This window comes from Cannabis sativa, chromosome X (genome assembly GCF_029168945.1).
Source record: "Cannabis sativa cultivar Pink pepper isolate KNU-18-1 chromosome X, ASM2916894v1, whole genome shotgun sequence".
In the NCBI taxonomy this organism is placed as follows: Eukaryota; Viridiplantae; Streptophyta; class Magnoliopsida; order Rosales; family Cannabaceae; genus Cannabis; species Cannabis sativa.
Genome location: NC_083610.1, coordinates 41,918,054 through 42,062,232, shown reverse-complemented (window position 1 = coordinate 42,062,232; position 144,179 = coordinate 41,918,054). Strand labels below are relative to the sequence as shown.

Genomic DNA, 144,179 nt, shown 5'->3' with positions numbered 1-144,179 from the left:
ACACTTATCCCAATGGGAAAAGTAAGGCTCCCAGTCACCTTGTGCCCGGACACCCCCCAGAGCACATTTAAATACTGCATTTTCGTAGTGGTGGACTATCCGACAGCCTACAACGCGATCCTCAGCCGACTGGCCTTGGTAGACTTTGGCGCAGTCACATCGATTCGGCACCTGTGCCTGAAGTTCCCTACGCGGGAGGCCGGAATCGGAACTGTGAGGGGAAACCAGGGGGAAGCAAGACAATGTTACAATGTCGCAACCCACCTGCCCATGCTAATGGTCCGGGAGTCAGTTGAGCCAGAAGTGGCTGAAGAGGATGAGTTAGACCCCCGTGTAGGGTCCGAAAGAATTGGGGAACCAATGGAGGACGTCGAGGAAGTATCAGTGTGCAACCTCGACTCCACCAAAGTACTCCGGTTGGGGAAGAACCTAGATCCGGAGGAAAAAGAAAAAATAATAAAAACACTGAAGGGCGCCATCGACATCTTTCCATGGCGCCAAGAAGACATGACTGACATAAGCCTTCATGTCATCACCCACGTACTCAACGTCAATCCGGACATGCCCCCCGTCCAGCAAAAGCGACGCCCGCTCGACTCGGTGAAAGCCGAAGCTCTGGAGAAAGAGGTGGACAAGCTTTTGACTAACGACATGATGCGCGACGTATACTATCCGGAGTGGCTGGCCACTCCGGTCCTGGTGCCCAAGCCGAACGGAACTTGGCGAGTTTGTATAGATTTCACCGATCTAAAAAAAGCTTGTCCGAAGGACTGCTTCCCGCTGCCCAGGATCGACCAGATGGTAGATGCCACTTCCGGATTCAAACTGCTATCCTTCATGGACGCCTATGCTGGGTACAATCAAATAAAAATGCATACGGCGGACCAGGAGTGCACTAGCTTCAGGACCGATAAGGGGGTATACTGTTACTTAGTCATGCCCTTCGGACTGAAAAACACCGGAGCAACCTATCAAAGAATGCTTAACCGGATGTTTAAAGGCCTCCTGGGGCGAAACATGGAGGTTTATGTGGACGACATGCTCGTCAAATCCAAGGCATGCAACAGCCATGCAAGCGACTTGGAAGAATGCTTCGAAGTGGTCCGGAGATACGACATGAAGCTCAACCCAAAGAAAAGCACCTTTGGGGTCAAATCAGGAAAGTTCCTGGGCTTCTTCGTCAGTCAAAGGGGGATTGAGGCAAATCCGGAAAAAATCCAGGCTCTCCTGAGCATGCCACCCCCCAAAAAGCATAAAGATGTGCAGAGCCTGACTGGAAAGGTAGCTGCTTTAAGCCGCTTCATCTCACGGTCCACGGACAAGTGCATACCCTTCTTCAACGTGTTAAAAAAGTGCCAAAAGTTCGAATGGTCGGACGAGTGCGAGGAGGCATTCAAAAAGCTAAAAGAACACATGGCCAAGCCTCCTATCTTATCAAAACCCGTCCTCGGAGAAGACCTATTTCTTTATTTGGCTGTCTCCGAACACGCGGTCAGCGCTGCCCTAGTCCGGGAAGAAGAGAAAACTCAGCATCCCGTGTACTATGTCAGCAAGCGCATGATAGGGGCCGAAACAAGATACCCACTCATTGAAAAGTTGGTTTTTTGCCTCCTGATGGCGTCAAGGAAGTTGAGGCCATACTTTCAAGCACACCCGATCAAAATTCTGACCAACCACCCACTCCGGCAGGTCCTCCAAAAACCTGAAGCATCCGGAAGGCTCCTCAAGTGGGCGATGGAGCTAAGTCAATTTGACTTGCACTACATACCCCGAATTTCTATAAAAGGCCAAGCCTTGGCGGACTTCATCACTGAATGCAATGAAGCTGAGGCTACCGCGAATATGCCGGTACCGCCAATCCCCACATGGAGAGTATTTGTAGACGGAGCCTCCAATGAAAATGGTTCCGGAGCTAGAGTAGCGATGATATCACCAACCGGACTGCGACTCCAGGCGGCCCTACGGTTTGACTTCGCAGGTTCAAACAATGAGGCCGAATATGAAGCCCTAATAGCAGGGCTGAAATTAGCAAAAGCTGTAGGAGCCAAAAGAGTGGAAGTCTATAGTGATTCCCAACTGGTCGTAAACCAGGTATCCGGAGAATACCAAACACGCGGCGAGCGAATGGTCGCGTACGTAACAATAGTCCGGGAGCTGCTCCACGAGTTCACGGACTACAAAATAGAAAGAATCCCCCGGGAAAAGAACGCTCACGCGGACTGTCTGGCTAAGTTAGCCTCAGATAGCGAAATCGAAGAGCTGGGGGTAGTACCAGTGGAACGCTTGGCAGAGCCAAGCATCAAAATAAAAGAGACCACGCTAACGGTTGGGCAAGAACCCAGCTGGATGGTCCCCATCATAAAATACATAACACAAGGTGAGTTGCCCCAAGAAAGGGCACTGTCTCGAAAGATTCAGTATCAGGCTCATCGTTATGTAATGATGGATCAAATTCTCTACCGAAGAGGACTCAGCATGCCTTATTTAAGGTTTGTATCGGACCCTGAAGCTAGACAAATCATGCTAGAGGTCCACGAAGGGTTCTGTGGAGATCATACGGGAGGACCCAGTCTCTCAAAGAAAATATTGAGACAAGGGTACTTCTGGCCAACAATGAAAAAAGATTGCATAGACTACGTCCAAAAGTGTGATTCGTGTCAAAGGTTCGCGAACATACCGAGAGCTCCTCCAAATGAAATCACCCTGATGACTAGTCCCTGGCCCTTCGCGGTATGGGGAATAGATCTTATTGGGTCCCTGCCAACAGGAAAAGGAGGAGTAAAGTATGCAATAGTAGCAGTAGACTACTTCACCAAATGGACGGAGGCTGAGCCCATGAAGACAATAACTGCTAAAAAAGCACTGGACTTTGTTATCAAAAACATAGTGTGTCGATATGGCTTGCCTCACAAAATAGTCTCCAACAATGGAAAGAAATTCGATTGCGAAGAATTTACTGACTTCTGCAACCAACACGGAGTAGTGAAAAGCTTCTCCGCGGTTGCCAGACCTCAAACAAACGGTCAAGCGGAAGCAGTCAATAAAATCCTAAAGGTCACCTTGAAGAAAAAGCTGCTGGCCTGCAAAAACAACTAGCCTGAAGAGTTGCCAAGAGTGTTATGGGCCTACCGGACGACCCCCAGAACCACGACCGGTCACTCGCCTTTTTCGATGGCGTACGGTTGTGAAGCAATGGTCCCGGTAGAAACGTTATTCCCATCCCACAGGAGGACGACTTACGATCCAGCCACGAATCAAGCTTTGCTTCAAGAGGCTTTGGATCAAGTTGAAGAACTCCGGGATGAGTCTCAAATACGGATGGCAGCTTATCAAAGGAAGGTGACCAAGTATTTTAACTCTAAGGTTAAAAACAGAAAATTTGCTATTGGGGATATGGTCCTAAGAAGAGTCTTCCCAGCCACCCAGGAACCCGGAGTGGGGGTACTTGGGCCAAATTGGGAAGGACCATATGAAATCGAGGACGAAATCAGCTCAGGCACTTACAAGCTAAAAAGAATGGATGGAACCATTGTGCCAAGAGCCTGGAATGTCGATCACCTCAGAAAATATTACCAATAGCCAAAATGTAACTTAGACTTTGTTAAAGAGTTTGTACCGTCCAAATGTATACCTCCTCCACATGTTGAATAAAACTGGGTGCCTTAAAAACAAAGTTTCTATGCCACTCAGGGGGGTACTAGGGTATACCGCACGGACAGACAGAAAACAAACTAAGTAAAATATCCTGACCCAAAGGGTAGGTCAAATAAAGAAAAGTATGCACAAAAATAAAAAGCATAAGTATAAAAATCCTGATCCAAAGGACAGGTCAAAAAAGAGAAATATGTGCGTCAAAAGAGATCACATATAAATATCCTAGCCCAAAGGGCAGGTCAAAATATATACAAATGGCTCGAGGACAGGCCTTAGAAATTGTCTCCCCTTTAAATAAAAAACAGCTACATAAATGTATTGTCTCAAAGTAGCTGTATGTAAACAAATATATATAAAAAGAAAAAAAAATAAAATAAGTGGGGTGAAATCCTGGTTGTACTGAGTTAATCTCGAAGCGGCTTAATCAATACGCGGAGGGAGACGAGGTCTGATGCGCGCTTCCACCATGGCATCAAGCTTCTTCTTCTTCTCCCGAAATTTGGCGATCATCTCCTGAGGTTTGGGGTAGAAGGTAAGCTTGATATTTTGGTCATTGGTAGACCAAGCCATGAAGACTCCATCATCGAAGCGCTTAGGGCGCAGGCCACAGGAAACGAGAGAAAGAAGTTCAACTCTTTTGGCCTTCTTTGAGGCTTGTTCCTTGAAGTCCCTGAGCTCCTTCAGCTCCGCGGCTAGAGCGGCCCTGGACTCTAAGTTTGCCTGGTGAGTTTCCTTTAAGGATCTCACCTTGGCAACCATCTCGTCCAAGGCTTCCCTGGCCTCCCGGAGCTCTCGCTTGGCCTTTGCAGTGGCCTCACCTTCCGCCCTCAGCTCCTCTTGATGCTTGGCCTCCAGCCTGTCTCTCCGCAGGGCTCATCTCGGATCATGGCCTCCGCCTGGGCTTCCCTCCGCTTAGCCTCCTCCTCATTGGCCTTGGCAGCAGCCTCCCGGCGCTCAGCAGCCTCCTGGTAAAGCTGCCTCTCCGCAGTAAGGTCCTGAAGAACCTTCCTGACTTCGTTCATGTCCCCAAAATCAGACAGAACGAAGCCATGGTTGATTATGTTCTTGGAGAGGCGGCCAGCTTCAGCAGCAAGCTAAACAACAATGCAAGTGTAAGAAAGAATCTCCCAAAAAAGAATAAGGGGAAAAACAAAATCACAAAGCACTTACTACAGAGAGGGAGTGGCTGAGATCCTGGACTTAGAAGATGGAGTTCAGGGAGGCACAATTAGCGAACCGCTTAGGCGCGCACCGGGTCAGCTGAGAAGCAAACTCGCCAGTCATCTCCGCAGCAAAGGGAGCCAAGGTGGGCCCAAGGAAGCGACGGAACCAGTCCGATAGGGGGTCCAAATTTAGGTCCCACGGATCCTGGTACTCCAAGTTGTTGATGGTGTCTTGCACCTCAACCCGCAGAACCCTCCTAAGGGCTTCCACCTCAGCAAACCCCCGGGAGTATTCATCCATGGCGTAGTTATGCCTAGCTATCCGGAGCTCCTGCCTCGCCTCGTCTCCAGGAACCGGAGTCAGCACAATGTTGGGAGGGGCAGTATGCTCCTCCATGGGAGAGACCCCACCATCAAGACCGTGGGCCAGAGTATCAGCCCTCCGAGGCCGCTTGGGCTCCTCCTGGGCAATCATTTTGCCTTTACGCTTGCGAATCAGAGCAACTTCTTGCTCTTCTTCACCTTTTTCAACTTCCTCAGGAGATGGAGTTCAGGGAGGCACAAGTAGCGAACCGCTTAGGCGCGCACCGGGTCAGCTGAGAAGCAAACTCGCCAGTCATCTCCGCAGCAAAGGGAGCCAAGGTGGGCCCAAGGAAGCGACGGAACCAGTCCGATAGGGGGTCCAAATTTAGGTCCCACGGATCCTGGTACTCCAAGTTGTTGATGGTGTCTTGCACCTCAACCCGCAGAACCCTCCTAAGGGCTTCCACCTCAGCAAACCCCCGGGAGTATTCATCCATGGGGTAGTTATGCCTAGCTATCCGGAGCTCCTGCCTCGCCTCGTCTCCAGGAACCGGAGTCAGCACAATGTTGGGAGGGGCAGTATGCTCCTCCATGGGAGAGACCCCACCATCAAGACCGTGGGCCAGAGTATCAGCCCTCCGAGGCCGCTTGGGCTCCTCCTGGGCAATCATTTTGCCTTTACGCTTGCGAATCAGAGCAACTTCTTGCTCTTCTTCACCTTTTTCAACTTCCTCAGGAAGAGCCCGGAGCCCTCCTGCACCTTCTTTAACTTCCTCAGAAAAGCCCCATTGCTTTTCTTGACTTTCTCCCGGCAGCACCTCCTCGTCATCCACTAAATCAATAGTGTCGGGGGGAGCGCTGGAAGAAATCTTTAGAGCAGGGGCCATCGGGGAAGAAGTAAAGGCAGGAGGAGCCTCAGGAGTGTGAACCCCAGCAACTTCGGCCAAGATGGCATCCATGGAAATACCTGCTACAACAAAAGAAAGCAAGTGTTAGAACATCCGTGGGAAACCACCAACACAAGATATGGCAAGTAAGCTAGTCCTACCCTGACTCTCTAGTTCGGCCCTAGCAAAGTTCCGAATTTTTATGCTGGCAGCATCATCTCCGAGATAGATGTCCGAAGGCCAGAACCAGCTGGATGTAATGTAAGCTGAAGGACCTAAGGGAACAGGCTCCGGACGACCAGAACCCATCCGGGACCGACCTAGGAAATCTCCTAAGTTTGAAAAATAAAATTCCTTCAAATGATCTCCCCACCGGGTCGAAGGCATCCTAAACCTATAAAGACGCTCGTCGAACCCTACGGGCCTAAGACTGGCATACTCGCCAACAGAAGGAACATAATGAACTACCAAAGGAGACTTACCGCCGGCGCTGGAAGTGCTGGCACCAGGAGCCCCAGTGTTCGGCTTTGGAACCAAAGGCTGTGGCCTGGGAGCCCTTCTCTCCGTTGAATCCCCAATGTGAAGGGGCTTCCCGGCAATCGCCTGGCTCCTTCTCTCCACCGGGCTCCCCACGCGGAGCGTCCTCCCGGAAGCCGCCTGGGCCTTAGAGTACGCCTTCTCCTGGGCCTTCCGGTAGAGATACTCCTGGTATTTCTTCTCTGCCGTGACAATGATCTCGTCCCGGAAGGTCTTCTCCGCGACCGGCGCCCTCACATTGGGACAGATGACCCGGGAAAGGTTAGAGTCCTCCACGGATTGATGCGGAAGGATGAGTTTTGCCTTCCTACAGTTCTCCGTAGTGACCAGACCCCCGACGTCGAGATCGGCCCGGTCGTAAGAGGCAAAGGCCTGGGCTCTCCGAAGAAAGGCCTGAGTAGGTGCAGTCCGTTCATAGGGAGGAATCCTCACCCACTCAATAAGGAGCTCCGGATGGTCCACTGCTCGGAATCCGGAGGAGAAGAAAAAACGGTGGCGATACTCCTTAACGTGAGTTTTCCTGTTGTACGGGACCACCCCTTCGTTAGCAGGGTGGGCCCGGAACCCATAAAAACCATCCTTAAGTTTGTCCCCCTTCTTGGGGACGGAAACAAGTTCATAAAAATACAAAATTTCCGCTGGGCGGGGAGATCCCCATCCCCGGGCGGTATAAAAAATAAATAAGCCTGAAAGCAGGCGGTATGCTTGGGGAATAAGTTGGTATGGCGCAAGGCCGACAGAAACTAGAAAATTAACAAAATAATCCTGAAGAGGAAGCATGGCCCCAGCCATCAGATGCGTTTGGCTCCAGGCCCCGAAGCCGCTGTAGTTGTGGTTGGGCGTCTCCGCGTCGCGAGGTGGCTGATGGTAGGTCCCTGATGTGGAAGGCTTGATTCCAGCAACCTCCACAATGTTCTCCAACTGGTGGGGACAGGTCAGGGTGGAGTAAAGCTCGGTCGCTTCCCATCCGGTCGCCCGGGACTTATACCCCTCCTGGGCAACGGGTCCAAGGGAGACCTCCTCAAGGGTAGCCATGCGCTTACCACTTTTCTTCGAGGACTTTGAGCCAGAAGCAGACATTTTTCTATTCTGTAAAAAGAGTAAAATTCCAGCAGTTAGGCCCCATACCAAACCCTAAATTAAGAAAAAGGGAATGGGGGTCCCCTAACCGCTGGAAAGAGGCCCCCTCCGGACACGTGTCACACAGGAAACCCTGGAAGGATTCCTTGGAGAAGAGTCGGGTGCAATGAATTCACAGAAGATGGCTTTACGCGATAAAGAAAACAGAAAGAAAAAAGTCTGTCCTATGCCCTAAGCAACCATTATACGAAGAACGTATGGCCTTCTACACAAAAGAAAATAATAACAACAGAGGCGTGACAATAGCAATCCTATCACTAGAGCAGTAAACTCAAACAGACTGTATGAAGGATTTAAACACTTGCATGCCCAGAAATTTGGAATGCAAACCCAGAAAAGAACAAACAGATAAGTAATAGCATGCCATTCAATAATAAAGCAAAGGATGCAAAAAACTTACGATGAAGTGTTGAAACTGGGGGTCCTGCTGTGAGTCGAATAAAGACAAGAGGGACTGGTAGCAACGAGCGAAGAAGAACTGGGAAAATCGCAACGTGTTTAAAGGCCTTGTTTTAGGTCTGAGAATTTTCTCTCTAGGAAATTTGAGCAAATTTGGCAAGAAATGGGAAGTAACCGAAATGAAGAAAAGGTGGTGGCTTTTATAGGCAAAAAGGCATGAGGAACAGGCGTCATCACCTACCAATCGAACAGTGGGGGAAGCACACAATTCAAATGCTCAAAGATCAACGGACCAGATCAATTTACAATAAAGGCAGTGGAAACGCTTGAGTATCCGTCTGACACCATTAATGCGCCGTATCAATCAATGGGCGCGAAGCGAATCGACCCCTGGAAAAAGTGAATCGCTGCATTAAAAGCCATCATTAAATACACCCTCACGCGCTCAAAGCTCGTGCCAGGAAACCGAGGAGTCAACCGGAGGCACTTGAGCAAGCCTTGTTTCATTTTTCAAATAAACAAGGCTTGGGGGGTAAATGTTGCCCCTGATTTTGCCCAATATACGTGGACCAACCAAATAAGGACACGTGGATCAAGCAGTTCGAAATATTTGCTAAGTCTTTATGCCATAAGGTAACGTCCAGGACGTAGGTCCCGGAGAAGGCACATGGAACTCAATATGCTCCCGAAAGCTCATATAACGCTAAGGCATCTCCGCGAGGTGTCAGGTTTCTCCTGAGCAATCAAGTCGCATTAAATGCCGCATGGGAGGAAGCATGTTGGAACTGCTACACGCAATAAAGTCGGACGGCACAACCTCCAACCAGCAGCGGCACAGTAATGATCATTTAAGTCTAGCGACGGCTACACTCTGAAGAGTCACGTCAATCAAAAGACAAAAAGGACATTCCACATAAAAACCCTACAACACCTAGGGATTTGACCATGCATTACCCATGGTATGTTCATTGGGAATACCCAACTTTATGGATACTTACAGATACTAAGGACGATTCTAGAGATTACCCCACCAAAAACACTATAAATACCCCCTCAAAGCTCATTAAATGGGATCGAGAATCTTGGGCTGCATATGAGCAAGTAGAGTAAATACTCACCAAGAACATTCTCTGTATTTATAAGAGTGAAATTCTCCCAAGTATATTCTCTGTATTAAATACATCCATAAATAACAAAGACTCGTGGACTAAGGCTCATTAACGCCCCAACCACGTAAAAATCCTTCTCTCACTTTCTTACAGCTCGATAATTTTATAATATTTTATTAGTTGTCGAAAATCTCGGTCAACACTTAATTATTTATTTCTTGAATTTAATACATTTAATTAAATTGAAAATTTCAATATCTTAGTTGATTTTCATCATGATACTTAAATATTGTTATTTTCATGTTATTTAATTAAAGTTGAAAATTGTCTTAAGTTTGGAATCTTATTTCTAAATAACTTAAATTTGAATAATTTTCAAAATATATTTTATTTTATTTTATTAATCTTTTTCCCACAATTTCGAAATTTTATTTCTTTAATGCAGAAATTTTGAATTTTATTTGAAAAATAGATTAAAGTTGAAAATTATTTATTTTAGTTTTGGACCAACTTAAATCAATGATTTTTTTCATTTAATAATTAATTAAAATAAATGAACTAAAATATATTATTATTAGAAATTGAATTAATTAGTCAATGAAAGTCTAGATAGTTATTATCTATTTTGCTTGAAGTATTTTTCAAGTGTATTTAATTAAATAGAAAATTAATATTTAAGTTGATTTTCATCATGATACTTAAATATTTGAAATTTTTCTTAAATATTTAATTAAATAGGAAAATTTTATTTTTTTTGTAAATTAATTTTAATTAATTTTGGGTCAACATAAAATTAAGATAATTTTTCCAGGATTTATTTTTATTTTATTTTAAAGCATTTTTGAAAGTAGTATTCTTATACACTTTATTTTTTCGAAATGCAATATATATTTATAGAAAATTAAATTTGAGTTGTAAATTAATTTAAATTAATTTTGAAACAACTTAAATTGAATAATTTTCTAAATATTTATTGGAAATTATTACTAAGATGGAAATAATTCACGTTATTTTCATATCCATCTAAGTATAATTTATAAATATTAAATTAAAATTTATATTTAGAATTTTTCTTTCTAAATTGGAAATTTTAATTAAATAAATATATATATTTAAAATAAATTGATTAAAATAAATATTAGAAGAAAATACAACTCTTTAAAATAATCAGCTTTTAGTTATAAGGATATTTGATCTCCATTGTTGGTCTTACAATAGTTAAATGTTTTCAATATAACCTCGAGACACTAGACTTCGTCCCCCTTATGGATGGTTATTCGTTGAACGCATTTAACACCGTAAGATCTCATTTGATAAGTGTTTTGTAAGTTTTCGTCTCTATTAGACTCTCCCCTACGGTGACTACTTAGAGATAAACTTATAAAACATGAAACAATGGTGGAAGCTCATAAAATGAGAATAACCTTGACTCTTGCCTACCGGGACAACGTTGGATTCTTATTTTGATCGAATAAAAGGTTGCTAGAATGGTTTGCATTTTAGATGAGCTGACAACTCTGTTCAATGAATGATACTTTGACTCTCGCCTACCGGGACACTGTATCAGTTTGTTGAAAACCTTGGAAATTATTTAGGATTGTATGTTTTAGTATTTTCACTTGTCATTCCTACTTGCTATATGTTTAATAATTTCTAAATTGTGTATGAATTTATATTGAACCATGTTATTTTCTGTTATTAAATTGTAGTTTAATTTCGAATCTTTATTGTTGGTCTAACTTGGTTTATTTTTCTAATGAGATAAATTCCTAATGGACTTTCACCATTAGACAAACATAATAGTGTTAGATCTCGAAAGATAAATATTGTATATGCAACATCTAGCTGTTCATCAATTGATGACACCTTCGACTAGTATTTTACAATATGAAACAAGAAGATTGTATAAATAAGATTACTTTGACTCTCGCTAATAGGAGCATCGTTGGATTCTTATTTAAATACAAAATTATCCTAATTCCTCTTAGCTTATTCATTTAGAATTAGCTCAATAACATATCATTGGATGAATGGTCTATAAATCATTTCATGTCATTCTATATTTTCTCTTAAGAATTTAAATGACGAATATGATTATATTCGCGAAATTCTATCCCGAAATGATATAAATCCTCAATCTTAGAAATCTCCTACTTGTATGGGCAAATCAACTTAGAGTTAAATTAGTAGTGGTGGTCCAAGAAAGAATTACTCATCATACAGTTACACTTTCACAAGTGTTTAATAACCATTTTCTATCAATGGATTCAAACTGTATGAGTTGAGTATTCTGTGACCAGTATCCACTTGCACTATTCTAAGAACTTTTTGATGTAACTAAATCAAGTCATCAAGAGACACAACCAAATAAATCTATGGCTTTTGTATCTTGTTCATAGTCGTTTTGACAAGATCAATCTCTGCAAAGAGTTAATATGCCTATATCCATTGAAAGTAAGTTCATCTCATTCGCAGATGGATGTACATTCAGGGGTGGATATGAGTTTTCATTGTATTCTTAAAACGATCACTCTAGATTTTACCTTATGCAAAAGAAATTTGAAATGTTTGAAAAATTTCATGAATTTCTAGCAATGGTGAAAAACTATCAAGGTAAGTGGTTAAAGATCTTGCGAACTGATAGGGGTGGAGAAAAAGTTAGTTGATATGCAGTTCAAAGATCATTAATTTGATTTTTGAATTATATCCAAACTTACCTCCCCAGAATTCGATTTGCATATTGATGATTAGTTACTAGTCGTTGCCTAAATCCTACTATGGTAATATAATTTCAGAATGATGCAATGGTTGTATACTTAATGTAAATCATTACTAGATTCATGGATGATCTAATCAAAATCTTAAGAAAAGCTAGAACTGTTAACCATGGTTTGCATGTTTGTTAGCTATTCTAAGTGATTAGGGGTGGACCATCCCATAGTCATTAGATAAGAAAGTGTTTGTTTAAACAAATACTACTTTTCTAAGAGAATGACTAAGTCTGAAAAATAAAGTAGCAAATAAAGGAGATATTTTTTTCTTGATTCCATAAGTGTTCTATCATCTTATTCGTTACAAGATGATCCCACTGCCTCTGTTGTCTTAACGCAACCGAAGAGGTCAATACCATTTAGTTTTCTTAGACATAATTCACGGTACCTTGTCGTAGTGGGAGAGTTTCTAGGAACTCACTCTTCTTATGACTTGGAAGACACTAGTGATTAAAATCCATTGTGAGTTTAAACTAGTAATGGATTGTCAAGATAAGAAACTAAGAAGAAAGCCAAGAGAACTATGATTTAATCCATTCACATGGAGTAATCTAAAGTTTTCTATTACAAGGACATAAAAGGAAATTTTCGTTAGTAAGTCTATTCAATGGACTTAACAAAACTTCCTGCTCCTAGAATTATAGGTTTGAGTTTATCTAAACCTATGGCTTCTGGTATACCTGGTTAATTACTTACTCTAATGCTAGCAACTTACTTTAGTAAGATGCTGAAGCATTTTCTTTCCAAAGGCAATCTATAGAAGCTTCACAACTTCTAGGCATAGATTTTATTTATCTAAGGAAAAGTCTCAACGATTCCAGAAAAGATAAAGCCAAGAAAGAATTTCTTAAATCAACAGTGAGAGGTCTATGATATAGTATGCCTTAGACCAAACACCTGCTGTTGAGTGGGAGAAATGAGTAGGTATCAGATTAATCCAGGAGAAGAACATTGGAAGAAAATCAAGTAAATCTTAAGATTAAGAAGAGGAACTATATGTTAGTCAATAAGGGTGTGTTTAAAACTCTTAGACTACACCACATCAGATTTCGAGACTTGCCTTTGTGCTAGAAAGTCTGCTGATAAGATGGTGATTACTCTGGGGGTGGAGTAGTGATTTTGGAGAAGTGTAAAAACCTATCTAAAATCTCTTAGTCTACTAGAGAGAGACTGAATGTTAAAGTTGCAGGAAAGGTACTTATTCAGTCTAAGGAAAGTTCTATACAATTGTGGCACCGTTCCAACTTGTCTTAACTACTAGTGTTAATTTCCTGATTAACCAAAAGTAGTTGCCAAAGGTATAGAATTCAGTATCCCAAAAGAGTAGACATATAGAGAGGAATTTCACAATAGCAAGGATTTTGTGATTAAGGGAAAGTAATGGTGAAGAAAAGGTTGTTGTTAATTCAACCTGTCAGATCCTATTACGAGGAGTTTACTACTACTACTACACTTGATTTATATATCAAGGTGTTAATGATTATTTGAAATGCACATTTTGTTTTATATTAGTGCAAGTGGGAGTTTGTTGGGTTTTGTCCCCTAAATAAAACCCATATCAATATAATCAGATTTACTTATTAATAAAGATCAGAAATAACATTTTATGTTGCATGGTTCACATGATTTATTTCATGATTATATATATAATGTATGAATTCTATTTAAGTCCAGAACATATGAATTTGTTAATGATTATAGTGTTGTCAGCACAGTGGAATATAATCTTAATTATATGTTCGAAAGTTTATTCCCTGATTTGTTAGAACACTGGATTTAGTCTGACATGGTATAATCAGCGATAGGTATTCTTACACCTTGGAAAAGTGTTATGTCCTTTCCAGGACATTGGCAAAGTTTACCAGTATCGGATGTATGGAGTATACATCGGAAGGGACCGATATTGAACTTTGATTATATATATTAAAACTTACCGCAATATCTATTCAATTCAATATCACCTGTTGATCCTAGATCAAATGATCTTAATCCTGATATGGTTAGGTTCGATCTCAAGAGTACTATACATGTTCTTTGATTTGTTAGTTAAGCCTACTTTTGGGTCAGGGTGATACGTACATTTTGGGAACATGATAGTATAATTGAGTGGGAGCGCTACCATAAATATGGAGTCTATAACTTCTATAGGAATTTAGAAGTGAAACGATGATATCCTTCGAGCTTGGCTAAACAGAGATAAATGGTGGAGATCGCATTTCACTTTGCTGAAATATCATTTATACGGATCTAAGTGTTTTAAGGATAAAATACATTGAAGGTGTAACGGTAACTTAGTGCCTTTTCAATGTAGATCATCTATTAGAGGTTCATTGATCACTTTAGGGCTATAACAATGGATAACTAATGACGTATCTATATCATGGAACATATAGAGCGTTCTATATGACTCAGAGTGCAATTCCAAGTTCTAAGAGTGGATTCAATAAGGAATTAATAAGTTAGGGAATTTACTTGGTAAATTCGGTTCGACTTATTGGAAGCTCGGTTATATAGACCCATGGTCCCCATACTAGTTGAGACCATACTGCTTGTAAGACTCAGTTAATTGATTTTAATTAATCAATTAAAATTCTAAAGTTAGACTATGTCTACTTTATGAATTTTCACTAAGCAAGGGCGAAATTGTAAAGAAGAAGAGATTCTAGGTTTATTTATTAATTAAGAGACTTTACATGTCTAAATTAATAAATATATTAAATGAAAATATTATATAATAATTATTTTTAAGTTATTAAATAATTAGAATTGACATTTAAATGGTTAAATTGGAAAATTGGCATTTTTGAGAAAATTGGAATGAGAAATAACAAAATGGGAAAGTTGCAAAGGGAGGCCCAATTTCCTTATATGGGGCGCCCACTATGCATAGGCTTTTACCATTTTAGTTTTCCATTATTTTAATGTCACACAATTCTAACCTAAACCTAGAGGGCATTCTATAAATAGAAAGTGTTGGCTTCAGGAAACTATGTACTTGCATCTCATTCCTTCAGAGCAAACTTTCTACACGCCACCTTCTCTCTCTTTTCTTCTCTAAAATTTTGAATTCCCTTGAGTGATAGAGTAGTTCCCACACACATCAAGTAGTACCTCAATCATAGTATGTAAGACTGTGGATAATCATCATCAAAGAAGGAGAGAAAGAGATCCAGATTCAGATCTTGATAATGCTCTGCTACAGAAAGGAATCAAGGGCTAGAGATCTGAATGGAAGGAGTCATAATATTCCGCTGCACCCAATGTAAGGTTTTCTTAAACTCTTATGTGTTTATTTCATTGTTTTAGAATTCATATTAGGATGTTAATAAAAACATACTTGGTAGTAAATCTAGATCCTGATAAAATATTTCCAACAAGTTACAACTTAACAAACTCCTTGTAACAATATCTTCACGTTAGCTTAAGTTAAAGTGCTTCCAGATTAGATGTACGCTTTTAGAAAAGACAAAACAAAGTATACACTGAAGGGACTTCCCGGATATGAATAGCAACAACTGGAGTCGACTATCCAAGACTCCTTTCTAGGAGGGAACAACTAGCCATCCAGAACTCTTTTCTGAAGAAAGACTAACTTTTCTGAAGACTCCACCCGGAATGGACATGATAGACTTCCAAGAACGCCCTTCCAGATGACACCTATCATTCCACGAGACTTCTTCTGAATTGACAAGTTCAACTTCCAGAATCGTCTTTTCGGATGACATCTAACTTTCTATAACTCAAATAACTTTTGGAGATCTTTTAATTTAAAGGAACTATACTACACATTACATATAATATATTATGTATATTTACATAATTTTTAATACATGCACATTGCATATATTAATGATTGAATTAGTTTCCAAACACAAATGATACATGCAACTTTTGATGTCGAGTTTGTTTTCCAATTTCTACCATTAAAAGAAGCGTTTACATATTGATAGTCCCTCTACTCAAATCATACGTGTGGTGGATTTGACTCATTTGCTCCCTGCCACGTCAGCAAATACCTATCCTAAGTGACAAGCAGGCAGTTAATTCGGTTGGAGCTTCACCAGTTTGGAAAAGCTGCTGCAACCTATAAAAGGCAGCCACACCTACTTACTTTCTTAAGGATTTCCTAGTTTGTTTTTGTACATAGATTCATACAGAAGATAGTTTCAATTTTGGAGTGATTGGAGGGTTGTAAAAGTCTTTCTCATGTATTTGATTGAGTGGACTCAAGTGAGATTCAATTTGTAATATGTTGTTTTCTGTACTGAATTCTTTAAATGTACCTATGATTTTCGAATCAATCTCCATGTACAATCAATGATCATTTAAGGAATAAAGTGGCTGTGAGTTCTTTGCTTCTTTTTCTTTCAAGTGTTCATTAAGTTCTTATGTTGTTTGTTCAATATTTCTCTTGTTTCCATCTCTGTTTTTCTGGTTTATGTTTCTTGTCCAAGATGTTGTTGTTTGAGTTCAATCTTGCCACTGTTGTTAGTCAACAGTGAGAGAGAAAGGTGAGTTTGAATCACCACAAATGGTATCAGAGCAAGGTGTCGAGAAGAGGTTTCAAGATCTGCACACAAACCTCCAAGATTGATCTTCAAACATCAAGAAACAGATTGAGTTAAATGGCTATTGCAAGATTTGAGGTGGACAAGTTTAATGGAACAAATGACTTCAGTTTATGGAGAATTAAGATGAAAGCCTTCCTAGTGCATCAAGGAATTCATGAAGCTCTTGATGAAGAAGCTATGAATCTGATTGAAGATAAGAAGAGGAAACTGGAAATCGAACTCAAGGCACACAGTGCAATCCTGCCTAGTCTTGGGGATGAGGTACTTCGAGAAGTATCTGATGAAGAGAAGGCACTAGGATTGTGGAATAAACTTTCTTCAATTTACATGTAGAAATCATTGGCAAACAAGTATTTGAAGAAGAGATTGTATACTCTTAAGATGGATGAAACCAGAGAGTTGAGGAGGCATCTTGATGACTTTAACAAGATTATCTTGGATCTTAATAATCTTGGTGTCAAAATAGATGATGAGGATCAAGCAATAATTCTTCTTAGTTCCCTTCCCAAAATGTATGAACATTTTGTTGATACCATCTTGTATGGTAAGGACATTCTCACCATGACTGAAGTGAAGGCAGCACTAAACTCAAAAGAAATTCAAAAGAAGGGTGATGAGGGAGGAGATAGCAATGGGGAGGGGCTGTTGATTGTCAAAGGAAAATTTTCAAAGAATCACAAGGGAAATCAGAGCAATCACAACCCAAACCAGTTCAAAACTGGTGCAAAGGGCTCTACAGGGAGATCAAATCAGGTGGATTTGTGGTGGATTTGACTCATTTGCTCCCTGCCACATCAGCAAATACCTATCCTAAGTGGCAAGCAGGCAGTTAATTCGGTTGGAGCTTCACCAGTTTCGAAAAGCTACTGCAACGTATAAAAGGCAGCCACACCTACTTACCTTCTTAAGGCTTTCCTAGTTTGTTTTTGTACATAGATTCATACAGAAGATAGTTTCAATTTTGGAGTGATTGGAGGGTTGTAAAAGTCTTTCTCATGTATTTGATTGAGTGGACTCAAGTGAGATTCAATTTGTAATATGTTGTTTTCTTTACTGAATTCTTTCAATGTATCTATGATTTTTGAATCAATCTCCATGTACAATCAATGATCATTTAAGGAATAAAGTGGCTGTGAGTTCTTTGCTTCTTTTTCTTTCAAGTGTTCATTAAGTTCTTATGTTGTTTGTTCAATATTTCTCTAGTTTCCATCTCTGTTTTTTTGGTTTATGTTTTTTGTCCAAGATGTTGTTGTTTGAGTTCAATCTTGCCACTGCTGTTAATCAACAGTGAGAGAGAAAAGTGAGTTTGAATCACCACAATACGCAAGCCCTAAAATCAAAATCCCCCCAAGCATATGTAATGTTGATGCTAATCATGAGAGATAACGAGGGAACAAAAAAAGGAAGAGAGAGGAGTGCGAAAACAATGGAATAAGTTTTTACAATTTTTTTTAAATAAATTCAATTACAACACACACAGTATTTATCTAATTATTAAAATTTTATCACAAAGTTAAAACTTAATAGCTGCTAATATAATAAACTCAAATCGCTCACAATATAAAACCAAACACACTTGTCTATATATTTATTTTTGATAAATTTATCTCACACATGGAGTTAAAGCTTAGTAGTTACTAAATGTAATAAAATAAATTTTACCTTAAAAGAACAATTTTGGCTACATGTGCGAGACACTATAGCATGCTGTAAAAATATAATAGCTCAGAAAGAGCTAAATTTTAAAGTTAAAGTATTTTAAATCAACGGTTGGGAATGCTCTTAAAATATTACCATCATCGTAAATATATATTTAATTGGAAAATTTGTAGCTAAATTACTAAAATTCTTTTTTTTTCTTGTACTAAGTACCAAAAAAAAAATATTGTGGTACTTTTACAATCCAAAAAAAAAAATTGAATATTTTGGTACTTTAGTTACAAATTTTCGTATTTAATTTTAGATTGTAGAACCTCTTTTTTTTTTTTTTTTTTGTTAATAATTTAAAATTCAATTCCCATCCAAAATATCTTGTATTTGACATTGACAGGCACGAGAGAAAAACCAGAAATTTCGTCCACTAAGATATTAGACTAGAAGAATAAAGCTTTCAAAGTCTATATCTTCCAAGACCACAAATTTTGTTACAAATACCAATGAATGAGATGGCCTTGGAATCATATGTAGCTTTACCAATGAATAACTAATTATTATTATGGCTACAATATTTATCTTCTTTCTTCTAATCACTGAAATGTTATTCTCCATCTCAACTGCTCAACTAAATAATAACACCAAAATGATCAGTCTTGACTCTTCAATCTCTCCTTCAACCAATAACTCATATTGGCTATCAAATTCAGGCCAGTTTGCATTTGGTTTCTACAAACAAGGCAATCGCTTTGCCATTGGAATATGGTTTGACTATTAGAATATTTTTATTTATGGAAATTATTTTCTAATTAAGGAAATGATTTTCTATTTAAGGAAATAAATAAATAATTGATTTTCTGATAAATGAATATTTTATATTCATTGAATCTGAACAAAATCAAATATGTAATATTCTATATATGGTCAGATTTCTATATTCATTACCTGATTTGATTTCCTGAATTAATTGTCAAAATATTCTGACAATTAATGTGGCGCAGATACTGATGGAGTATCTCACCTATAAATATAGGGTCTCGGTCCCCGAGCTCCTCACTCATTCTGAATCCATTCAGCAAATTCCATCTAAAGAGAGTTGAGAGAGCGAGGAAGCCAGAACTCCAATACCGAAGCTATCGCAGGGATTGAAGCTCAAAGATCAATGGCTGGAGGTACATCGATCCTTTCATTGCATATATTATTGATATGATTAAAGTTTATTTTCCGCATTTCATATCATTGTATATGCTATATTACATACACTATATATATAGTCTAACAGTTGGTATCAGAGCGGATTTATCTCTGCCTTGATTTTATTTGAGTTTCATATATATATATATACATACATATACTGTTCATATATATATATTTATTTTGGTTCGTTGTTGGTGTATATACTCATATTCATACAATCCCGTTTATATATATATATTTTCATACGCATATATATACAGTTTTATTCCTACCGTTCATTTATATATATATAATACATACACGTATATACAGTAAACATACATTTTTCATTTTTCATTTTGTTTTTGGTATATTTACGTGTATATATATATATGTTTATATATATTGTATATTATATATATGTTTTATCACATAATAATAATCATAATATTCATTTTTATTATGTGATATATATATATATATGCATATATATATATATATACATGCGTATATATAATCACGATCGGTCCATGGTTTTGTTTTTTCCTTTTTTTCATTTTTCGGTGTTTATTTCGAATTCTATATACATTACTATATTCGTATAGTATTATAGATCGATCTAAGCATTGAAAATCCATTGAAAAACTTAAAGATGGAAAAAATTTTCAGTTAAAACTTTTTCGGACCCGATTAATTTCGTGATATTAAAGTATATATTTTTTCGTGTTTTTGTGCATAAAATCTATGTGGATCTCTTTATTATTTGATTTAGAACCATTTAGATTTGAAAACACGAAATTTGGTCGTCGGAAACGCAATTTTCGATCGGGTTTGGGTCGGGTTCGACGGACCCGCGTGCAGAAAAACGGGTCAAAATCGACCCGGTTTGGCTGAAGAAGACGACGCAAACGACATGTCGTTTGCCAAAAAACGACGTGTCGTTTGCCCAAAACGACGTGTCGTTTGTCAAAAACGACGTGTCGTTTGAAAGCCTTCAGTTTAGCTGTCGTTGTTGAAAAACGACATGTCGTTTTTCACATTGTGGAAAACGACATGTCGTTTATAGTTTTATGCCTCAGCCCTGCATTGAGTAAAACGACGTGTCGTTTTTCTGTTAGGGAAAACGACGTGTCGTTTTCTTCAGCATTTTCAGCCCCTTCAATTTTTGGTTAAACGACGTGTCGTTTTGCTTTTTGCAAAAACGACATGTCGTTTGGCAGTATGGATTTTTCAAAAAAAAAAAAAAAAAAAAAAGGAATAATTCCGAATTTTTGATAAATTTTTTATTTATTTGGAATATTAATTATTTTCCTATTTTGTGTGTTAATTTAGTCAATAAATTGCATTTAGTTAATTTTCCATTTTTGTTTAATACATATATATAGTATAAATTGAAAATGGAAATTTGTTTAAATTTGGTAATTTATTACATGATTTATTTAGGCATGTAAAAATTGTGCTAATTTGTGCATTTAATTATATATTACCAAATTTATGCAATTTATTGTCTAAATTAATTTTGAAAAATCTGCCATTAATTTCATATTAAGGAATTAGCATTTAATTAATAATCATACATTAATTGTATTATTTTGTATTTAATTGACAAATTTATGTTTAATGCAATTAATTTAAATTTGTATGATTTAAATGTTCTACATAAATTTCTTTTATAGTGCTAGATATATTTAGAAATATTCAAACATTAAGATAGGTTGAATATTTTATTTAGCAATTAAGTTTCATAAAACTTCATAAAATTATTCATAAAATATTCATAAAACTTTATAAAATGAATAAAATATGAATAAAACGTAAGTAATTTTGTGGTTTGACATAAGAAAACATGAACCTGGGACAAATGCTCATATCTAGAACGGTTTTTAATGATCTTCGGACGACCACACTAGGAGCACTAATCTCAGTGATTGTCTATTATGTTAATAACGAAATTACTTTTAGGTAGAGCCCAATACCTAATGTCTAAAGTGAAAATATAATTTTTTATAATTAGGGAGTAGCCACAGCATCTTTAATTATATAAAATTATATATTAATTAAAATTCACCTTAATGGACAAAACTTGTAATTAATTATTTGGATATAATAATTTTACCCCACAGGGATTTTATTATATTTTTATAATTAATTAGGATAATATATTAAGTTAAATTCTCTTAATTTACCCCACAGGGAGTTATGAGGATTTGAATTAATAGTGTTATCACAAATTTTAATTAAAGATAGATTTCATTCCTCCATTATTTCTAAATTAAATACTTCATTAAATCTATCATAAAGTTCATCTAATTTTATTAGATTTAAAATTTAGCCCACATGCAATTTTAGATTTAATAAAATTTTCATCTTCATCATGTTTCTACATTGGTAAAACATGAATTCATTAAAGCCTCAATTCTTTTAACATCTAAATTTTTTGTAATCCTACTCTTGCAGCTATTTCATCCACCTCTAAATATGCTGAAATCACTAGTGAAATCCCTGAGCTTAGGAGTGACAACTTCAAAATCTGGAAGGAACGAGTTCTTCTCCACCTAGCTTGCACTGACATGGATTATGCAATAAGGAAAGATGAACCATTTGCTATCAACGATACTAGCACTGCTGCCGAGATTGCACTTTGCGTGAAAAGTGGGAGCAATCTAATCGTCTCTGCATCATGTTCATTATGTCCAGAATTCCTATGGGAATGCGTGGATCGGTGGAGCCACCTGAGAAGGTGAAAGACTTTATCAAAGTTATGGATGAGCAGTTTGACACTTCAGATAAATCTTTATTCATCAACCTCATCCAAGAGTTCTCGTCCACAAAACTCACCGGTGTTAAAGGAGTTCGAGAACATATTTCTAAAATGAGGGACATCACTGCTCATTTGAAGAAACTCGACGTTATCATTCCTGATACCTTCCTGGTTCATTACATCCTTCACAATCTTCCTTCATGGTATGGGCCTTTCAAAATTTCCTACAACACACATAAAGAAAAATGGACTATCAATGAATTGATGACCATGTGTGTTCAAGAGGAAGCCAGGCTCTACGGGAGCAAGGAGAAAGTGTTCACCTGACCACTCAACCTAAGAAACGCAAGCCATTCAAGAAGAACAAATGGAAAAAGCCCATGGCTCCCAAGGCTGCCATAAAGAAAGATTCCATCAAATGTTTCTTTTGTAAACAAAAGGGACATGCTAAAAGGGAGTGCAGCCAGTTCAAGAAATGGATGGATGACAAAGGTAATCCAATTTCCTTAGTATGTTATGAATCTAATATGGCTAATGTTAATCTTAACACATGGTGGATTGATTAGGTTCAACAATTCACATAACAAATTCCTTGCGGGATATTCAAAATCTAAGGAAGCCGGTGGCAAGTGAGCAAAGCATCTTATGCGGAAACAAGATGGGCTCACATGTGGAAGCTATTGGAACATGCAATTTAGTTTTAAGTAATGGTTTTATTTTAAAGTTAGAAAAGACCTTTTATGTACCAAGTTTCTCTAGAAACTTGATTTCAGTTTCAAGACTTATACCCTTTGGTTTTTCCTTTACATTTTCAGACAAATATTTCAATTTATATTATAAATGCTGAATGTGTTGGAAATGGTATTTTGTACGATGGTCTTTCTTGCCTTAATTTACAAAATAATACCACTAATAATGTTATGCATGTTCACGCTGGCACTAAAAGATGTGTTATGAAAGAGGATTCCTGTACATTGTGGCACCGGAGATTGGGACATATCTCCATTGATAGAATTAAAAGGTTGGTAAAAGATGGGGTACTCAATACCTTAGATTTTAATGACTTTGATACTTGTGTGGATTGCATTAAGGGAAAGCAAACCTCCAAGTACGTCAAAGCGGTGTCCATAGGAGTTCGGAAATATTAGAAATCATACATACTGATATATGTAGTCCAGATATGGAGTCACATGGTCAGAAATACTTCATCTCATTCATAGATGATTACTCACGCTACATGTATATCTACTTACTTCATAATAAAAGTGAAGCATTAGATGTCTTTAAGATATTTAAAGCTGAAGTAGAGAAACAATGCAACAAGCAAATTAAGATAGTGAGATCAGATAGAGGAGGTGAGTATTATGGTAGATACACAGAAGATGGACAAGCACCTGGTGCATTTGCGAAGTTTCTTGAAGAAAATGGGATTGTTGCCCATTACACCTTGCCGTACACCGAGCAAAATGGTGTTGCAGAAAGAAGAAACCGAACATTAATGGACATGGTGCGGAGTATGCTTAGTAGCAACTCTAACCTTCCTAAATCCTTGTGGACTGAAGCATTAAAGACATCCGTGTACATATTAAACCGAGTTCCAACAAAGGCAGTCTCAAAAACTCCTTTTGAATTATGGAAAGGTTGGAAACCAAGTTTGAATCATGTACGCATTTGGGGATGTCCATCTGAAGTCAGAATATATAATCCACAAGAGAAGAAATTGGACCCAAGGACCATAAGCGGATTCTTTATAGGGTACGCTGAAAAGTCTAAAGGTTACAAGTTTTATTGTCCATCTCATAGCACAAGAATTGTGGAATCAAGGAATGCAAAATTTCTTGAGAATGCCTTGATCAGTGGGAGTGATCAATCAAAGGACTTAGGTCCTGAGAAAGATCCTTCAGAACCTTCCACTTCAAAAGCAAGATTGATAATGGTTAACACTCCTGTAGTTCAAACGAATGTTGAACAACCATTACCAATCACTGAAGATCCACAAGTTGGTAATGATAATCCAGTAGATCAAAATGTTCAAGAGTTGCCTGCAACTGTTGAACAACCTGCTGAACCTGCTGCTGCTCCCCAAGAGCCTGTTGGTGAAGTCTTAAGAAGATCTACTAGACCTATCAAACCAAAGATTTACAAAGACTATGTTGTGTATTTATTAGAATCTGATATTGGAATTGGAAATGATCCAGAAACGTTTTTACAAGCTATGAACAGTAGAGAATCAAAATTGTGGTACAATGCTATGGATGATGAAATGAATTCTATGAGGTGCAACAGAGTCTGGGAACTTGTAAAGTTGCCTAATGGGGCGAGAGCCATTGGCTGTAAATGGGTCTATAAAACTAAGAAAGACTCATTAGGCAACACTGAGAGGTACAAAGCGAGACTTGTTGCTAAAGGATTCACTCAAGAGGAAGGAATTGACTATACGGAGACTTTTTCTCCTGTATCAAAGAAAGATTCCCTCAGAGTCATCTTGGCATTAGTTGCTCATTTTGATTTAGAGCTGGAGCAGATGGATGTAAAAACTGCTTTTCTGAATGGTGATCTAGAGGAGGAGGTATACATGAAACAACCAGAAGGATTCTCCTCTAGTGAAGGTCAGGATTTGGTATGCAAGCTCAAGAAGTCCATCTATGGATTAAAACAAGCATCCCGCCAATGGTATTTAAAATTTCATGATGTCATCTCTTCCTTTGGATTTGAAGAGAATGTCATGGATCAATGCATATACCTGAAGGAAAGTGGGAGTAAGATCTGTTTTCTTGTTTTATATGTGGACGATATTCTTCTTGCATCCAATGATAAAGGGTTGCTACGTGAAGTGAAACAATTTCTTTCAAAGAACTTTGAGATGAAAGACATGGGTGAAGCATCCTATGTCATAGGCATTAAGATTCATAGAGATAGATACCGAGGTATCTTAGGTTTATCTCAAGAAGCCTACATCAACAGAGTTTTAGAAAGATTTCATATGAAAGATTGTTCACCGAGCATTGCTCCAATTGTGAAGGGTGATAAATTAAATTTGAGCCAGTGCCCAAAGAATGATTTTGAAAGAGAACAAATGAAGAACATTCCTTATGCTTCTGCTGTCGGAAGCCTAATGTATGCTCAGGTGTGCACAAGACCCGACATTGCTTATTCTGTCGGAATGTTAGGAAGATTTCAGAGTAACCTGGGGATAGACCCTTTGGAAAGCCGCAAAGAAAGTAATGAGGTATCTTCGGGGTACTAAGGATTACAAACGATGTTCAAACGAACCGACAATCTAGAAGTAGTTGGCTACTCGGACTCAGATTTCGCTGGTTGCACTGATTCACGTAAATCTACATCTGGTTACGTGTTTATGTTTGCTGGTGGAGCTGTGTCCTGGAGGAGTAACAAACAAACCTTGACTGCTACTTCTACTATGGAGGCTGAGTTCGTTTCTTGTTTTGAGGCTACATCACATGGTGTATGGCTAAAGAGTTTCATTTCAGGCCTTAGAGTGGTTGATTCCATTGCAAGGCCGCTAAAGATGTTCTGTGACAATTCAGCTGCTGTTTTCATGGCTAAGAACAACAAAAGTGGAAGTCGAAGCAAGCACATCGACATTAAGTACTTAGCTATTAGAGAACGTGTTAAGGAAAATAAAGTGGTCATTCAACACATTAGCACTGAATTGATGATTGCCGATCCTATGACAAAAGGCTTGCCACCTCATAAATTCAAGGATCATGTAGAGAACATGGGACTTGGTTCCCTTATGTAATTTGTACAAATAAAGTTATTATTAATGAAACTCTTATTTTTATTTTTCTCATATTTATGCGCATCTTAATTTTACATTTGAGAAAAATTTCAGAGGACCTGAATAAACATAAGGTTTAGGGTTTATTCACTTAAGTACATTGCCACATAAAGTACATTGTTATATAATAAATGTATTGTAATACATGGAAGATAATACTCGATTCATAATGAGGACATGTCGCTATGATTCGTATGTTTATTATAATGAGGAACGTTGGGTTTGAATATTTTAGTTTAAATGCTGACCAAGTGGGAGAATATTAGAATATTTTTATTTATGGAAATTATTTTCTAATTAAGGAAATGATTTTCTATTTAAGGAAATAAATAAATAATTGATTTTCTGATAAATGAATATTTTATATTCATTGAATCTGAACAAAATCAATTATGTAATATTCTATATATGGTCAGATTTCTATATTCATTACCTGATTTGATTTCCTGAATTAATCTCGGTCCCCGAGCTCCTCACTCATTCTGAATCCATTCAGCAAATTCCATCTAAAGAGAGTTGAGAGAGCGAGGAAGCCCGAACTCCAATACTGAAGCTATCGCAGGGATTGAAGCTCAAAGATCAATGGCTGGAGGTACATCGATCCTTTCATTGCATATATTATTGATATGATTAAAGTTTATTTTCCGCATTTCATATCATTGTATATGCTATATTACATACACTATATATATAGTCTAACAGACAAGATAAAGGAGAAGACAGTCGTATGGACAGCAAACCGGGATCAACAGCAGCCACTCCCACAGAGCACAACACTTGTTTTGAATGATTTCGCCAACTTTGTTTCCCTTGATCAGCCTGCTGCCTCAGCTTCAATGCTCGATTCGGGTAATTTTGTCCTTTACAACTCAGATTCAGAGGCCATATGGCAGAGTTTTGAGAATCCAACAGATACCCTTTTGTCAGGGCAGATTTTGGAGACAGGAAAAGAGCTTGTCTCAGCTGTCTCCGAGTCAAATCACTCCTCCGGAGAATTTCAACTTACCATGCAGACTGATGGTAATTTGGTTCTATACCCTGCAATCAAAGATCACTTAGACTATCATGCTTACTGGGGCACCGGAACTTACTGGAAAGGATCACCAAAAATTACTTTGAGCCTTCGTCCCAATGGCCAATTAGAGCTGCTCAACTCTACAAGCAAAGCTAGTGTATACACACTTCACCCTGCAAATTGGATACACCCCATGAACCATGTTACCTTTCGTCTAACAATTGATGTTGATGGAATATTAAGATTGTATTCTCACAGCTTGGTTCAGGTCAATAGCAGCTGGAATGTCGAATGGAATTCGACTAACAATAGGTGTGATCCTACTGGATTGTGTGGCATGAATGCATATTGTGTTCTTGATCAAAATCAACAACCCAATTGTACATGTCTTCCTGGTCATGCTTTCATTGACCAAAGCCAGAAAAGATTAGGCTGTGAAAGAAAGAGTAAGATAGATTATTGCACAACTAATCAATATACTGTTTCACTTGTGGAATTTGATAAAGTTTTGTGGGAAAACAACTCCTACTCTATTGTTCCAAAGAACAACAGGATTGATTGTGAACAAGATTGCTTGAATGATTGTCAATGCGAAATTGCTATGTATAAATCAACCACCTGCAAAAAATTAAGGTTGCCACTGAGATATGCCAAAGCGGATCAGAGAAATAGCAATGTAGTGACCATGGTCAAAGTGCTTAATCAAAATTCTGAGGCATTGTATTTTGGGGTGACGAAAGGAAGAAGTGAACGAGTTCGAAATAGATTCTTTATTAGCAGTGTTGTGTGCATTGTATTTTCTTTCATTTTCTTATTACTTTCTATGTTTCTATGTTGCAGAAGCAATTTCCACTCTCATAGAATAGTTTATAAGGAACCCAATACACAGATATTGAAGGTAGATGAAGTACTAACCGTTCGATCATTTACATTCAACGAGCTTGAAATAGCTACAAATTTCTTCATGGAGCCATTGGGAAAGGGTTCTTTTGGAACGGTCTTTAAAGGAACCTTAAGATTTCCAGATGGGGAAAGAGCCATTGCTGTCAAAAGGCTCGAGAAAGTTGCAGTCGAAGGAGAGGTGGAATTCTTAAATGAAATGAGATCCATTGGTAGAACTCACCACAAAAATCTGGTTCGTCTTCTTGGTTATTGCCATGAAAATTCAAACAGGCTTCTAGTCTATGATTACATGAGCCATGGATCATTATCAAACTATCTCTTCAAATCAGAGACAAAACCACATTGGAATGACAGAGTGAAAATAGCTTTGGGCATTGCTCGCGGCATCTTATATCTGCATGAAGATTGCGAGAATAAGATCATTCATTGTGACATAAATCCCAACAACATATTGATCGATGAGAATTGTGATGCCAAAATAGCAAATTTTGGATTGGCAAAGCTACTGATGCCAGATCAAACAAGGACACACACCGGGATTAGAGGAACGAGGGGGTTCGTGGGTCCAGAGTGGCACAAGGGCCAGCCTATTACAACCAAAGCTGATGTTTACAGCTTTGGAATTGTTCTTCTGGTGATCATATGTTGTCGTCCAAGTGTTGATGTTAGTGTTCCTGAAAAAGAAGCCATCTTAGTCAATTGGGTTTACGAGCGTTTCATGAATAATAATTCGAAAAGTCTAATGATTAATGAAGAAGTGAACGAGGAAGAGTTTGACAGATTGTTGAAGATTGGGATTTGGTGTATACAAGAAGAGCCAACAATTCGTCCTCCTATGAAGAAGGTAGTGGCCATGCTGGAAGGAACTCTAGCTATTCCTATTCCTCCATGCATAGTTTCTTGCAATGATTCCTCCAAGTATTTCTTAGATATAGTTCATGCTTAAATTTATTTATAATGTTGTCATTGTGCTTTCTTTTTCTAAGAAAGGAATTATATTTGTAGTTTGATCTCTTTCTTTTTCATTCTGTGAAGTAATGAAATAAAATGGTAAGATTTGATGCTGCCTAGCACCGTGTTACAAAACTAATATGAGCCTTATAAGCTATTCAAAATTTCTATTGACCAAATCATCTTTTCCTCTATTCTCTCACTCCATACTAACTAACTTAGTGAAAAGTTACTATATCTCCATCAATCACAATACCCTTCCTCCTTCCAAGTCTCTAATTATCTTACTTTCCCTTCTCTCTAACAAATATAGATGTCGTTTGGTAATACTTTTATTTTTTAATTTTTTAATCACAAAATGAAAGTAAAATTTGTGTTTTTAAAAACTTTATTTTTAAAAAACAAAAATGCGTTCTGTAACCACTTTTGTTTTTCAATTTTAAAAACAAAAAACAAAAGTGTGTTCTGTAAAGTTTATTTTTATTTTTATTTTTTGATTTTATTTAAGTCGGGTCAAAATCTGGGGTCGGATTCAGGTTCGGGTCAGAAGCCGGGTTCAGCGCCAAGGCCGTGAGGAGAGAATTTGGGTCCGGGTCTGGTAGTAATCCAAAAGATTGATTAAGAAAAAAAAAACTGTTTAAAAAAATAATGAAAATGATTTTTTTTTAATTTTTATTTTTAATTATAAAATTAAAAAGTAAAAACAATTTTATAAAACATATTTTTTTAATAATATTTTCACTTTTTCACTTTTAAAAATAGAAAATTAATTTAAAAAATATTATCAAACGCTACCAGTTAGAAATTTTTTGACTAAAGTGTACTCGTCAAAAATATTTGAGTAAATTGTACTCTAAAATTAAAGATGTGTTAGAAACTAACACATGAGTGGGCAAAGTTTCTTTGACATTGACTTGGACCAAAGAACTTCAGAATTTCTAGACTTAATAAATTTATGAACAAATATCAATGAAACACTCAATCAAGTAATATTATGGTTCCATTTGGTTAAGGTTGTACTTTTATTTATAGCTAAAAGTAGAAAATAAGTAAAGTTTTGATTTATTTTTACGCTACACTAAAAAAAAATTATTTTTATTATTTGAATAATTATTATATGAAAATTTTTTTATTTAATAAAAAGTAAAAATGTTTCAATATCATTAAAAAAATTGTGAGTAAATTAAAATTATGTAAATTATTTTAATTTTAAAAATGAATTCTTAAAAGCTCTTTGGAAGTGCTACAAATCATAACTTCTTACAAAAGACTTAAATTGAAAAAAGACTTTTCATTATTTATCAAAGTACCCCAAAAAGAACTTTTTTAATTCTGAAAACCAAGCTTAAATTTATCTTACAAATAATAAGTCTCTTAGACCATCTTCAATGGAAGATGTAAAAGTTTAGCTATATTTTGTACAAAAAGTAATTTTGTAATATTTTTACATTAACTTTTACTATTATAATTTAATACATTTGTTTTGAGTTGCTTGATAGGACTCAATTATATTTTCACACTAAATCCATTTTAAGAAATTTTCGAAACTCTTCTATGAAAAATGACACGTATTCCTACTAATTCATCTTCTTCACACTGACATTTTAAGTTTTATCTTCTTAATTTTATTTTTTTGGTTTTTTTTAATTTTTACACTTTAAAGTAATTTTTTTTTTTTACTTTTACGAAAATCCACATAGCAACTAATAGAGCAACTTAAATCACAATCAAAATTCACATAGAAACTATCAGAGCAACCCAAACCGTAAAATTTAAAAAAAAAAATTAAAAAATAGTGTATGGAGTATTTTCCTTTTTTTTACCTTAAATTATCTTCATAAGAAACAACATCAACAAAAGGCTAGTCGATACCCACTCATGGAGAAGCTGACCTACAACTTGCTCTTGGCTTCCAAAAAGTCGATGCCCTACTTCTAGGCACACCCCATAAAAGTGTACACCAATCAACCACTGTGGCAAGTTTTGTAGAAACCTAAAGCATCAGGCCGACTACTCAAATGAGCCATTGAGCTTGGCCAGTTCGAGATCACATACCAACCAAGAACAACAATGAACGGTCAAGCTCTTGCAGACTTCGTGGCTGACTGCACCAACTCAACTCTTGAGACCCCTCAAAACTCAAGAGATCAACAAGAGCAAGAATAGCAACAAAATCCCGAAGAGCTAACATGAAAACTCCATGTTGACGGAAGCTGCACTGACCAATTGTTTGGTGCATGCATTGCCCTTACAACACCTTAGGGGCAACAACTGCACGAAAAAATAAAATTCGGCATCAAAGCCTCAAACAATGAGGTAAAATACGAAGCCCTAATAGTTGGCCTCAAGCTAGCGCATGAAGTACAGATTGACCACCTGGACATATACAGCGATTCTTAATTAGTTGTGAATCAAGTTCTAGATAAATACACAGCTCGAAGTGATAGAATGGTGGCATACTTGAGAAAAATCAGAGACTTGCTAAGTCAGCTCAAAGGCTACACGATTAGCACCATTGCACTTGCCCGTCTGGCAAGTAGCACCATTCCTGACAAAGAAAACTTGGTGCCCATAGAGTTCCTAGAAGAACCCAACAATATTGTCCTAGAAGAAATCGACATGTTGGATGACACTACAGCATGGATGACACCTATCGCAGCTTACCTCCAAACTGTAGCCTTGCCTGAAGACAAAAACGAAGCTAACAAACTAAGAAGAAAAGCTGTTAGGTACCTGATCCTAGACAGGATAATATACAGTTGGAGTTTCTCTATGCCTCTCCTGAGGTGCATCAACAAAGTCGAAGCTGAATAGCTTATGATAAGGCTTCTGCGGAACCATGTCGGGGGCAAAGCTTATCCAAAAAGATACTCTGACAAGGGTATTTTTGGCCAACGATGATCGAAGACTCGATGGACTATGTCAGAATATGTGACAAGTGCTACATATTCTCAAAAATCACATTTTCAAAATCATTCAAAGATCATTTAGGGATTAAGCCTAAACCACTCATATTTTAATTATTCGTTTGTTAACGTGACAAAGTCTAGCATGCAAAGTATTAAAAGAACACAACAAGCAAACATAAACATTCACTTTATTAACTTTAACATTCATTTTAAACATTCATTCAGTAGCATACACTTTCCCCCACAAAATTCTCATTCTTAGTTAAAGTAAACAAATTTGTCCCTATAGTCTGTGTGAACCCTACCTTGTTGAGAAGATAGCCTGAGACCAGATTCCTTCTCATCTCTGAAGTATGCATGACTTCTTTGAGAATCATAGCTTTTTAGAGGTAAACTTTAATTTTACATCACCAGTACCAGCAACAATAGTAGTGTGGAAGTCACCTAACAACACTTTCTTATCCTCTGTTGCAGTCGTGTATGTTTTGAACATAGCACGATCAAAGTAGACACGCGGAAGAAGCACCAGTGTCTACCTAAAACCCTTCTGATCCACCAATTTGGTTGATTTCTGAAATCATAGTTGTATAAGGCAGCTCTTCAGTCTGGTTAGCCTGCAGAGCAGAACTAGACCTATTTCAACACTTGCATGCCATATGACCTAGTTTGTTACAAAGAAAACACAAATGTTCATTCTTATTAGGGGGTTGCTACTATTTGTTTTGGTTCCTTGGAATCCCATTCTAATTGTTATTCTGAAAATTATTGTTACAGTTCGGAGCATGCTTGCTGTAACGCCCCAACACATGGGGACGCCACGTGTGTCCTTTTACAAACTTACTTAGACTAATCTATTAGTTTGGAAAAGTACGGTTTAATTAAAAACTTTTAATTAAACTGGAATACAACTATCATTCAAAATACCACCATAATACGGGGATCCCCTGTTTATAAAACTTTTACACTAAGTTACAAAACTGCTATTACAAAAGAAAATTTACATTTTCAAATACAACTAAAGGTTGATCCTGCTTCCCGGAAGCCAAGACACCACGACTGATATGTACATTGCTGGAAGATTTCAGATTCATCCAAACACAGAACCTATTCTCCTTACCTGCACCACGAAGCACTCGTGAGTCACAAAGACTCAACAAGAAAAGCTACAAAATCCGAAAGCAATGTAAAATACAAATTACCACAATGTATTAAAATAAACATACTCATGATTCGGCATGCATTGATAATTTTACATCAATACAAACATATATTACATGCATTATAGGAATATCATAGGCAACCATTTCATAATTACAATAAGTAAATATTTACTCAATACATAGTCACACAATCTTAGTGCTTCATAAAGCGCTTTCAATCATACATCACCATAAACACATAATCTTAGTCGCATTACCATACACATGATCTCAGTGTTTCATAAAGCACTCTAATCACACATTACTATAATCACATAATCATGGTACTTTATAAAGTACATATTTACCACTCGTTAACCACAAGCTGAATATGTCACTATCATTGCCCGTTGAAAGTAAACAATAAGAAACCTATCCACGATTTCAAGAGTAATTACTCGTAGCGGTAATGACCGTAGCTTTATTATTTATGATAACAGTAATAACCGTGTCTTTCCCCCAGTCATAATCCAGTCACAAACAATAATAATCGTTTCTCATCATTATCTCGATTATAATCGAGTCACAAACGATAATGACCGTTCCTTATTATCACCTCGACCACAGTCGAGTCACTACGAATACATATCATTAATCTCGATCTTAATCAAGGCACTAACGATTATAACCGATTCTTATTTAGCTACTTAACAAAGCATTAAGCTTTTCTTACCTCAGTCAAGAACGCAAGTGTACAGGCCAACTCGAGTGGAAACAAAGCTGGGCGATCCCGGTCCTATGTCACGACAACTAAAACTCAATAAATGCATTAAACCAAAACTCCATAATAAAACCCCAATCCAAAACCGAATAGGAACCTAACTTCCAGCAACTCCAAAATAGGTCATATAGCACATAAACAACCTAAAACAGATACTATGCACCACCCCGAGCAAAAATAGAACTTGAAGAAAATCTAAGAATTTCCCCTGCAGGGCAACCGGTCGACCGGTTCTATTGCACCATAACCAACCGGTCGACCGAATCTGTCAGGCCACAAATTCAAGAGTTTTCTTCCCCAAACACGAACCAAACTCTTCCCAAACCTGTGTAATAGCTCCAGAATAGTAAAGTATCATAAATACAACATACTCAATTCATCAATTCATCACAACTCATCAAATTACTCGAGTCATCAAACTAGAATCCAAGAAATGGGGTTTAAACTAAAAAAAATTCTAAACCAAGCTAAACAACCAAGAAATCACCCAATTAGAACTTGAACAAATCTTAATATTACACTTGAAACAAACTCTGAACTTAAGTAAATCATACAACCCCAAACTTAAAAATTCTACCAAAATTCCAACCTAAAATCTGAGAAAAACAAGACAAAAGTGAGAAGGTCTTACCTTAATGTCTACCCCACTTCTAAACCCTATTAGTTTAGCCAAGAGATGAAGAATTTGCTGAGAAAATTCTTGAATTGCTGCTGCTATCCTAGGGCACGAAGGGAAAGAAAGAAAAAAAGAAGATGGAACCTTGTATATACCTGATGCTTCTAATCCTTTCTAACCCTTTTTCCTATATTTCATTTCATTTATTAACATTATCTTTTTTTAATGATCAGCCACTAAATCTAATTGTAAACCAAATAATTATCTAACCCCAAAAGATTATTTTACCCTTTATGATACCCTTAACCCTAAGACACATCTAGGGACAGCTTGGTAATTCTAGCTATTCCCACCAAACCGACATCTTAAAATTCTAACTTGTTCGGAATACTTCCAATACAATCCATAGTCGTCGTGCCCGAAAATATTATTTATATTATTTTTTTCTAAAAATGGTATCCACGATACCCACATATTTCAATAAAATCTCTTAAACTAATAAATTACGCTTTATTTGTTCCTTTAATCGCATTTCACTAATAAATTCATAATTAGCTTAAGTAGGATTATAATCCTACTCTGATACCCTCTAATCACATATTTAATAAAATATGCCCACTTAACTATCATTATAATTTTCTAGGATATTACATTACCACTCACTAAATTTTACTAATTATCACACATTTAGCTTAAGTAAGATCATAATACTATCACATATTTAATAAAATATGTCCAATTAATTACCATTATATTTTCGGGATATTACACTTGCGATACTAGTTCTTAAAAAAAATTTGCCGGTGGGTTTTAGAATCGCACTGGATTTCTTAGTGTTTTTGTTTGACACAACAAGCACATCTTCTATTGGTCTTGTTTACGAGCATCCTCCTCAATGCGAAGGCGAGTGATTAAATTTTCCAAAGAAAATTCTTTTATTTTGTGCCTGAGAATATTTTTAGAATCTTTCCAATGAGGAGGCAATTGGTCAATAATAACAACAATTTAGAATTATTCATCTAAAGACATACCTTCAAAAATTATTTCATGAACAATTTTTTGAAGTTCATGAAACTGAGCCTCTATTGACTTATTGTTAGTCATCTGGAATTTGAGGTAGTGGCTAACAGCGTACTTCTTAGTTTCAGCTTCATCAGTGTCGTATTTCTTTTGAAGTGCATCTCGAATTCCCTTAGTAATCTTGTCAAAATTATAGTATTCATACAAATCATCAGATAAAACCATTCAGAATATAATTTTTGCACAAAAAATCATTCTCGACCCAGCTTGCTAAATCAGCAGTTTGCTTCTGCTTTTCATCATCCTTACCAGTATCACAAACAACAGGTTTATTAGTCATCAAAACATAAGAAACCTTTTTCATAGTAAGAAAAATAATATTTTATGTTCCATCTTTTAAAATGGTTTCCCACAAAACGAAAAAGGTGTGTTTAAATCAACAACACCAGAATTCTCATCGGTAGTCATACCTGTAGAATTATTTCGTGAGCAATTTTCTGAAGTTCATGAGACTGAGCCTCTACTGACTTATTGTCAGTCATCTGGAATTTGAGGTAGCGGCTAACGGGGAACATCTTAGTTTTAGCTTCCTTAGTGTCGAATTTCTTTTGAAGTGCATCCTAGATTTCCTAGCCATACAAATCATCAGATAAACCATTCACAATAAAATTTTTGCACAAAAATCATTCTGGACCTAGCTTGCTAAATTAGCAGTTTGCTTCTGCTTTTCATCTTCCTTAACAGTATCACAAACAACAAGTTTATTAGTCGTCATAACATAAGCAACCTTTTTCAAAGTGAGAAAAATAACATTTTTTGTTTTCATCTTTTAAAATGGTTTCCCTCAAAACAAAAAAGTTTGTTTATATCAACAACACCAGAATTCTCATCGGTAGTCAAGGAAGAAACACAACGTTTTAAAATTGTTGTAGATAGTTACTGCAAAAAAAAGGAACGAATTTACCGAATTAAAATTTGGGTTGAGTCATGATCTAGGTCAGTCTCTTTAAGACGTTCGTGGCACTATCTAGAATTGTGGAATTAGATTATCAACCTCATCATCCCCATGATAAAACTCAGCTTGGGTTGGTCGGTCGTACGACAATGGTGCACACGTGTGGTGGTCCAGTGTGTGAGTCATCACTCATGCGCACAAAATTAAGTACCCCTTAGGGCCCCAACCCAAGTTCTAAATTTGCACATTATATACACTTCTAATGAAGTGCATTAAGAATGAGCTAACCCGAGTTAGTTAAAATCAGTTAGGGAAGTTGGTTAGAAGAAGTTGTTAGTTTGTTAGTTACTTGTTACATGTAACTAATTAGTTTTTTGTATCTCCAAGCTATATATAGCTTGTACTCTATTTTTATCAATTCAACGAATAATAAACGTAGTTTTCACTCTCTTATTTTCTTTCTCTTTCTGCGATCTAATATGGTATCAGAGCAGGTCTTTTTCTTGGCTAAAATAATTTTCATGAACTTCAAGTAAGTTGACATTTTCTCTAGGCCTCCGCAAATAGAATGTTGATATGTAACTTTTTGAATATTTTCAAAAATTTAGAAAATTGGTTGTCCATGTTGTTCTTGCTGAGCCTCTGTGGATAAGGAATTTTAACATGGTGCTCGATGCTGATACGTGGTGAAACTTCTTTCGATGCAAGACCCTCAGAATTCCTCCTTTCCTTTAGTGTCGGTGCCTACTGATCCTGACCCACTTCTTCCATTAACTGCTTCTCATTAGGCCCCTCATAACTCTTTCCACTCCTCCAGGAAATCGCTTGACATTTCTCCTAACCCTTTACCTCACTAGTGCTAGGTGAATTTTCTTGAGCTTGTTTTGCCACTCAAGTAGCCAACTGTCCCATCTGAGTTTCTAAGTTTTTAATAGAAGCTATAGTCTCCATCATGAATTGGAGCGATAAATCAATTACTTGGATATTTGAGTCTCCACTAGAACTTGGTTGTTAGGAGGGTTGTTGAGTTTGTTGGGGTTGATTTCTTTGTTGGTGGAAACCTTGTTACTGTTGATTCGATGACTGCCCTTGATAGTTTTGGCGACCCCTTCATTGGTTATACCCATAGTTATTGTTCTGTGAATAGTTTTCAATGGCTTTAGCTTGATCCATTGGCAAACTGTTAACATCTACCGGGGAGTTGTCATATGTGTGAGGCCCCCCACATAGCTCACAAGTAACTTGAGCCTGTTTTACCTGAGCAGTCATCAACTTACTCAAGGCCTCCACTTAGGCTGTCAACTTAGTTATGGAATCAACTTCATGGATTCTCGCAACTTTCTTCGATTGGCTTCTCTCGATTGGCCATTATTGGTTATTCATGGCCATTATTGGTTATTGGCTTCTCTTCAAGCAAGTCATAAGTCTAATTCGCACTTTTCCTCATAAAAGCCCCACCAGCTGCGACATTTATGATTGTTCGAGTATTACCAACCAACCCTTTGTAGAAATTATCGACTAACATCCACTTCTCGATCCCATGATGTGGACACTTTCTAATGAGATTCTTGAACCTCTCCCAAGCCCCATAAAGAGATTCATTGTCGAGATAACAAAAATTATTAATCTCCCCTCGCAGCTTGGCAGCTTTAGCTGGAGGAAAGAACTTTAATAAGAACTTCATTGCCAAGTCAGTCCATGTAGCAATAGAGTTGGGTGGCAAAGACACGAACTAACTCTTAACTCACTCCCTAAGCGAGAATGGGAACAGTCTCAGGCGAATGGCATCATCACTAACTCTGTTCACCTTGAATGTTTGACATAACTCACGAAGTTAGATAGATGCATGTTTAGATCTTCTAAGGGAAATCCACCAAACTGGACTGAAGATTGTACCATTTGGAGTATGGCTAGCCTTATTTCAAAATTGTTAGCTTCTACGGCGAGTGGTCATATACAAGACTAAACCCCCATCAATGTTGGAAGAACATAGCCCTCATACTACAATCAGGTGGATTATGACCGTTTTCCTAGTCTTCCACGACACCCCCACTGTTGTCGTTTGTGGCCATCACCTCTTATTGGTCAACCCTTAATGCAACTCTTTCTAACCTCTTGTTCTTTCTATTCTTTCTATAGGTCTTCTCAATCTCAGAATCAATAGGCACTCTTGAACGTGGTCCTTGACGTCGCATAAACCAAAAGCACCCGAGATAGGATAAGAAAAATTGAGACAAAATAGTTAGCAAGAAGTAAGGAAGAAATCAAAGTAGAATTTAGTCTAATTTCTATAATATCAATTTTTAAACAATTTTCCAGCAATAGCACCAAAAACTTGTTACGAAAATTATAAACTACGCAAGTGCACATAATAAAGTAGTATTCACACAGGTGAGGTCGATCCCACGGGAAATTGAACTAAATACCACTAAATTAGACTTATTTTTCTATTTGGCAAACAATAATATTGAAGAAGATAAAAGAAAAGAAAAACAAGAAAATAAATTAAAGCAATAAAAATATTTAATCAAGGAAGGGAAATGAATCTTGTTGTTTCAGTTACTCAATTATTAATGCTAATTACTATTCCTCTTTCTTTAAGTGAATGACAGATTATAAAATTAACCTAACTCTTTTAAGATCTTTTAGGTCCTAAATCATATGTTATCTATTGCATCTCTGAGATAGACTAACATACAATCCGCATTAAACAATAATATCAATGTCACATAGGCTATGCAAATACTTTCATTTTACATCAAAACCTAGCTTATCAAATTTTAGCATTGTCAATACTCACTTTTCAAATTTTGTATTGAGATCATTAAGCATGCCTAAGGTGATCAATCTCAAACATGAAATTAAGCACAAATATGGATAAATTCACAATTAAAAAAGAAGAAATAACAATTATCATTAACTCAATGCATAATTTCAATCAACATTCATCATCTCCCCAAATAGGGGGTTTAGTTCATAATTTTTATAATCAAACTTAAAATAGAAAATAGCATAAAAAAAATAAGAGAGAAGAAATAACTAGTTGAAGAAATTGATTCGGATCGCCACAAGCCGCTCTTGAAATTCTCTCCTTTGTTTCTAGGTCTGAAATTTTGAATATGAGACTCAAAAATCACAACTCTCGTTAAAAGGTAGAAGGAAATCACTTAGAAACTCAATTTTACAAAATTGCCCACGAACTCGTACTGGAGGCGTCGCCGCAACCACGAATAAGCTAGTCACGGTAACTGTTATTAGAGGTTTTCGCGGTACGGGTGGTGCGATTTTTGACTATTTTTTCAAACCAACTCGCACATGCGGTTTTTTTAATTTCTCAAACCACACCCGCACCGCAAAACTAAAAAATCGCAAAAACCGCACCGCAAAAAATGGTGCGGTGCGGTGCGGTTAGGTTTATGCAGTTTTTGCGGTTTAAACTATCATTAAATAATTAAACTGTCACAAATACAACAAAGTTTGAGCAACACTTGTCAAAAATACCATAAGACTTGAAAATAAATATGAAAAAAAAAGTTTCAAGTTTCAACAATACAATAATTAGTGGACTTAGGTTGGGCCTTCACACATTGAACCTAAATAAATATAAAAATTTGTATTTTTATAATATGCGGTGCGGTACAGTTTGAACCGCATATTAAAAATTTAAAACTGCAAACCGCACCGCACCGTGCGGTTTAAGAAAAATTCAAACCGCAACTGCACCGCAAAGAATTTCAAACTGCATTTTTTTTTTGCGGTGTGGTGCGGTGCGGGCAGTTTGAGTGGTTTGAACGGTTTGATGAACATCCCTAACTGTTATGGCTCAAAAATCACCCATTCTATAAGCCTCCTTCACCGTGAATACAAATAAAACTAGTCGTCCCAAGCACAATTAGTCGCGACCACAGAAGTAGCTAGTCGCGGCAAGCTTGTAATTTTTGCTTCGACCTCGCTTAGTAAAATGTACATGACTTTTACATACAAACTCCAAATGAGCTCATTCAATATGCGTTGGAAAGCTGAAAAACAAATCTAAAACTTCTATGTTTTGACTTTTTCAAAAATCTAATCAAAACATAATTGAATTTAAAATTAAAGTTTCAATTTTATTTTCTTGCAAAATTTTCTTTATTTTATAAACTACTGTCTTTCGATATTTGACAAATTTTGCATTTAAAAACCTAGAAACCTCAAATAAAAAAAAAACGCGTAAAACCATTCCAAAAATAATAACAAAGAAGAAAAATAACTAAACCCAAAACTTATGCTAAAATTAGCCTAACAAAAGTCACCACAAAAATCTGGTCAATTTGCTTGGTTATTGCCATGAAAATTCAAACAAGCTTCTAGTATATGGTCACCATGAGCCATGGATCATTATCAAACTTTCTCTTCAAATCAGAGACTAATTTAATCTGGAATGACAAAATGAAAATAACATTGGGCATTGCTCGCGGCATCTTATGTCTGCATGAAGATTGCGAGAATAAGATCATTCATTGTGACATAAATCCCAACAACATATTGATCGATGAGAATTGTAATGCCAAAATTGCAAATTTCGGACTGGCAAAGCTACTGATGTCAGATCAAACAAGGACACAGCGAAATTAGAGGAACGAGGGGGTTCATTGCTCCAGAGTGGCATAAGGGCCAACCTATTACGACCAAAGCTGATGTTTATAGTTTTGGAACTATTCTATTGGTTATCATATGATGTTGTCCAAGAGTTGAAGTTAGTGTTCCTGAGAAAGAAGCCATCTTAGTCGATTGGGTTTACGAGTGCTTCATAAAATAATAATTCAGCAAGTCTAATGCTTGTTGAAGAAGTGAACGAGCAAGAGTTTGACAGATTGTAGAAGATTGGTCTTTGGTGTATACAAGAAGAGCCAACAATTCGTCATCCCATAAGGAAGGTAGTGGCCATGCTTGAAGGAACTTTACATAATATTGTAATTGTGCTTTCTTTTTCTAAGAAAGGAATTATATTTGTAGTTTGATCTCTTTTTCCTTTTTCCTTTTTTCATTCTGTGAAGTGATGAAATAATAGATCCTATAATCTAATTATTTATCGCTGTACACATCACATTCTTTATTTGCAACAGCATGCTTTTGCCATGTTATATGCACCAATTTTCATAGGCAATAAAGCTTTTAAACAGAGCTACCAAGAAAGTGCAACAGCAGCAGCAACCAACCAACCTGAACCCCATATTTGCTATGGATCATGTTGTCAACTTGTCACCATGCCTACATTGTAAGGCATTCACCACCCACATGAAGCTGATGATAAAGAAACCAGTTGAGGAGAAGTTGATCCTTTAGAGCATTTGTTTAAGCTTCGTATACTGCAGATAGCTTCAGTGGAGGAGACAAAGCTCAGTAACACTGCAAAACGAGCAAAATAGATTAAGCATTCTTGAAAGAAACCACCAATCAAAGAATTGTTTTTTTTCTTCTTCATAGAAGTAGATCCTGTAATTAAAAGGAAAACTAAACTGAAGAACAGCAAGAAAAACACCTGTTAAATTTCTAAATTTCCAATTTCGATCTTCAATATGACTCACATTAAACAGAATGTAGCCTTAAAAACAATAATGGGTCTCTAAGATAATCTAGTGAAACCAACGAAGAACTGAATAAACAAATAAACTACATTAGCAACAGCCGTAAATGAAAAGGAAAAAACTTTAATAACAGTCAAATTAGCAAGAAGTTAGTAACAAGTGTTAACCATAAATGTGGAAAAGCCTACCATCTTACACAGTAGCTACTTCTAATGCTTCATTCTTCTGCTCTACCATGTAATTGTGAACCCTTTTAGTATTCAATCTCATACCATTGATCATCTCCTCACTTGCTTCAATTATCTGTTTCGGCAGAGCAATCTTCAAATAATCAAACCACTCTTCAAGTGTCATATTCTCCAAATCTGGCTCCTTTCCGGATTCACCCAACTTCTCATTAGACCCAAAAGCTTTATCCTTTTTTCCCTCTTCACAAACCCCACCATTGATGCCACAACCATCTCTGCCATGATGATCCTCCTCTTCACAGAGCTCCATCACCGTAGCCTCCACCTTTTCACACTCATGTTCCCTCAAATTCAACTTGTCAATGTCTTCATCATCATTAACTCGTCTTGACTTGACTTGTCCACCTTCCACTTCAGAATTCTCTTGAATTTTCTCCCATCTCCGAGTTCGCCTCGTTCTCACTTGCGGCAGCTGTTCTTTCTCCTCTTCAACCACACTCTTCAAAACCTTAGGTTTCCTTCCTCTCCTTGCCTCTGCTTTCTCCACTCCCAAACCACATCCCTCTTCCTTCTTCTCCTCAACTCCTCCCCGCCTAGTTCTTCGCCTCAAAAAGCACCCATCGTCGACTCCAATCTTAACGGATATGGAAGTGGAATCTCCAATCCTGATGCAATCTCCGTCGCTGAGCTCGACGGGGACGTCGGTTTCAATAATTTCGTCATTGAGGCAAGAGCGATTGGAGGTGCTGAGGTGGTGAAGTAGCCATTTGCCAGATTGAGATTGGATAGAGAGGTGCTTAGTTGAGATGGTGGAGTCTTTGATTGTGAGATTGTTACCACGGACAAGACGACCGATTCTGACGGTACATCCGGGCCGGAAGTCTAGGGTTTCTCCGGCTCGAGGACCTTGGATGATTTCAAGTTTGAGAGCCATGAAGAAGAAGAATGGGTTTGTTTGAGCTAACTAACACAGTTTGTTGTTTTTTATTTCATTTCTAAGTTAATTAATCCAAACCCAGAAAATGAAATTATAAGTAGAACAAATCAGACTTTTTACTTTTACTTTTATCTTTTATTTGCTGGGTTTTTAATTAACATCAAATAAATATGCTTTTTTTTTTTTTTTGAAAAATGCATTTATAAATAAAAGTGAAGTTAAACCTCATAATTATTACAAAAGATATTAACAGGTATAGTAGATATCTCTACCATTCCTATAATATTATTGGCAAACGCCCATTAAGCCACATTATGGGCCGCATAGTTACAATTTCTAGCTATATAAGAAAAATTACAATTAGTCATAGAAGCAAAGAGGAGCTTGCAATGACGCACATAATTCTCAATCCCCAAATAGAGTCATCAAATAAATATGCTAATTTTTAAGCATTGTAACCAGATTAATTAGATTTATTGCACTAAAACTAATAAATTATGTATATTATTATTATTATGAGAAATACTAAAACAACCATGCCTAAAAAGTAATTATGTGTAGATGCATCAAATATTAATGTCGTGAACAATGTGAAATTTCTATTATGTGAAAATTTTGACATGGAAGATCTAGGTGAAGCGGATGTAATCTTTAGTATACATATCACTAAGTCTGAACAGGAAATTTCTTTGGATCAATCTCACTACATTGAGAATATCTTAAAAAAATATATATAATTACTTTAATTGTAAACCTGCTTGTACATTATATGATCACAGTGTAAAATTATTTAAGAACATTAATGATTGTGTGAGACAATCTGAATATGTGAGCATCATTAGGAGTCTTCGGCAGGATCTACCCTGAGGGTAGGCGGGCTAGGCGTGCGCCTCGAGCCCCCGAATACTCAGGGCCCCGAAATTGTAAAAAAAAAAATATTAATATATAGATAAACTATTAAATAAGAAGAAAAAATAACAAAAATTATTTAGTGTGGTGGTAGAAGGTCTTACTTTAAAGTAAAAGATCATGGGATCAATTCCCAACCTCTACTATTTACTTTTAAAAAAATTATTTAATGTGTAGTTATGAGTAGGGGTGTGCATAAATCGATCCAATCCAATGAGAACCGACCGATCCAATTACAACCGACCGCCAAACATTGGATATCCAATTGTGATCGGATTGGATGTTATTTTTAAATATCCAATTGGATCGGATCGGATGGTGGATGGGATGTCTTAAAATCCAATACATCCAACATCCAATCGAACTAATTAGTATTTTCATTTAGTTTGGATGAGTAATTAGATTTTATATTGTTATACATCAAATCTATATGTATATATGAAAATTAACATTAAAGTTTTACTTTTTTTTTCTTGGATTGGATGGATCCAGTCCAATCCAATACATACTGGATCTAAAATATTGGATGGATCCGATCTGATCCAAAAAATACTAGGTCTAAAATATTAGATAAACCCAAATTAAACAAATAAATATATATGAAATACATCCAATGGATAGAATCGATCTAATCCAACATCCAATGGATGTTGGATCGATTGGATGACGAAATTAATTGGATCAGATCGGATGGTAAAATTTAACATCCAATCTATGATTGGATCGGATCTGGATAGGCCTAAAAACATTGGATGTGATCCAATGAACACCCCTAGTTATGAGATATTGAACCTTGGACCTCTTAAGAGTTTTTAAAAATTTTATCATTTCACTAAGCACTAGAACTATCATTTTTATAATAATTAAACTATATATATAGAGGCCCCATATACCTTAAGACCGGCATGACATTGCCTATGTCGTGGGATTATTATGCAGGTTTACTAGTAGACCTAGTGTAGAGCATTGGAATGCTATTGAGAGGATCATGAGATACCTCAAGAGAACATTAACCCTTGGATTACATTATCAGAAGTTTCCAGCTATCCTTGAAGGGTACAGTGATGCTGATTGGAACACTTTATCAGATGACTCCAAGGCAACCAGTGGCTATATTTTTAGCATAGATGGTGGAGCTGTTTCATGGAAGTTTAAGAAATAGACTATTTTGGCTCAGTCTACAATGGAGTCTGAAATGATTGCATTACCAAGTGCTAGTGAAGAAGCAGGTTGGCTAAGAAGTCTGGTAGCTGAGATTCCTTTATGGGAAAGACCTATTCTAGCTGTGTTAATCCATTGCAATAGTACTGTGGCTATTGCAAAAGTTCAGAACCGTTATTACAACGGAAAGAGGCGATAAATACGTCGTAAGCACAACACTGTTAGAGAGTTTCTCTTAACAGGAGCTGTTAAAGTGGATCATGTACGCACTGGTGATAATTTGCTTGATCCTTTGACAAAAGGTTTAGCAAGAGAGAAAGTCCTTAAAATATCGAAAGGAATGGGACTATTGCCCTTAGATTGATGAATCACTCATAATGGAAACCTAACCTATAGACTAGAGATCCTAAGAAATAGGTTCAATGGGTACTAACAAGTTATGAAGTGATAAAAGTAGGATCATGCTATAATTATACGAAAAGAGAAGCATGAATTCCTGAAGCGATTTAAGGCTGAGTTAATAGAAGCTCTTAATGAGATCTACACTCCAAGTAGAATGGAGTACCGAGCTACAAGAGTACTCTTGATAAACTCACCTATGTGAATGTGGGAGTGGGGCTGCTTCCTATGAAATTTTAGGCAAAATTTCGAGAGCGTTCACTATACTGGAATAGACGTGCATGGCCATAAATGCACGGGCTTTTGATTACACCCTTGTAAAGATTGTTGCATGGTACAATGTTAGAGATAGAGTTCAAGACTACGAGTCACTCTAGTAAAATCTAAATCGTATTCACTAAGCAGAGGGTCAAATCGAAATATACCTTTGTTTATGCTCAATCTTAATGTTGAATGATACTAGTAGATGAAAATATTTTTTTTTTCAAAATTCAAGTGGGGGATTGTTGGAGCTTTGATGAATATTTTAATAAAATATAGAAGTGTTCTAGTGTGTGTGAAAGTAAAAAGAGTCCCACATGGGATATGAACCCTTATTTATAACGATATATAGAGTGCAACTTTGGCATTTGGGTTTGGGCCCCAAGGGGTACCCAGTTTTGTGCGAATTGGTGATGACTCACGCACTTACGCCGTCTGTCCATCCGATCTGAGCCGAGCTGGTTGGTGAGGTGTGAAACTTTATTATTTTTTGTAGAAAAATTATTTAATAAAATCTTTTTTTTATTATTATTTTTTAGTTTAATTAAGAAACGTGTTTAATTGAAATTGATTACTTAGTCGTATGAGTTAATGGGACACGTTCAACCAGCTACATCCCACGATTCAAAAAATGTTCTTCTTCTCGTTATGTTATTTCAATCCATTCATCTATATAATGCGATTCAGAAAATATTCTTCTTCCCGTTATGTTATTTCAATCCATTCATCTATATAATGCGATTGAACTGATGGGAAATACATTTTTTTCGAAAAAAATACAGTTTTCACAAAAATTTTTATCTGCGATATGAAATATTTTTTTGTGTATTCGACGGTGCTCTACAGTGTAGTGGGGTTCCGATACAATACGACTGGACTGTTTTATTCTAGGGACGACTGGCAAATTCTGACTGCTTGCACATTCATGGGCAGTGGCGCGAACGTCTTGAAGAGAACGACCTAGTCTACAACTCAACTCAGAATTTTTTGTTCGGTAATATCATTCCTCTTTTAATTTTGCTAGTAGTAGTCCAAATAGAGTACGATGTGTCTGCCATCAATCATCTAAGAACCTCTTTTTATATTTGCAAACAGCCATGATAATAGAAGAACATCATTTATGATCCATTGGTCTTTTTCTAAAATTTTCCTCTTATTTTATTGATCCCAAATAAAGAATTGGGTTTCAGGGCGGTGTCGATCTCTTGAAATGATAAACATGAATTATTTTTGTAACTATTGTTTTCTATTATTAAATAATAGTAATAAGATTAATTATTGAGAGTATTAAAGTGGTAGTTTTTGTAAATAAAAGGTGCGAATTGATCATTATCTAAAACAGAGGGTACTAAGTGTGTATTTTAATAAAGAGTAATTTGAGGCAATAATACTTATGTTTATCTTCTAATTTTTTTTAGCGGTAAAAATACTTTCTGTTAAATTTTGTTGCGTCTATAGGTACTTGATTGTTAAGTGTCATGTCACCATCCACATGTCATTCTTTGATTGGTCAACATCATTTAATTTATATTTTGTTTTTAAAATTAATTTAAATATTTTAAAATTATTTTAAAATTAAAAAAGTTATTTAAAAAATCTTTTAAATTTATAAAAAATTCAACATAATTTATTAAAAAAGAGCATAATTACAATAAAGTTAAACATGACTTATCAAACATACTTTAATATTCATTTAACTTCATCCATTATTTCAATAAAACAAAATAAAAAATCATCGGCAATTTGAATTCTTTTTTGAACCTAGAAAATTTCTAAGCAAAATTCTATGAAATCCATCTTCAATTCTCTTCCCTAACTCTTTCCAACATGAAAGTAAGAAAAAAAAAATCAAAAATGAAGAACACAAACCCATCTCTTCCTCCTTTATCAAACTCCAACACAGAAACCTAAGAACAAACACCTAGAGAAATTTTTTGGGTTCAAAATAGCATTCAGATCTGCAGTGAGAAAAGGTAATTTAGAGAGAGAAAGAGTTACCATCCGATCAAAAGGGTTATGGTTTCATAACCCCATCATTTATAGATTTGTACCTAAGAAAAGGAGAAGATGAATACCAAAAGATAATGTAAACTACGCGTAGATAAAGAGAGACGTCCAACTGTGCTTACGGTGGCAGAGGGGTCAGGCTGGTGCTAGTTTCCATCCACCATTGACGTCGACAAAGAGAAGGGAGATTAGCAGAGGAAGACGCGCAAGAGAAGGAAAAAGGACCAAGGGTTCTAAGGATCTCTCAAGCTCGTGGTGAGCTTCATTTTCTTTGACGATAGTCGAAGATGGCTCGATCAGATCTGAAAGTGGTTGTTGTGATTGAAGAGAGAGAGGAAGAAGAAACTGGAGGAGAGAGAAAGGGTGAGGCTGGGTTTAGTTTTAATTTTTTTTTTTTTTTTAGAATTTAATGATTTTTCAGAATTATAATTTTTTTTATTTATTTTAAAAAAAAAAATCTTATTGAATTAAATAAAAAAAAAATAAGTTGGACCAATTATGATATGCCACGTATGTACTGATAGGTCACTTAACGGTCAGGTACTTATGGATACAATAAAAGTGTAACAAAATGTATTTTTACCGTCAAAAAAATTACTTAGGTATTAATCTACAATTAGAAGATAAACTTAGGCATTATCGCCGCAAATTACTCTTTACCAAATGAGTATTTATCCTTTTTATTATAATAGATCTTAATAACTCACAGTATTTTAAAATTTATAATTTACCAAATACTTAGTTCAGTTTTTTTTTACGTTCTAAGTAGCAGTAAAAAAAATAATTTAAGATAGAAGAGATCATTACACTCTAAAGTTACACTACCAAATTAAGTGTACTAACATAACTTTTTATTTTATTATTTACATTCTAACCATTCTTTTTGTTTTAAAAATAATTTTACAATTTGTCAAAAAAAAAAAATAATTTTACAATTTAACGTAAATTTTATGAGTGCCAAAAAACCTCTCTTTTGTACTCTATTATGTCCTTTTTTTTTTACTTTTTAATTTGAGAAACATAAATTTTAGGTAAATCTTATAAAATATACAAATAATTTCTCAGAATATTATTAATAAAGTTAATCTCTCTTATAAGGATTAATTAAGGCAAAATTATATGATGCTTAATATATAAATGAAATACTTTTTAATAGGTATTACCCATTAATGAGTAATAAATAAATTTAACTATAAATATTAATTTTAAAAATATTAAACCATTAGATTTTGGTCCGATAGCAAATAATAAAAGAGAAATTTAAATTTCTATACTTAATTTAGCTACTTATTTAAAAAAAAATATCAAAAAATACCTCTTTTTATACTATATCAAAAATATATTTATATGAAAATATATTTAAGTTAAATTCAAGTTTTATTATAACTTTTTTACCAAAAAACTTTTTTTTATTATTTTTCTTCAGCTGATGAATAAATTCCAACCCATATAATGTAAAAATGAAAAATTTTTCTAATTAAATAGAAAAATTAATCATAAAAACTCAAAATTTTCTAATATTACTCATTCATGAGTAATACCTATTAAGAATGTACACATATATAAATATGTGATTGATCCCACATTTGTTTTGAGAGAATTTTCAAAAACTATAAAAAATATAATAATTACTTCTTTGTAAGGGTTCTAATATTGTGTTTATTAATTTTTTTAAAATAATAAATAATTAACAACAACATTAATAATGAAATAAAAGTACATTTTATTTTATTTTATTTTTAAATAAATGAAAAAGAATTAAATAACAGTGAGAACGTTTTTTATTTATATATTAGTAGTGCTGCTAATACATTTTGTTAAAATGCTAAGTTTAGCATGCCAAGATCTTGTTAAGGCTGTGCTTGATTGTCTTAATAATAATCGAGACTTTTCTTACATTAATCAGACTTTGATAACTCTAATTCCTAAGAAACAACATGCTCATTCTATTCAGGATTTTAGGCCTATTAGTTTATGTAATACTTTTTGTAAAATTATTTCTAAGGTCTTAGCTAATCGTTTAAAAATTAAATTGGGCAAGGTTGTTTCCCCTGCTCAAAGTGCTTTTGTGTAACACCCTAACTACCATAGGCGTATTACGTGATTTTTAAACGTACTGTGCAGCTCGTTGCTAATCAACGAGGTTTATGGAAAAACGTGATTAATTAAAATTTTGCTTTTAAATTAAACTTATAAAACAATATTACAAAAGACTTGGGATCCCGATTATAAAATTATTTACAAAAAGTTTTAACTGTTTAACTGTTACATAAAATAAAGGTCGTCTAACGACCAGTTACAAAAATCAGCCTTGCTGTCCTGAGGATCGTACGCTCCAGGCCTAACCGCCCCGACATGTACAATCTCATAAGCTCGCTCACGGTCCATCAGCTATAGCCTTGCCTTTACCTACACATAAACGTAAACTGTGAGTCGACAGACTCAGTAAGAAAAGAATAATAATACTCATACATAATTCTAACTGCCGTGTCCAACACGATACTGAGTCCCGCTACTGCCATGTCCAACATGGTACTGAGCCACTACTGCCATGTCCAACATGGTACTGAGTTTTGAACGTTCACAGGGACGGTACTATTGACAAGTATCCTCCTGATCGGTCGAACCGGTCATACTCCGGCTGCTGGTCATACTCCAGCCTGTACCGACGGGATAGGTCAATAGCACGGAATCACCAACCAAATGTCAGCCTGATCGGTCAAACCGGTCATACTCCGGCTGCTGGTCATACTCCAGCCTGTACCGACGTGACAGGGTTGGATGGTTCGAAGCCTATATACATAACTAATGTAATCTAACAGGCTTCCTACATGCACGCTAAACATGTAATCTATATATGCATATTGTTATACTAATCTTACCTGGATTCCGATTTCAGGTGTGCCGATCAACCTGACTGGAACTGAAGCTGAGTGGCGGATTACTGGCTCCTAAACCATAAAAATCACAACGCTATAAGTGACACGCTAAATCACTTCCCGGGGACTAAAACTAGGAACTAAAAGTTTCCCTATCGATAAAAAGCATGGCAATACCCCTAAAAACATAAAAACGAGGAAAAACACGGGTTCTGAAAATTCCCTAACCGGTAGACCGGTTGCCCAACCGGAATTCCGGTTCTGGGAAATTCAGGACCCCCATCCGGAATTCCGGATGCACAACCGGAATTCCGGTTCCTCGCAGGCAGCAACATCAAATTTTCATAACTCGACCAATTCAACCCCAAATTGATTCAAACTTTCCAGACCTGTTCTATACCTTCCCTAGAACATTTCTAAGGCCTCAAACTAACCCAGAAATCACAGATTCACAAATCACTATTGGAGCTCAAGCTTTGAGTTCTAAACTCAAACTTGAGCAAATCCACCTAACAAGCAATCAAACTAGCTTAAAACCTCTTAAACTAGCATAATATAATCTCTGAAAACAAACAAAAACATTAACAACAATACAGCAACAGATTTCCAACAATTTCTTCAAAATTTACATTTTTGAGCTAGAGAATTCAAACTTGAAACAAGGAAACCTACATGCCTTTCTAACAGCTTAATTCACTTCAAATTAACATGCTTACACCACAGAAATTAACCACAAAATCACAGCAGCAACCATATATTAAAATCATGCATGCATTTCATCAATTTTACTTAAAATTCAAGAAAACACAAAGGAAAGTTATAAGTGATCAAACCTTGACTAAGATTACACAAAGATGAGTTGAAAATTACAAGGTTTGAACAGAAAAATTCCAGCCCTAGCAGCCCAAGCTTTGGCCGAAAAAGAGAGAGAGCTTTGAATGTGTGAGTTTTGAAATTTTCTTTCTAATTTGACTAAGTGTGGATTTTAAGAGAAAAAGGAGTTTATAAAGCATTTACCACATTATTTCAGCCAACTAAAATAAACAAATAATATTTATTTTCCATTTAATAAAATCACAAAAGACAAAAAGTCATTGGGGCAAAAAGACCATTTTGCCCCTCCATATTAAATTCTCATAAAAAACACTAAAGGGGTATTTTTGGGAAATTCTAAATTCCCGGCCATTCCCGACATTCCCAATGTCTAAAACCCGTCCCAAACTAATAACATGCTAAGTTGTGATTTCTACTGAGCCAAACGCCGAGTTCCAAAATACCGGGCACCGGAAATGCAAAATATGAAAAACTACTGAATAACATAACCATGCATTTCTGAATTCCATAAATAACAGTAATAAATTATTTAAATAGCTATAAATAATTTCATAATTAATCATAAACAACTGCTAATTTCCAAATTAACTAAGCGGGCTTTACAACTATCCCCCCCTTAAAAGGATTTCGTCCCCGAAATCTAACCTGAATAACTCTGGATATTGAGCTCTCATATCTGTCTTTAGCTCCCAGGTGGCTTCCTCCACCTTGCTGTTTCTCCAGAGAACCTTGACCAATGCTATGGTCTTATTCCGAAGGACTTTATCCTTTCTATCCAGGATCTGCACTGGCTGTTCCTCATAAGTCATGTCTGGATGTAGCTGAAGGCTCTCATAACTGAGTATATGAGAGGGGTCTGAAACGTATTTTCTCAACATCGAGACATGGAATACGTTGTGAACTGCTGATAAGGCTGGAGGCAATGCTAACCGATATGCCACTTGACCTATCTTCTCGAGAATCTCGAAAGGTCCTGTAAATCTAGGGCATAACTTGCCTCTTTTCCCGAAACGTTTAATCCCCTTCATCGGAGATACCCGTAAAAACACATGTTCCCCTACTTGGAACTCAACATCTCTGCGTTTCGGATCTGCGTAACTCTTCTGTCTGCTCTGTGAGGCAAGCATTCTAGCTTTTATCTTCTCTATTGCCTCATTGGTCCGCTGCACTGACTCAGGACCTAGGTATTTCCTCTCCCCTGTCTCATCCCAGTGGATAGGGGATCTACATTTCCTACCGTACAACAGTTCATAGGGAGCCATCCCTATCGTACTCTGATAATTGTTGTTGTACGAAAATTCTATCAAAGGTAGATATTTATTCCATGAGCCTTCAAAGTCCATAACACAGGCTCTCAACATGTCCTCCAATATCTGAATTGTCCTTTCAGACTGACCATCTGTCTGAGGATGGAATGCTGTACTGAATTTCAGCTTTGTACCCATTACTGTTGCAAACTTTGCCAAAATTTGGAGGTGAACTTCGGATCCTGTCCGAAACTATAGACTTCGGTACCCGTGAAGTCTTACTATCTCTCGACGTACGGTTACGCCAACCGATCCACCTTTGAAAATGTTGTTCTAACCGGCGGAAAATGAGCGATTTCGTAAATCGATCCACCACTACCCAGATGGAATCAAATAAACCCGTGGTCCTAGGTAACCCGACCACAAAATCCATCGTAATATCCTCCCATTTCCATTACGGTAGGGTTAGAGGCTGCAACAACCTGTGGTCTCCGATGTTCAGCCTTAATCCGCGACAAGTGAGGCATCTCGATACGAATTCTACCAAATTCTTCTTCATACCGCTCCACCAGAAGTACGGTTTCAAATCTTGGTACATCTTAGTGGTGCCGGGATGCAGAGAGTACGGGGTAGAATGAGCCTCCTCAAAGATCTCATTCCTAAGTTCCACACTGTTCGGGACACAAACCCTGGCTTTATACAAAAGCATCCCACTATCTGACACTGAAAAGTCCTTGGCTTAACCAGCCAACACCTCATCTCGGATCTTCACTAACTCCGGATCTGACATCTGAGCGACTTTTATTCTTTCCAATAGATCAGATTGCAGCGTTAAGTTGTGAAGCTGACCTACCACAAACTCAATGCTGGATCTAACCATATCCTCTGCTAGCGGAGGTGAGATCTGAACCATACTAGCTACTTGCCCGGGACCCTTTCTGCTCAGAGCATCGGCCACTACATTGGCTTTTCCGGGATGATAGAGGATCTCACAATCGTAATCCTTTACTAATTCCAACCAACGCCTTTGTCTCATGTTCAAATCTTTCTGAGTAAAGAAACACTTGAGACTTTTATGGTCGGTATAGATCTCACATTTCTCCCCATAAAGGTAATGCCGCCAAATCTTCAGTGCAAAAACCACTGCGGCAAATTCTAGATCATGAGTAGGGTATCGCTGTTCATAATCCTTTAACTGACGGGAGGCATAAGCGATAACCCGATCGGCTTGCATCAACACACACCCCAAACCCTGTTTGGATGCGTCACAGTATACTACGAACTTCTCATTGTCCGAAGGCAAAGCTAGCACTGGAGCGGTAATCAACCTCTGTTTTAGCTCCTGAAAACTAGTTTCGCATTTGTCTGACCAAATAAATCACTGATTCTTCTTTGTAAGCTCGGTTAGGGGCATTGAAATTTTAGAGAACCCTTCCACGAACCTACGGTAGTACCCGGCTAAACCCAAGAAGCTTCTGATCTCTGTCACTGTCTTCGGTCTCGGCCAATCCCTGACGGATTCAATCTTCCCGGGATCCACCTTGATCCCATCCTTGCTCACAATGTGCCCTAGGAAGGACACCTGAGATAGCCAGAACTCACATTTCTTGAACATGGCATAAAGCTTATGTTCTCGAAGCCGTTGCAGTACCATCTGAAGATGTAACTCATGCTCCTCTTCTGATTGAGAGTACACGAGGATGTCGTCGATAAACACAATCACACAGATATCGAGGAAATCCTTGAATACTCTATTCATCAGGTCCATGAATGCTGCAGGAGCATTGGTTAGTCCGAATGACATAACCAGAAACTCATAATGTCCATACCTAGTGCGGAAAGCCGTCTTCGGAATGTCCTCCTCTCGGATTCTCAACTGATGATAACCCGAACGGAGATCAATCTTAGAAAAGACCGTCTTCCCCTGAAGCTGATCGAACAAGTCATCGATCCTAGGTAATGGATATTTATTCTTCACTGTTAGCTTGTTCAACTCCCTGTAGTCGATGCACATCCTCATAGATCCATCCTTCTTCTTGACGAACAAAACCGGGGCTCCCCAGGGTGACACACTGGGCCGAATGAACCCTATGTCAAGCAACCCTTGGAGATGAATCTTTAATTCCTTAAGTTCAGCTGGGGCCATTCTGTACGGGGCTTTGGACACCGGTTCCACTCCTGGTGCCAAGTCTATCACGAAATCAATCTCCCGCTGAGGTGGTAACCCTGGAAGTTCTTCGGGAAAAACATCCAAAAATTCCCGAACCACCCTGATGTCCTCTGGCCGAATGGTATCTGGCCGAGCGGTGTCCACCACCACGGCCAGAAACCCTAAGCAACCGGCGTGCAACAATTCTCTCGCTGACATAGCCGAGATCACCCAGATCCGAGATCCCTGAACTAAACCAACAAATACAAACAGTTCTTCACTTTCCGGTTGGAAGACCACCATCTTCCTTTTACAGTCAATGCTCGCCGAATATTTAGATAGGAAATCCATTCCTAAAATAATATCGAATTCGACTAAACTCATCTCTATCAGATCAGCGCTTAACTCTCTACCATCTATCCTGATCGGCATAGACCTAATCCACCTATTGGAGATAACCAATTCTCCGCTAGGTAACAGGGTTCCAAACCCTGATTCATATCTATCATAGGGTCTACCCAATTTACTAAAGACTCTGGCCGCCACATAAGAATGTGTAGCCCCAGAATCAAACAGCACTGAATATAGTGAGTTGTTAATAAAAGCTGACCTGTGACAACTGATGGGCTGGCATCTGCATCAGCCTGCGTGATAGCGAACACCCTGGCTGGAGTGGGTATCGCTGGAGCTCGCGGTGCCTATGGTCGGAGCTGGGGACAGTCCCTCTTGAAGTGTCCGGGCATGCCACAATGAAAGCATCCCTGACCTTTGCACTCACCCCGATAGTGCCTCTTGCAGCTAGGGCACTCGGGATAGGAGAATCGGGTCTCAGTACCACGGGACGACTCCTCTCGTTCGGTTCCCCGGAACCTCTTGTTCGACTCGAGCCACCGGAGCGGTGGGTGCTCTCTTCCTCGATCAATGGCCGAACCACTACTCCCCTGCTATGGCACGATGCGGGGAGGGGTAGGAGCCCCGCCACTAACCGGAGTACTGGCTGATTCTGACATACACCCCACTGCGCCCTCAGCTCGTAGTGCCTTCTCCACCATCTGAGCATAGGTGGTGCTGTCGTCGGTGGTGATCATCAAGTCATGCCTTATCCTGGCATTCAACCCGTCCAGATACTTCTCCTTCTTGCTGAAGTCGGTCGGCACAACTCCCGAGGCTAACCTCGCCAACCGATCAAACTGAGTAGTATACTCAGTGACGCTCATGTTCTCACGCTGGGTCAGGTGAGCGAACTCTTTCCTCTTGGCGCTTCTGACCGCCTCGTTGTAGTACTTTGCATTAAAGAGTTCCTGGAACCTTTCCCAGGTCATGGTGGTGACGTCATGGATCTGAGACACCATGTCCCACCAGACCAGCGCGTCCTCCTGGAACTGGAATGTGGCGCATACCACTCTATCGTTACCGGTGACACCCATGAAATTCAGAATTTTGGTAATCACCGTCAGCCATTGCTCGGCTTTCATTACGTCCGGACCTCCCAGGAAAACCGGAGGTGCTTGCTTCCGGAACCGCTCATACAGAGGTTCCAATCTATGGGCCGCCACCACTATCTCGGCCTGGGCAGCAGGGGCAGGTGCCACTGGAACTACGGGCACTGGAACTGCAGGAGCACTCTGCTGTCTCAACCTCTGAATCTCGAGGTCTTGTTCTTCTATCCGGGCTTGCATTTCCGCAAACCGTAACTCCCAGTTCTGGGCTCCCTGATCGGCTGGGGGAGCCTGGGCAGCCTGTGGCGGGTTCTCATCACCCCGACGACGAGCCCTGCCTCGGGGACCTCTACCTCGGCCCCTAGCAGGTGGGGGAAACTGAGCTCCCTGTCCTTGGTTCGACCCCACGGAGTTGCCCTGACTCCTGGTAGTCCGCCTGGCGTCCATCTAGTTAGAACCGCCTGCGAAACCAAGAGTTGGCATATCAGGTCGTATTCAAGGAGAGCTTACTAATGCCGCTTAATTTGGAAATTAAAAACGAAACATGCGCCTATTCTACTATCAGGCTACTAACATGCTTCCTAACAGGCTTTTCTTTTTCATAACTGAATAAAATAAACTACTAAAGCAATAAAGGCTTGCCGAGGCAGTGAACCGAGCTAGCTTGCCGATGATGATTGTACATGTCGTGACGATCTTCGGAAGACAACCTGGCGGCTCTGATACCAAATTGTAACACCCTAACTACCATAGGCGTATTACGTGATTTTTTTAAACGTACTGTGCAGCTCGTTGCTAATCAACGAGGTTTATGGAAAAACGTGATTAATTAAAATTTTGCTTTTAAATTAAACTTATAAAACAATATTACAAAAGACTCGGGATCCCGATTATAAAATTATTTACAAAAAGTTTTAACTGTTTAACTGTTACATAAAATAAAGGTCGTCTAACGACCAGTTACAAAAATCAGCCTTGCTGTCCCGAGGATCGTACGCTCCAGGCCTAACCGCCCCGACATGTACAATCTCATAAGCTCGCTCACGGTCCATCAGCTATAGCCTTGCCTTTACCTACACATAAACGTAAACTGTGAGTCGACAGACTCAGTAAGAAAAGCATAATAATACTCATACATAATTCTAACTGTCGTGTCCAACACGATGCCGAGTCCCGCCATCGCCATGTCCAACATGGTGCCGAGCCACTACTGCCATGTCCAACATGGTACTGAGTTTTGAACGTTCACAGGGACGGTACTATTGACAAGTATCCTCCTGATCGGTCGAACCGGTCATACTCCGGCTGCTGGTCATACTCCAGCCTGTACCGACGGGATAGGTCAATAGCACGGAACCACCAACCAAATGTCGGCTGATCGGTCGAGCCGGTCATACTCCGGTCTTGGTCATACTCCAGCCTGTACCGACGTGACAGGGTTGGATGGTTCGAAGCCTATATACATAACTAATGTAATCTAACAGGCTTCCTACATGCACGCTAAACATGTAATCTACATATGCATACTGTTATACTAATCTTACCTAGATTCCGATTTCGTGTGCCGTCAACTCCGACCGGAACTGAAGCTGAGTGGCGGATTACTGGCTCCTAAACCATAAAAATCACAACGCTATAAGTGACACGCTAAATCACTTCCCGGGGACTAAAACTAGGAACTAAAAGTTTCCCTATCGATAAAAAGCATGGCAATACCCCTAAAAACATAAAAACGAGGAAAAACACGGGTTCTGAAAATTCCCCAACCGGTAGACCGGTTGCCCAACCGGAATTCCGGTTCTGGGAAATTCAGGACCCCCATCCGGAATTCTGGATGCACAACCGGAATTCCGGTTCCTCGCAAGCAGCAACATCAAATTTTCATAACTCGACCAATTCAACCCCAAATTGATTCAAACTTTCCAGACCTGTTCTATACCTTCCCTAGAACATTTCTAAGGCCTCAAACTAACCCAGAAATCACAGATTCACAAATCACCATTGGAGCTCAAGCTTTGAGTTCTAAACTCAAACTTGAGCAAATCCACCTAACAAGCAATCAAACTAGCTTAAAACCTCTTAAACTAGCATAATATAATCTCTGAAAACAAACAAAAACATTAACAACAATACAGCAACAGATTTCCAACAATTTCTTCAAAATTTACATTTTTGAGCTAGAGAATTCAAACTTGAAACAAGGAAACCTACATGCCTTTCTAACAGCTTAATTCACTTCAAATTAACATGCTTACACCACAGAAATTAACCACAAAATCACAGCAGCAACCATATATCAAAATCATGCATTCATTTCATCAATTTTACTTAAAATTCAAGAAAACACAAAGGAAAGTTATAAGTGATCAAACCTTGACTAAGATTACACAAAGATGAGTTGAAAATTACAAGGTTTGAGCAGAAAAATTCCAGCCCTAGCAGCCCAAGCTTTGGCCGAAAAAGAGAGAGAGCTTTGAATGTGTGAGTTTTGAAATTTTCTTTCTAATTTGACTAAGTGTGGATTTTAAGAGAAAAAGGAGTTTATAAAGCATTTACCACATTATTTCAGCCAACTAAAATAAACAAATAACATTTATTTTCCATTTAATAAAATCACAAAAGACAAAAAGTCATTGGGGCAAAAAGACTATTTTGCCCCTCCATATTAAATTCTCATAAAAAACACTAAAGGGGTATTTTTGGGAAATTCTAAATTCCCGGCCATTCCCGACATTCCCAATGTCTAAAACCCGTCCCAAACTAATAACATGCTAAGTTGTGATTTCTACTAAGCCAAACGCCGAGTTCCAAAATACCGGGCACCGGAAATGCAAAATATGAAAAACTACTGAATAACATAACCATGCATTTCTGAATTCCATAAATAACAGTAATAAATTATTTAAATAGCTATAAATAATTTCATAATTAATCATAAACAACTGCTAATTTCCAAATTAACTAAGCGGGCTTTACATTTTGTTTCTGGAAGAGTTATCTTTGATAATATTCTTCTGGCTCAAGAGGTTGTTCATGCTAGTAATATTAGAAAGCATGGTAAATTAGGGTGGACTGCACTTAAGCTTCATATGGCTAAGGCTTTTGATAAGGTTGAATGGCATTTTTTGCATAGTATTATGTCTCAATTTAATTTTCCTCAAAATTTTGTGTCTCTTATTATGAAGTGTATTTCTACTACTAAGATTTCTTTTTTGATCAATGGTAGTGTTACTGGTAGTGTTCAGCCTACTCGGGGTCTTAGACAGGGGGATCCCCTTTCTCCTTACTTGTTTATTTTATGTGCTGAAGGTTTATCTTCCTTGCTTAGATTTCATAAGGATAGACATCGTTTAAAGGGTATTTCTATCTCGCGTAGGGCCCCTTCTTTAACTCATTTATTTTTTTTGCAGATGATAGCCTTATTTTTGGTTCTGCTAATCGAGAGTCTTGTGATGCTCTAACTGAAATCTTTGATACTTATACTAAAGCTTATGGCCAGGCTATTAATTTTAATAAATCTTCTATTTTGTTCTCTCCTAATGTTTCTGCTCAGATTAAAAACCTTTTCCTTACTAATCTTAATCTGCAGGATAAACCTTTCATTAGTAAGTATTTAGGTCTGCCTCAATGTCTTGCCAGGTCTAAGCATCACTCTTTCTCTTTTCTTAAAGATAGAATTTCTTCTGTTCTTCAATCCTGGCATTCTAAGTGTTTTTCTAAGGCTGGGAAGGAGGTCCTTCTTAAAGTTGTAATTCAAGCGATTCCTGCTTATGCAATGGCTTGTTTTAGGTTGCCTGTTAAGCTTTGTAAGGAAATTGAAGGTGTGATGGCCAGATTTTGGTGGGGTTCTTCGGGAGATTCTAGGAAAATTCATTGGAAAAATTGGCAATCTCTCTGTCGTTCTAAGTTTGTGGGGGGTTTGGGGTTTCAGTCTCTTATTCATTTTAATCAAGCTATGCTTGCTAAGCAGGCCTGGCGTATTTTTACCCAACCTGATTCTTTATTGAGTTTAACTCTTAAGGCTAGGTATTTCCCAAACTCTTCTATTCTTGATGCTAAAGTTGGTCATAAGCCTTCCTTTTCTTGGCGAAGTATCCTTTGGGGCAGGGATTTGTTGGCGTCTGGTCTAGTGTGGAAAGTGGGTAATGGAGAGGCTATTGATACCCTTAAAGACCATTGGATTCCTAATTCTAGATATAAGCAAACCCTTTGTGGTCTGGACCCTCAGCAGTTGAAACTATCTTATTTTATTGATCCTTTGGGGTCTTGGAATATGGATAGACTTCGATCTTGCTTTGATGATTCCACTATTAATGATATCTTAAATGTTCCTTTTTCTGGGCTTGAGGGTAAGGATGAGCAAATTTGGGGGAGGGATAGTTCTGGGCTTTTTACGGTTGAATCTGCTTATCACTTAGCTCTTGAATCTCGAGACATCCCTTCAACATCTTCTTCACTTGATATGAAACCTTTCTGGGCCAGAATTTGGCATGCACACATTCCTCCTAAAGTTAAACATTTTGTGTGGAGAATTGTTACTAATTCTGTGCCGGTTGCTATTTTACTCTCCCAACGACATATTATACCTTCTCATTTATGTCCTTTGTGCAATAATTTCCCTGAAACAGTTATGCATGCCTTGCTAGAGTGCTCTAGAGCTCGAAAGCTTGGAAGGCTTCGGATTTTGCTCATTTTTACTTACCAAATAAACATTTGGATATTATGTATTTTCTTTCTAATGTTTTCTCAAGTTTGGATAAAGGTTTCGCAGATTTATTGTTGTGCTTTTTATGGACCTTTTGGAATCAAATGAATAATGCTTTCTTTAATCGGTTCACTCTTGATCCAAAGGATATATTTGCTTGGTGTCAAAGCTTTCTTTTGCAGTATTTGGATGCGGACCAGAAAAGATTTACTCCTCCAACTCGGTGTGATCAGGATCTCTTGGATATGGATCGGTGTCCTCCGGGCAGGTATCAGGTTTTCACAGATGCGGCAATTGATAATGTGAAGCAGGTTTTTAGCTTAAGTGTGGTGGTGAAGAATGATTCAGATCAAGTGATTGCTGGGTTGGTGAAACCAGTTGCTGGGTTAATTGCACCGGTTGTAGCTGAAGCTAAAGTTGTTTCTCTTGCAGTTGCTTGGACTAAATTAATTAATCTGCTTGTTCATGCTTTGTATTCGGATTGTAAGGTTGTGGTTGATAAGCTTAATAAATGTAACTGGAATAATAGTGTTTGTGATGATGTCTTACTTGCTGTTAACAACTCTTTGTCCTTTAGTCCTAGACCTAAAGTTGTGTTCATTAAAAGGGATGCTAATACTCATGCTCATAATTTAGCTAAGCTTGGTTTAGGATTAGACAGGGAGTTATTGTGGAATGGTTCTTTACCTTCCTTGTAATGGCTTGTTTGCTTTGTACTTTGTTTTTCATCAATGAAGCTTCAAGTTCAAAAAAAAAAAAAGTTTAGCATACCATACATCAGTATTGTTATTGACTAGGGATGTTTATTGGATCACATCTAATGGATTTGGACCCATCCAATCCAATCTAATTATTTATTGGATATTGGATTTTGCTATCCGATTCAATCCAATTGAATTGAGTCATCCGATCCGATCCGATCCAATGGATGTATAGGATTGGATCGGTTCCATCCATTGGATGCTTTAACTGGTTTTTTATTGGATTGGATTGAATCCATCCAATGGATCTAATGGATGAATCCAATTCAATTTAGCCACTATTTAGGCTGATTTCATTAAAAAGAAAAAATATATGAAAAAATATAATTTAAAACCTAATAATCTAATAATAAACAATAGTTTAATCCAAATCCAACCTAATTTTTATGATCCCATAATAAAAATATAACACAAATCTAACTTAATAAGCAAAAGTCTTAATAAACAAGTCCAATACATCAAATGCAAATATTATATAAAATATCAAATCAATGTGTGTAGGTGCACAGTAAAACCTATTAATAATTAATATATTTTTTTAAAAGAAAATAATTAAATATATAAAATTATAAATATTAAATATGATTGGATGGACATTGGATGATATTGGATTGGATCGGTTCGGTTATCCATTGGATCGAATGTCTCATCCAACATCCGATCGGATCTAATTGGATTTTTAAAATTTGCATCCGATCTGATCTAATTATGATTGGATATCCGATTCTATTGGATCGGTCGGTTGGAATTGGATCAGATGACTTCCTCTCTATCAAGACAAAAGAATTCTCTCTATCAAAATTTATAGTGTAACCTTGATCACAAATTTAGCTTATGCTAAAAAGATTAGCTTTAAGCCCTTCCATAAGAAGCGTATTTTTGATCTTAGGTAACCCTTCAAAGTTAAGGGTACCTATTCCAAGAATATTACCTTCAACTTGTTTCTAAAGGTTATGGATCCACAATGCATAGGTCTTATGTCTGTAAGAATAGACCTATCACCTGTCATATGTCTCAAACATCCACTATCAAAATACCAAAAACGTGAAGCACCTCCTCTATTATATTCAGAACTAAACCAGCAAAATATTTATTCTTTTTAACCCATGTTTTCAGAACATTTTTTCCTTTTACTCTTTATTTTTTAAAATATTAGAATCTCTCAAAAAAGTTATTTTTTGCAAAGTTCTTTAGAGTAAAACACTTAGGTCGAATATGACATTTTCTTTCACAAAAATGACTGGGTGGAATGAATTTTTCAAGTCTACCATTGTTCTTACCTGCTAGCTGTAACTGATATGTTAGCACAATAGAGTCAATTGATGCAACAACTTTCTGAGAAGATGGAAAAGAAATACTAGAAGGCAGAATTCCACTAGAAACAAAGATAGTTTTCTTTGAATTTTGAGACTTTGATGCTCCAAGGCCCACATGATTCCTTTGACTTGAATTCTGTATATCCTTAAAAACAGAAGAATCGGGATTAAACATTCTTATATTTTTTTCAATTATATTTAAATCCTTTGATAACTTACTAATTTCATCATTTTTTAAATTATTTCTTTTTCAAAATTTTCATTTAACTCAGAAATAAGTTGTTTGATTGCAAATGTTAATTCTTTATTTTTTCTTACCAATGACCAGTTTTCAGAACAAATTTTCACCCATGAACCATACATATTTTTGTAAGATTCACTTAGAGATTCATCATTATTAGAATTTTCTTCATCTTTGAAGATATTATTTAAACAAACAAAACTTTCAGCTTTAGATACAGAATTTAGCATAACAGAAGTGAATACAACATTACCTTCCTCATCTTCATTACTCTCAAAGTCATTATCACTCCAAGTAGCTATCATACATTTTTTATTCTTCTTCAAGGTATTTTTACATTCTGACTGGATATGACCGAATCCCTTACACTTCTTGCACTGAATATTTTTCTTGTTAGATTGAAAAGGTTTAAGAGAAGAAATAATACATTTTGAAGTCTTAACTTTAAACTTCTTATTTCTAATTTTTCTTTATGTATTTCTTTGCAAGCATAGCTATGTCATTATCACTATCTTCATCATCTGATGCTTCCTTTTCAGTACTTTTGAAAGCAATAATGCTCTCTTTTTCCTTAGAGGTACTCATTTTCTGCTTTAAACGAATCTTTTGATTCAATTCAAAGGTACAAAGAGATGTCATCAATTCTTCTACTTTCATAGTATTAAAATCCTTTGCTTCTTCCATAGCCGTGAGTTTAACATTAAACCTGTAAGGAAGTACTCGCACTATCTTTCTCACCAAAACGAAATCATTAAGTTTCTCACCAAGAGCAAAATATTCATTAGAAATATCAGATGAATTTTTGTAGAATTCAGATAGTGTTTTAGAATCAGTCATTCTAAGATCGTCAAACCTAATTTGTAACATGATAAATCTAGATCTTTTAACATTTGCAGTTCCTTCAAACTAGGTTTGAAGGATTGTCCATGCATCTTTAGCAGAAATACAAGTAGAAACAAGCTTGATGAAACTTTCTTCAACACCATTAAAGATAGAATGAAGAGCTTTATTTTTATAACTAGATAACATTTCTTCTTCTATATTCCAGATTTTACCTTTGTGCAACCATCCTCATTTTCCTCTGAAGGAGGAGACCATCCAGACAAAAGTGTTTTCCATGCCTTTTCTGTTGTGATATTTTGCACACGCAAGTGTACGTATCGTTACAAGTAGTAAACTCACCAGAAGTGAGGTCGATCCCACGAGGATTGTAGTTAAGTACGTTAAAATTAAACTTTTACTTCTATTTGGTTAAATAAAAATTAAGAATAGGTTAAAACTAGAAAAATAATAAAAACAGTGATAGGAGAAACAATTTAAGGAAATAAACAGTTAATAAAAATTAGGGCTTCGATTTCAATTGTATCTATTCATTATGGCCTAATATGATTATTTTCCTAATGTTAATTTCTATGCAATAGCAGGTTTACTAAGGTAATTTATAGTCTTCTCAGATATATAAATCTCAATTGCATGCAAACTTTCTACTCTCGTGATAAATTTAACATGCAACATGCATTAAACACAGAAACCCTATAAGCTATCTAAACCATATAGGTACTCTCGTCCTATATCGAAATTCAGTTCTATTCTACTATAGCATATTTGACACTCACTTCTCAGATTTCGCATCAAAATCATAGACAGATAATTGGTGATCAGGCAATTAAAAGTAATTAAGCACAAATAAAATAGAATACATAGAAATTAGGGAGAAAATAAATCATATTAATACCATAAACAATGTTAAACAATATCCATCTAACCCTAATTAAAGTGTTTAGCTACACATGTTCATTGAAGCACAAATACACATATTAACTGATAGAAAAGAGATGAAAAATAGAGAAGAGAAGAAAAGAAGAATGCTGAAAACCCTGAGCAGTATGTCTCCAGTATTGCAGTTGATCTCTCCACTTTACATCTGTATTCTCTCTAAAATTATATAGGCATTGAAGGCCTAAAAAGATGGAAAAAACGCACATGTTTAAATTCCAATTCGAATTTAAATTTTTGGGAAACCTCAAACGAGATATTTTTTCTGCTGCATTGACTGATAGTATTTTGGTCATAACTCTCTCGATATTGCTCGAAATTGGACGATTAAAGATTTTCCGTAAAGATAAAAGAGAGATCTAGAACTTTCATGTTTTGACTTTTTCCAAAATCTAATCAGAAGATAGTCGAATTCAGGCTTGAAGTTTCAGCTTGCACAATTTTCTCTATTTTAAATATCATGATATTTTTTTTCTTTTTTCCATCTTTTTCTCTGATATTTTTCTAATCTTCTTCTACTTTAAATCTGCAAAAATAAAAGATAACAAGCGTAAAAATGCTCCAAACACGATTAAAACTTAATTAAAAATATACTAAACTTAATCTAAAATTAATACTAAAAATAACCTAACATTTTCATCTTGTGCTTTAATGAAGGCTCTCATCCTCACTTTCTAGTAGGAATAGTTTGAGTCATTGAGTAGCGGAGGACGAGATACCAAACTTCTTTTTGCAAAGAAAGACATTTCACACAAGAAACAAATTAAATGAAAATTAAATACAAGATCTCACTAAGAGTTTAGTGAACCGCTCTGAGCTTCTATTTTTATAATTACCAAGTAAAATTATCAAACAATTTAAATAATGCGAAACTATAGTAAAATTGTTTGAGGGATATTGGCAGTTAAATCACTTGAACTTTACGTTTTATAACACTTAACCACAAAAACCAAAATTTTGGTAGCAAAACCTACTAAACTCCCATTCTGTTTTGCTTTGTACCCCTCTGTCCAAAAATCACAGTTAAGTGCCACGGTGGACTGTACACGTGTACACATTTGTAGACGTGGCAAATTTTTAGTGGTTCACGTAATATCAGTTTTAAAAAATAATTATAAATACTTAAAAAAATTAAAAAATCAGAAAAAAAAATTTAAAAAATATATTTTTCTAGCTACTCATGTTCAATGTCAAACAATATCTGTAACACCCTAACTATTTTAGGTGTATTACGTGATTTTTAAACGTACTGTGCAGCTCGTTGCTAATCAACGAGGTTTATGGAAAAACGTGATTAATTAAAATTTTGCTTTTTCATTAAACTTATAAACCATTTTGCAAAAAGTCTCGGGATCCCGATTTATAAAATATTTACAAACGTTTTTACTGTTCAACTTTTACATCAAAATAAAGTCGTCTAACGACAGTTACAAAATCTCGGCCACTGTCGTCCCGAGGATCGTACGCTCCAGGCCTAACCGCCCCGACATGTACAATCTCATATGCTCGGTCACGGTCCATCAGCTACAGCCTTGCCTTTACCTACACATGAACATAAACTGTGAGTCGACAGACTCAGTAAGAAAAGCATACTAATATCATACATAAAACTGAATGCCGTGTCCAACACGATACTGAGTCCCGCTACTGCCATGTGCAACATGGTACTGAGCACTACTGCCATGTCCAACATGGTACTGAGTTTTGAACGTTCAGGGGACGGTACTATTGACAAGTATCCTCCTGATCGGTCGAACCGGTCATACTCCGCCGCCGGTCATACTCCGGCTGTACTGCACCGACGGGATAGGTCAATAACCGAACCACCAACCGGTGTCGGCTGATCGGTCGAACCGGTCATACTCATTCTTGGTCATACTCCGGCTGTACCGACGTGACGGGGTTGGGTGGTTCGAAGCCTAAATACATATCTAATGTAATCTAACGGGCTTCCTACATGCACGCTAAACATGTAATCTACATATGCATACTTGTTATACTAATCTTACCCGGATTCCGATTTCGTGTGTGCCGTCAACCCGACTAGAACCGAAGCCGAACGGCGGACATCGGCTCCTAAACCATAAAAATCACAACGCTATAAGTGACACGCTAAATCACTTCCCGGGGACTAAAACTTGAAACTAAAAGTTTCCCTATCGATAAAAAGCATGGCAATACCCCTAAAAACTCAAAAACGAGGAAAACTAGGGTTCTGAAAAATCCCCAACCGGCAGACCGGTTGCCCAACCGGAATTCCGGTTCTGGGAAATTCTGAACCCCCATCCGGAATTCCGGATGCTCAACCGGAATTCCGGTTCCTCGCGAGCGACAAACTAAAAATCTCCTAACTTGACCAATTCGAACCCAATTGATCCCAAACTTTCCAGACCTGTTCTATATGCCCCAAATAACAATTCCAAGGCATCAAACCTACCCAGAAACCACATACACAAATTTTGCCATTAAAGACCAAGCTTTGAGTTCAAGAACTCAAACTTGGTTAAATCCACTAACATGCAACCTAGCCTAGTTAATTCTACTTAACTAAGCATAAAAACACCTCTGAAAACATACAGAAACCTTCAGCAATTCACAGAAACAAAACACAACATTTTCTTTCAAAATTCATAACTTTTTCACCTAAGCACTTAATCAAGTAGAACAAGGATTCAAGCATGCTATACAATCTCCTAAAACCTAATTATTTCAGCATTTAAACAAGGAACAACAACAATAATAATCAGCAGCAACAATCACATAGAAATCCAACATGCATCATCACATTTCATCATTTTTTCTCAAGAATTTAAAGAAAGGAAGACAAGAACCAACCTAGCTTGCAAAGAACCTTAAGGGATGATGAATAACCAGCCAAAATCCAAGGAGAAAAGCCCCCTCATTGCTGCTCAAAGCTTGGCCGAAAGAGAGAGTGTTTGTGTGTGTGAGTTTTTGGAAATTTCTTTCAAAAATGACTAAGTGTTGGAATTTTGGAAAAAAAGAATATAACACATTTTATTTCAGCCAAATAATCACTTAAATAATTATTTATTTTCCATTTAATAAATCATATAAGACAAAACACTAATGGGGCAAAAAGACCATTTTGCCCCTCCACCATAAAATCACATAAATCATACTAAAGGGGTATTTTTGGGACATTCTAAATTCCCGGCCATTCCCGACATTCCCAATGTCTAAACCCGTCCCCAAAATACTAACATACTAAGTTGTGATTTCTACTGAGCCAAACGCCGCGTTCCAAAATACCGGACACCGGAAATACGAAATATAAAAGCTACTGATAACATAACATGCATATCTGAATTCCATAAATATCAATACTAAATTATTTAAATGGCTATAAATAATTTCATGATTAAACATAAATAACTGCTAATTTCCAAATTACTAAGCGGGCTTTACAACTATCCCCCCCTTAAAAGGATTTCGTCCCCGAAATCTAACCTGAATAACTCTGGATAATGAGCTCGCATATCTGACTCAAGCTCCCAGGTGGCTTCTTCCACCTTACTGTTTCTCCAGAGAACCTTGACCAACGCTATGGTCTTATTCCGAAGGACTTTATCCTTCCTATCCAGGATCTGCACTGGCTGTTCCTCATAAGACATGTCGGCGAGCCGAAGGCTCTCATAACTGAGTATATGAGAGGGGTCTGAAACGTATTTTCTCAACATTGAGACATGAAATACGTTGTGCACTGCTGATAAAGCTGGAGGCAATGCTAACCGATATGCCACTTGACCTATCTTCTCGAGAATCTCGAAAGGTCCTGTAAACCTAGGGCATAACTTGCCTCTTTTCCCGAAACGTTTAATCCCCTTCATCGGAGATACTCGCAAAAACACATGGTCCCCTACTCGGAACTCAACATCCCTACGTTTCGGATCTGCGTAACTCTTCTGTCTGCTTTGTGAGGCAAGCATTCTAGCTTTTATCTTCTCTATTGCCTCATTGGTCCGCTGAACTGATTCTGGACCTAGGTATTTCCTCTCCCCTGTCTCATCCCAGTGGATAGGGGATCTACACTTTCTACCGTACAACAGTTCGTAGGGTGCCATCCCTATCGTACTCTGGTAACTGTTGTTGTACGAGAACTCTATTAACGGTAGGTATTTATTCCATGAACCCTCAAAGTCCATAACACAGGCTCTCAGCATATCCTCCAATATCTGAATTGTCCTTTCGGACTGACCATCTGTCTGAGGATGGAATGCTGTACTGAATTTTAGCTTCGTACCCATTGCCCGTTGCAAACTTTGCCAAAATTTGGAGGTGAATTTCGGATCCCTGTCCGAAACTATAGACTTCGGTACCCCGTGAAGTCTCACTATCTCCCTGACATATAACTCTGCCAACTGATCCACTGTAAACGTTGTTCTAACCGGCAGAAAATGAGCAGATTTCGTAAATCGATCCACCACTACCCAAATGGAGTCATACATACCCGTGGTCCTAGGTAACCCGACCACAAAATCCATCGTAATATCCTCCCATTTCCATTCTGGTAGGGTTAGAGGCTGCAACAACCCCGTTGGTCTCGATGTTCAGCCTTGATCTGCTGACACGTGAGGCATCTCGAAACGAATTCTACCAAATTCTTCTTCATACCGCTCCACCAGAAGTACGGTTTCAAATCTTGGTACATCTTGGTGGTGCCGGGATGCAGAGAATATGGAGTAGAATGAGCCTCCTCAAAGATCTCGTTCCTCAAGTCCACACTGCTCGGGACACAAACCCTGGCTTTATACAAAAGCATTCCATTGTCTGTCACTGAAAAGTCTTTGGCTTGACCAGCCAATACCTCATCTCGGATCTTCACTAACTCCGGATCTGTCGTCTGAGCAACCTTTATTCTTTCCAACAGATCAGATTGCAGCGTTAAGTTGTGAAGCTGACCTACCACAAACTCGATGTTGGATCTAACCATATCCTCTGCTAGCTGAGGTGAGATCTGAACCATGCTAGCTACTTGCCCGGGACCCTTTCTGCTCAGGGCATCGGCCACTACATTGGCTTTCCCGGGATGGTAAAGGATCTCACAATCATAATCCTTCACTAGTTCCAACCAACGCCTTTGTCTCATGTTCAAATCTTTCTGAGTAAAGAAATACTTGAGACTTTTATGGTCGGTATAGATCTCGCACTTCTCCCCATAAAGGTAATGCCGCCAAATCTTCAGTGCAAAGACCACTGCGGCCAATTCTAAATCATGAGTCGGGTATCGCTGTTCATAGTCTTTTAACTGACGGGAGGCATAAGCGATAACCCGATCGGCTTGCATCAATACGCACCCCAAACCCTGTTTGGATGCGTCACAGTAGATTACGAACTTCTCCTCGTCCGAAGGCAAAGCTAGTACCGGAGCAGTAATCAATCTCTGTTTCAGCTCCTGAAAACTAGCTTCGCATTTATCTGACCAGATAAATCGCTGATTCTTCTTTGTAAGCTCGGTTAGGGGCATTGATATTTTGGAGAACCCCTCCACGAACCTACGGTAGTACCCAGCTAATCCCAAAAAGCTTCTGATCTCTGTCACTGTCTTCGGTCTCGGCCAATCCCTGACGGATTCAATCTTCCCGGGATCCACCTTGATCCCATCTTTACTCACAATGTGCCCTAGGAAGGACACCTGAGACAACCAGAACTCACATTTCTTGAACTTGGCGTAGAGTCTATGTTCTCGAAGTCGTTGCAGTACCATCTGGAGGTGTAACTCATGCTCCTCTTCTGACTGAGAGTACACGAGGATGTCGTCGATAAACACAATCACACAGATATCGAGGAAATCCTTGAATACTCTATTCATCAGGTCCATGAATGCTGCAGGAGCATTGGTTAGTCCGAATGACATAACCAGGAACTCGTAGTGTCCATACCTAGTGCGGAAAGCCGTCTTTGGAATGTCCTCCTCTCGGATCCTCAACTGATGATAACCCGAACGGAGATCAATCTTAGAAAAGACCGTCTTCCCCTGAAGCTGATCGAACAAGTCATCGATCCTAGGTAACGGATATTTATTCTTCACCGTCAGCTTGTTCAACTCTCTGTAGTCGATGCACATCCTCATAGATCCATCCTTCTTCTTCACGAACAAAACCGGGGCTCCCCAAGGTGACACACTGGGCCGAATGAACCCTATGTCAAGCAACCCTTGGAGCTGAATCTTCAATTCCTTAAGTTCAGCTGGAGCCATCCTATACGGGGCTTTAGAAACCGGATCCACCCCTGGTGCCAAGTCAATCACGAAGTCAATCTCCCGATGAGGTGGTAACCCTGGAAGTTCTTCGGGAAAAACGTCCAAAAATTCCCGAACCACAACCGATGTCCTGCGGCCGAATGGTGTACCGGCCGAATGGTGTCCACCACCACGGCCAGAAACCCTAAGCACCCACCGTGCAATAATTCTCTCGCTGACATAGCCGAGATCACCGGGATCCGAGATCCCTGAACCGAACCCACAAATACGAACGGTTCTTCACTTTCCGGTTGGAAGACCACCATCTTCCTCTTATAATCAATGCTCGCCGAATATTTAGATAGGAAATCCATTCCTAAAATAATATCAAATTCGACTAAGCTCATCTCTATCAGATCAGCGCTTAACTCTCTACCATCTATCCTGATCGGCATAGACCTAATCCACCTATTGGAGATAACCAATTCTCCGCCAGGTAACAGGGTTCCAAACCCTGATTCATATCTATCAAAGGGTCTACCCAACTTACTAAAGACTCTGGCCGCCACATAAGAACGTGTAGCCCCAGAATCAAACAGCACTGAATAAAGCGAGTCGTTAATAAAAATCTGACCTGTAACAACTGATGGGCTGGCATCTGCATCAGCCTGCGTGATAGCGAACACCCTGGCTGGAGTGGGTATCGCTGGAGCTCTCGGTGCCTCTGGCCGGAGCTGGGGACATTCTCTCTTGAAGTGCCCGGGCATGCCACAATGAAAGCATCCCTGCCCCTTGCACTCTCCCCGATGATGCCTCTTGCAGCTAGGGCACTCGGGGTAGGAGAATCGAGTCTCATTACCACCAGTACGACTCCCTCTGTTCTGGTTCCCCCGGAACCTCTTGTTCTGGCTCGAGCCGCCGGAAGCAGTGGGTGCCCTCTTCCTCTGATCAATGGCCGAACCACTACTCCCCCTGCTGAAGCCTGATGCAGGAGGGGTAGGAGCTCCGCCACCAACCGGAGTATGCGGCTGAATGCGACATACACCCCACCGCGCCCTCGGCTCGCGGTGCCTTCTCCACCATCCGAGCATAGGTGGTGCCGTCGTCGATGGTAATCATCAGGTCATGCCTGATCTTGGGATTCAACCCGTCCAGATACTTCTCCTTCCTGCTGAAGTCGGTCGGCACAATTCCCGAGGCTAACCTCGCCAACCGGTCAAACTGAGTAGTATACTCAGTGACACTCATGTTCTCCCGCTGGGTCAGGTGAACGAACTCTTTCCTCTTGGCGCTTCTGACCGCCTCATTATAGTACTTCGCGTTGAAGAGTTCCTGGAACCTTTCCTAGGTCATGGTGGTGACATCGTGAATCTGAGACACCATGTCCCACCATACCAGGGCATCCTCCTGGAACTGGAATGTGGCGCACACCACTCTGTCGTTACCGGTGACACCCATGAAGTTCAAGATTCTGGTGATCACCGTAAGCCACTGCTCGACTTTCGATACATCTGGACCTCCTAGGAATACCGGAGGTGCTTGCTTCCGGAACCGCTCATACAAAGGTTCCAATCTATGGGCCGCCACTACCATCTCGGCACAGGCGGCGAGGGCGGTGCCACCGGAACTGCGGCACCGGCTGCGGGAGCACCTCGCCGTCTCAACCTCCGAATCTCGAGGTCTTGTTCTTCGATCCGGGCTTGCATCTCCGCACACCGCAACTCCCGATTCGGGGCTCCACGATCGAGGCAGGGGAGCACAGGCGGCTGTGGCGGGTTCTCAACACCCCGACCACGAGCCCTGCCTCGGGGACCTCTACCTCGGCCCCTAGCAGGTGGGGGAAACCGAGCTCCCTCTCCCTGATTCGACCCCACGGAGTTGCCCCGACTCCTGGTAGTCCGCCTAGCGTCCATCTAATTAGAACCGCCTGCGAAACCAAGAGTTGGCATATCAGGTCGTATTCAAGGCGAGCTTACTAATGCCGCTTAATTTGGAAATTAGAAATGAAACATGCGCCTATTCTACTATCAGGCTACTAACATGCTTCCTAACAGGCTTTTCTTTTTCATAACTGAATAAAATAAACTACTAAAGCAATAAAGGCTTGCCGAACCGTGAACCGAGCTAGCGCCGATGATGATTGTACATGTCGTGACGATCTTCGGAAGACAACACAGCGGCTACGATACCAAATTGTAACACCCTAACTATTTTAGGCGTATTACGTGATTTTTAAACGTACTGTGCAGCTCGTTGCTAATCAACGAGGTTTATGGAAAAACGTGATTAATTAAAATTTTGCTTTTTCATTAAACTTATAAACCATTTTGCAAAAAGTCTCGGGATCCCGATTTATAAAATATTTACAAACGTTTTTACTGTTCAACTTTTACATCAAAATAAAGTCGTCTAACGACGATTACAAAATCTCGGCCTGTCGTCCCGAGGATCGTACGCTCCAGCCTAACCGCCCCGACATGTACAATCTCATATGCTCGGTCACGGTCCATCGCTGACCTTGCCTTTACCTACACATGAACATAAACGTGAGTCGACGGACTCGGTAAGAAAAGCATACTAATATCATACATAAAACCGACCGCCGTGTCCAACACGATACCGAGTCCCGCCATCGCCATGTCCAACATGGTGCCGAGCACTACGGCCATGTCCAACATGGTGCGAGTTTTGAACGTTCGGGGGACGGTACTATTGACAAGTATCCTCCCGATCGGTCGAACCGGTCATACTCCGGCCGCTGGTCATACTCCGGCTGTACCGACGGGATAGGTCAATAGCATCGAACCACCAACCGGTGTCGGCTGATCGGTCGAGCCGGTCATACTCCGTTCTTGGTCATACTCCCGGCTTGTACCGACGTGACGGGGTTGGGTGGTTCGAAGCCTAAATACATATCTAATGTAATCTAACGGGCTTCCTACATGCACGCTAAACATGTAATCTACATATGCATACCGTTATACTAATCTTACACGGATTCCGATTTCGGGTGTGCGGTCAACCCGACCGGAACTGAAGCTGAACGGCGGATTACTGGCTCCTAAACCATAAAAATCACAACGCTATAAGTGACACGCTAAATCACTTCCCGGGGACTAAAACTTGAAACTAAAAGTTTCCCTATCGATAAAAAGCATGGCAATACCCCTAAAAACTCAAAAACGAGGAAAACTAGGGTTCTGAAAAATCCCCAACCGGCAGAATAGGTTGCCCAACCGGAATTCGGTTACGAAAATTCGAACCCCCATCCGGAATCGGATGCTCAACCGAATTCCGGTTCCTCGCGAGCGACAAACTAAAAATCTCCTAACTTGACCAATTCGAACCCAATTGATCCCAAACTTTCCAGACCTGTTCTATATGCCCCAAATAACAATTCCAAGGCATCAAACCTACCCAGAAACCACATACACAAATTTTGCCATTAAAGACCAAGCTTTGAGTTCAAGAACTCAAACTTGGTTAAATCCACTAACATGCAACCTAGCCTAGTTAATTCTACTTAACTAAGCATAAAAACACCTCTGAAAACATACAGAAACCTTCAGCAATTCACAGAAACAAAACACAACATTTTCTTTCAAAATTCATAACTTTTTCACCTAAGCACTTAATCAAGTAGAACAAGGATTCAAGCATGCTATACAATCTCCTAAAACCTAATTATTTCAGCATTTAAACAAGGAACAACAACAATAATAATCAGCAGCAACAATCACATAGAAATCCAACATGCATCATCACATTTCATCATTTTTTTCTCAAGAATTTAAAGAAAGGAAGACAAGAACCAACCTAGCTTGCAAAGAACCTTAAGAGATGATGAATAACCAGCCAAAATCAAAGGAGAAAAGCCCCCTCCTTGCTGCTCAAAGCTTGGCCGAAAGAGAGAGTGTTTGTGTGTGTGAGTTGTTGGAAATTTCTTTCAAAAATGACTAAGTGTTGGAATTTTGGAAAAAAGGAATATAACACATTTTATTTCAGCCAAATAATCACTTAAATAATTATTTATTTTCCATTTAATAAATCATATAAGACAAAACACTAATGGGGCAAAAAGACCATTTTGCCCCTCCACCATAAAATCACATAAATCATACTAAAGGGGTATTTTTGGGACATTCTAAATTCCCGGCCATTCCCGACATTCCCAATGTCTAAACCCGTCCCCAAAATACTAACATACTAAGTTGTGATTTCTACTGAGCCAAACGCCGCGTTCCAAAATACCGGACACCGGAAATACGAAATATAAAAGCTACTGATAACATAACATGCATATCTGAATTCCATAAATATCAATACTAAATTATTTAAATGGCTATAAATAATTTCATGATTAAACATAAATAACTGCTAATTTCCAAATTAACTAAGCGGGCTTTACAATATCCATCTAACTCCTAATAAATAGCTTAGCTACTCATGTTTATCGTAGCAAATTCACACATATTGATTCAGAATAGAAGAAGAAAATAGAGAAAAAAATAATGTTGAAAACCCCGTCTTAAAAACCTTCGCGATTGATTTTGCTCTTCAATTTTCGTACACCTGAATCGCTTGTTGAAAAATATTGAAGTCCCACTCTTTTTATAGCTAAAAAAAGATAAAAAAGATAAAAAAAAATATCATCTTTTTGAAAATTAAAGGGGTGGGCCTCGGTATGGAAATTCTATGCCTCAACCTGTGTTTCCAAATCTTCACGTCCTCCATAGATTGCTATTCACGGGCCTAGGCATTGGATTTCTATGTCTAGACATAACCCCTCTTTATTTGGGCAGTGAGTTTTCTACTACATCGACTGATACTATTTTAGTCATAACTGTCTTGATATTGCTCAGAATTAGACGATTCAAGATGTTTCGAAAAGATAAAAGAGAGATCTAGAACTTTTATACTTTGACTTTCTCCAAAATTTGATTAGAAAATAGTGTAATTTAGGCTTGAAATTTTAGCTTTATTTTCTTACACATTTTTTTTCTTTCTATTTTATAGATAATCTTTTTGTGAGATTTGACCAATTTATACATTTCAAGTGTCGAAACCTAAAATTTAAAAAAAAAAAACCATAATTTTATTCTAAAAAGTGATGATGAAAAAGAAAATTAACTCTAAAAATAACATAAATAATAAGCTAAAAATATCCAATTCTCTTACAAATAAAAAAAAAAAGTTTTTTAAATCAGTATATGAGATTTGTATTATATAATATATTGTGCACAAAGAATTATGTTATATATGTAAGAATAGATATATACTCATAGTTGTTTAATTTGGCTCTTCTGGGGAAACAATATTGGCGATTGTTGGTTAATGATGACTCTTTGGTTAGTAGGCTCTATAAGGCAAAATATTATGCTCATGGTAACTTGTTCTCTGCTAAATTGGGAGATAATTCTAGTTTCATCTATCGAAGTATTCTTAAAGCTAAGGATCTAGTACATTCATGTGCTTAAAGAACAATCGCTAATGGGGAGAATGTATCTATTCTTGAAGATCCTTGGCTTCCACATAGTTCTAACAGCTATGTCGTTACAAGGCACCCTGCTCTTGTGAACAAATCGGTCAGCTGCCTCTTTCAAGTTGACACTCGCACTTGGGATGAGAATGTTGTGAGAGACTTATTTGTTTCACATGATCAGGACCTTATTTTTTTCATTCAACTTAGTGATTCAGACGTAAATGATGGTTGGAACTGGAGACTTGAGACTTGTGGGAATTATTCGGTTAAAAGTGCCTATAAATTTTTCCAAGAATCTAAAGGTGCTTGGGGCCGTGATGCCAAACTGATTTTTGGAAGCGCCTTTGGTCGTTACAAATACCTCCGAAGATCAGTAACTTCTTATAGATGGCTGCTTCGGGTATGCTCCCAGCTTGTTTTCAGCTCCAAAAATGTCATGTTCTCGTCAATGTTGACTGTCCACTGTGTAACGCTCATGCAGAAACCATTCAACATGCGTTGGTGGAGTGTGAGTTTGCTAAAGCTGCTTGAAATCATAGCATGATCAACGTCGGGGCTGGGGCTTCAACATTCAGCAGCTGGCTATTGGGGATCTTCGGCAGAGGGCATGAAGGTGAAATGGAGGAAGTGGCTGTGGTGAGTTGGGCTATTTGGCGCACGCGGAATGAATTTGTTTGGTAAAAGAACGGAATGAATTTGTTTGGCAAAAGTAGAGTTGGTCTGCATCAAATATTGTTGCATCAACTAGGAACATGCTTGATCGGTATAAATTTGCTCAAGGAAGGAAGGGTCTTTTGTTGTCTCCGCTACATGATGGGGGGCAAAATCTTGAGCGTTGGATTGCACCTGAGTTAAATAAGATCAAAGTTAATGTTGATGAGACTTTATTTGAACAAGAGAGGAACTTTGGCATGGGTTGTGTAGATCGGAATCATCATGGTGCTATAGTAGAAGCATTTAAGAAAGGGAAGATTGGTTGTGTTCAATCCGAAATTGTTGAGATAATAGGCATTAAAGAAGCTTTGAGTTGGATTGCAACTCATTCGTGGGATAGAGTCATGTTGAAAACAGATAGCTTGGTGTGTGTCCAAGCGATTCAGAGCGGTATATTTATGCCTTCACAGTTTGATCTTATTGTTCAAGATGTTCGAAATTTACTTTTGGCTTTATCTTTCGTTGATTTGTGTTTTGTAAAACGATCTGCAAATAAGTTGGCTTATTGCTTGGTAAGAGACTCTTGTTTCTCTACAAGTCGTGTGCTTCAGCTGGAGGACTGTTCCTCTTAAGTACGTTCTATTGTTTTGAATGAATTTATTAATTAATAAGTCTTAAAATTTTAATTAAAATAAAAGAAAATAATTTACATGAGATAAATGAAAATAACATTAATTCAATTTGAATGAGAGCAATGAAAGACTATAGAAAGAAAGTAAATTGACCATCCTTATTTTTAACAATACTAGTTGGTTAACACGTTTGCACGTGTGTTGAACCTTTTATAATTTTATCAAGTTTGTAATGTACAATTAAAATTAAAGAAAAATTAATATTAAAATTATAGGAGAATTAATTTGATTAAAATTAAAATTCATTTTGAAATTAAAATTAAGATTAAAAGAGGTTAATTTAGTTAAAAAAAATTTTGAAAAACAAACCCGACCGTAACAGTTTATAAAGCCATGAGTTTTATTTTTTAATATAATTAGTAAAATCTTAATTAAATCACAATTTTATTTAAAATATTACTTTATTATTATAAACTAATTTATAAAAGTACATATATGGCATCACTACGGGTTAGGATGTTACAATTATAACATACATTTAATGTATTGAATTTTATAATGTAAAATTATATGTTTTTCTAGTATACTAAATAACATACATTTTATTTATTGAATTTATAAAAGTACATATATGGCATCCTGTTACAATAATATACATTTTATTTATTAAATTTTATAATATAAAATTATATATTTTTCTAGTATACTAAAAGGAAAATAAAGATTTGATATTCTAAAATAAGCATTTTATTTTATAATTAAAATTTTCAACTTTTGAATCTTTAAATTTAATATCATAAAAACAAATAATTATAATTAAAAACTTTAAGGGGATAATTATATAAGGCACAATTTTTTTGTAAAAAAATTACATATTTACGTTTAAAAATATTTTTTTACAATTTTGTGGTGTTCTATATAAACAACACGAAAATAATAAGAAAACTACATAAAAGTAATAGAAAAATAACATCAAAACAACAACAAAAAATAATATACATATAACAAAAAATTAATAAGTGTACAACATAAAAAGACTGTATTTTCTGTAAATAAAATCATAAAAATATTTAAAATTTCATACAATCGTATATTTATAATTTTTTTTTGTTATTTTTATATATTTGTGAAATAATTCCAACTTTAAAACCTTTCTTTATAATTGTAAATCTAATACCAAAATAATAATTATAATAATTAAAAAAATTTAACGCCAATTGAATTTGTAAATAAAATACCAAAATAATAGTATAATAGAATAATGATACTATATTTATAGTTGGCATAAAGTTAAAGACTAAGAGCATCTCCAATAGAAATGCAAATAAGTGATGCAAATACGAAATATAGCTCACTTTGTCAAAAATTTACTTTAATGGTGTGCCAAATTGTGATGCAAATATCTTACATAGCAAAAAGTGATTTAAATTTGAATCACAATATAACATGATGTAAAATTTGCATCACAATAAATGTTATGATTTTATATTTACCATTATGTCATTTGAAATATTTTATTATTAAAGTTTAGTTAGCATGCTCATTTGTATTAAATGACTTTTATAATTATAATTATTTCATTATTAAATTTTATATATATTATTTTATGATTATTATTAGTTTACATTTTTAATAAATTATTCGATGAGTATTAAATGACAAATTAAATTTTGCATCAAGATTTATAATAATGCATTGGAGCATAATAGTAAAAGTTAATGTAAAAAAGTCATAAAACTATTATTTTATACCAAATATAGAACAATTTTGACATCTCCCATTGGAGATGGTCTAACCATATTTTTGGTAGACAACTTTTACATATACATTTTGTTCTTTGAAATATTGAATTTGTAAATTTAATATCAAAATAATGGTAGCGTTTGGTAATACTTTTGTTTTAAATTTTTTTGATCACAAAAGTAAAAGTAAAAATTTTGTTTTTAAAATTTTGATTTTGAAAAATAAAAATACGTTATATAACCACTTTTATTTTATAATTTTAAAAACAGAAAATAAAAGTGTGTTTAGAAAATTTTATTTTCATTTATTGATTTTATTTAAGTTAGGTTCGGGTCCAAATCTGGGATCGGGGGTCGGGTCCGGGTCCGGAGTCGGGTCTGGGGTTCCAATAGGGGTGTTCGTAGTGTGGGTGGTGCGATTTTTGACCATTTTTTCAAACCAACCCGCACATGCAGTTTTTCCAATTTCTCAGACCGCACCCGCACCGTGAAACTAAAAAACCACAGAAACCACACTGTAAAAAATAGTGCAGTGTGGTGTGATTTTACGGTTTGGATTATCACTAATAATTAAACTATCACAAATACAACAAAACTTTAGCAACACTTGTCAAAAATACCATAAGGCTTGAAAATATATATATAAAAAAAATTTAAGTTTCAATAATACAATAATTAGTGGGCTTTGGGTTGGACATCCATATATTGGACCTAAATAAGAAAAAAAAAAGGAAACTTGCAAAAATACTGGGATTTGGGTTAACTTTTACAAAAATACTGCCACACGGAAATTTTTTCAAAAATACTGTGATTTTATAAAACACCAGTAAAACACAAAGCAGAACAACTCAAAACAACAGTAGAACACTAGTAAAACACTAGTGAAAACTTAACACAGTATACTGCAGTATGAAACTTATAAAAAAACACAGTAAAAAAGTAAAAAATACCGTCTGACAGTATTTTTGTAAAAAAATAGCAAAAGTTAGTATACCATGTAAATTTCCCAAAAAAAAAAACATGTTGATTATTTCCAAATTTGGGGACAACTAAAATTTTCATTTATTATGAATAAAGACATTATTGCTAATATACTAAGTTACTAACCTCTATACGAAATACTGACATGAGAAAACATTGAGAAGAACAACAAATACTTTTTTATTTTAACACTAAGAAAAATTATTTTAACAGAGACTTATTGTTATATTATTTTATAATATAATAAGTGTAGATTAAAATGTAGTAAATATATTATTATGTGAATAATATGTATTAGGTGTTTGGTAAATAAATTGTGTAACATATAATTTATTTAACTTAAAATTGTAACCTAAACTTTATAACATGGAGAAGAGTTACAAAGTTAATTGCTTTTGTAACTTCTTTTGGTTGATCATAATATTGTGTAATAAAAGAGATGTTACACAATTTGATGATAGGATTCAAATGGTTTGAAATATAGTTGTTACAAACTATATTAATGCTCATTTTATGAGATAAATGAGATGGTGTGTTTGAATCCTAAGAGTGATCACCTAAACACTATATAAAGGAGTCTAATGTGCTCATTAAGAGATGTCAAGTTTTCTATCAAGAAAGCACATTGCTAGAAAATCCTAAAAGGCTTGATAATTCCCAAAGCTATTTCCTAGAGAGTTCTCTTAGTGCTTAGAGATAGGGGAAATAAGCTTTTGGATAAAGGTGTAATACCTTGTTCAAGTCATGGTGATCCCCACTAATCTACACTCAAGGTTGTGAGTGAGTGTTTATATATATATATATTATTCTCTTGTTATATATATACATATATTATATTACATGTGTTGTAATCTTCTCTTCTACCTTTCATATATATATGTGATATATATAGTGTATATATATGTATTGTAACATATATTTAATCAATCTCTTATTTTAGTCCTTGTATTATTTTACAATAGAGTTGTAATAAATCTTGATTTTCTTCCATTGTTATAAAATCTCTAACAATCAAAAGCTTATTTCTTTTCAATGGAAGAGGTGATAAATCAAGATTGTGAGAATACAAGGATAAGAGATTTTATGTGAAAACCATTCATGGGTGAGCATGGTGGTATATAATGTGATAATATATATGATATATATGAGTTATATATATGTGACATATATGTGATTATGTGTTTGTATCATATTAATATATATAGTAGAACCTCTACTTAAGAATACTCTATTCAAGAATAACCTCTAATTTGTTATAAAAAAATCAAGTCCCAATTTGGGCCAGTTATAAATAAGAATAACCTCTAAATTGTAATTAGTTATACATTTTCTTAGTCCCGTATTAACAAAGTATACCTCTATATAAGAATAATTACATCTTAATAAAATATATACATGTATTTTGTAAATTTATTTATGTAAAATTTATAATTTTATTTTAAATTATAATACATGTATGGAATTATATTTACTCTAAAATATTTCTATTATGATATAGTATTAATGATTATTTATTGTTATTATTGTTACATTGATATTTTTCTAGTTTTTGAATTTTTTTTTCTAGTGTAACTCTATTTAGTTATAACCTCCCAATTAGAATATAATTTACTTGGTCCTAAGTGTATTCTTGGATAGAGGTTCTAGTGTATATAATATGATATTTGAATTTATATCATGTTATTATATGTATATATATGAGATATATAATATATAGCATGAATATGAGTTATGTGTATTATATATATATATGATAAGATATAATATAATATACATGTATATTGCGAGACTAAATATGTAGAAATACTTATTTTCTATGTATTTATATGAGACATGTATATATAATATATATGTAACACCCTAACTACCTTAGGCGTATTACGTGATTTTTAAACGTACTGTGCAGCTCGTTGCTAATCAACGAGGTTTATGGAAAAACGTGATTAATTAAAATTTTGCTTTTTAATTAAACTTGTAAAACATATTACAAAAGACTCGGGATCCCGATTATAAAAATATTTACAAAAAGTTTAACTGTTTAACTATTACATCAAAATAAAAGTCGTCTAACGACAGTTACAAAAATCTCAGTCTTGCTGTCCCGAGGATCGTACGCTCCAGGCCTAACCGCCCCGACATGTACAATCTCATAAGCTCGCTCACGGTCCATCAGCTACAGCCTTGCCTTTACCTACACATGAACATAAACTGTGAGTCGACAGACTCAGTAAGAAAAGCATAATAATATCATACATAACTAACTGCCGTGTCCAACACGATACTGAGTCCCGCTACTGCCATGTCCAACATGGTACTGAGCCACTACTGCCATGTCCAACATGGTACTGAGTTTTGAACGTTCAGGGGACGGTACTATTGACAAGTATCCTCCTGATCGGTCGAACCGGTCATACTCCGCCGCTGGTCATACTCCAGCCTGTACCGACGGGATAGGTCAATAGCACTGAACCACCAACCAAGTGTCAGCCTGATCGGTTGAACCGGTCATACTCCGGCTGCTGGTCATACTCCAGCCTGTACCGACGTGACAGGGTTGGATGGTTCGAAGCCTAAATACATAACTAATGTAATCTAGCAGGCTTCCTACATGCACGCTAAACATGTAATCTACATATGCATACTGTTATACTAATCTTACCTGGATTCCGATTTCAGGTGTCTCGGTCAACCTGACTGGAACTGAAGCTGAGCGGCGGATTACTGGCTCCTAAACCATAAAAATCACAACGCTATAAGTGACACGCTAAATCACTTCCCGGGGACTAAAACTTGGAACTAAAAGTTTCCCTATCGATAAAAAGCATGGCAATACCCCTAAAAACATAAAAACGAGGAAAACTAGGGTCCCTGAATTTTCCCCAACCGGTAGACCGGTTGCCCAACCGGAATTCCGGTTCTGGAAAATTCAGAACCCTCATCCGGAATTCTGGATGTACAACCGGAATTCCGGTTCCTCGCAGGCAGCCAACTAAAATTCTCATAACTCGACCAATTCAACCCCAATTGGTACCAAACTTTCCAGACCTGTTCTAAACACCCCAAAGAACAAATCTAAAGCCTCAAAACCACCCAGAAAACACATATACAAAAATCACCATTGGAGCTCAAGCTTTGAGGTCCAAACTCAAGCTTGAGCAAATCCACCTAAACATGCATTCCACTAGCTTAATTCTACTTAAACTAGCATAAAATCACCTCTGAAAACAATTAGAAACTACAGCAACAATACAGAAACAGAATCACTATAATTTCCTCCAAAAATCACATTTTTGCAAAGAAAACTCAAAGCTTTAACAATCTAACCTACATGCTTTCAACATAGCTCATATAATATCAATTAACATGCTTTAAATCACATATATCAACAACAAAATCACAGCAGCAACATATACTAAAATCATGCATGCATTTCATCCATTTCACTTAAAATTCAAGAAAACACAAAGGGAATTTACAAGAGATCAAACCTTGACTAGAATTACACAAGAATGAGTTGAAAATCACAAGCTTTGGGAAGAAAAATCCCAGCCCTAGCAGCCCAAGCTTTGGCCGAAAAGAGGGAGAAAGAGAGAGCTTTGAGTGTTTTTGAAAATTTCTTAATTTTTGACTAAGTGTTGAATGTTTGAGAAAAGAAGAATATAAATCACATTACTCATTTATTTCAGCCATGTAATAATAAAAATAAACATTTATTTTTCCATTTCATAAAGCCACAAAAGACAAAACACTAATGGGGCAAAAAGACCATTTTGCCCCTTCACCATAAAATCACATAAATCATACTAAAGGGGTATTTTTGGGAAATTCTAAATTCCCGGCCATTCCCGACATTCCCAATGTCTAAAACCCGTCCCCAAATTACTAACATACTAAGTTGTGATTTCTACTGAGCCAAACGCCGAGTTCCAAAATACCGGACACCGGAAATGCAAAATATAAAAGCTACTGATGACATAATCATGCATTTCTGAATTCCATAAATAACAGTAATAAATTATTTAAATAGCTATAAATAATTTCATAATTTAAACATAAACAACTGCTAATTTCCAAATTAACTAAGCGGGCTTTACAACTATTCCCCCCTTAAAAGGATTTCGTCCCCGAAATCTAACCTGAATAACTCTGGATATTGAGCTCTCATATCTGACTCTAGCTCCCAGGTGGCTTCTTCCACCTTACTGTTTCTCCAGAGAACCTTGACCAATGCTATGGTCTTATTCCGAAGGACTTTATCCTTTCTATCCAGGATCTGCACTGGTTGTTCCTCATATGACATGTCTGGCTGAAGCTGAAGACTCTCATAACTGAGTATATGAGAGGGGTCTGAAACGTATTTTCTCAACATTGAGACATGGAATACGTTGTGCACTGCTGATAAGGCTGGAGGCAATGCTAACCGATATGCCACTTGACCTATCTTCTCGAGAATCTCGAAAGGTCCTGTAAACCTAGGGCATAACTTGCCTCTTTTCCCGAAACGTTTAATCCCCTTCATCGGAGATACTCGCAAAAACACATGGTCCCCTACTCGGAACTCAACATCTCTACGTTTCGGATCTGCGTAACTCTTCTCGTCCGCTCCGTGAGGCAAGCATTCTAGCTTGTATCTTTTCTATTGCCTCATTGGTCCGCTGAACTGGCTCTGGACCTAGGTATTTCCTCTCCCCTGTCTCATCCCAGTGGATAGGGGATCTACATTTCCTACCGTACAACAGTTCATAGGGTGCCATCCCTATCGTACTCTGATAACTGTTGTTGTATGAAAATTCTATTAACGGCAGATATTTACTCCATGAACCCTCAAAGTCCATAACACAGGCTCTCACCATATCCTCCAATATCTGAATTGTCCTTTCGGACTGACCATCTGTCTGAGGATAAAATCCTGTACTGAATTTTAGCTTCGTACCCATTGCCCGTTGCAAACTTTGCCAAAATTTGGAGGTGAATTTCGGATCCCTGTCCGAAACTATAGACTTTGGTACCCCGTGAAGTCTCACTATCTCCCTGACATATAACTCGCCAACCGATCCACCGTAAATGTTGTTCGGCCGTGAGAAAATGAGCAGATTTCGTAAATCGGTCCACCACTACCCGGATGGAATCATGCAAACCCGTGGTCCTAGATAACCCGACCACAAAATCCATCGTAATATCCTCCCATTTCCATTCCGGTAGGGTTAGAGGCTGCAACAACCCCGCCGGGTCTACGATGTTCAGCCTTGATTTGCTGACAAGTGAGGCATCTCGACACGAATTCTACCAAATTCTTCTTCATACCGCTCCACCAGAAGTACGGTTTCAAATCTTGGTACATCTTGGTGGTGCCGGGATGCAGAGAATATGGAGTAGAATGAGCCTCCTCAAAGATCTCATTTCTAAGTCCCGCACTGTTCGGAACACAAACCCTGGCTTTATACAAAAGCATCCCACTGTCTGACACTGAAAAGTCTTTGGCTAGACCAGCCAATACCTCATCTCGGATCTTCACTAACTCCGGATCTGTCATCTGAGCGACTTTTATTCTTTCTAATAGATCAGATTGCAGCGTCAAGTTGTGAAGCTGACCTACCACAAACTCAATGCTGGATCTAACCATATCCTCAGCTAGCTGGGGTGAGATCTGAACCATGCTAGCTACTTGCCCGGGACCCTTTCTGCTCAGGGCATCGGCCACTACATTGGCTTTTCCGGGATGATAGAGGATCTCACAGTCATAATCCTTCACTAATTCCAACCAACGCCTTTGTCTCATGTTTAAATCTTTCTGAGTAAAGAAATACTTGAGACTTTTATGGTCGGTATAGATCTCACACTTCTCCCCGTACAGGTAATGCCACCAAATCTTCAGTGCAAAAACCACTGCGGCCAATTCTAAATCATGAGTCGGGTATCGCTGTTCATAATCCTTTAACTGACGGGAGGCATAAGCGATAACCCGATCGGCTTGCATCAATACGCACCCCAAACCCTGTTTGGATGCGTCACAGTAGACTACGAACTTCTCCTTGTCCGAAGGCAAAGCTAGTACCGGAGCAGTAATCAACCTCTGTTTCAGCTCCTGAAAACTAGCTTCGCATTTATCTGACCAGATAAATCGCTGATTCTTCTTTGTAAGCTCGGTTAGGGGCATTGAAATTTTGGAGAACCCCTCCACAAACCTCCGGTAGTACCCAGCTAATCCCAAGAAGCTTCTGATCTCTGTCACTGTCTTCGGTCTCGGCCAATCCCTGACGGATTCAATCTTCCCGGGATCCACCTTGATCCCATCTTTACTCACAATGTGCCCTAGGAAGGACACCTGAGACAACCAGAATTCACATTTCTTGAACTTGGCGTAGAGCTTATGTTCTCGAAGTCGTTGCAGTACCATCTGAAGATGTAACTCATGCTCCTCTTCTGACTGAGAGTACACGAGGATGTCGTCGATAAACACAATCACACAGATATCGAGGAAATCCTTGAATACTCTTTTCATCAGGTCCATGAATGCTGCAGGAGCATTGGTTAGCCCGAATGACATAACCAGAAACTCGTAGTGTCCATACCTAGTGCGAAAAGCTGTCTTCGGAATGTCCTCCTCTCGGATTCTCAACTGATGATAACCCGAACGGAGATCAATCTTAGAAAAGATCGTCTTCCCCTGAAGCTGATCGAACAAGTCATCGATCCTAGGTAATGGATATTTATTCTTCACCGTCAACTTGTTCAACTCTCTGTAGTCGATGCACATCCTCATAGATCCATCCTTCTTCTTGACGAACGAAACCGGGGCTCCCCAGGGTGACACACTGGGTCGAATGAACCCTATGTCAAGCAACCCTTGGAGCTGAATCTTTAGTTCCTTAAGTTCAGCTGGAGCCATCCTATACGGGGCTTTGGAAACCGGATCCACCCCTGGTGCCAAGTCAATCACGAAATCGATCTCCCGCTGAGGTGGTAACCCTGGAAGTTCTTCGGGAAAAACGTCCAAAAATTCCCGAACCACTCTGATGTCCTCTGGCCGAACGGTGTCTGGCCGAGTGGTGTCCACCACCACGGCCAGAAACCCTAAGCACCCGCCGTGCAATAATTCTCTCGCTGACATAGCCGAGATCACCGGGATCCGAGATCCCTGAACCGAACCCACAAATACAAACGGTTCTTCACTTTCCGGTTGGAAGACCACCATCTTCCTCTTACAGTCAATGCTCGCCGAATATTTAGATAGGAAATCCATTCCTAAAATAATATCAAATTCGACTAAGCTCATCTCTATCAGATCAGCGCTTAACTCTCTACCATCTATCCTGATCGGCATAGACCTAATCCACCTATTGGAGATAACCAATTCTCCGCCAGGTAACAGGGTTCCAAACCCTGATTCATATCTATCAAAGGGTCTACCCAACTTACTAAAGACTCTGGCCGCCACATAAGAATGTGTAGCCCCAGAATCAAACAGCACTGAATAAAGCGAGTTGTTAATAAAAAGCTGACCTGTAACAACTGATGGGCTGGCATCTGCCTCAGCCTGCGTGATAGCGAACACCCTGACTGGAGTAGGTATCGCTGGAGCTCTCGGTGCCTCTGGCCAGAGCTGGGGACATTCCCTCTTGAAGTGTCCGGACATGCCACAATGAAAGCATCCCTGACCCTTGCACTCACCCCGATGGTGCCTCTTGAAGCTAGGGCACTCGGGGTAGGAGAATCGGGTCTCAGTACCACCAGGACGACTCCCTCTGTTCTGGTTCCCCCGGAACCTCTTGTTCTGACTCGAGCCGCCGGAAGCAGTGGGTGCCCTCTTCCTCTGATCAATGGCCGAACCACTACTCCCCCTGAAGCCTTTGATGCGGGGAGGGGTAGGAGCTCCGCCACTAACCGGAGTACTGGCTGATTCTGACATGCACCCCACTGCGCCCTCAGCTCGCAGTGCCTTTTCCACCATCTGAGCATAGGTGGTGCTGTCGTCGGTGGTGATCATCAGGTCATGCCTGATCTTAGGATTCAACCCGTCTAAATACTTCTCCTTCTTGCTGAAGTCGGTCGGCACAATTCCCGAGGCTAACCTCGCCAATCGATCAAACTGAGTAGTATACTCAGTGACGCTCATGTTCTCCCGCTGGGTCAGGTGAACGAACTCTTTCCTCTTGGCGCTTCTAACCGCCTCGTTGTAATACTTTGCGTTGAAGAGTTCTTGGAACCTTTCCCAAGTCATGGTGGTGACGTCATGGATCTGAGACACCATGTCCCACCATACCAGGGCGTCTTCCTGGAACTGAAACGTGGCGCACACCACTCTGTCGTTTCCGGTGACACCCATGAAATTCAGGATTCTGGTAATCACCGTCAGCCACTGTTCGGCTTTCATCACGTCCGGACCTCCCAGGAAAACCGGAGGTGCTTGCTTCCGGAACCGCTCATACAATGGTTCCAATCTATGGGCCGCCACCACTATCTCGGCACAGGCGGCGGGGCAGGTGCCACCGGAACTATGGGCACGAGGCTGCAGGAGCACCCTGCTGTCTCAACCTCTGAATCTCGAGGTCTTGTTCTTCGATCCGGGCTTGCATCTCCGCAAACCGTAACTCCCAGTTCGGGGCTCCCTGATCGGCTGGGGAAGCCTGGGCAGCCTGTGGCGGGTTCTCATCACCCCGGCCACGAGCCCTGCCTCGGGGACCTCTGCTTAGGCCCCTAGCAGGTGGGGGAAACTGAGCTCCCTGTCCCTGATTCGACCCTACGGAGTTGCCCTGACTCCTAATGGTCCGCCTGGCGTCCATCTAGTTAGAACCGCCTGCGAAACCAAGAGTTGGCATATCAGGTCGTATTCAAGGCGAGCTTACTAATGCCGCTTAATTTGGAAATTAAAAACGAAACATGCGCCTATTCTACTATCAGGCTACTAACATGCTTCCTAACAGGCTTTTCTTTTTCATAACTGAATAAAATAAACTACTAAAGCAATAAAGGCTTACTGAACCGTGAACCGAGCTAACTGCTGATGATGATTGTACATGTCGTGACGATCTTCGGAAGACAACCTGGCGGCTCTGATACCAAATTGTAACACCCTAACTACCTTAGGCGTATTACGTGATTTTTAAACGTACTGTGCAGCTCGTTGCTAATCAACGAGGTTTATGGAAAAACGTGATTAATTAAAATTTTGCTTTTTGATTAAACTTGTAAAACATATTACAAAAGACTCGGGATCCCGATTATAAAAATATTTACAAAAAGTTTAACTGTTTAACTATTACATCAAAATAAAAGTCGTCTAACGACGATTACAAAAATCTCGGCCTTGTCTGTCCCGAGGATCGTACGCTCGAGCCTAACCGCCCCGACATGTACAATCTCATAAGCTCGCTCACGGTCCATCGGCCATACGACCTTGCCTTTACCTACACATGAACATAAGCGTGAGTCGACGGACTCGGTAAGAAAAGCATAATAATATCATACATAACTAGCTGCCGTGTCCAACACGATACCGAGTCCCGCCATCGCCATGTCCAACATGGTACCGAGCCACTCTTGCCATGTCCAACATGGTACCGAGTTTTGAACGTTCGGGGGACGGTACTATTGACAAGTATCCTCCGATCGGTCGAGCCGGTCATACTCCGCCTGCTGGTCATACTCCGGCCTGTACCGACGGGATATGTCAATAGCGAACCACCAACCAAGTGTCGGCTGATCGGTCGAGCCGGTCATACTCATTCTTGGTCATACTCCGGCACCGTACCGACGTGACGGGGTTGGATGGTTCGAAGCCTAAATACATAACTAATGTAATCTAGCGGGCTTCCTACATGCACGCTAAACATGTAATCTACATATGCATACCGTTATACTAATCTTACCCGGATTCGATTTCGGGTGTGCGGTCAACTCGACCGGCCGAAGCCGAGCGGACGGATCGGCTCCTAAACCATAAAAATCACAACGCTATAAGTGACACGCTAAATCACTTCCCCGGGACTAAAACTTGGAACTAAAAGTTTCCCTATCGATAAAAAGCATGGCAATACCCCTAAAAACATAAAAACGAGGAAAACTAGGGTCCCTGAATTTTCCCCAACCGGAATTCCGGTTCTGGAAAATTCAGAACCCTCATCCGGAATTCCGGATGTACAATCGGAATTCCGGTTCCTCGCAGGCAGCCAACTAAAATTCTCATAACTCGACCAATTCAACCCCAATTGGTACCAAACTTTCCAGACCTGTTCTAAACACCCCAAAGAACAAATCTAAAGCCTCAAAACCACCCAGAAAACACATATACAAAAATCACCATTGGAGCTCAAGCTTTGAGTTCCAAACTCAAGCTTGAGCAAATCCACCTAAACATGCATTCCACTAGCTTAATTCTACTTAAACTAGCATAAAATCACCTCTGAAAACAATTAGAAACTACAGCAACAATACAGAAACAGAATCACTATAATTTCCTCCAAAAATCACATTTTTGCAAAGAAAACTCAAAGCTTTAACAATCTAACCTACATGCTTTCAACATAGCTCATATAATATCAATTAACATGCTTTAAATCACATATATCAACAACAAAATCACAGCAGCAACATATACTAAAATCATGCATGCATTTCATCCATTTCACTTAAAATTCAAGAAAACACAAAGGGAATTTACAAGAGATCAAACCTTGACTAGAATTACACAAGAATGAGTTGAAAATCACAAGCTTTGGGAAGAAAAATCCCAGCCCTAGCAGCCCAAGCTTTGGCCGAAAAGAGGGAGAAAGAGAGAGCTTTGAGTGTTTTTGAAAATTTCTTAATTTTTGACTAAGTGTTGAATGTTTGAGAAAAGAAGAATATAAATCACATTACTCATTTATTTCAGCCATGTAATAATAAAAATAAATATTTATTTTTCCATTTCATAAAGCCACAAAAGACAAAACACTAATGGGGCAAAAAGACCATTTTGCCCCTTCACCATAAAATCACATAAATCATACTAAAGGGGTATTTTTGGGAAATTCTAAATTCCCGGCCATTCCCGACATTCCCAATGTCTAAAACCCGTCCCCAAATTACTAACATACTAAGTTGTGATTTCTACTGAGCCAAACGCCGAGTTCCAAAATACCGGACACCGGAAATGCAAAATATAAAAGCTACTGATGACATAATCATGCATTTCTGAATTCCATAAATAACAGTAATAAATTATTTAAATAGCTATAAATAATTTCATAATTTAAACATAAACAACTGCTAATTTCCAAATTAACTAAGCGGGCTTTACAATATATTATGTGTATATAATATATATCATCTATGTATATTAAAGTGTATATATGTTATATATATGTGTGAGATATGTAACATATATAGTTGTGTAATTAATATATATTATGTTTATATGATATATATTAAAATATATATGTTACATGTATATGAGAGATGTAACATATTTATTTGTGAATTTAATATTGACATTATGTGTATGTTACATATAATAAATGTTGATTAGTAACATACATATTATATTAATGTATGTGTTATATAGTATGATAATAATGTTGATAGTAATAATATAATATTGTTTATTGCTATTGATGTGGAAATTATTATCATCTATTTTGTGAATAAAGAATATTTTAAATTCTTTTTTCATTTGGTAGTGAACATCTTACTTTATGAGATAATAAAAGATGGTTTTTGAGAAGTTACATCTTTTATTGGGTTATAAGAGATAATCATCTCATATTTGAGATAAGGAAAAATGGACTATGAGAGTTACACTTTTATTGGACTTGGATTGTCATAAGCAAGAACAAATGGATTAAAAGTGAATCCAAACTTGCGAAATGAGCCATAAATTGGAAGAGCAATTTTGGACTCAAAAGTAAATGAATCAATGTGGATTCAAAAATAGTGAAAAGATAACAAAATTGGAGAAGCAATTTTGAATCTTAAATGATCAAAGTTGTGAACAAAATTGATGAGAATTTTGTTAACTTTGGTATAATTTTGGGCTAATCTCAATAAGGAGATAAGCTTAAAATTATGGTAAAAATAATCACATTATTTGATGAGTAGTAATGTGAGTTTGACATTTTAGTTTTGTTGAGAAAACTAAAAATGTCAAATGATATTTTTTAAGGTGACCTTAAAAAGTCATTTCAAGAGGAAATACACAAAAGTGATATTTTATATACACTTTATGCTAGAAATGTGGGGGTGAGCCACAAATTTAATCAAAATGTGTTGAGACATTGTTGATTAATTTATTTGATTTTTATTCAAATTCTAAATCAAGTTTGGCTATGAGCATATGTGAAAATATTGACATATTTCGTGTCAAATTTTGGTGAAAATAATTTCAAGAAGGAACTTAAATTTAAGAAAAATTATAGAGACAAAGTGGTCTTCTATATTTTAAAATCAAGATATTATCTTGATAAGTCAAATGTGAAAGTGTGGGGGTGCATACTCCAATATGAGAATTTGAGACATGTTTGGTGTCTTAAAATAAAGTGTAATTTAGACATATTTGGTGTCTAAATTAGTGTTTAATTTTGATATGCTTGGTATCAAAATTATTGAGAATGTAAGTTGTGTGAAAATTAATCTTTTATGATTGAATTTTCAAAGCTTAAGTACTTAAGGAGAAAAGTGGTCACAAAGTGAACACTATATTTTTGGCATGCATGATTCACATGGAATCAATAGTGAGAGGTTATAACAAATCGCTTAATCTCCGTACAAGATTAAAGCATGAATTTTCGAGGGATGGGACCTAAACTCCCTTAGCGTTTTGCTCTTTGATGGTAACCTATCTTAACACTAGTAAAAATCTAGTCTTAAGTTCAATAGGTAATAACAAGTCAATAGAGTGAATGTGGTACTCAATTGTCCCATCTATGGATGAGTACATGTTGTAAAATTGAGGGTTAAAACCAAAAGGTTTTTTAATGGAGCTTAAGCTTAAGAAAACTCACTTAAGCTTAAGAAGTGTCTAACGAGTGGTGAGACACTAAAACTCTACCTATATGGACTAGAGGTGGTGCCGCCTCTTATGAGAATTGGGAGTATTCTCTAGAGAGTCTATGAATTGGAATTTTGCACATGGCCATTAACAGTGCAAGAGCGAGACACGCGGTCTCAAGTGAGCATTAGCGAGGGTGTGTGTGTTATCACCGGTTTGTACTAAAGAAATAGTGGTTCAATGCTACGGCAACCAAAATTTCATCAAACTTTGTGGTAACTACACTAAGGTAAAATTCAAGTCGAAAGACATTTTACCTAATGCACCTAAGCAAGACTTCTTTGAAAGTGTGTATTTATTCAATCAAAGTGGGGGAATGTTATATTTTGATATAATATTTTGATTGATTAAATAAATGTTACAAGTGTGTTACAAGTGTGTTACACATTTTAATCTAGTGGGGGATTGTTATATTATTTTATAATATAATAAGTGTAGATTAAAATGTAGTAAATATATTATTATGTGAATAATATGTATTAGGTGTTTGGTAAATAAATTGTGTAACATATAATTTATTTAACCTAAAATTGTAACCTACACTATATAACATGGAGAAGAGTTACAAAGTTAATTGCTTTTGTAACTTCTTTTGGTTGATCATAATATTGTGTAATAAAAGAGATGTTACACAATTTGATGATAGGATTCAAATGGTTTGAAATATAGTTGTTACAAACTATATTAATGCTCATTTTATGAGATAAATGAGATGGTGTGTTTGAATCCTAAGAGTGATCACCTAAACACTATATAAAGGAGTCTAATGTGCTCATTAAGAGATGTCAAGTTTTCTATCAAGAAAGCACATTGCTAGAAAATCCTAAAAGGCTTGATAATTCCCAAAGCTATTTCCTAGGGAGTTCCCTTAGTGCTTAGAGATAGGGGAAATAAGCTTTTGGATAAATGTGTAATACCTTGTTCAAGTCATGGTGATCCCCACTAATCTACACTCAAGGTTGTGAGTGAGTGTTTATATATATATATATTATTCTCTTGTTATATATATACATATATTATATTACATGTGTTGTAATCTTCTCTTCTACTTTTCATATATATATATATGTGATATATATAGTGTATATATATGTATTGTAACATATATTTAATCAATCTCTTATTTTAGTCCTTGTATTATTTTACAATAGAGTTGTAATAAATCTTGATTTTCTTCCATTGTTATAAAATCTTTAACACTTATAATATAGAATGCCATCACTTTGAAAGAAAGATAAAGTTGTTTGGTTTTTTGGAATTTATTTGACCAATTTTTCTCTATCAAGTTATAAGAGAATATTTGATTTTTTTTTTTAGTAGTATTGAAAAATTATAAAATCTGATAATTTAATATATAAGTAAATTATATATTATATAAGATCAAATAACATATTACATTATATTATATTAAATTATTTATAATTAAACTTATATATTTTTTATTTTAATTGAATCAACGTTAACATCATGATTATTATTTTTATTTTTATTATATTTATTAAATAAAAATCATTAATTATTTTTATAATCATAATTTATTTGTTTATAAGTTATATACATGTAAAATTATAAAATTAATTTAATACTTTTTAATAAAATTATCGTATTAATGTGAGTGAGGCTTCAATAGTAATCACACACAATATATTATATTAATGTAAGGTTCTAATACTGTAAGTATGTACGTAGCACCAATGGCAGACTGATGATTCAATTTGAGGTAGGGTGGCATATTTCTCTTTTATTAAAAATAAAATAATGTGCTAAAAGTTTCATCAAAATTAATGAAAAATAAAACTTGTTTTTTTTTATAATATTAAATATAATTTAAAATAAATATATAATATAAAATAAAGAGTATGAGTCTAGAGGAATTGCTAAATATAATGATAAAGATTAACTTTTATGAGAATTATTTTTTAAATAAATAATTATTAAATATTTTAAAAATATAAATTTAAAGTATTATTTTTTTAAAGATTGAAGAGTTTATAAATATATTAAGTGAAAAAAAAATTATAAAATTAAAAAATAAATATTAAATTATTTAAATTTAAAACATTAATACTTTAAAGTTACATAAAAAACAAAAAAAGAGAAAAAAAAAATTAATCACAAAAAACAAAATAGTTGAATCAAAACCAAAAAGTCAATCCATCTTTATATACATGTAATGTTATGTTATATTATAGATATATTAATATATGTAAGATAAAAATAAGAAATAAAGTGATGTGATGGAGAGGTATATATAATGGTGGGTGGTATTAACGTTTTTTGCTCGAAAACAATCGTTGCTCACTTACAGTCAGACAGTGCAATTGCAATAATGGGTTCCTTCGCTTTTGTGTGGATGATGATCTTCCTCATCTCCTTCTCCAATCTCCACTTTCCCACCTTTTCTCACTCCCCAAACAACCTCACCCTCTTCGGCGATGCTTTCTTTAGCAACGCTTCCATTGTTCTTACTCAAGAACTCAACTCTTGTTCTTCTTCTTCATTGGCCTCTTTCAATGGCGTTGGAGGAGCTCTCTACGCAGACCCAATACGCTTCGTCGACTCTGAAACAAACGACACAGCGTCTTTTTCATCGGTCTTCTCCTTCTCCATTACGCCCTCTCCGTTCTGTTCCCCCGGCGACGGCATATCCTTCCTCATAGCTCCCGACCAAGATTCTTTCAGCTCATTCAAAGGCCACATCGGTCTTCCGAGGCCTTTTGTTGTTAAAGATCCCTTCTTTGCTGTTGAGTACGACACAAGCTTCGATCCACTGCTCGGAGACGTTAACGGAAACCACATCGGAGTCGATCTCAACAGTGTCGTTTCAGTCTCCTCCGTCGATTTAACTCCGAAAGGTGTCAACTTGAAAAGTGGGAAAACCATAAAGACTTGGATTGAGTACAGAAACCCAATCAAGATGATTCGTATTTGGGTTGGCTACTCTGCTGTAAGGCCTACCAATCCTGTTCTTGTCGCCAGACTCGATCTTTCTCAGATACTCAAGGAGTATATGTACGTGGGTTTCTCTAGTTCCAATGGCCAAGGCTCTTCTCTCCATGTGCTTGACAAATGGCGTTTCAAGATTTATCACGGCTCATTCACCATTCCTTTGGATATTGTTGAAGAAGGAGATTGCTTTGTTTGCTCTCCAGATGATGAACACTCTGCCACTGCCACTGCCACTCATAAATCGGAACAAGAAAAGTTTGTTCTTGGTGTTGGATGCTTAGTTACTTTGGTAATTTCAATTATAGCCATTGTTCTTGTGGTAATTTTCAAAAAGATTCAGGAAAGAAAGATTGTTGTTATTAACAACAATACTTTTGGTGCTAATCCACGGATTCAAACCAGATCATCAGTGAACACTAATTTTGCTGCTGAGAGGATTCAAGCCAACAGAGTCCCAACAAGATTGTCACTAGCAGAGATCAAATCAGCCACCATGTGTTTTGCTCCAAACCGAATAGTTGGGGAAGGAGCCTCTGCAACTGTCTACAAAGGGTGTCTTCCTCATGGTCCTCAAGTTGCTGTGAAAAGGTTTCAACGTGTGAGTGGGATTGGCAGTTGGCGCAATCCTTTCACCACTGAGTTTGCAACAATGGTTGGTTGCTTAAAGCACAAGAATTTAATCCAACTCCAGGGATGGTGCTGTGAAGGATCTGAATTAGTGCTTGTGTACGAGTACATGCCAAATGGAAGCCTTGACAAAATCCTCCACAACAAAACAAGGTCAGCCATTGTCCTTACATGGACTCAGAGACAGAAAATAGCTATTGGGGTAGCTTCAGCTCTTACTTATCTGCACCAAGATTGTGAGAGACAGATCATCCACAGAGATGTAAAGTCATGTAACATAATGCTGGATGAAAATTTCAATGCCAAACTTGGGGATTTCGGTTTGGCACAAGTGTACGAACACAGTCCTGGTGGTGGGGGTGGTGATCATGAGTCGAGAAATGCCACCATACCAGCAGGAACACTGGGATATCTAGCTCCGGAGTACGTGTACACAGGTGTGCCTAGCTCGAAAACCGATGCGTACAGCTTTGGAGTGGTTGTTTTGGAATTGGTAACAGGGAAGAGGGCAGTGGATGAAGATGGTAAGTCTGTAGTTGATTGGGTGTGGGAGCTGTGGGGGAAGGGAATGATAGTTGATGCTGCTGATGTGAGGCTTAGGGGGAAAGTTAAGAATGAGGAGTTGATGCGGATGTTGGTTGTGGGACTTGCTTGTGTCCATCCCAATCATGTCAAAAGGCTAAGTGTGAAACAAGCTGCAAGGGTTCTCAAAGGTGAAGCCTCACTCCCTCTTCTCCCACCATGCAAACCAAGGTTTAAGCTTCGACCTGTTAATGCTGTTCCCTCTGAATCATCATCTGCTGCATCTCAGATCTCTAAGACCACCTCTAACACTGATCCATTTCTTACTCCCATGAGTAATTTTGGATAGATACTGTTTCAACAAAAGTATGAAAGTGTTCTAGTGAGAGTGTAAAGTGAAAAAAGTCACATGTAGTATCTAAATTAGTGACTTTTTATTTTAGTTTTTACCATATTTTAATACTCTTAAAAACAGTAGCTTTTGAGCTACTAATTAAGTTGTAATTAAACAGTATTTTTTACCATAGTTGTGTTTAAGTTGCATTGTTATTATTAATATATAAATACGCAATTTAAAAGTAATGAATTTGTCTTTTTGTCCTATTTATCTTGTTTTTTTATTTATTTTCTGTGTTCAATACTAAATTAGGAGTGCAGAGTCAGTTAGGAGGTTTGCCTATAAATAATATATTTGCAATGGTTTTTATAAGTTCACTTCAAAACTTTACAAGAATAATCATAATTGGGAGACAAATCCCATTTATTCTATTTATAATAACAAATTTAAGAATCTGATATATCCAAGAAATAGGAAGAAGAATCGTTACATGGGGGAATAGGAATGTCTACTAAAGTGTCTTCAAACATGGAGACAACCTTCTTCATTGTAGGACGAATTGTTGGGTCTTCTTGTATACACCAAAGACCAATCTTCACCAATCTATGAAACTCAACCTCATCCACTTCATCATCTTGAAAAAGAATTCTTAATTTATTGATCCTAAAACACTCATCAACCCAATCAACTAAGATGGCTTCTTTCTCAGGAACACTTGCATCAACACTAGGACGACAACATATGATCACCAACAAAACAATGCCAAAGCTATACACATCAACTTTGGTTGTAATAGGCTGTCCCTTGTGCCACTCTGGAGCAACGAACCCCCTCGTCCCTCTAATTCCTGTGTTCGTCTTTGTTTGATCCGGCATCAACAACTTTGCTAATCCAAAATCAGAAATCTTAGCACAACGGTTTTCGTCTATGAGTATGTTGTTGGGATTTATGTCACAATGAATGATCTTATTTTCACATTCTTCATGTAGATATCTAATGCCTCTAGCGATTCCCAACGCTATTCTCACTCTTTCATCCCAATGTGGTTTCATGTCTGATTTGAAGAGAAATTTCGATAGTGATCCATGGCTCATGTAATCATAAACTAGAAGCTTGTTTGATTTTTCATGACAATAACCAATCAAACGAACTAGATTTTTGTGGTGAGTTCTACCAATGGATCTCATTTCATTTAAGAACTCAACATCTCCTTCTACAGCAACTTTCTCTAGTCTTTTCACAGCAATGGCTCTTTCCCCATAAGGGAATCTTAAGTTTCCTTTGAAAACCGTTCCGAAAGAGCCCTTACCCAACTGTTGTGCAAAAGATTTTGTAGCTATTTCAAGCTCATTATAAGTAAATGATCTAACAGCCAATACTTCATCTACAAAAATGGCTTTTTTACTAGAGTTGAAATGACTTTTCCAAAACAGAAACATTGAAATGAAAAGGATAATGATGGAAAATACTATGCACACAATACCAATCACTAAGATATGCATTGCCTGACCTTTCTTGACTTCTTTCAATGATGGGGTGTCACTATAATTTTCATTACGTACTTTGACAATGGTTGTTGCTGTTTCACCACTTTGTGAATCAACAGCTTTGGAGTATCTCAGAGGAGGAAGAAGTTTGTTGCATATGTTGTTAGCAAACAAAGCGATTTCACAGTTACAATCATCCAAACAATCTTTCTCACAAGCAAACTTGTTGTTTATTGGAACAGAGGAAGAGTTTGAGCCATTTTCCCACAAAACTCCATCCAATACCTTAACCGAAAACATTCGTGTGTTGTGATCATTATCACTGTTATCCATTGTGCAATAATTTATGTTGGTACCATTCCTTTCACAGCCTAAACTTTTCTGGTTTTGATTAATGAAATCAAAACCAGGAAGACATATACAATTGGGTTCTTCATTTTGAATAAGATCACAATATGCATTATTACCACACAAGCCAGTTGGAGCACACCTATTGTTAGTTGAATTCCATTTAATACTCCAACTGTTGTCATTAAACAAATTGTGAGAATATAATCTTAATATTCCATCTGCATCAAGTGTTAGACGATAAGTAACATTATTAATCCTCCCATTGAGTAAATCTGCAGCATGAATTGTCTTTATGATACTCTTACTTGTAGAATTCATCAAGTCTAATTGACCATTAAAATCAAGATTCAGAATTGTGTTCTGGTTTCCATCTGTACTCGAGTACCAATATGTGTGATAAGCTAAAACACCACTGCTTGTTGGACGCAGGATTAGATTACCGTCGGTCTGCATGATAACTTGAAATCTTCCGGACGAGTGATTTGTGTTGGAATCAGCTGAGATGAGAACTTTTCCTGTCTCTAAACGCTGTCCGGACAAAATGGTATCGGTTGGATGTTTAAAGCTCTGCCATATGGGCTCGGAATCTGAGTTGTAGAGGACAAAATTACCCGAATCGAGCAGTGAAGCTGAGGCAGCAGGCTGATCAGGGGAAACAGAGTTGGCGAAATCATTCAAAGCAAGTGTTGGGCTCTGTGGGAGTGGCTGCTGTTGATCCCGGTTTGCTGTCCATATGACTGTCTTCTCCTTTAACTTGTCAAACCAGATTCCAATGGCAAAGCCATTGCCTTGTTTGTAGAAACCAAATGCAAATTGGCCTGAATTTGATAGCCAATAGGAATTATTGGTTGAAGTAGAGATTGAAGAGTTAAGACTGATCATTTTGGTGGTATTATTTTGTTGAGCAGTTGAGATGGTGAATAATAATATTTGAGTGATTAGAAGAAAGAACAAAACTGTTATTGGATTTGCAGCCATAATGATAAAGTGTTTGGTTTGTAGAGAAACTGGTTTAGGCTAATTATGTATGTGATTGGCAAGAACGTAGCTCATTAATTTATAGGAGAATATTATATTATATTTGTAATGAAAATTCAAGTCAAAAGAAAAGTTGTGTGTTATTATTCTAAATACATTTATTATGTTTGGTTTAAGTGTTATCAAAGAAAATGTCAAAATAATCTGCAGGTGTTATCTTCGTTATAATTAAATAAAGGATATACTCAATAATTTGTTTTGGGCCTTTTTTTGGGTAAAACGTTGAAGATTCTCAGAAAAGGTTGAAGATTCTCTTCCCCTGGCAACTTAAAGGAGATCATGGCTATAGTGAAGAAGTGCTTAATAATAAATTTCTTTTTAAAAAAAAGGAGACATTTTTTTATTTTTTTCTTATTTCTTGGGCTTTTGAAATAATTTAGTTTTGAACATTGCTATTAAATATAAATAAATGAGACTCTATATTGAATTCACCATTACTATTGGCTACTAGTACTTTTTTTTTTAAGTGTAGCGTTAAAATTATTATTCGTTAAAATTATTTTTTTTAATTATGTAAGACTTAATACTTAATTATACTAATAGCAGTGTGATATTAAGGAGAGTATTAAACACCAATAGCACTATATATATAAATAACACACCATTAAGTCTTTTTAGCATTTCTATTTAGTTTTATATGGCATTTGTTTTATCAAAAATAACTCATATTTTGTATATCTTAGAACAAATAATTAATTTGATAGTTGTAATTTTTTGGCTTGGTCCTTCTTCATATGTGATATTTGTGATGCATATTATTTGTACAAAAATAAAATAAAAAAAAAACATTAATAATTTTAAAATTTTCACAATTTTTCAAAATAGTACAATTAATTTTTGATATATAAATCTAAAATGGTGTTCTGCTTACATTAATTTAAATATATTATATGAGCAAAACAGTAGAGAAGGAAAAGTCATTATTAATTTATTATAGTAATTACGAAGAAGATATTAAATGAAGAAAGTCGTTACTACACAAATTATTTTCCACATTGACATATACGTAGTGGCCGATTCAAAATTATTATTATTGTTGTTGTTTTTCTTTTTGTAACAAATAAGGGTGTACTTTGTTTTTTTTTTTGTTTTTTTTTTCATAATATAATATGCTAAAATATATTAAAAGTTTATATAAATTTGTAGTTTTATAGTATTAAATATACTTTATAGAAAAAAGTAATAATAAAATGTCTCGGTTCAATAGTTAAGATTCTAAATACAAGTATTATTTGTGAAAGTCATATTATTATCTAAAACTTTCCACATTGTCATATAAACGTGAGAATATTGGCTACTATAAATACCATGTGAGTTGCCTCGTTAGTATTATGGAATTAAATTTTAATTCCATATTTTAATTATTTTTTATATAATAAAAAAATCAGAAAATTGAGTTTATATGCTCATAGAGAAAGAAGATAGCGTTGAATCTGGCTTAAAAGTCAAATTGGTTTGAATTTATGGTTCAATAATTAAGAGATTTGGAATTTATTATTGATCACATTAGTCAATGAAGCTATATAATAACTATTTACGTATGCTCCTCTAATTAATTATATGTAGCTCAGAGTTGAGCTACCTATTAATAGTTATTGTGATTGGGAGATAAGTTACCTCTTAATTACATATGATTAGAAAATGAATTTTCCTTATGTAAATATAGAGCTCTCTCAAGAGCATATGTATCAATTCAAGGAAATATGAGAGAGAGTATTTGTTTAGCCAAACTTTTGATAGAAAAAAATACTTAGTGAGTGTGAGTATTTTTTTTTGGACTATGTGGAACTCTCGTGAGCACAATTTAGTAGCTTGGGCTACTTCTGCTTGTTGTTTTAGGCAATTTTCCTCAAGGGAAGTGGCACCCTTTGTTACCACTATAAACTTTGACTTTTAGGCCTTTTTGGTTTTTCAATAAAGTTTCAATTATCAAAAAAAAAAAAAAGAGTGTGAGTATTTTTTGTGAGTTTGAGAAAACACTTCAAAAAATACTTGAGAGATATTTTTAATGTGGAAATCTGTATTTATACTCTATATATTTCCTATTCATTCAATAATATCAGCTACCTCCTGTAAAGTAGGCTAATTATCGAATCACGTACGTATTTTTGTGTGTTTTATTTTTACTACTTTGATATATCATATACCACTATTTATTGTTATTTATTATTTCTAGGCACAATAAATTAGTATCAGAGCTAAATATAGTGATATTATATGTCAAATCGAAGCTCTCGACAAGACAAATCCAATGTCAAAAGAATCACCTCAATCGGAGGTTCGACGTGCCTACAGTAGCCATCGAAGTATTTCTGCCAACAATTGAGTTAACTTAGCCATACAATGATTTTTGGACTGAGTCAACCCATTTTCAACCTAGTTGGACGTGTTCCAAACTAATTGGATCGCTCTGAATTCAACCGTAATATTTGCTTTTAAAATACGATATTGAAATTTGGGTAAATATTATTTTAAGTCATAAGCTCAAAAGTTCTGTTATTCTGCTAGCACTTATGGCTGGCGATAGGGTTGTACATCGGTTGGTTTAGACGGTTTATCCTATATATTTTCTAACCCAATCTAAAGTTCGGGTTGCTAAAATTTAAGTGCAACCCGCCTAATTTTTTTAAAAAAAATCTACAAACGGACCAACGGTTTGGGCGGTTTTGGTCGGGTTAACCCGCCCAAACCGGCAAAACTTTTTTTTTTTTTGGTTTTAAAGTCAAAATCAATAAAAATTAAAAAGATAAATTAAAAATATCACATTCCATCAAAGTACAACACCATATATATGACTTTAAAACTAATAATTAAGTATATAACTTTATATTATTATATATTTAATCATTTATGTTATATATAATAAAAACTAAAAAGTTAAAAAAAAAAATTAATGGTGCAAAATCGGGTTGGTCGGGTTCGTTGATTTAATTGGGCGGGTTGGACCTATTTTTAACCCGCCCAATTAACAGATTAGGCAGTTTGTAATTTTTTCGAGTTATTTCGGTTTGTAATTTTTATCGGTTTTTTCGGTTCGGTTTAGACGGATTATTCGGTTTGGGCTGTAACACCCTAACTATCTTAGGCGTGTTATGTGATTTTTAAACGTACTGTGCAGCTCGTTGCTAGTCAACGAGGTTTATGGAAAAACGTGATTAATTAAAATTTTGCTTTTTCATTAAACTTATAAACCATTTTGCAAAAAGTCTCGGGATCCCGATTTATAAAAATATTTACAAACGTTTTAACTGTTTAACTTTTACATCAAAATGAAAGTCGTCTAACGACGATTCTACAAAATCTCGGCCACTGGCATCCCGAGGATCGTACGCTCCAGGCCTAACCGCCCCGACATGTACAATCTCATATGCTCGGTCACGGTCCATCAGCTACAGCCTTGCCTTTACCTACACATGAACGTAAACTGTGAGTCGACAGACTCAGCAAGAAAAGCATAATAATACTCATACATGATACTAACTGCCGTGTCCAACACGATACTGAGTCCCGCTACTGCCATGTCCAACATGATACTGAGCCACTACTGCCATGTCCAACATGGTACTGAGTTCTGAACGTTCATAGGGACGGTACTATTGACACGTAACAACCTGATCGGTCGAACCGGTCATACTCATTCTTGGTCATACTCCGGCTGTCCGACGTGTTACTATATCCTCTGATCGGTCGAGCCGGTCATACTCATTCTTGGTCATACTCCGGCTGTCTGCAGACGGGATACGTCAATAGCACGGAACCACCAACCAAGTGTCGGCTGATCGGTCAAACCGGTCATACTCATTCCGGTCATACTCCACTGTCTTACCGACGTGACAGGGTTGGATGGTTCGAAGCCAACATACAACTACTGTAATCTAATAGGCTTCCTACATGCTCGCTAAACATGTAATCTACATATGCATACTTGTTATACTAATCTTACACGGATTCCGATTTCGGGTGTGCGGTCAACTTTGGGCCGAAGGCCGAACGGCGGATTACTGGCTCCTAAACCATAAAAATCACAACGCTATAAGTGACACGCTAAATCACTTCCCGGGGACTAAAACTCGAAACTAAAAGTTTCCCTATCGATAAAAAGCATGGCAATACCCCTAAAAACCCAAAAACGAGGAAAACTAGGGTTCTGAAAAATCCCCAACCGGCAGACCGGTTGCCCAACCGAATCGGTTCGGAAATCTGAACCCCCATCCGATCGGATGCTCAACCGAATTCCGGTTCCTCGCGAGTACCAACTAAAAATCACATATCTTGACCAATTTAAACCCAATTGGTCCCAAACTTTCCAGACCTGTTCTATATGCCCCAACTAACAATTCCAAGGCATCAAACCTACCCAGAAACCACATACACAAATTTTGCCATTGGAGCTCAAGCTTTGAGTTCCAAACTCAAGCTTGAGCAAACCACCTAAACAAGCAATCAAACTAGCTTAATTCAACATAACTAAGCATAAAATAACCTCTGCAAACTAACAAGAACAACAACAACAACACAGAACATAATCACAACATTTTCCTTCCAAAATTCATACTTTTTCACATAAAAACTACAAGCTTAACAATCTAACCTACATGCTTCAAAACAACCTAAATAACCTCACATAAACATGCTTGAATCACACAAAATAATCACAAAACACAGCAGCCAACAACCTCCCCAAAACAACATGCATTCATCATCTTTTCATCAATTTTTTCCAAGAAAACAAGTAAGAGATTAAAGCCAAGAATTACCTTAAAGAAAATACACTTTGATCTTGCTAAAACACTAGAAATCACCAACCAAAATCTCAGCCTTGAACCCTCCAAGCTCAGCCGAAAGAGAGGAAAAGAGAGAGAGAGCTTTTCTATTTTTAAAACTTTCTACTTTTGACTAAGTGTAAAAATGAGATAAAAAGGGATTTTCAAGCTTAATATACCATTTTAATAAATCCATTTCAGCCAAAAGCCATTAAATAAATAAACATTTATTTCATTTAATAAACTCATATAAGACAAAACACTAATGGGGCAAAAAGACCATTTTGCCCCTCCACCATAAAATCACTAAAATCAAACTAAAGGGGTATTTTTGGGACATTCTAAATTCCCGGCCATTCCCGACATTCCCAATGTCTAAAACCCGTCCCCAAAATACTAACATACTAAGTTGTGATTTCTACTGAGCCAAACGCCGCGTTCCAAAATACCGGACACCGGAAATGCGATATATAAAAACTGCTGATGACATGATTATGCATATCTGAATTCCATAAATATCAATACTAAATTATTTAAATAGCTATAAATAATTTCATGATTAACATAAATAACTGCTAATTTCCAAATTAACTAAGCGGGCTTTACAACTATTCCCCCCCTTAAAAGGATTTCGTCCCCGAAATCTAACCTGAATAACTCTGGAACTTGAGCTCGCATATCTGATCCTAGCTCCCAGGTGGCTTCTTCCACCTTACTGTTTCTCCAGAGAACCTTGACCAACGCTATGGTCTTATTCCGAAGGACTTTATCCTTTCTATCCAGGATCTGCACTGGCTGTTCCTCATAAGACATATCCGACCGAGCCGAAGGCTCTCATAACTGAGTATATGAGAGGGGTCTGAAACGTATTTTCTCAACATTGAGACATGAAATACGTTGTGCACTGCTGATAAAGCTGGAGGCAATGCTAACCGATATGCCACCTGACCTATCTTCTCGAGAATCTCGAAAGGTCCTGCAAACCTAGGGCATAACTTGCCTCTTTTCCCGAAACGTTTAATCCCCTTCATCGGAGATACTCGCAAAAACACATGGTCCCCTACTCGGAACTCAACATCCCTACGTTTCGGATCTGCGTAACTCTTCTGTCTACTCTGTGAGGCAAGCATTCTAGCTTTTATCTTTTCTATTGCCTCATTGGTCCGCTGAACCCGACTCGGACCTAGGTATTTCCTCTCCCCTGTCTCATCCCGGTGGATAGGGGATCTACACTTTCTACCGTACAACGATTCGTAGGGTGCCATCCCTATCGTACTGCGGTAGCTCGTTGTTGTAAGAGAACTCTATCAACGGTAGATATTTATTCCATGAACCCTCAAAGTCCATAACACGAGGCTCTCGGCATATCCTCCAATATCCGAATTGTCCTTTCGGATCGACCATCCGTACGAGGATGGAATGTTGTCTTGAATTTTAGCTTCGTACCCATTGCGCGTTGCAAACTACGCCAAAATTTGGAGATGAATTTCGGATCCCCGTCCGAAACTATAGATTTCGGCACCCGTGAAGTCTCACTATCTCACCGACATATAACTACGCAACCCGATCCACTTTGAAAATGTCGTTCTAACCGGCAGAAAATGAGCAGATTTCGTAAATCGATCCACCACTACCCAGATGGAGTCATACATACCCGTGGTCCTAGGTAACCCGACCACAAAATCCATCGTAATATCCTCCCATTTCCATTCTGGTAGGGTTAGAGGCTGCAACAACCCTGCTGGTCTCTGATGTTCAGCCTTGATCTGCTGACACGTGAGGCATCTCGATACGAATTCTACCAAATTCTTCTTCATACCGCTCCACCAGAAGTACGGTTTTAAATCTTGGTACATCTTGGTGGTGCCGGGATGCAGAGAATATGGAGTAGAATGAGCCTCCTCAAAGATCTCGTTCCTCAAGTCCACACTGTTCGGGACACAAACCCTGGCTTTATACAAAAGCATTCCAGCCGTCCGACACGAAAAGTCTTTGGCACGACCGGCCAATACCTCATCTCGGATCTTCACTAACTCCGGATGCGTCGTCCGAGCAACCTTTATTCTTTCTAACGGATCGGATTGCGGCGTTAAGTTGTGAAACCGACCTACCACAAACTCAATCTTTGGACCTAACCATATCCTCTCGCTAGGCCGAGGTGAGATACGAACCATGCTAGCCACTTGCCCGGGACCCTTTCTGCTCAGGGCATCGGCCACTACATTGGCTTTCCCGGGATGGTAAAGAATCTCACAATCATAGTCCTTCACTAATTCCAACCAACGCCTTTGTCTCATGTTCAAATCTTTCTGAGTAAAGAAATACTTGAGACTTTTATGGTCGGTATAGATCTTGCACTTCTCTCCATAAAGGTAATGCCGCCAAATCTTCAGTGCAAAAACCACTGCGGCCAATTCTAAATCATGAGTCGGGTATCGCTGTTCATAGTCCTTTAACTGGCGGGAGGCGTAAGCGATAACCCGATCGGCTTGCATCAATACGCACCCCAAACCCTGTTTGGATGCGTCACAATAGACCACGAACTTCTCCTCGTCCGAAGGCAAAGCTAGTACCGGAGCAGTAATCAATCTCTGTTTCAGTTCCTGAAAACTAGCTTCGCATTTATCTGTCCAGATAAATCGCTGATTCTTCTTTGTAAGCTCGGTTAGGGGCATTGAAATTTTGGAGAACCCCTCCACGAACCTACGGTAGTACCCAGCTAATCCCAAGAAGCTTCTGATCTCTGTCACTGTCTTCGGTCTCGGCCAATCCCTGACGGATTCGATCTTCCCGGGATCCACCTTGATCCCGTCCTTACCCACAATGTGTCCTAGGAAGGACACCTGAGACAACCAGAACTCATATTTCTTGAACTTGGCGTAGAGTCTATGTTCTCGAAGTCGTTGCAGTACCATCTGAAGATGTAACTCATGCTCCTCTTCTGACTGAGAGTACACGAGGATGTCGTCGATAAACACAATCACACAGATATCGAGGAAATCCTTGAATACTCTATTCATCAGGTCCATGAATGCTGCAGGAGTATTGGTTAGTCCGAATGACATAACCAGGAACTCGTAGTGTCCATACCTAGTGCGGAAAGCCGTCTTTGGAATGTCCTCCTCTCGGATCCTCAACTGATGATAACCCGAACGGAGATCAATCTTAGAAAAGACCGTCTTCCCCAGAAGCTGATCGAACAAGTCATCGATCCTAGGTAATGGATATTTATTCTTCACCGTCAGCTTGTTCAACTCTCTGTAGTCGATGCACATCCTCATAGATCCATCCTTCTTCCTCACGAACAAAACCGGGGCTCCCCAAGGTGACACACTGGGCCGAATGAACCCTAAGTCAAGCAACCCTTGGAGCTGAATCTTTAACTCCTTAAGTTCCGCTGGAGCCATCCTATACGGGGCTTTGGAAACCGGATCCACCCCTGGTGCCAAGTCAATCACGAAGTCAATCTCCCGCTGAGGTGGTAACCCTGGAAGTTCTTCGGGAAAAACGTCCAAAAATTCCCGAACCACTCTGATGTTCTCTGGCCGAATGGTATCTGGCCGAGTGGTGTCCACCACCACGGCCAGAAACCCTAAGCAACCGCCGTGCAACAATTCTCTCGCTGACATAGCCGAGATCACCGGGATCCGAGATCCCTGAACTGAACCAACAATTACAAATGGTTCTTCACTTTCCGGTTGGAAGACCACCATCTTCCCTTTTACAGTCAATGCTCGCCGAATATTTAGATAGGAAATCCATTCCTAAAATAATATCGAATTCGACTAAGCTCATCTCTATCAGATCAGCGCTTAACTCCCTACCATCTATCCTGATCGGCATAGACCTAATCCACCTATTGGAGATAACCAATTCTCCGCCAGGTAACAGGGTTCCAAACCCTGATTCATATCTATCATACAGTCTTTCCAATTTTCTAAAGACTTTGGTTGCCACATAAGACATTCTTGACCTAAACACTCACCCGGAGGATGCCTCTTACTAATGAGACACTCCATTAGGAATAACGGGTCTTAACACTACCCTGACGATCGTCTTGATTCTGGTTCCCTCAGAACCTCTTGTTCTGCCTCGAGCCACCGGATGCAGTGGATGATTTCCTCCTCCAGCCCATGGCCGAACCACTACCTCCCCTGCTGAAACCTGACGCAGAAGGGGTAGGAGCCCCGCCACATTCCGAAGTCCTAACTGATTCCACATACATCTAGTTGCGCCCTCAGCTCACCATGCTTTCTTCGCCATCTCAACATAGATGGTCTTATCGTCGGTAGTGATCATAAGGTCATACTTGATCTTCACCTTAAGTCCATCGAGATATTTTCTTTCTTACTGAAATCGGTTGGCGCAAATCCCGAGGCTAACCTCGCCAACCGGCAGAACTGAGTAATATATTCCGTCATGCTCCTATTCTCTCGCTGGGTCAGGTGGGCGAACTCTTTCCTCTTGGCGCTTCTGACCGCCTCGTTATAACATTTAACGCTGAAGAGTTCCTAAAACCTTTCCCAGGTCATAGTGATAACGTCATGGATCTAAGACACCATGTCCCACCAGACCAGAGCGTCTTCTTAAAACTGAAAAGTGGCACTCACCACTCTGTCGTTCCCGGTGACATCCATAAAGTTCAAGATCTTGGTGATCACCGTCAGCCACTGCTCGGCTTCTATCACGTCCGGACCTCCCAGGAAAACCGGAGGTGCCTACTTCCGGAACCGCTCGCACCAGGGTTCCAATCTAATGGCCGCTACCACTATCTCGGCACAGGCGGCGAGGGCGAGGTGCCACGGAACTACGGCAACCTTGGAACCGCAAAGAGCACCTGCTGTCTCAACCTGCGAATCTCGAGGTCTTGCTCTTCTATCCGGGCTTGCATTTCCGCAAACCGTAACTTCCCAATTCTGGGCTTCCGATTGACTTGGGCGACTGCGGCGAGTTAACATCACTCCAACCGCGAACCACCGCCCACGGGACCTCTACCTCGGCCCATGACACTTGAGGGGAACTGAGCTCCTCGACCTTGATCTGACCCGACTGAGATGCCCTGACTCCTAACATTTCGTCTGGCGTCCATCTAGTCTGAACCGCCTCGAAATCCCGAGTTGGCACTCAGGTCACGATCATCGAGAGCTTACTAATGCCGCTTAATTTGGAAATTTAAAACGAAACATGCGCCTATTCTACTATCAGGCTACTAACATGCTTCCTAACAGGCTTTTCTTTTTCATAACTGAATAAAATAAACTACTAAAGCAATAAAGGCTTACTGAACCGTGAACCGAGCTAACTACTGATGATGATTGTACATGTCGTGACGATCTTCGGAAGACAACCTGGCGGCTCTGATACCAAATTGTAACACCCTAACTATCTTAGGCGTGTTATGTGATTTTTAAACGTACTGTGCAGCTCGTTGCTAGTCAACGAGGTTTATGGAAAAACGTGATTAATTAAAATTTTGCTTTTTCATTAAACTTATAAACCATTTTGCAAAAAGTCTCGGGATCCCGATTTATAAAAATATTTACAAACGTTTTAACTGTTTAACTTTTACATCAAAATGAAAGTCGTCTAACGACAGTTACAAAATCTCAGCCCTGCTGTCCCGAGGATCGTACGCTCCAGGCCTAACCGCCCCGACATGTACAATCTCATATGCTCGGTCACGGTCCATCGGCTTCTGACCTTGCCTTTACCTACACATGAACGTAAAGCGTGAGTCGACGGACTCGGCAAGAAAAGCATAATAATACTCATACATGATACTAAGCTGCCGTGTCCAACACGATGCGAGTCCCGCTCTTGCCATGTCCAACATGATGCGGAGCCCTTCTTGCCATGTCCAACATGGTGCCGAGTTACGAACGTTCATAGGGACGGTACTATTGACACGTAACAACTTGATCGGTCGAGCCGGTCATACTCATTCTTGGTCATACTCCAGCCTGTACCGACGTGTTACTATATCCTCCTGATCGGTCGAACCGGTCATACTCCGGCTGCTGGTCATACTCCAGCCTGTACCGACGGGATACGTCAATAGCACGGAACCACCAACCAAGTGTCAGCCTGATCGGTCAAACCGGTCATACTCCGGCTGCTGGTCATACTCCAGCCTGTACCGACGTGACAGGGTTGGATGGTTCGAAGCCAACATACAACTACTGTAATCTAATAGGCTTCCTACATGCTCGCTAAACATGTAATCTACATATGCATACTGTTATACTAATCTTACCTGGATTCCGATTTCGGGTGTGCGGTCAACTGACTGGAACTGAAGCTGAACGGCGGATTACTGGCTCCTAAACCATAAAAATCACAACGCTATAAGTGACACGCTAAATCACTTCCCGGGGACTAAAACTTGAAACTAAAAGTTTCCCTATCGATAAAAAGCATGGCAATACCCCTAAAAACCCAAAAACGAGGAAAACTAGGGTTCTGAAAAATCCCCAACCGGCAGACCGGTTGCCCAACCTAATTCCGGTTCTGGGAAATTCTGAACCCCCATCCGGAATTCCGGATGCTCAACCGGAATTCCGGTTCCTCGCAGGCAGCCAACTAAAAATCACATATCTTGACCAATTTAAACCCAATTGGTCCCAAACTTTCCAGACCTGTTCTATATGCCCCAACTAACAATTCCAAGGCATCAAACCTACCCAGAAACCACATACACAAATTTTGCCATTGGAGCTCAAGCTTTGAGTTCCAAACTCAAGCTTGAGCAAACCACCTAAACAAGCAATCAAACTAGCTTAATTCAACATAACTAAGCATAAAATAACCTCTGCAAACTAACAAGAACAACAGCAACAACACAGAACATAATCACAACATTTTCCTTCCAAAATTCATACTTTTTCACATAAAAACTACAAGCTTAACAATCTAACCTACATGCTTCAAAACAACCTAAATAACCTCACATAAACATGCTTGAATCACACAAAATAATCACAAAACACAGCAGCCAACAACCTCCCCAAAACAACATGCATTCATCATCTTTTCATCAATTTTTTCCAAGAAAACAAGTAAGAGATTAAAGCCAAGAATTACCTTAAAGAAAATACACTTTGATCTTGCTAAAACACTAGAAATCACCAACCAAAATCTCAGCCTTGAACCCTCCAAGCTCAGCCGAAAGAGAGGAAAAGAGAGAGAGAGCTTTTCTATTTTTAAAACTTTCTACTTTTGACTAAGTGTAAAAATGAGATAAAAAGGGATTTTCAAGCTTAATATACCATTTTAATAAATCCATTTCAGCCAAAAGCCATTAAATAAATAAACATTTATTTCATTTAATAAACTCATATAAGACAAAACACTAATGGGGCAAAAAGACCATTTTGCCCCTCCACCATAAAATCACTAAAATCAAACTAAAGGGGTATTTTTGGGACATTCTAAATTCCCGGCCATTCCCGACATTCCCAATGTCTAAAACCCGTCCCCAAAATACTAACATACTAAGTTGTGATTTCTACTGAGCCAAACGCCGCGTTCCAAAATACCGGACACCGGAAATGCGATATATAAAAACTGCTGATGACATGATTATGCATATCTGAATTCCATAAATATCAATACTAAATTATTTAAATAGCTATAAATAATTTCATGATTAACATAAATAACTGCTAATTTCCAAATTAACTAAGCGGGCTTTACATGGGCGGTTTACAAATTTTTGTGTACAGCCGTAGCTGGCAATAGAGAAACTAAAAAAGATGCACAAGTTGACATAAAAAGTTCTGGTGATTCAAGAGGTTCTATGAGGAAAACCATGTTATCAAATGTAAAATTTGAAGTGGAGAAATTTGACGGTACCAATAATTTTGATATGTGGCAATGTGAAGTATGAGATCTATTATTTTGAGAAAGATCTTAGGGCCCGTTTGGTTGGAGGTAATGAAAGTAATGGAATAGGAATAGGAATAAGAATAGGAATGGTAATGGAATGGAATAAGAATAGGAATAGGATTAGGTTGTTTGGTTAGATTTATGGAATCAATAATTGAATACAATTCTTATGTTTGGTTGACTATATAATGGAATGGAATGGAATAAATTAATTTTGAACAAAAATAGTATTATTTTTAAAATATGATTAAAAAATTAAATTAAATATATTCAACTTATATATATATTTTTTTTAAAAAAAAAACTAATATGTATTAAAAAAAATTAATATTTATTTAAAAAATTTGATATATATAAATTTATATTTATTGAATTTACTATAAAATATTACTTCTTTAAAAAAAACCTAACATATATTTTTTTTAAAAAAACTATATAATCACATAAAAACTTGTTCAAAAGTATAAGTATTCATGTCCAATACCCATATTTATGCTCAAAATAATTGTTTGCAAAATTATGAGCATAACACATTACACCAGATCCAAAAGATTATAATTTGTATACTACTGAATGTCAAAGGCAATATATATTGTCCTGCAAATTATTTTAGACCAAAGTGAATAACCATGATCTTTCTAACTCTTTCATTGTGTACTAAAGAGAGCCATCAATCGAAGTCTCGCCCATTCATCCTTCTCATCATCTGGGACACTGAAAAAGTAAGAAACCAGAGCATTATCTTGCATAATCATGCGAGCTACCTTATGACGTTGAGTTGTAGTAAGTGTAGTGGTCCTTTCTAACTCTTTCCCGAGCTGCATATGCTTTTCATTCAAGTCTTCACCAATAGCTTTACTCAAACGAATTGAAGCCTTTTCAATTACCTCTGCGAGAATAGAAGCTGATTGTGTAAGTGCATTTGAAAGTTCTTCATGATTTGCAGCTTTCCTTTTCTTCTTTGAAGACCCATCTGATTGAGTGTGAGATTGAGCACCTCTTGTTGCATCTGAAACAGACATAGATTCCACTTCATCCACATTATTAGCATTGCTAAAATCATCTTCTCCAAGTGTAGTGTTTTCCTTTTCAGCTTCAAGTTCTTCAACAACATCTGTTACAGTCTCTGCATGTTTTCCAGTTGCACGATCTTTGCCAAAAACTGCACACAAGTCGTCATACCAAGGGAATGACTTGATCTTGAATGGGGCTGCTTCCTTATGACTCTGCATGTATACAAAATAAAAACCAATAAATCACACTGCATAACCTATCTTTTACTTCGCATATCTCTAAAGTATACATACCAAAGTATTCTATAAGAAGTTCCAAACATTATGCCAAGTTAAAAAGTTTAACATTTTTAAAGCACTAGTTATATTATAATATAGCATATATAAACATAAATACCTGCAAATATGCTTCCCACCTTTGGTTTCTCATGATTACAGTTTTTCTATTACTTTCCCATCCAAACCCGCTACAAAAAGGTCCAGTCAACATTTCATGTACTATTTGAAAATGAGTCTTCAAAGTTTTCATTCTAGACTCAATGTGTGGCTTAGCTTGTATGTCACATCCAGGCATTCGCTCTTTTAGTTTCATCTCAATAGCTCTAAGATGACCTGGCTTGAAGTTTCCTTTCCCTTCATTATTTAGCTCCATAAGTGATTCAATCAAGTGTTTGTCTTCATCTTCACTCCAAAATCTTTTATTTTGTCCTGGACCTCTTCCTTTTGAAGTCTCCATGCTGAAATAAGGAATCAAAATAATGTAAAACTAAAAACTAGAATTGAAATGTTGAACTTGAGTGAAAAATAAAGACATTCAACAGTAAATAAACAAAACTGAATTGATATACACACCAATAACAAAACATAAATTCAAAGATAAATTTCAATGTTGTCAATTACACAACCAGTCAAATAACTTGGCATAGCCAAGTGAAAACAAATATAAAAACCTAGATAATCATTGTGCATTTAATCTAAGAAAAAAAAACTAGCTTGCTCTCCTACGTTCCCTCCATTCACTATACATCTCATGTGCTAAATTGTTTCTAAACGTTGTCCACTCTTCAGAAGCTTCAATACTTCTTATGGATCCATCAACATCTTCTTCGTCTCCACTGTTAATCTCATTCTCTGAATGCATATAAGTATTATCAGTAGGCATTTCTCTTCTAATAAAATTGTGAAGCAAACAACATGCCAAAATGATTCGATTTTGAGTCTTTATTGGATAGAATGACGGACTCCTAAGAATTGCCCATCGACTCTTAATTGCACCAAAACATCTCTCAATGACATTCCTAGCAGATGAATGCTTCATATTAAAAAATTCTTGTGAATTTCTAGGAGGATTTCCATCTTCCCATTGGTTGAGATGATAACGTTGGCCTCGATATGGAGCAAGAAATCCCTTACAATTAGTATATCCAGCATCTACAAGGTAATAATAACCTAAAATAAAATAAAGATGGGGATTAAGTTGTCTCCTAAATGAGCTACTAATCAAAAATAAAAAAAATGTACAATCTAAAACGCCAAGCTTACCATTTGGAACACACAAACCATTTGTTCTACGTATGGCATCACGTAAAACTCTACCATCTGCTGCAGAGCCTTCCCAACCAGGTAACACATATATGAATTGCAAGTCTTGGGAGCATACACCTAAGACATTTGTAGCTATTTCACCTTTTCGAGTACGATATTTTGGTTTATCATTCATAGATACTCTCACTCTAATATGAGTTCCATCTAGTGCTCCTAAGCAATTCTACCATATCATAAACAAAGTTTTTTTCATTAGTATTTCAAACAAACAAACCATTTCTACCTAAACCATTTTAATTGAAGAAATTCAAGAAATATATATTATACCTTGAACCATTTCCATCTCTCATCTGTTGAATTTTCAAGAACAGGTTCAGGTCTTTTCAATAACTCTCCATGTAGCCGAATGATTGAATGTAACACATTATGAAAATATTTGCTAATTGTCTCACCCGATCTCATAAATCGAAATCTAACGACTCTATTTTTCACATGATGAGCAATTACATGTAAAAACATAGCCACTTGTTCATCTACTTGTAAATATTTAGATGCTTTTAACCCACCCCTAGTTTCAAGCATTATGCATAAAGTGCTAAATGCTTTCCTATTCATCCTAAGTTGATCAAAACAAATGACATCACTCTCATAAGCTATTTGGTGCACAATTTGCCTATTGGCAAAAATATCAAGTATGTATAATTGTCTTCCCAAAGAGCTTGATTCAATACTATGTTCAATAATTTTTTCCCATAATTTAAAAAACCATTGCACTACATGCAACACATTCATCCAATACATATAAAGAGTTATGATCTTCTTCTTTCTCAAAATTTGTCTTTCACTTACAGTTAAGCGAGCCATTATCCTACAATGACAATAATTGAGCAAAAGAAACTTACCATTATTCATACAATCCACTGAATAATTCTTCATCATATCACATAAAAAAAATAAAAAAATATACACACATACAACAAACTAGAAATGCCCTTTTAATATACAAGCTCACTGTTAGAAGCTTTGTTGTTGGTTTTCATGTTTTCTCATCATGCAGGTTAGTAAAGAAAACTAGCTAGTGATATAACAGTAGTGAAATGCTAATTTTAAAGTAATTATTTGATTTTTGCCTCTGAATGTTTTTGCTTAAACATGGGACCGTGAGGAATTTCACAAAAAAAAAATTGAATCACTTTTAATGTGTTCAAAAGTTTATTAATAGTGTTTTGACTTACTAATTTTGATATAGGTTTTTTCTTAATATATGCAATTTTTGAAGACAAGTGTACTTAATTTGAATTCTATATATGTTTAAGTGTTCTTGTGTAATTACTGTTGTGGAAAAATTACTACAGCATAAATGTACCCAATATTTTCAGTCAGTTTTTCCTATAGTTGGAAAAATAAATACATAAATTGGGAAAAATAAGTAAACATACACAGATTAAGAAAGACATGTCTCAATCTTAAGTCTTATGCATACATGAAACTATCATCGCCAAATTCCATGGATGAGAGAAGAATTTACAATAGACAAACTCCACATGCAACAAAACTGAAATTTATCGAGGTTGTTGAGTTTTATCTTTCTTAAGAATTTAAACTAAAATATTTTTATTAATCAGAGACAAATCAGATTAATTATTTAAAGCAGCCAGCACAACATTACAAAAGTCATTATCAATAATAACAAAATTCTTTTGATAGAATTAGGGGTTCAAACCATCAAAACAACATATTATTCTTTTAATAACATACTAACACATAAAAAAATAAAATCTTAGAAATTAAAGTTTCCTCTACATACTTTGAAGGGTTGATCTGAAATTTTAATGGAACATTTAAGTGCTCAACTAACCCAAATTTATTCTTCAACAAAGTCAAGTTCACATTCTTTTTTTAAGAAAACAAAACCCAACCCTGTGGCTGAGATGGGACCACTCTCAAGCTCAGCTGCCCTCAACAGGGATTTCTAAAAACGACATGGTCAAACTTGCATGGAGTTTCAACCATTACAAAAAATTCTATAGTGGTTGAAAATATGACTCAATTCTTATATCATCAAGTCCCACGTGATTAGAAGAAAAAAAAAGTATTTGTTAAATACTATTGGTACAAATTTTTGTTGGGATAGTTTAACTCAATATGCTGAGAAGTAAAGATACTATCAAAAAATGGCATTTTTCAGAATCTTCTAAAATCAGGTGTAAGATCTAAACTGAGTATTTTTTTTTTTTTTGCTGAAAAAAACTAAATTGAAGCAGAGTTTATTCAAAGGGTAAAAGAAGAAAAAAGAGACAAACCCTGCACTAAGTCCAATTTAAGAAACTGTGAGGTGGTACAAGACATAGGGAATAAGAACAAAACAGAACAAAATATAATGTTATAAAAAGACCCTCATAATTCCAATCCCATGAACATCAATTCACCAAATAATTTAGCTTTGTACAAGGAGATTATAAATCACCCACTATATTTAAAACTGAAAAAGGAGACTTTCTTGTAAATGGGCCCCATTGACGCCATTACTAACAACTAATAACAAATGAAACTCTCTGAAAACACCATTACAGAAACAACAAAATATGAAGATGAAAATACACTTTACACTTTACACTATATAACTAAACCTTTACACTTTGTAAGCTGTGATGATCAATTTTCAATTATATAATTTTCATTATGCTTCACGAATTGTCCTTAACAATTTATATAGACCCAGCGTGTTATACTGTTGTTTGATGGAAACTACCAGAATGTACTATAGCAGTCGGTGCGAAGATGAAAATACACACATTCTATGAAAACAACAAGGAACAGATTCACACATTCATACACATAAATCTCTAGAACAAATTTCAATTTTGGAAAAACAGAGCAACTAAACAATTTGAAAGAGAGAGATGAAGGAGATTAGAAATAAAATCAACCACATCTGATACAGATTTATGAAAACAACAAGGAACAGATTCACACATTCATACACAAAACAACTAGAACAAATTCAGAATCACCAAACCAGAGAGAGAGAGAGAGAATTACCTCTGGCAATGCTACCACCAATCAAGAAACCCAGCACTTGCAGATCGAAGAAGACAGTCCTCACAACAATGGCAGCAGATTAATCTTCACTTTGCTAGGGTTAGGGTTTGTTGGGCTTGGGCCATGGCTGGAGTAGAAGAGAGATAATTTGTTGATATGCCAAAGTAGTGGAATGGAATTATAATTCCACCAAATGAAAAATGGAAAGCAATTCCATTAGTTTTGGAGAATAGCATTACTATGGAAATCTTTTCCAAAAGTGTTATTTTCCAACCAAACAAAAGAATTAGGCCCATTAGTATTCCATTCCATTCTTTTCTGGCCCATTACCATCAACCAAACGGGCCCTTATATTGCTTTGGAGTTCAAGCCAGAGTATTATTCTGACGAATTAAGATTGGAATTATGTCAAATCGCCGTGGCACAATTCAACTATGTCAAGAATCCAAGAACCAATGGTGGAGGAAGCATCCTTCGAGAAGACGTCCTATAGACTAAGAAAAACTAGGGTCATACAGACCATATTACAACTGCCTCAGAGCGTTTATTATACAAATCTTGGTGTTTCGGGCTATAAATAGTTTGAGGGGAATTTAAGAAAAAATATATATAAATTATGATGGGGATGTTTAAATTGTAAGGGGCTGTTTGGAATTAGTTAATGCCAGTAAGGGAATGGTAATGTGAAACATTACCTTGTTTGTTTCGAGGGTTTAATCTTATAATGTTATTTCCTTAGTAATATAACTACCCCAGGTATATTGACAACTTAAAAAATGTGAGATTAAATTATTCCCTTCTATTATATTAATTTGAATACTATTTTTTAATTAATAAATAAATTTAAATGCCATCAATATTTTGATTATTATAAAAAAATATTGCGATATAAATTTAGTCGGTGAGATCGATTTTTTATTTTTAACTGAGTTATTTCTATATTATTAGCAATAACAATATATATGCATATACATAAATTTTATGTGGAAGGTATACATAAATGACATAGAGAACAAAATAAATAACATAGTGATAAAGTATATAGAAAAGTTCATTTTAATTAATAAAAATACAATAAAATTTAATATTTATTAATCAATAAATATATTTCTTTGCTTTCAAAAAAAAATAAATATATTTCTTTAATGCATAATTATTTTATTTTTATGTATAATTAATATTAAACAAATATAATAAAAAAAATATTTTTATTTAAAAATTTTAAAATAATATATGAGATTCTTGTACTCAACCAAACAGTGTAATTCAATTAATGGGAATATGATTATGTATTACCATACACAACCAAACACAGTTTACACATTTCTCTACAATCATATTCTATTTTATAATATTCTCTATAATCAAATTATTTTGAACACTTTATTCCAAACGCCCCCTAATAGGAAAAAGGAAGGAAGGAAATGAAGAGTTGAGTGCTTAAAGTTGCTTTGCCAATATTTTTTTTTTATTTAAGATTTTTATTTTTCTTTTTAATTATGTACCCCATATTAACTTATTTTTTAAGGTTTAAGTACGAGTGTTTATGGTTTGATTTGGTCTAGATTTTTATTTTTTCGAACCAAACCAGTAATGTTGGTTTTTTTCTTTAAAAAAATTTAAAACTGAATCAGATTAATTAAATGCTCAAACCAAACCAAACCAAACCAAACCAATCTACTTAAGAACTGATTGGTTTGGTTTAAAACCGCGGTTTGTAATTTGTAATTGTTTTAATAATTTTACTCAGTTATTTTTACTTTAAAGCTTATAATACGTAAATAACAATAAAAAAAGATATTCTTAACACAATGTTAAGATAATTATCAATATCAGGCCTATAACTGTAGCTAAATATCAATGTTCAGTATATATTAAGAATTAGGAGGTTTGGTTTAGTTTAAACTACAGATGGGAATTTAAAAACCGTGATCGAACTAAAGAATTATAAACAGCCCAAATTGACCAAACCATTGACACTAGATTCATTTGGTCCGATTAAGGTTCGGAACAACAGATTGCGAAGTATATAAACATCTCTAAGTCTAGAGAATCAAAGAGAAACATAAAAAAATATTTATGAGAAATTGGGCAGCATAATAATTTTTTGGGTAAATAGCGGCATAAGTACCCAAAGTTTTGAGTTTGTAAGCGGCATAAACTCAATGATTTTTTTTAGTGGCATAAGTACCCAATGTTTGTAAAACTGTAATTTTTCTCTATTTTCGTCAGTACAGGCTCCGTTTTAAATTTATTAAAAAAGATTTGGAAGTAACTGATACTACATATTTTTCGTCTAGACCAAATAATCTAAAATTTGGGTCTTATATGTGTCTTGGTTAAGACAATAACAGAGTCTGTACTGATGAGACTGGAAGAAAATTACAGTTTTATAAACATTAGGTACTTATGCCACTAAAAAAATCATTAGGTTTATGCCGCTTACAAACTTAAAATTTTGAGTACTTATGCCACTATTTACCTTAATTTTTTTCTTAAGATTTCTGTTTTCTTTTCTGATTATGCATTCTCATATTAACTTATTTTCTAAAGTTTAGGAAATTAAAAAAAAAAACATAAAAATTTATCAAAAATTGGATAGCACATCTTTTGTGTACTGCTTTGCAAATTTCGACAGAATTTTCTTCTTTCTTTTCTCCTCTCCTTTCTTTCTTTTAGTGATATAAGAGTGAAGAAGTGAGTGGTGGATCGTTATCACTTAGGGAGAGAAAAGTGAGGATCTTTTGGTATTATTTTTTTAAATTATCACTATTATTTTATTAATAAAAAAACATTCAAAATTTTGTAAGTTAAAACACATGTTGTGGGTCATTATGGAACTGAAGCATCTCCACAACCTGCCTCATAGAAGGTCGATCATCCTTATCTTCTTCAACACATTGCAAAGCCACTTTAACTAAAACCTTAATCTTCTCAACCTCAAACTCTCCCGATTCCAACAACATTGGATCTATTATCTCTTCAATCCTAGATTCTACAGTACAATAATCTCCATTATTATTCATTTTCTCCTTTACCCAAGTCACCAATCTCCCATGTTGATCAGCCATTTCTTTCCCAGTCACCAGTTCAAGCACCACCACTCCATAGCTGTACACATCAACTTTAGAGGTAATAGGAAGATTGTACACCCACTCAGGTGCCATGTAACCCCTTGTCCCTCTAATCCTCGAGAAGCTTGGATCACCACACTCTCCTCTGTTTAGAAGCTTCGATAACCCGAAATCCGCCACTTTCGGGTTATAATTGGAGTCCAAAAGAATGTTATGAGGCTTCACGTCACAATGCAAAACCCACTCCAAACACTCTTCGTGCAAATACGCAAGTCCCTTTGAGGTCCCCATTGCTATGTCAAACCGTTTCTCCCAATTCAGTTGGTTGTTTTTCAAATTATCAGCTAATGATCCATGCTCCATGTACTCGTACACCTATAGTCTATGCTTTCCCTCCACACAATAACCCCATATCTCTATCAAGTTCATGTGGTTTAACCTCCCAATTGTGCTTACTTCTGCTAGGAACTCAGCTTCTCCTCCATTTGATTCGCTTAATCTTTTGATCGCCGCGACTCGTCCGTCTGATAACACACCTGTTAAAATGCAAGTTTAGAAAGTAAGATGCGGAAATTATTAAATGTGTGAAACCCGATATTAAATTGCACCACAATAACAATGCCATGTGAAATAGTGTACCTTTGTAAACAGTGCCTCCACCACCAGCTCCAACCGCATTGCAAAACCCAACAGTGGCTTTTCTCAGCTCTGCATAACTAAACCTTTGAAACCGTGTAACCGAGGCGAGGGAGTAACCGTGGGAGTCGAGTTTGCTCTCTTTTCGTGTCCAGTACAAGAAAGACAAGACCACAGAAACACAGAAAATCTCAACTCCTGCCAATGCAATGGCAACCCAAACCAAAATCTTCAACCCTCCGTTCTCTTTAACCTTGATATAAGTTCTATCCAACAACACCAATTTAGAAGAACAGAACTGAAGACTTCTCATTTCTCTATTGATTTTCTCAAAATAAGAAATGTTAGCTTTAGGGAGTCTTACATAAACATCTCCAGGGAAACTTGGTGTATGAGCTCCATTAACTAATAAATGCTTAGTATAACATCTTGAACCAGGATTAGCAACATTGCTCATATGATATTGGATACCTTTACAATCAGAAAAGAACAAGCATTTCTCTTCACATTCTTTTAAAGAAAGATTCTCGTAGAAATTCTTGTCGTAACCATAGAATTCTGCATTAGCAATGCGGTGAAAACTACTCTGCTTTTCGATATGTCTCCATTCGAATTCGGGTTCGCAACCAAATGCCCAATTAGAAGAATTTTTCACCTTATGTCCAGCTACACAAGAACAACTCCTGCCTAAAACATGATCATAAGAACACATACTATTAGGACCACAAATCCCATGAACATTGCAAGGAGAAGACATGGCTTGCCAAGTAACACTCCAACTCTTATTCTTTATATCGAAACTATACAGCCGAAGATTCCCATCCGGGTCAAGTGTCAATCTTCGGGTGATTCTAGCACCGTGATCTAAGCTCGAGAACATAAGATTATCCGAAGAAGCAAAGTCGCCAATCGAGTTAAGGACTGCGGATTTAGAAATGTTGTATCTAAACCTTCCGGTTTGAAAGGGCCCGAGCCACGGGGCTGGCCAGTAAACGCTTGCCCGGTCGAGGCCTTGAAAACGAAGCCGAAGAGTGTTGTCATCGTCGAAATAGAAGTGGTAATATCCAGAAGAATAGTTTGTTTTGCTTACTGAGGACACAAGCCTTGTGTTCATGATGAAATTTTGGTTAGGAAGAAGTGTATCAGTGGGTGATTCAAAGCTTTCCCAGTAAACAACATCACCGAAAACAGAACTACGAAGAACAAGGTTTCCCGAATCTAAGAGTTGGAGTTTAACAGGAGAAACCAGTTTCGTTTCGGTACTCCAAAATTGAACTCTTCCCACATCTAGCAAGACGAGATTACCATCTTTGGTCAACGAGAGCTTCGAGGCTCTTCCGTTGACCGGTTGGTCTCTGTTCGCCATCCAAACTAAGGTGGGAACAGAGGACCTTGTGAACCATATAGCAAAAGAGAAAGCGTTTTCTCCAACTGGGAAAAATCCAGCGGAGAAATCTCCATTTGGAGAGACCAAAACATCAGAGGCTGCATTTTCTACAGATAGGGATGAGCCTTGGTTTAGTGTATTTGAGACTTTTGATGAAGAAAGAGTTACTTGAAACAAGAGAAGAAGAGTAAGAAAGGTTTGTTTCATTATTGGTTGTTCATGAATTTCTTGAGAACTAGTTTAGTGTGTTATATATGTTTTGTGTTTGATTATGAACTACGAAATTTCGCACCTTGTGGTACGAACTACGAAGTACCTCCAAAATATAAAATATATGTTTTCACATGTGAAGGGTAGACTTTGAATTTTCGGTCACATTATGGTCAACCTACCTATATATAGCTATTATCTTTATTTATACAAATATAGTACTAAATTAAGCTAGTGATGATCCTTAATTATTACAAGATCAATGTCCATTCAAAAATCAAGTTGCCATATTTAAAAAAGAAAAAGTAATTGGCAAATAGTATAAAAGATATGCTTCATTAGTGATTGTTAGTTAGTTTCATGACTAGTTTGTTATATTATATGCATATTTTTAACATGTTAATCATTAACTCACAACCTAATTTCAGCGTAATTTAAAGGAGAAAATTATACTATACAATTACAAATACAACCAACGACCTGTTATTGGAGACAAAAATAAGACAGCTTACATAACTCAGACTTCGGAATTTTCAACCCAAAGTTCTAACCTGCCAAAAATCACGGATGATTATAAACCTGTCTAGCCGTTTCTATTTATCTTTACTATTGGTTAGTGATATTGTCAAAATGCAGTAGAACCTCTATATAAAAATACTTATTCAAGAATAATCTCTAATTTATTATAAAAAAATTAAGTCCTAATTTGGAACAGTTATAAATAACAACAGGCCCGACCCTGGGCATAGGCGGGCTACGCCTGTGTCTAGGGCCCACCTAGTCCAAGGGCCCAAAAAAAATTTCTTTCAAAATTATGTATTTTTTTACTAACTTTGAAAAAAACTATATTTTTTTCTAACTTAAGGGTCCAAAAATAATTTTGTTTTTCTGTGGCCCACTTTGTTTGAGGGTCGGCCCTGAATAAGAATGACATTCAAATTGTAATTAGTTATATATTTTCTAAGTCCTATATTAATAAAGTATACCTCTATAAAAATAATTGGGGTTTTTTCACTTTTATACTTTAAAACATTTTTTTTTTGTATTTTTACGGAATTCTACATAGAAACCCTTATTGCAACAAGCGCTGCAACCACTTCAGAAACCCAAGCCGTAAATTTGAAAAAAAAAAAGTTAAAAAAATAGTATATGGGGTAATTCCCCAAAATAATTACATCTTAATAAAATATATACATATATTTTATAAATTTATTTATGTAGAATTAATAATTTTATTCTAAATTGTAATATACTTATAAATATTATATTTACTCAAAAATAATTCAATTATGATATACTACTAAAAATTGTTTATTGTTATTCTTGTTACATTGAAATTTTTTTAGTATTTTAATAATTTTTTTTCTAGTGTAACTCTATATAGTTAACCTCTCAATTAGAATATAATTTATTAGTCCCAAGTGTATTCTTAGATAGAGGTTCTACTGTAATTATTATATTAAATTATATGAGACTCAATATTTAATTATATAAATATTATATTTACTCAAAAATAATTCAATTATGATATACTACTAAAGATTGTTTATTGTTATTCTTGTTACATTGATATTTTTTTTAGTATTTTAATAATTTTTCTTCTAGTGTAACTCTATATAGTTAACCTCTCAATTAGAATATAATTTGTTTAGTCCCAAGTGTATTTTTAGATAGAAGTTCTACTGTAATTATTATATTAAATTATATGAGACTCAATATTTAATTATACTACTAATACATTTAAGTATTTATCTTAATATTATTGAGGTAATACTCTCTCCTACATTTTAATTTAATAAGTAATATAAGAAACTACTAACAGACAATAGTTATAGGCATTTCCCATTTTTCGTCACAATAATAATGTCCAAGTTCGAATCCTCCTTACCCCGCAATGTCACAAAAAGAAACTACTAATGACTCTTAATGAAAGTTGTACATTTAGGTGGCCTCATCTATTCCGACCAATTTTACTAAAAGTCTGGTATAACTTATTTAACAATATAAGTCCTGTCGAGCCTGACCCATATTTCAAATGTAAGGCCCAACCTGACCCATAGGTACGAATTATTCATGTTAGGTTGGGCTCGTGCCTGAATTAAACAAGCCAAGTGTTAGGCTATTTTTAGCCTACGTTTGGGTCATTTTTATAGTTATTTTCCTTTTTTATTATTATATTTAGAATATAATTACGCTTGTTGTCTTTGATTTCAGGTTTCACACTTGGAATGTATAAATTGATCAAATTTCGGAAAACAACAATCTATAGAATAGAGAAAATTCTGCAAGAAAATAAAGCTAAAACTTCAAGCTTAAATTTGACTATGTTCTGATCAGATTTTAAAAAAAGTCAAAACATAGAAGTTTTAGATTTCTTTTTGTTCTTTCCAACGCATCTTGTATCAACTCATTTAGAGTTCGTATGTGAAAGTTATGCACATTTTATTGAAAGATGTTGAAGTTGTCAAATTTGCTTCAGTAGTCGCGACCACCACTTTCCATGGTCGCGACCCTTTTTCATGGTCGAGACCATGGTTGCGACTAGGGGGCCAGACAACAAGTTTATTTTCGTATTTTGCCTATGGTCGCAACTAGGATTTATGTAGTCGCGACCAAGAGCGAAACACAGGATTTTTGGCTAGTTTTTGACTTTTTCAGAGCTAGCAACCCTAATTTCTATTTAAGGGGCTCGTGTTTTAGAAGGAAAGGACGCAGAAATTGGACCCAAAAGTGAAAGAAGGAGGCAGAGGAAGCAATGGTGGCGATCCGAAATGCAATCACCAACTAGTTCTTTCTTAAACTCTTAATTTCTATGTTAATTTCTGTTTTAGTTTTGATTATGGATGTTATTATGTATGTTATGAACTAAACTCCTATTTGGGGAGATGATGAATGTTGATTGAAATTACTTTTGGTTAATGATAATTGCTATTTCTCCTTTCTTGATTGTGAATTTATCCATATTTGTGTTTAATTACATGTTTAAGATTGATCACCTTCTACATGTTCTATGATCCTAATTCAAAATCTGAAAAGTGAGAATTGGGAATGCTAAAATTGGATAAACTAGGTTTTGATGTGAAACGAAAGTATTTGCATAGCCTTTGTGACATTTAGATTATTGTTTAATGCTGATTATATGTTAATCTATCTCAGAGATGATTAGATAACATGTGATTTAGGACCTAAAAGATCTGAAAAGAGTTAGGTTTATTTTTATAATCTGTCATTCATATTGAGAGAGAGAATAGTAATTAGCATTAACAGCTGGGTAATTAAATCAACAGGATTCTTTTCCCTAATTTCTCATTCTTGATTAAACACTTTTATTGCTTTATTTAATTTTCTTGTTTTTCTTTATTTTAAAATCTATCAAAATTATTTATCTACCAAATAGAATCATAAGTCTAATTTAGTGGTATTCAGTTCAATTCCCTGTGGTTCGACCTCACTTGTGTGAGTTTACTACTTGATTACGTACACTTGCGTATTATTCACAATTTTCGTAACACCAAGCTATTTTTGTAAAATGGACTGACCCATATATTTATAATACGATTCATGAAACGTGTCCGACCGGACCCATATTTTTAAAGTAAAACTGATTGTTTCAACAAGTAATATTTTTTTCTATTTTTTTTTTAAAAAATATAGCTTCTTCCACCACAGGGGTAGAAACCATAGGATTAGAAAAATATGATATTTTCCTTATAAATAGTTTAATCCTATTAAAAAATATATAAATTTTAAAACATTCATAAAAAAAATAATAAAAAAATAGATGAATCATTAGATAAAAAATTTATTTTTGTAGATTTAATTCATATTTTTGTTTCGTGTTTATGTGTCGTGCTTTTGTACTAATAAATTTATTTTTTCGTGTTGTGCTTATCGTATCATATCGTACTTATCCTTATATTTTTTATGTCGGACCTAAACATATATTATTTTCATTCCACCCATGCTCGTGCTTGTATCGGTATCGTATCGTGCCCAAAAAGCTCAGCCTAAATGTACAACCTCTTTTACTCACACTTTTTATATATTAATTGGACACCTAATAGAAACCATTCATTGCATTATGATGTTAAATTTTTTTATCCAATAGAAACTAGTCATTAAATTGCATACTGTTGTTGGTGTTATAGTCTGGGTGAGGAGTGCTACCGTCAACCTCCTGTTACAACCCCTTAGTCAACTTCCACTCCCGAAAACAAATATCGAAATATTTTTTTTTCTCAAATGACAAGTAGGCCAATTAAAAGAACTTGGAATAGCAGGAATCTGTAAATGTTTATTGAGTTTATTAGAAATCATTACAGATGGGTGTCCAAGGCGTGTGTGCCATTGGTGAGCATTACAAGTTTGAACTGAATTATTGTCCTCAAAGTCTGTTTGTTGTAGGTAGTAGAGATTGCCAATTCTTTTAGCCATCCCAATTCTCGATGTCAGTGAAGGTTCCTGAATACAGCAACTGTTAGTATTGAAAATAACAGAGATCTTGGTATTGTGTGTGAGTGCACTGGCTGAAATCAGATTGTATTTGAAATCAGGTACAAACAAAACATTTTTAAGAGTGATGTGAGAGTTAATAATAATAGTGCCAATCTTGTGAATTTTGGCTTTGGAACCAGTAGGTAGGTGAACAGAAATATCAGTAGGGTTAGATTGAATGGAAGAAAAATATTCAAGGTGATAGCACACATGATGTGTGGCACCACTATCCATAATCCATGAGAAAGGATCGGTTATACTTGAAAAATTGTTCACCACAGCTTTTTTAGTAGATGTAGAGGCATATGTTGGCTGAAATTGTTGTGCTAACATTGAAATGAGTTGTTGGCACTGTGTTGGTCTGAGCTGTGAGTTAGAAAAATCAAGTGTACAGGAGGTAACTTGGGATGCTTGTGGATTGTTGTTGGATGTGGTTCCAACATCAGATTTATGGTGTTGGTAAAATTTGATTTTTGATTGCCATAGCCAGGAGGGAACCCGATTAGGAAGTAACATTTATCTTTGTTATGACCTGGTTTTTGGCAATTGGTACAATGTGGTCGTGGCCTTTTATTTTTGGATGCTGCATTTTCTGCAACAGCAGGTTCTTGAGGAGTAGAAGAACTAGAGGCAGCCATTGGGGAAATCATTCGATGGCCTAAAGATCTTTGTCTGTCTTGGTTGATTACCATAGAAAAAACTTTATTTAGGGGAGGGGGCATGGATCAAGAAGAAGAATCTGATCACGCACAGCCTGATATTTAGACCTTTAAGAAATTGAAGTACTTGATCATGATTTTGATGATCCAAGTGTTGTGCAGCAGCACATGTACATGGGATACGAGGTCTTAGTTGATTGATCTCATCCGACATGGCTGTGAGTTTTGTGAAGTATGCACTAACCAAATCATCTCTTTGATTGAGATAGGTTAGTGTTTCATTCAATTCAAAAATCTGTGGACCGTTTCCTTGGTTAAACTGATTGTTTAACACGATCCACATTTCATGAGCAGTATCGAAATACATGATACTACTCTTGATTTCAGGAGAAACCGAGTGTAGTATCCAAGACACACAAGCTGATTACAACGGATCCAAGAATCAAGAAGAGAGTCATTTTCAGGAGGTTGAGGAAGTGTACCTTCGAGAAAGGGGGTCTTGTTTCTGCTCCGATGGAGAGCTTGAAGTCTCTTTTCCAAGGTTGGAAATTCTTGTCAGAGAGAACTGAAGTAACGAGTGATAAACCGGGATGATCAGCTGTACTGATGTAGTATGGAGATTGAACATCTTCGTATGCTGGTCTGTCAACTGGATTGGAGCGATGAACAACAGAGAGAGATGGAAGAGTTGTTCGAGGAGGGTTGTCGGGAAGATCTTGGTTCTTGAAGCTCGAAGGGGACTGCTTGAAGCTTCAGATTATTTCATCTGATACCATATTAGAAACAGAGGATTTCAGAGAAGAAAAAGCTTTATTGAGTTGTATCTTATGTCATTACAAAAGTGAAATTACATGTATTTATAGGCAAAGAAGCCAACTATAGCTTTGTAACTGAAATAACCGAAAAAATAGAAAAACCAGGAAAATAACAGACTAATCCTAACTAACACTTAACATCAACCTCCTGTTACAACCTCTTAGTTAACTTCTACGCCCGAAAACACATGTCGAAATATTTTGTTTTTCACGGAGGTGTTCGTTATGCTTACAAAATCGTCTCTGTAAACTTTTGAATAATTTACAGTGCAGAAAATACGTTTGAGGTTTTTTGAACGCGTATGGTAAGTTGGAATATCAGGAACTCTGTTTTCGGTACTGTAAACTATTCAGAATTTTTTAAAAATTTATAGGGATGATACCATGTAACTATAACAAATACTGCTATGAAACAAATTTGAAGAAAAAAAATCGGCATGTGATTTCGAACGTGAAGGTTAACTAACAGGTTGTAATTAGAGATTGTAATTAGCATTTCTCTAGTACAGGTATACTGTGATATATATATTTTTATATATTTCTTTTCCTTTTTTCATTTATTATATTCATATACATATATTGTGTATATATTACACCATAGTAAAATAACATTCTTACTATGTATAAATATATATATATGTAAAAACCTCAATATAAAATATATGTTTTCACCCATCACATTAAGTAGACTCGTGAAGTTTTTGGTCCCATTATGGGCTACCTATATAGTTATGATTATTGTTTAGAAATAAAGTATTGGAAACTTATAAAAATATTGAAATTTGAGTTAATTTTTACAAAATTACTGTCACACAAAAGGTTTTCAAAAATACTGTGTTTTTATAAAACACAAGTAGAACACAAAACAGAACAACTCAAAACAACAGTAACTAAACAATATCAGTAGAACACCAGTGGAAACTTAACACAGTATACTACAGTATGAAACTTATAAAAAAAAAAATACAGTAAAAAAGTAAAAAAATATCACGAGACATTATCTTGTAAAAAAATAATAATAGTTAGTATATGATGTAAATTTTCCTAAATTATTATATTATAAGCTAGCTGGGTAGTGTTGATCATTATTATAGGATGAAACAAGGTCACAAAATTCAAGTTGGCAAATTAAAAATGAAAAGCAAATCGAAAAGTATTTGGCAATACCATGAAGTTTAGTGGAAACTTGTGTCATGGTTGAGTACTTTTTGGTATATATGATTGAATAGTCTTGAGACGGCCTAATTGGATTTTTATCTTACTTTTCTCATCAGGAACTTCACTATTATTAATTAACTTTTCATTAATCGAGATGTGATAAGTTGATGTATCTTGATTGTGTTAGTATAAAGTAAGTAACACAGAAACAAATGTTAAACAAATTTTTTTAATAAAGTTTATATTAAATATGACTTAAATTAAGAATTTTTTAAATCAACATATGTATTTACCTTAATAATTGATTCACTTTTAATGTGTTGTGTTTATTTTGGAGAAGCCAAAGTCGATACCATAAATATAGTATTATAATTGTCAAATTTTAGTAGAATAGACACTAAATTGTGACACAAAACAACCAATTTGAATCCATTAAAATTTCTCTATGGCATTCAAAGTCCTTAATTTTTTTATTTGTTGACCAAAATTTTCAGTAATTATTTAATTTATTCTTATTATAAATAAAATAGTAATATTTAGAAAGAGATTTTAATATAATTGGAGCATTAACAAATCTTAGCCTAATACTTGTATTAATGTTTGTAATCAAGTTCTTACAGAGAGTTGTTGCATGGATTATTAGAGTTATTTAATTTCCTCTTTTTTGAGTGACTCTACCTTTTATTTATAAGCGCTATGGGAGAATATAAAGGAGTCTTCATACATTTCTCCTGCCAGTTGTAGCCTATATATATGACTATTTTTCTATATAGAAAAATATTCTTTACATTGTGTTTGCTGAATAAGCCTAAGGTAAGCGTTTGGTGAGACAAAACAAGACATGCCTGTGGCTAATGGGACTACAAAGAAACATGATGTTGCTAGGCGTCTAAGAAGGATACATGTTAGAAAAATATGGGAAATATTTTCAAAGATATCTCCTTTTTAATATAAGCTCATTTTTTTGGTTGTACTTCCTTGAAAGTTGCGCCATGAATGGTGAACAAGCATAAACGATGCAAGCTCCAACAGGCTCTGACCCTCTTGAAGGCTTGTACTATTATTTTAATCTTTTCAAGTTCTTAATATTGTGGACAATGTCCCACATGGAATAAATGGTAGAGAATTGAGCCATATATAAGAACATGGGCTACTCCACTCATTGCCAATTGGTTTTGAGATGGAACCCCATGATTCTCAACACTTAAGGACCATGTCACCCTCCTAATGCTTTTACTCCTTCTAGAGTAATGTCTAATTGAGGTCCAATGGTAAATTCTTGCTTCCCATCAATCGGGGTCCCACAAGGAACGTGGATTTGTTCTAGTAGGCATTGTATATTAGTAAAAACTAGTGGCAAGATTTACCCTCCAAGTTCTAACTTGCTTTTTTGTAAGTTGGGACTTCTTACATGACGCCCTTTTGTTTTCCTCCAGTAAGGTTTTAATCACCACGTCATAGCTAGGAGAAATAAAATTGTTTGCACATGTATATTACATGTTACTTGGTGGATGGCTTGTAGGTCTGCATACTTTTTTGCCTCGATTCTGACAAATCTAATTTGCATTCTGAAGTGATAGACTAATTTTAAGTGTATTTTATAAAGTGTTTTAAAGGTGTATTTCAATTGATTATGTTCATTTTGGGTAGAATAAAGCTAATTTTCTATTTGTTTCAAGTTTAAATGTTAAAATTCATAATGTGAATTGAAAATGAGAAAAAAAACATGTTAAATGAGATGAATATGATGAGCTATCATGGAATTTAAAGTTCTAAGACATAAGTGGTTAAAAATTTTAAGTTTTGGATTCTCAACATGCTCCGTTTGTGGTTGAAAATCAAGTCTAAAACTTCAAGTGAATTTTTGACTATGATGGTTTCACTTTGAAAAAAAATAGTGTGAATAGAAGTTCTAGATCTCTCTTTTAGCTTTTCAAAACATCTTCAATCGAGCAATATTAAAAGAGTTATGGCCAAAAAAATATCAATCATTGTACTAGGAAGCTCGCTGCTAAAAATCGAGCTTCAAGCGCCGCGACACTACATATTCTAAACTGCAAAAAGTTAGGTATTTTTTTTTTTTATCTTTTGTAGCTATATAAAGGCCATTTTTCAACACTATAAGAGAGCAAACTTAGGGAGACAACAATTAGAGGCAGAAGATGACTCTGTAGACTTTCAACATTATTTTTTTGATGAGTTCTTTCTTTTACTTTATTTTTTATGTTTTTAATATTATTAGATATTTTCAATGATTATGAGTAGCTAAACTTTTTATTAGGGTTTTAATAGAGATTTTTTGACACTTTATTTTAGTTTTAATATGATTTAGTTCTTCCCTAATTTTCTATATGCATTTATTTTATTCATACTTAATTACTTTTAATTATTTGATCACCAATTAATTTTTTATGATTTCAATACAAAATCAGAGAAGTGAGTATTGATTATGTTATTGTGAAATAGACACAGATTTTGATACATAACGAGAAATAAAAAGTGGGATAAAAGATATGTTACAACTTTTTATCCCACTTTTAGATTTGGCATCTCAAAAATAATATATAATATTTTTTTAGACAAGGGCCCTGTTTGGTTGAACATTAAAAAAAAAAAAAAACCATAGTAAAAAATGAGTTAAAGATTGAATTTTTATTTACCAACCAAACAAGCTCCAAATGACTTATGTATATCAAGGGCCTTGTTTGGTTGGTAAGTTAAAAATCTATTTTTCTCTCTTAAAGTAGGATAAAACAATAGCAAGTACCAAACAGGCTTTAGTTAAACCCTTTTATCCCGGTTTTTTGGCTAAAAACCGGGATAAAAGGGTTTAACCCAAAACCCTTTAATCACTTTGGACAGACCAAAAAACCGGGATAAAAGCTTTAGGTATATAAATTGCCTCTTAGTCTCACACCATAACACGCTGCCGTCAGACCATTTTTAACCCTAGCCTCCTCTCAATCGCAGGTGCGATTTTTGTTCTTCTTCTTCTTCTTTTTTTTTTTTTTTTGCCATGGTTGTACAATAACTTTTTTTTTTTCAAGTAGGAAGGAGAAGACTCATCTCCTTCAGCATCACTAAAGGAAGAAGAAACACATTTTCAGGTACAATAACTTCCTCTTTTTTTCATTTTAATGACTTTTTTTATCAAAAAATATATTTTTTTTTCCTTCTATCTTCACTTTGAAATGTTAAATATACCAATAAATATCATTTCTTTCATATTTTTAGGAAGAAAAAAAGTGAGTTTTTGAGTGGTATGATTGAGTCCGAAAATTTAAGAAAATTTTAAGTGGGTTTGTGAGTGGGTATGATTAAATATTTGTTTGTTTATTTTTTTTTTTAATAAAATACATTGAATATTATTTTTTTTGTTACTTTTTATTTATTTCTTTTTTATTATTGTTGTTGAATTAATATATTTAGTTCTAATCATATATATATATGTATTTTTTTGAGTAATTTATTTTATTTAAATTAGAATGTTATAATTACCCACAAATAATGTACACCTATGCTAGAAATTAAAATTTATTTTACACCTAGAATTAGAATATGTTACAATGTTATTTTTTCAAAAAAAAAAAAAAAAGAATGTTGTAGTTAAATAATGTGTAGGTAAATTAGAAACTAAAATATATTTTAAAAATAATTTTTGTTTAAAAGAGTGATTAGTTTTCAATTGCTCTAATATATTGATATTGAGAAAGTCTTAGTAACTATAGTCTATTAATTATATAAATAATTTTATTTGTGCTTGTTTATACTTAATTGTAGATATATTAAGTGATTTTGTAGTGATTTTTTTTTTTTTATTTCTAAGAGCTTCAAGAATATTATTTTAAGTAGTTACTAGTTACTATTCTTACTTAGTTGGAAAAATCTCTAGTACTTTTTTATTTTGTATGCTAGAACTTTGTAAAAAATTTAAATTATTTGAAATTGTATTAAATAATATACAATTATCTTAAACTCAAATAGATTTTAGAGAATTTTTTATCTAAAAGAGTAATAGTTTTCAAAAGGATATATTATATTGGATATTGTAAATTTTTTAGTTATATAACTATTATTTACTAACTATATGTGAATAATTTTTAATTGTGTTTGTTTAAACTTAAATATAGATGAATTGGGTGACTTCATGGTGATTTTGGTTTTGATTTTTAAGAAGCATCAAGAGCATTATCGTAAGTAGTTACTAGATACTATATTTACTTAGTTACATAATTATTTAGTTACTATTTATATATGTATGAGCTAATTATTACTATTATAATTTAACTTTTATTGAAACTTTTTATATTATATTTAATATTTTAGGTTCTGGTTCGTTATTGGAAAACAAAGTAAAATTTCGGTGATCATTAATAACTTTTTAGAGGTACGTTATTTGCTTATTTATTTTTACTAATTATCAAAATATTAGAGGAGTTTGAATATATTAGATATTCATTTGTAGTGAAGTAGGTTCTGAGATATACTATACTGTGGTGAACGAAGAATTAATATATACATGCTATATATTATGATTATTATGTCTTGTTTCCCAATTTGTTGTATTGTTTTTGTTGTATGTTACGTACTTATGAAATTGGGAAATGTCATAAAAAGAAGGAAAACTCTGCCCAATTTTTTTTAAGATTTGATAAATGAACATATTTTTTTATTATTTAATTAAAAAGCATGCTTAGGAATGTATTTGAAACTTTTAAGTTTCTTACAACTTGTTTATTAGGAAATCATGTTTTAATTTTTTAGAATAGATAAATCATGGATGAATGATAGAAGAGAAACACCACGATTTTAAGAAGAATACAACAATCTTTTAGAGTTTTGCCTAAAGAAGCCACCCCCATTTATCAATATTGGAAGGGTAAGTTTAGAGCTTTAGATTACTATGTACTAACTTACATTCGTCTTGTTAAATGCTATTATGATTATTTTATCTTGTTTCCCAATTCGTTGTGTTATTTTTGTTGCATTGTTAGGTACTTAATTATGAAATTGGGAAATGTCATAGAAATAGAGAAAACTCTGACCAATTTTTTTTTTAGGATTTGATAAATGAACATATTTTTTATTATTTAATTAATGAGCATGCCTAGGAATGTATTTGAAACTTTTAAGTTTCTTGCAACTTATTTATTAGGAAATTATTTTTGAATTTTTAGAATAGATAAATCGTGGATGAATGATAGAAGAGAAACACCACGATTTTAAGAAGAATACAACAATCTTTTAAAGTTTTGCCTAAGAAGCCACCCCCATTTATCAATATTGGAACGATAAGTTTAGAGCTTTAGATTACTATGTACTAACTTACATTCGTCTTGTTAAATGCTATTATGATTATTTTATCTTGTTTTCCAATTCGTTGTGTTATTTTTGTTGTATTGTTATGTACTTATGAAATTGGAAAATGTCGTAGAAAGAGTGACCTTATTATAAAAGATCTTAAAATTGGACAAAACTGTTATAAATAGTATTAATTATGTGGATGTCCAAATCTTTTATTTATTACCATTAATGTAATCAACATTCCTTTTTTCTTAGTTTCCCTTTCTCTTAGTTTCTTAATATTTGACTCTTGTATGTGTATAAATAGGAGATCACCTATTGGAATAAAATACTCAAAAAATTCTCATCTCTTCTCTATTTTCTTTCTCTAAATTATAATATTACATAATACTAATATTTCATAATACGTTATCAGCACGAGCCTCTAACCAAGGTATGACAATGTTTTTGTTATGTGATCTCGAATTGCTTCAAAGTCATGATACACTAAATATATATATGTATATATATATACTCATCTGACTGAAACACATTCGAGTTAGCCATTTTTTTTTATGAATTAATATTTATACAATATATGTCTATGTTTATATATATATCTATATAGATGCTTATATATTATATATGTGTGTTGATTTGTTTATCATATTATATTGTTTAATCTTATTATCTTATTCTATATTGTACTATATTTTGTTGTATTTTTTTTTCCAAAATTTATGTATATGTCTAATAATTTACACTTTATATTGATATAGTTTTCTCCATGACAAACCTTGCAAAACTTGATTTTGTGGCACTTGATATTTCTGGAAAAAACTATTTGTCATGGATTCTTGATGCTGAAATCCATTTAGATGCTATGGGTCTTGGAGACACCATCAAAGATCAAAATACTGAAACAAAACAAAATAAGGCCAAGGCTATGATTTTCCTTCGCCATCATCTCCATGAGGGGTTAAAATCTGAATATTTAACCGTAAAAGATCCTCTTGTGCTTTGGCAAAATTTGAAAGAAAGATATGACCATCAAAAAACTGTCATATTGCCAAAGGCTAAGAATGATTGGTTGCACCTGAGGTTGCAAGATTTTAAATCAGTAAGTGATTATAACTCTGCAATGTTTAATATCACTTCTAAATTAATGTTGTGTGGAGAAAAAGTTACTGACTATGAAATGTTAGAAAAAACATATACTACTTTTCATGCCTCTAATGTGCTCCTGCAGCAGCAATATAGAGAGCGAAATTTTAAAAAATATTCAGAATTGATTTTATGTCTTCTAGTAGCTGAGCAGAATAATGAACTTTTGATGAAAAATCATGAATCTCGCCCAAGCCCAGATTACGCTCCATTCCCTGAAGTGAATGCTACAATTGCTGACAATCATAATCATAGTCGTAGTCGGGACCATAATCGAAGTAATAGACGTGGTCGTGACCATAATCAAAGTCGCGGTCGTGGTCGTGATCGCGGTCGAAGCAATGTTTGGCATCGTAATGGTCAAAATAAAAATTCATATACTCCAATGAAAAGCACAACTACTGAGAACAAGGGAAAAGGTCCTCAAAATAATAATCATAGAAATTCTGAAAATTTATGTTCCAGATGTGGAATAAAAGGACACTGGGCCCGTGCTTGTCGTACGGCAAAACACCTTGCTGGTCTTTATCAAGCATCTGTGAAAGGAAAGGAGAAAATAGAAGCAAATTTTTCCCATCAAGATGATGGTTTTCTCAAAGAGCCTTTAGATATTACGCACTTAGATGTTGCAGATTTCTTTAATGAAGATCTCATTAATAACAACATGAATATCGATAATGGAGATGGGAATGTCCACAATTAGTCACTTTTCTTTGTTATGTTTTTTTTTATTATTATCATTTATTTACTTTAAGGTGTTTATTTTATTTGGCATATTTATGTAATGAACTTTTATTATTTAAGCATTTATATTTTGAACTTATTATGTTTTTTTTTGTTAAAGAAGTAATGGACATTTGTCATTCTATACATGATTCTACAAACAATGGTGATGATATGTGTTTGGTGGATAGCGCAACCACTCATACAATACTTAGAAGTGATAAATATTTTTCAAATTTATCAAGAATGAAGGCAAATGTTAATACAATATCAGGCACTGCAAATTTAATTTAAGGCTCCGGAAGAGCCATTATATTGATGCCTAGAGGAACAAAAATTATTATAGATGATGCCTTATTATCCACCAAATCAAAAAGGAATCAGCGGTTCTCCAAGATATCAATGCCCCTAACCGAGCTTACAAAGAAGAATCAGCGGTTTATTTGGTCAGATAAGTGCGAAGCTAGCTTTCAGGAACTGAAGCAGAGGTTGATTACTGCTCCGGTGCTAGCTTTGCCTTCGGACAAGGAAAAGTTCGTAGTCTACTGTGACGCATCCAAACAGGGTTTGGGGTGTGTATTGATGCAAGCCGATCGGGTCATCGCTTATGCCTCCCGTCAATTAAAGGATTATGAACAGCGATACCCGACTCATGATCTAGAATTGGCCGCAGTGGTTTTTGCACTGAAGATTTGGCGGCATTACCTTTACGGGGAGAAGTATGAGATCTACACCGACCATAAAAGTCTCAAATATTTCTTTACTCAGAAAGATTTGAACATGAGACAAAGGCGTTGGTTGGAATTAGTGAAGGATTACGATTGTGAGATCCTTTATCATCCCGGGAAAGCCAATGTAGTGGCTGATGCCCTGAGCAGAAAGGGTCCCGGGCAAGTAGCTAATATGATTCAGATCTCACCTCAGCTTGCTGAGGATATGGTTAGATCCAGCATTGAGTTTGTGGTAGGTCAGCTTCACAACTTGACGCTGCAATCTGATCTGTTGGAAAGAATAAAAGTCGCTCAGATGACAGATCCGGAGTTAGTGAAAATCCGAGATGAGGTATTGGCTGGTCAAGCCAAGGACTTTTCAGTGTCAGACAGTGGGATGCTGTTGTATAAAGCCAGGGTTTGTGTTCCGAGCAGTGCGGAACTTAGAAATGAGATCTTTGAAGAGGCTCATTCTACCCCGTATTCTCTGCATCCCGGCACCACTAAGATGTACCAAGATTTGAAACCGTACTTCTGGTGGAGCGGTATGAAGAAGAATTTGGTAGAATTCGTATCGGGATGCCTCACTTGTCAGCAGATTAAGGCTGAACATCAGAGACCAGCAGGGTTGTTGCAGCCTCTAACCCTACCAGAATGGAAATGGGAAGACATTACGATGGATTTTGTGGTCGGGTTACCTAGGACCACGGGTTTATTTGATTCCATTTGGGTAGTGGTGGACCGATTTACGAAATCTGCTCATTTTCTGCCGGTTAGAACAACATTTACAGTGGATCGGTTGGCAGAGTTATATGTCAGAGAAATAGTGAGACTTCACGGGGTACCGAAGTCTATAGTTTCGGACAGGGATCCGAAATTCACCTCCAAATTTTGGCAAAGTTTGCAACAGGCAATGGGTACAAAGATGAAATTCAGTACAGCATTCCATCCTCAGACAGATGGTCAGTCCGAAAGGACAATTCAGATATTGGAGGACATGCTGAGAGCCTGTGTTATGGACTTTGAAGGCTCATGGAGTAAGTATCTACCGTTGATAGAATTTTCTTACAACAACAGTTATCAGAGTACGATAGGGATGGCTTCCTATGAACTGTTGTACGGTAGGAAATGTAGATCCCCTATCCACTGGGATGAGACAGGGGAGAGGAAATACCTAGGTCCAGAGTCAGTTCAGCGGACCAATGAGGCGATAGAGAAGATAAAAGCTAGAATGCTTGCCTCACGGAGCGACGGAGAAGAGTTACGCAGATCCGAAACGCGGGGATGTTGAGTTCCAAGTAGGGGAACGGTATTTTTACGGGTATCTCGATGAAGGGGATTAAACGTTTCGGGAAAAGAGGCAAGTTATGCCCTAGATTTACAGGACCTTTCGAGATTCTCGAGAAGATAGGTCAAGTGGCATATCAGTTAGCATTGCCTCCAGCCTTATCAGCAGTGCACAACGTATTCCATGTCTCAATGTTGAGAAAATACGTTTCAGACCCCTCTCATATACTCAGTTATGAGAGTCTTCAGCTTCAGCCAGACATGTCATATGAGGAACAACCAGTGCAGATCCTGGAAAGAAAGGATAAAGTCCTTCGGAATAAGACCATAGCTTTGGTCAAGGTTCTCTGGAGAAACAGTAAGGTGGAAGAAGCCACCTGGGAGCTAGAGTCAGATATGAGAGCTTAATATCCAGAGTTATTCAGGTTAGATTTCGGGGACGAAATCCTTTTAAGGGGGGGATAGTTGTAAAGCCCGCTTAGTTAATTTGGAAATTATCAGTTGGTTATGATTAATTAAGAAATTATTTATAGCTATTTAAATAATTTATTACTGTTATTTATGGAATTCAGTAGTTGCATATTTTGCATTTCCGGTGCCCGGTATTTTGGAATTCGGCGTTTGGCTCAGTAGAAATCACAACTTAGTATGTTAGTAGTTTGGGGACGGGTTTTAGACATTGGGAATGTCGGGAATGGCCGGGAATTTAGAATGTCCCAAAAATACCCCATTAGTGTTTTGTCTTATGTGAATTTGTTAAATGAAAATTAAATATTTATTTATGTTTACTTGGCTGAAATGAATAGTGTATGTGGTATATTTCATTTCTCTTTTTATCAAAAAAATCACTAAGTAAAGAAAAGGAAAGAAAATTTCAAAGAAAAGCTTTCAAAACCTCTCTCTTTTCCTTCTCATTTTCGGCTGGGTTTTGGGATTCAAAGGCTGGGTTTTTCAAGCTTGATTCAACCTATATTGTGAATTCTTGTTTGTGGTATGTAATCTCTAACTTGCTCTCTTTAATTTGTTGGAAAAAAATGATGAAAATGGTGATGCATGCATGATTAATTGAAGTTGTTGCTGCTGTGTTTTGTTGATGTTTTCTGTAGTTTAAAGCATGATTTTTAGTTGGTAATTAAGCTCTTGTGAAGTATGATTCCTAGGTTGAGCATGCTAGAGGTTTATTATGCAAAAGTTTGATTTTCAACATGAATATTGTGTAATCTGTTTCTGTGATGTTGCTGTTGTTTTTAATTGTTTCCAGAGGCTTAGATAAGCTTGATTAAGTAGAATTAAGCTAGTGGATTGCTTGATTAGGTGGTTTTGCTCAAGTTTGAGTTTAGAACTCAAAGCTTGAGCTCCAATGGCATTTTTCATGTTTGAGGTTTCTGGGTTGTTTTGATGCCTTGGATATGTTCTAGGGAAGGTATAGAACAGGTCTGGAAAGTTTGAGGTGATTTGGGGTTGAATTGTGCAAGTTATGAGAATTTGGGTTTTCGCTCGCGAGGAACCTAATTCCGGTTGTACATCCGGAATTCGGATGGGGGTTCGAATTTTCCAACCGGAATTCCGATTGGGCAACCTGGCCTACCTGGGTTGGGGAAAATTCAGGAACCCTAGTTTTCCTCGTTTTTATGTTTTTAGGGGTATTGTCATGCTTTTTATCGATAGGGAAACTTTTAGTTCCTAGTTTAAGTCCCCGGGAAGTGATTTAGCGTGTCACTTATAGCGTTGTGATTTTTATGGTTTAGGAGCCGATGTCCGCCGCTCGGCTTCGGTTCCGGTCGGGTTGACCGGCACACCTGAATTCGGCATCCAGGTAAGATTAGTATAACAGTATGCATATGTAGATTACATGTTTAGCGTGCATGTAGGAAGCCTATTAGATTACATTAGTTGTATGTTGGCTTCGAACCATCCAACCCCGTCACGTCGGTACGAGTGCCGGAGTATGACCGAGCCGGAGTATGACCGGTTTGACCGATTAGGCCGACACTTGGTTGGTGGTTCCGTGCTATTGACGTATCCGTCGGTACAGCCGGAGTATGACCCGGCGGAGTATGACCGGTTCGGCCGATCGGAGGATATAGTAACACGTCGGTACAGTGGAGTATGACCGGCGGCGGAGTATGACCGGTTCGACCGATCAGGTTGTTACGTGTCAATAGTACCGTCCCTATGAACGTTCAGAACTCAGAACCATGTTGGACATGGCAGTAGTGGCTCAGTACCATGTTGGACATGGCAGTAGCGGGACTCAGTATCGTGTTGGACACGGCAGTTAGTTTTATGTATGATATTATTATGCTTTTCTTACTGAGTCTGTCGACTCACAGTTTATGTTCATGTGTAGGTAAAGGCAAGGCTATAGCTGATGGACCGTGAGCGAGCTTATGAGATTGTACATGTCGGGGCGGTTAGGCCTGGAGCGTACGATCATCGGGACAGCGAGGCTGATTTTTGTAACTGGTCGTTAGACGACTTTTATTTTTGTAACAGTTAATCAGTTAAATCTTTTTGTAAATGATTTTTATAATCGGGATCCCGAGTCTTTTGTAATATTGTTTATAAGTTTAATTAAAAAAGCAAAATTTTAATTAATCACGTTTTTCCATAAACCTCGTTGATTAGCAACGAGCTGCACAGTATGTTTAAAACTCACGTAATACGCCTATGGTAGTTAGGGTGTTACATATAAGTACAATAGAAACTCATGTCATTGTGAACGAGAAGTTCGCAAACCAGAAAAATTTATTTGTTATTTGGCATGACCGGTTAGGCCATCCCGGTTCAATTATGATGCGTAGAATAATAGAGAACTCACATGGTCATCCATTGAAGAACCAAAAGATTCTTTTATCCAGTGAGTTCTCATGTGATGCTTGTTCTCAAGGAAAGTTAATCATTAAGCCCTCACCGGTAAAGGTTGGAATTGAATCCCCTGGATTTCTTGAACGAATTCAGGGCGACATATGTGGGCCTATTTTCCCACCATGTGGACCATTCAGATATTTTATGGTATTAATAGATGCATCAACTAGATGGTCACATGTTTGCTTATTATCTACTCGTAATGTAGCATTTGCAAGATTGCTTGCTCAAATAATCCGATTACGAGCACAATTCCCAGACTATGCAATCAAGACAATCCGCCTTGATAATGCTGGTGAATTTACATCACAGGCTTTTAATGATTATTGTATGTCAATAGGGATAAATGTTGAACATCCTGTTGCTCATGTACATACACAAAATGGTCTAGCAGAATCATTTATTAAGCGCCTCCAATTAATCCCAAGACCATTACTTATGAGAACAA

General features: G+C 36.6%; 6 protein-coding genes, 1 non-coding gene and 1 pseudogene across 16 annotated transcripts; 4 read left to right on the top strand and 4 right to left on the bottom strand.

The window, feature by feature from the left end:
- The first annotated feature begins 26,633 nt into the window (after window positions 1–26,633).
- On the top strand, window positions 26,634–28,914 carry LOC133031704 (G-type lectin S-receptor-like serine/threonine-protein kinase LECRK3). The gene has a single exon (XM_061105258.1). It carries the CDS (start codon window positions 26,763–26,765, stop codon window positions 28,788–28,790), a length of 2,028 nt encoding a protein of 675 aa, XP_060961241.1. The 5' UTR covers window positions 26,634–26,762; the 3' UTR covers window positions 28,791–28,914.
- Window positions 28,915–37,750: 8,836 nt separating this feature from the next.
- Window positions 37,751–37,857, top strand: LOC115703339 (small nucleolar RNA R71). Its single transcript, XR_004009112.2, has one exon. It is a non-coding gene; the product is annotated as a small nucleolar RNA R71 (small nucleolar RNA).
- A 2,658-nt stretch (window positions 37,858–40,515) lies between these two features.
- LOC115710427 (FHA domain-containing protein At4g14490) lies at window positions 40,516–42,984 on the bottom strand. 2 transcript variants are annotated; one of them, XR_004010396.2, is made up of 3 exons: window positions 41,971–42,984; window positions 41,737–41,850; window positions 40,516–41,603 (listed from the first exon to the last, which is right to left on the bottom strand). XR_004010396.2 is itself a non-coding variant. In XM_030638797.2 (2 exons), exon 1 carries the CDS (start codon window positions 42,902–42,904, stop codon window positions 41,975–41,977), a length of 930 nt encoding a protein of 309 aa, XP_030494657.2. In that variant the 5' UTR covers window positions 42,905–42,982; the 3' UTR covers window positions 40,516–41,603; window positions 41,971–41,974. The 2 variants fall into 2 exon arrangements, 1 of the variants encoding a protein (XP_030494657.2); XM_030638797.2 differs by lacking the exon at window positions 41,737–41,850 and having other exon boundaries at window positions 41,971–42,982.
- A 2,015-nt stretch (window positions 42,985–44,999) lies between these two features.
- LOC133032164 (uncharacterized) lies at window positions 45,000–61,595 on the top strand. Its single transcript, XM_061106030.1, has 5 exons — window positions 45,000–45,150; window positions 59,217–59,310; window positions 59,419–59,501; window positions 59,603–60,839; window positions 60,944–61,595. Exons 1-5 carry the CDS (start codon window positions 45,000–45,002, stop codon window positions 61,593–61,595), a joined length of 2,217 nt encoding a protein of 738 aa, XP_060962013.1.
- A 34,290-nt stretch (window positions 61,596–95,885) lies between these two features.
- LOC133032649 (L-type lectin-domain containing receptor kinase S.6-like) lies at window positions 95,886–98,385 on the top strand. The gene has a single exon (XM_061106739.1). It carries the CDS (start codon window positions 95,960–95,962, stop codon window positions 98,150–98,152), a length of 2,193 nt encoding a protein of 730 aa, XP_060962722.1. The 5' UTR covers window positions 95,886–95,959; the 3' UTR covers window positions 98,153–98,385.
- Window positions 98,386–98,482: 97 nt separating this feature from the next.
- On the bottom strand, window positions 98,483–101,021 carry LOC133032648 (G-type lectin S-receptor-like serine/threonine-protein kinase LECRK3). Its single transcript, XM_061106738.1, has one exon. The coding sequence runs from the start codon at window positions 100,954–100,956 to the stop codon at window positions 98,587–98,589; it is 2,370 nt and encodes a 789-aa protein (XP_060962721.1). The 5' UTR covers window positions 100,957–101,021; the 3' UTR covers window positions 98,483–98,586.
- A 13,175-nt stretch (window positions 101,022–114,196) lies between these two features.
- Window positions 114,197–119,613, bottom strand: LOC133028952 (protein ALP1-like). Of its 9 annotated transcripts, none has more exons than XM_061106734.1 (5): window positions 119,264–119,613; window positions 116,549–117,089; window positions 116,219–116,444; window positions 116,072–116,125; window positions 115,109–115,172 (listed from the first exon to the last, which is right to left on the bottom strand). In XM_061106734.1, the coding sequence occupies exons 2-5, from the start codon at window positions 117,083–117,085 to the stop codon at window positions 115,168–115,170; spliced, it is 822 nt and encodes a 273-aa protein (XP_060962717.1). In that variant the 5' UTR covers window positions 117,086–117,089; window positions 119,264–119,613; the 3' UTR covers window positions 115,109–115,167. The 9 variants fall into 9 exon arrangements, with proteins under 9 accessions (XP_060962716.1, XP_060962720.1, XP_060962714.1 ...); XM_061106735.1 differs by having other exon boundaries at window positions 115,123–115,172; window positions 116,072–116,107; XM_061106733.1 differs by lacking the exons at window positions 115,109–115,172; window positions 116,072–116,125; window positions 116,219–116,444 and adding exons at window positions 114,197–114,377; window positions 114,551–114,889 and having other exon boundaries at window positions 119,264–119,595.
- A 2,390-nt stretch (window positions 119,614–122,003) lies between these two features.
- On the bottom strand, window positions 122,004–124,656 carry LOC133032293 (putative receptor protein kinase ZmPK1; annotated as a pseudogene).
- Window positions 124,657–144,179: the final 19,523 nt, after the last annotated feature.

Coding starts and splice junctions, on each gene's coding strand:
- LOC133031704 (XM_061105258.1), top strand. CDS start 26,763: ATGCTCGATTCGGGTAATTTTGTCCTTTACAACTCAGATTCAGAGGCC.
- LOC133032164 (XM_061106030.1), top strand. CDS start 45,000: ATGGAGTCTGAAATGATTGCATTACCAAGTGCTAGTGAAGAAGCAGGT. Junction 45,151..59,216: donor TATTGCAAAAGTTCAGAACC/GTTATTACAACG, acceptor TTCTGGCTCAAG/AGGTTGTTCATGCTAGTAAT. Junction 59,502..59,602: donor GTTTATTTTATGTGCTGAAG/GTTTATCTTCCT, acceptor TTTTTTTTGCAG/ATGATAGCCTTATTTTTGGT.
- LOC133028952 (XM_061106729.1), bottom strand. CDS start 117,085: ATGGCTCGCTTAACTGTAAGTGAAAGACAAATTTTGAGAAAGAAGAAG. Junction 116,445..116,548: donor AGAGATGGAAATGGTTCAAG/GTATAATATATA, acceptor ATGATATGGTAG/AATTGCTTAGGAGCACTAGA. Junction 116,126..116,218: donor TGGTTTGTGTGTTCCAAATG/GTAAGCTTGGCG, acceptor ATTTTATTTTAG/GTTATTATTACCTTGTAGAT.
- LOC115710427 (XM_030638797.2), bottom strand. CDS start 42,904: ATGGCTCTCAAACTTGAAATCATCCAAGGTCCTCGAGCCGGAGAAACC.
- LOC133032648 (XM_061106738.1), bottom strand. CDS start 100,956: ATGGCTGCAAATCCAATAACAGTTTTGTTCTTTCTTCTAATCACTCAA.
- LOC133032649 (XM_061106739.1), top strand. CDS start 95,960: ATGGTGGGTGGTATTAACGTTTTTTGCTCGAAAACAATCGTTGCTCAC.